Here is a 144,179-nt window from a genome sequence, read left to right on the forward strand (position 1 = left end):
GGCCGAGGTTCTTGGCGGGGTAAAACTCTGTCATGTTTGAGCACTCTGATTTCTTCCTGTCTAATACCATCTTTGTGCAACGACAGCATAGGCGAGCCCAAGGAACTCAAAGACTTCCCATTGCGGTTTTGAGCTATCTGACACATACACAGAATGAATTGTGTGGAGACACATGGATTTCCCATTGCTATGTAAATCACAGCACCTTGGGTCACACATAGTGGAGGCTGGGACCAAGCCCGACCCTGGGCCCACTCATGTGCTTCCCACACAGAGTATTGCTGCATTGTGGAGATGTGTAGAAGTGCTGGCACCTTTAAGCCCACGTTTGCTGCTCCTTACAATTTTGTGACGGAGGTGTATTGCCGGCTCCATTGAATTCAATGGGCTAACATCGTTCTGCCGGGACAAGGTGAGTATATATATATATTTTTTTTTTACACATTTCTGGATGAATTGCAGGGAAGGGCTTATATATTTAAGCCCTTCCCGACAATTCGTCCCTCGATCACCAGCAGCCCATTGCTTTCAATGGAGCCGGCTGTATTGCCGGCTCCATTGAATTCAATGGGCTAACATCGTTCTGCCGGGACAAGGTGAGTATATATATATATATATATATATTTTTTTTACACATTTCTGGATAAATTGCAGGGAAGGGCTTATATATTTAAGCCCTACCCAACAATTTATCCCGCAATCGCCAGCAGCCCATTGCTTTCAATGGAGCCGGCTGTATTGCCGGCTCCATTGAATTCAATGGTCAGTGCTCGTTTAATCGAGGCGAGTACCGCGTGGTGGTCGTCTCGAGTAACGAGCATCTCAAGCACCCTAATACTCGAACGAGCATCAAGCTCGGACGAGTATGCTCGCTCATCTCTATTCGTTACTCGAAACGATCTCTCGAGCATTACGAAAAGTTTAACTCGAGCAATGAGCTCCCGAGCATTTAGGTGCTCGCTCATCTCTACTTATCATTCTTTGTTCATTTTATGCAGGAATAAAAATGAGTGTTCCTCATTTGCAAGCCGTTCCATGTAAGTTCAGTTCTTTGCAAACCATTCCCATGCATTTACAAATGATCCTGACAGACCATAATGAACTGAACAAGATGTGATAAAAAAATAACTAAAAAATGTAGACAATTATCTACATGTGTAAGCGGATGTCCTTTGAAAAGAAAAGACTTATTTGCATGTTCAAATGATTAATTGCTATATCTAAATTAACCCTAAACAAGGAGCAACCTTGGAATTCTCCATGTATCACAGGTCCCGCATTCTGCCTGCAGTGAGAGTTGTCTACCCGGATACAGGAAAGTCCCATGGGAAGGAAAACACAAATGCTGCCACTACTGCATCCCCTGTGCAGAAGGCGAGATCTCCAACCAGACCGGTGAGAAATAGACATTTATCAGTTGTCTTGTGTTACTCTGTAGGGCTGCTGATTATCGATTATATTAATATACAAGGTGTACCGAGTGTGATCATGTAAAGATAGATAATTTAAAGGATGAAATATCATACACAATTCTGCTAGCTGAGATGTGGTAGTGGTCTTGTCTGCTGTAATACGTACTTATTTATTCTAGTAATGATTAATCTCATCTACTTTGACTCATAATAAATGTCAAATTTTTCAGATATGGAGATTTGTTCTGAGTGTCTTGAAGACCATTGGCCTAATGAGAGAAAAGATGCCTGTATCCCGCGACCACTTGAGTTTCTGTCATATGAAGACACATTGGGATTATCTCTCGTCATTATCAATCTCTTCTTCTGTTTTGTGACTGTCGTTGTGTTGGGGATATATATAAAACACAAGGACACTTCAATAGTGAAAGCCAATAATCAGAACCTGAGCTACATCCTGCTCCTCTCTCTACTCTTCTCATTTCTATGTTCTCTCTTATTCATTGGACAGCCCACAAGGATCTCATGTCTGCTACGACATGTGGGAACTGGAATCATTTGTAGTCTTACAGTTTCTTCCATTTTAGCTAAAACTGTCACTGTAGTCTTGGCTTTTCATGCCATCCAACCTGGCAGAACACTGAGGAGATGGTTGGGGAGACATCTCTCCACATCCTTACTCCTTGCTGGTACAACAGGAGAGGTTGTGATCTCTGTCTTCTGGTTGTCTTTTTCTCCACCATTCCCAGATTATAACACTGAGGTAGAGGTTGGGAAGATAATCTTACAATGTAATGAGGGATCTGTCATTGCTTTCTACATGGTCCTCGGCTACATGGGATTTCTGGTTGTGCTGAGCTTTACTATAGCATTTCTAGCCAGGAAGCTTCCAGACGTCTTCAATGAAGCTCAGTATATCACCTTCAGTATGCTGGTCTTCTGCTGTGTGTGGATATCCTTCATCCCGGCCTATCTCAGCACCAAGGGGAAATACATGGTGGCTGTAGAAGTTTTCACTATCTCAGTTTCCAATGCTGGACTTCTGAGCTGTATCTTCATCCCCAAATGTTACATTATTCTACTTAGACCAGATCTAAACACAAAGTTCAATAGAATTTGTGGACGACGATAAAGAATAAATACTACTAGACATTTAGCTCCAGTAATGTGGTGGCAGAGGCTGATTCTTATTAGGCTGCCTGCATGTGGGCAGATTTGCATTGCAGATTTTAACATGTTATGGACATACTGAATTTCATCTGCAAGAGCGTAAATCAATTGCAATTTTCCGTTCACAGAGGGTAAATTGCAGCATGCTGTGATTCTGTGTGGGCTACGCTCTGACGGCTTCCATTGAAATTAATGGAAGCCGTCAATCCCACGGCACTTCCACATTGAGCACGTCATATAGTGCCTACAGCGCATGCACAACGGAGCACCAGCCGGCACATCCGCAGCTCAGAAAGAAGACCCCAGAGAGGTACGCAAGAGTCACCAGCCAGGCACCGGGTCGAACTCTGCCGTATGTGGGGCCCAACCCGCCTGTGTGTAGGAGGCCTTTATCACATTTCCGGACTCTGCTTAATGCAAATAGTTCAGTTCCTAGAATGGAAGTCTAATATAAAAACTTAATAGTAGGAGAGATTACTTTGAAATTTAAGCTTTTTAGAAATCACAATTGTGAAAGCAGCTCTAGAATTGAATATAATGCCAAAAAGTTACTCAATATCAACGTGTATATAGTTTTTATGTGAACCGTAAAATACATTTCAGTAGCAATCAACTGGTTCACCTAGAAACAAAGTAGTTGTTTTTTTTTTTTTCATTGAAATTATTTAATAAAAGGTTATTAAAGGGGTTGTCCAAGAACTGTATGTGCTATTACAGAGAACACAAACAATTCTGTAATATACTTACCATTTGTAAAAATGTGAAATCTTTTTTTTTTTTCTCTTACTTCTTGTACTTTTGCTTCTATATAGCGTAATGTTCTATTCTCTTTCTGTTCTTTTGGCATCTACTGCAACTTACATGATTAATTTTCTTGTACATTATCTGCCATTCTCTGTTCAATAAAAATCTTCTCTTTCCAATGCAGCCGTATTTTTTTTACTATATATATTTTGAACTGTTAACAATCAAATAAGCGTTCAAAGAATGAAGACATTTCCTGCAGGAGTAAAGGTGTTCCAGCTATAGAATATCATCTGTCCAAAGATCCTTTAATGCCAGCTCAACAGATTCAGTTCCTTATTGATTCTATTCTTTTTATACTTCAAAATAATTATTTACCTGTGATTAAAAATATTATAAACAGAGACGAGGGATGGCGATGGGGCGAAATTCGCACCCACGTACGCTAACCTGTACGTAGGTGACTTTGAAGAAAAAAGATTTAATGATAGGAGAATTGTTTTCCACAAAAGATTTATTGATGATCTTCTTGGAGTGGGAACAGAAATGAACTGTTGGAGTTCATTAAAACCTTAAATCAAAATCAGTATAACCTTCGCTTCACAGATAATATCGATGATAAGAAATTAGTTTTTTTCACATCTAGAACTAATTGGCGAAGGGGATAAAATCATTATTAAAACTAGAGATGAGCGAACGTAGTCGTCCGAGCTTGATATTCGTGCGAATATTAGGGTGTTCGGGATGCTCGTTACTCTTAACGAGTACCACGCGATGTTCCGGTTACTTTCAGTTTCCTCTCTGAGACGTTAGCGCGCTTTTCTGGCCAATTGAAAGACAGGGAAGGCATTACAACTTCCCCCTGTGACGTTCAAGCCCTATACCACCCCCCTGCTGTGAGTGGCTGGGAAGATCAGGTGTCACCCGAGTATAAAAATCGGCCCCTCCCGCGGCTCGCCACACATGCCTTGTGACTTAGCTGAGGGAAAGTACTATCGTGCTGGAGCTGCTGTAGGGAGAGCGTTAGGAGTTAGTGTAGGCTTCAAGAACCCCAACGGCCCTTCTTAGGGCCACATCTACTAGTGTGCAGTACTGTGTTAGCACAGTATTTTTTTTTTTCCAAAATTGGATCTGCAGAGCATTGCGCCCTGCAATAGGGACAGAAGTGGGGGTTAGGCAGGGAGAGTGTTAGGAGTTAGTGTAGGCTTCAAGAACCCCAACGGTCCTTTCTAGGGCCACATCTATCCGTGTGCAGTACTGTCCAGGCTGCTGTTAGCAGTGTTGCATATTTTTTTTTTTTTTTCTCAAGACCGGCTGTGCAGAGCATTGCACCCGGCATTAATACTACAGGGATAGAATTGTGTAGGCAGGGCCAGAAGACATACATTATTCATTGAATACACGAAGTGTGGGTGTTCCTTGTAAAAAGCAGGGAAAAAATTCTATTTGGCCTGCCTCTTACAGTACTCAGGGCTCTGTGTACGTGTGTGCTGTGCGCTGAACGTTCAGAAAAAATCAGACGCAGTCAGCTAAGTTTTACCGCAGGCGTGCGGCAATTTTTTTCCTGCATGGGAAATCCCTGATCTGCTGTAGGTAGCGAATGACTTTGCATCACTGCAGTTCTGGGACAAATTGGCAGGGCCACAACACAGTTATTAAACTTAGTATTCATTGAATACACGCAGTGTGGGTGTTCCTTGTAAAAAGCAGGGAAAAAATTCTATTTGGCCTGCCTCTTACAGTACTCAGGGCTCTGTGTACGTGTGTGCTGTGCGCTGAACGTTCAGAAAAAATCAGACGCAGTCAGCTACGGTTGAGTGCAGCCTTGCACCAATTTCTTTCCTGCCTGGGAAATACCTGCTCTGCCACAGTTAATAACTCTGCAACAGTAAAGTTCTGTGACACTTTTGCAGGGCCGCAACACAGTGTCAGTTATTAAACTTATTATTCAGTGAATAGACACAGTGGGCCTATCCTTTTAAACAAAAGGGAAGAAAGTATATTTGCCCTGCCTCTGTCAGTCCTAAGCGCTCTGGGTACGTGTGTGCTGCGTGGAGAACGTAAAAAAATCAGACGCAACCAGCTACGGCTCAGTGCAGCCTTGCGCCAATTTCTTTCCTGCCTGGGAAATCAAATCAATGGTAATACAGCATGCTGAGGGGTAGGGGTAGGCCTAGAGGACGTGGACGCGGCCGAGGACGCGGAGGGCCAAGTGAGGGTGTGGGCACAGGCCGAGCTCCTGATCCAGGTGTGTCGCAGCCGACTGCTGCGCGATTAGGAGAGAGGCACGTTTTTGGCGTCCCCACATTCATCGCTCAATTAATGGGTCCACGCGGGGGACCTTTATTAGAAAATGAGCAGTGTGAGCAGGTCCTGTCCTGGATGGCAGAAAGTGCTTCGAGCAACCTATCGTCCAGCCACAGTTCTGCGCCGTCCACTGCTGCAAATCCGAATCCTCTGTCTGCTGCTCCTCCTTCCTCCCAGCCTCCTCACTCCACTACAATGACACATGCTCAGGAGCGGGAACACTCCCAGGAACTTTTCTCGGGCCCCTGCTCAGATTGGGCATCAGTGGTTCCTCTACCACCAGAGGAGTTTATCGTCACTGATGCCCAACCATTGGAAAGTTCCCGGGGTCAGGGGGATGAGGCTGGGGACTTCCGCCAACTGTCTCAAGACTTTTCAGTGGGTGAGGAGGACGATGATGATGAGACACAGTTGCCTTGCAGTGAGGTAGTAGTAAGGGCAGTAAGTCCGAGGGAGCAGCGCACAGAGGATTCGGAGGAAGAGCAGCAGGACGATGAGGTGACTGACCCCACCTGGTGTGCAACGCCTACACAGGACAGGTCTTCAGAGGGGGAGGCACGGGCAGCAGCAGGGCAGGTTGCAAGAGGCAGTGCGGTGGCCAGGGGTAGAGGCAGGGCCAGACCGAATAATCCACCAAGTGTTTCCCAAAGCGCACCCTCGCGCCATGCCACCCTGCAGAGGCCGAGGTGCTCTAAGGTCTGGCAGTTTTTCACCGAGACGCCTGACGACCGACGAACAGTGGTGTGCAACCTTTGTCGCGCCAAGATCAGCCGGGGAGCCACCACCAACAGCCTGACCACCACCAGCATGCGCAGACATATGATGGCCAAGCACCCCACAAGGTGGGACGAAGGCCGTTCACCGCCTCCGGTTTGCACCGCTGCCTCTCCCCCTGTGCCCCAACCTGCCACTGAGATCCAACCCCCCTCTCAGGACACAGGCACGACCGTCTCATGGCCTGCACCCACACCCTCACCTCCGCTGTCCTCGGCCCCATCCAGCAATGTCACGCACCGCACAGTCCAGCCGTCGCTAGCGCAAGTGTTGGAGCGCAAGCGCAAGTACGCCGCCACGCACCCGCACGTTCAATCGTTAACCGTCCACATAGCCAAATTTATCAGCCATGAGATGCTGCCGTATAGGGTTGTGGAAACGGAGTCCTTCAAAGCTATGATGGCGGTGGCGGCCCCGCACTACTCAGTTCCCAGTGGCCACTACTTTTCCCGATGTGCCGTCCCAGCCCTGCACGACCACGTCTCCCGCAACATTGTACGCGCCCTCACCAATGTGGTTAGTGGCAAGGTCCACTTAACTACGGACACGTGGACAAGCACAGGCGGGCAGGGCCACTACATCTCCCTGACGGCACATTGGGTAAATTTAGTGGAGGCTGGGACAGAGTCAGAGCCTGGGACCGCTCACGTCCTACCCACCCCCAGAATTGCGGGCCCCAGCTCGGTGGTTGGATCTGCGGCGGTGTATGCTTCTTCCACTAAAGCACCCTCCTCCTCCTCCTCCTCAACCTCTGTCTCGCAATCTAGATGTGTCAGCAGCAGCAGGACGTCGCCAGCAGTCGGTGTCGCGCGGCGTGGCAGCACAGCGGTGGGCAAGCATCAGCAGGCCGTGCTTAAACTACTCAGCTTAGGAGATAGGAGGCACACGGACCACGAACTGCTGCAGGGTCTGACAGAGCAGACCGACCGCTGGCTTGCGCCGCTGAGCCTCCAACCGGGCATGGTCGTGTGTGACAACGGCCGTAACCTGGTGGCGGCTCTGCAGCTCGGCAGCCTCACGCACATGCCATGCCTGGCCCACGTCTTTAATTTGGTGGTTCAGCGCTTTCTGAAAAGCTACCCACGCTTGTCAGACCTGCTCGTAAAGGTGCGCCGCCTCTGCGCACATTTCCGCAAGTCCCACACGGACGCTGCCACCCTGCGCACTCTGCAACATCGGTTTAATCTGCCAGTGCACCGACTGCTGTGCGACGTGCCCACACGGTGGAACTCTACGCTCCAGATGTTGGCTAGGCTCTATGAGCAGCGTAGAGCTATAGTGGAATACCAACTCCAACATGGGCGGCGCAGTGGGAGTCAGCCTCCTCAATTGTTTTCAGAAGAGTGGGCCTGGTTGGCAGACATCTGCCAGGTCCTTCGAAACTTTGAGCAGTCTACCCAGGTGGTGAGCGGCGATGCTGCAATCATTAGCGTCACCATTCCTCTGCTATGCATCTTGAGAAGTTCCCTGCAAACCATAAAGGCAGCCGCTTTGCACTCGGAAACCGAGTCGGGGGAAGACAGTATGTCGCTGGATAGTCAGAGCACCCTCCTGTCTATATCTCAGCGCATTCAGGAGGAGGAGGAGGAGCATGAGGAGGATGAGGAGGAGGGGGAAGAGACAGCTTGGCCCACTGCTGACGGTACCCATGCTGCTTGCCTGTCATCATTTCAGCGTGTATGGCCTGAGGAGGAGGAGGAGGAGGAGGAGGAGGATCCTGAAAGTGATCTTCCTAGTGCGGACAGCCATGTGTTGCGTACAGGTACCCTGGCACACATGGCTGACTTCATGTTAGGATGCCTTTCTCGTGACCCTCGCATTCAACGCATTCTGGCCACTACGGATTACTGGGTGTACACACTGCTCGACCCACGCTATAAGGAGAACTTTCCCACTCTCATTCCCGAAGAGGAAAGGGGTTCGAGAGTGTTGCTATACCACAGGACCCTGGCGGACAAGCTGATGGTAAAATTCCCATCCGACAGCGGTAGTGGCAGAAGGCGCAGTTCCGAGGGCCAGGTAGCAGGGGAGGTGCGTAGATCGAGCAGCATGTACAGCCCAGGCAGTGCAACAGTCTTTAAGGGCCTGGCCAGCTTTATGGCTCCGCAGCAAGACTGTGTCACCGCTCCCCAGTCAAGGCTGAGTCGGCGGGAACACTGTAAAAGGATGGTGAGGGAGTACGTAGCCGATCGCACAACCGTCCTCGGTGACGCCTCTGCCCCCTACAACTGCTAGGTGTCGAAGCTGGACACGTGGCCTGAACTAGCGCTGTATGCCCTGGAGGTGCTTGCTTGTCCTGCGGCTAGCGTCTTGTCGGAAAGGGTGTTTAGTGCGGCTGGGGGAATCATCACAGATAAGCGTACCCGCCTGTCAACCGACAGTGCCGACAGGCTAACACTCATCAAGATGAACAAAGCCTGGATTTCCCCAGACTTCTCTTCTCCACCAGCGGACAGCAGCGATACCTAAGCAATACGTAGGCTGCACCCGCGGATGGAAGCATCGTTCTCTATCACCATCAAAAACGGGGACATTTCTGCTTCATCAATCTGTGTCTAATATTCCTCCTCCTCCTCCTGCTCCTCCTCCTGAAACCTCACGTAATCATGCTGAATGGGCAATTTTTCTTAGGGCCACAAGGCTCACTCATCTAATTTTTCTAAACAATTTTTATATGCTTCAATGCTCTTAAAAGCGTTGAAACTTTAACTTGAACCAATTTTTCGTTAAACTGGGCTGCCTCCAGGCCTAGTTACCACTTAAGCCACATTAACCAAAGCGATTAATGGGTTTCACCTGCCATCTTGGTTGGGCATGGCCAATTTTTACTGAGGTACATTAGTACTGTTGGTACACCAATTTTTTGGGGCCCTCACCTACTGTGTAATCATAGCAATTTGTATGTTCTTCGCCTGCACTCATGGTACAGAAGTGCGTGTGGGGTTGGCCTACACATAAATGTAACTTGGGCCTTGGCTATACTGCAGCTACTGAAATGGAACTAAGACTGCGCTCCCACTATACTGCTGCTTCGGAATTGTTACTGGGGCCTGTCTTGAGTGCTACTATTACTGACTTGGAACGAAGACTGCGCTCCCGCTATACTGCTGCTTCAGAATTGTTATTGGGGCCTGTCTTGAGTGCTACTATTGCTGACATTGAACGAAGACTGCGCTCCTCCTATAATGCTGCTAGTGATATGTTAGTGGGGCCTGTCCTAATGCTACGGCTGAAATGTTACCAATTATGGGCTCTACCTATACCGCTGCTAATGGTATGTCTCTGGGGTGTGGAAACAGAGGCTTCCCAAAGACATGATGGCGGCGAGGCCATTTCCCACCAACGCGGTTACTGTTAAGGTGCATATAACCACGGACACGTGGAGAGGACACGTAGTGCCTCAAAAACATCCCCCTCCTCCTCCAACAGGGAAAACATTCTTGGCAAATGCCTTTGCATTGGTTCGTCTGGTGGCAGTCCAAGAATTTCACCTTTACCGACACTACAAGAGAGCCCACCCACCATCCCCCCGCCACGGCCCACTTAATCCTGGCCGCATTCCGAAAACCAACAAAATAAAACCGCGCTACTAGGTCCGCAGTCACCACCACATTACCACCAACGCGGTTACTGTTAAGGTACATATTACCAGTCTGACTGGGGCATGCAGACACCTTGACAGAATGAATAGTGTGTGGCACATAGGTTCCCCATTGCTATGCCCACGTGTGCAGCTCCTGATGGCGGTGGCACAGGATTCTATTTCTCATTGCTTCTGTACAGCATTGTGGGCTATCGCCCCGCCCCTTTTAAAGAGGGTCGCTGCCTAGCCATGCCAACCCCTCTGCAGTGTGTGCCTGCGGTTCCTCCTCATGGCAGACGCACTTATAAATAGACATGAGGGTGGTGTGGCATGAGGGCAACTGAAGGCTGCGCAGGGACACTTTGGTGTGCGCTGTGGACACTGCGTCGTGCGGGGGGAGGGGGGTTGGGCAGCATGTAACCCAGGAGAAGTGGCAGCGGAGTGTCATCCAGGCAGTGATTGTGCTTTGTGGTAGCTAGTGTGGTGCTTAGCAAAGGTATGCAATGCTAATGAGGGCTTTTCAGAAGTAAAAGTTTTTGGGAGGGGGGGGGGGGGCCTACTCTTGCCGCTATTGTGGCTTAATAGTGGGACCTGTGAACTTGAGATGCAGCCCAACTCGCCTGCCCTATCCGTTGCTGTGTCGTTCCCATCACTTTCTTGAATTGCCCAGATTTTCACACATGAAAACCTTAGCGAGCATCGGCGAAATACAAAAATGCTCGGGTCGCCCATTGACTTCAATGGGGTTCGTTATTTGAAACGAACCCTCGAGCATCGCGAAAAGTTCGTCCCAAGTAACGAGCACCCGAGCATTTTGGTGCTCGCTCATCTCTAATTAAAACCCATTTTTAAAAAGTGGATAGTAATAGATATTGATTTTTTTTTTCAGTTGTCATGCACGACATTGGAAACATAATATTCCCTATGGACGTGTGAAAAGAATTAAACGTAACTGCACAAAGAAGATAGATTTTGAAGAACAGGCTCTGATATTAAAGAAAAGTTTTCAGAGAAAAAATACCCGGAAAAACATATTGATGCAGCATATGAAAGAATAATAAAAGATTATAAAGTAGAAAGAAAAGGGGAGGAGCAAACTGTAGATATGGAGGAAAGATTCACTAAAATATGTTTAGAACAGTAGAATAATATAGATCTGGATAAAAATTAAAATGGAAATAAAAATAAAAATAGATTGGGATTAGCCTTTTTTTTATCAAATTTAAGTCAGACAAATGAAATCAGAAAAATCTTACAAAAAAACTGGCTGATTTTAAAAAGAGATCCCTTCCGATTTTTCGGAGGAATATGACAATACAGAATACAATAGCCCCGTCTAGACCAGAAGAAAAAAAAGAGAAATAAAAAACAAAATACTTTCTTTTTAGCATTGAAACAAGGTATTTATAAATGTACCAAAAATGTATGCAACTGTTGCGTAACTCGGGTTGCTAACCATGAATTTAACATAAGAAGGGGTTTCTTAAAACACAAGTGTATCCCGACACTTTGTAGAATTAGTGTCGAACAGAAGATTTATATGTCACACCTTTAGAATTAGTTTAACCTCAGTCCATTCGTCAGCTTAGGAAAAAGGAGATGTTTTGGATTTTTAAATTGAAGACACTGAATTCATTAGCTTTAAATGAAATATTAGAAAAACAATAATAATAATTTATTAGGATAACAATAAAAATAATTTGACCTAATATCTAGATAGAGATGTATTATTATTTTATAATGAAATGTATTTATGTGAAAGAATATATGGAATTTATTGATGTGTAGATTTTAAGTAGTAGCAAATATTAAAGGGGTTATCCCGCGGCAGCAAGTGGGTCTATACACTTCTGTATGGCCATATTAATGCACTTTGTAATGTACATTGTGCATTAATTATGAGCCATACAGAAGTTATCAAAAGTTTTTCACTTACCTGCTCCGTTGCTGGCGTCCTCGTCTCTATGGTTGCCGTCTAATTTTCGCCGTCTAATGGCCAAATTAGACGCGCTTGCGCAGTCCGGGTCTTCTTCTCTTCTCAATGGGGCTCGGTGTAGCTCCGTGTAGCTCCGCCCCGTCATGTGCCGATTCCAGCCAATCAGGAGGCTGGAATCGGCAATGGACCGCACAGAAGAGCTGCGGTAGAAGATCCCGGCGGCCATCTTCACCGGGTAAGTAAGAAGTCACCGGAGCGCGGGGATTAAGGTAAGCGCTGTCCGGTGTTCTTTTTTAACTCCTGCATCGGGGTTGTCTCGCGCCGAACGGGGGGGGGGGGGGGGTTGAAAAAAAAATAACCCGTTTCGGCGTGGGACAACCCCTTTAATGAATTTATGTATTTTAAGTGTATATTGTTATAATCTTATAGAATGCTAGCTGATATACCCGGCTTCGCCCGAGTTAATTTGGTACTGGTGTTTATCTGGTGTTCACACGGTAAATCTTATGAAGTCGTGGTTATTTTGGAGATACCGGGAAAAAAATATGTTCACCATTTTGCATGCGTTACCCAGAAAACACCACGTGGAGGTAATCATGGGATGTTTCCTGTATATAAAATACAACATCAGGACTCAGTCACACGGGCGCATCGGCGCCCGTGTTACTGCAGGAAGGAGACGGACATACCTGAAGACGGCCGTCTCTCTGCAGCGCCAGAGGAAAGAACATGTGACCGGCTTCATTGCCGGTCATGTGTTCTTTCAGCAGCACTGGAGAGAGACGGCCGTCTTCAGGTACGGCCGTCTTCTAACTGTCATTCAAATGGGCGCATCGGCGCCGGTGTACGGATGTCGATGCGCCAGTGTGACTGAGGCCTTAGGAAGTGAGAGAATTGATTATGGGCGTAAAATTTGGACGCTAATTCTTTTGCGCTAAGAATTGAATAATCGAGTTGGGACCCATTAACTTTTCCTATTTATGACATAATCAATGCTTGTGCCAAATTACATCGGGAAGTGGGAGAATTTGATTCCATACGTAAAATTTGGACGCTAATTCTTTTGTGCCTGAATTGAATAATTGAGTTGGGACCTCTTTAATTTCCCTATTTTGGACATAATCAATGATTGTGCCAGATTTCATGTTTCTACGACATTGAGAAGTGAGAGAATTAGATTCCGTACATAAAATTTGGACGCTAATTATTTTACGCTCAGAATTGAATTATTGAGTTGGGACCCACTAACTTTTCCTATTTATGACATAATCAATGCTCATGCCAAATTTCATGTTTCTTTGACATTGAAAAGTGAGAGAATAAGATTACGTACGTAAAATTTGGACGCTGATTCTTTTGCGCTAGAATTGAATAATCAAGTTGGGACCCATTTACTTTTCCCTATTTTGGACATAATCTATGCTCGTGCCAAATTTCGTGTTTCTACGACATCGGGAAGTTGGAGAATTAGTGGCAAGTCAGTGAGGGCTTTCCTCTTTATACATATAGATGGCTAGCTGATATACCTGGCTTTGCCCAAGTTAATTTGGTACTGGTGTTTATCTGGTGTTCACATGGAAAATCTAATGAAGTCATGGTTACTTTAGTGATACCGAGGGAAAAATATGTTCACCATTTTGCATGGTTCTTTGCGTTACTCCGGAAACACCACGTGGAGGTAACCACGTGACATTTCCTTTACATAAAATGACTTTGGGAAGTGAGAGAATTATGTGCGTAAAATTTGGATGCTAGTTATTTTGTGCTACAATTAAATAATCGAGTTGGGGACCTATTAGCTTTTCCTATTTATGACATAATCAATGCTCGTGCCAAATTTCAAGGTTCTATGACATCGGGAAGTTGGAAAATTAGATTACCTACGTAAAATTTGGACGCTAGTTTTTTTGTGTTAGAATTGAAAGGCGTTTTAATTTTATGTAATAAAAGTTACATTTTAGTGATTCCCTCGGTGACAGTTCGTTCTGGCTTCTTAAAGGGTTTCCTTTTCTGTCACGGTGACAAATAGTGCTAGAATTGAATAATCGAGTTAGGACCCATTTACTTTTCCTATTTTGGACATAATCTATGCTTTTGCCAAATTTCCTGTTTCTACGGCTTCGGGAAGTTGGAGAATTAGTGGCGAGTCAGTGAGTGAGTGAGTCAGTCAGTGTGTCAGTGAGGGCTTTCGTCTATATATATATATATATATATATATATATATATATATATATATATATATATATCCATATGCAGTATTAGTATTTAATAGTATTAAGTTTTATATAATAATCATATGAGGGTTAGTATAACAATGAAGTGTATATTGTAGTGAGGGTTAGAGGAGAACCAGTGCAGTAATGAGTTAACGAGGCAATAGAAAACATTCCGCTATAGTAGAAGTAGAATTTATGAATGAATGGATACATGGAACGCATAGTGCGTTCCTCTACAGAGAAGCAGTGACGTATATGGTCACATGAGCAAGAATCATTTCCTCTGATGGCGGGGGGTGGGACGAAGGATTACCGCCCACCACGAGTTTTTGAAAATTGTGTGTGTTTACCTGGAGTCAGCTAAAACATTAAATGTTAGACAAGCTAAATAATCATTGTTTTCTCTCATTTTAAATTTTGTGGTCGCCTATTGTCCGGATAGTAAAAGTGTTAAGTGGATGTTCTATCTAGAAGCTTTGTTCATCAGGCATCTGAGGAGGCTGCGGCTCCAATTTTGGCTAATGGGTGGTGCTTTTGTTCTCTTTCTAGTCTTAGATGTTTTGATAAGGAAGGTTTAGATTTTTCTCCTCATAATCTTCTGAAAAACAGAAATTCTTCAGTTGAACAGTGAAATCGTGATTCGATGTTGGCCAGACATATGAGGATAAATAATACCCAATAGTTAATTTCCAGAAGGTGTTGGTGTCCATCTACTCACCCAGATGTACTGCCATTGATGGTTGCAAAAAAAATATGGTCCCATTTCTCAATGGACTTTATTACAAACTCACTGAGTTCCAAGAGGAACACTGTTATTTGCTTAGTAGTTTATAGGTTCAGTAAGATTTGTCACTTGATGATGTTACCTAGGTTGCCGAACACTAAGATCTTAGTTAAATTGTTCATTCACAGCATTGTCAAATTGCATGGATAACCAATAAATACATTTTCAGATAGGAGAGTATAATTTGCATTAATGTTTTGGTGTGTAAATGTCATTGATGAGTGATTAGTGGAATAATGGATTTGTGTTGGGATGGGGCTAATTTCACCAAAATCATTGTGAATCGGTACAGCCAATCCCAACTACCATTAAAGTCACTGGGAGTATAAATTGAGTTTACTAACTTGCCCTCCAAAGCCCCACATTGCATGGGAATACAACTATACATTTGGGGAACACTGTGCTGCACCCAGAAATGGGTGAAAATAGTGTAAATTGATGTAGAGGTCAATTGTAACATATAATAATATAATAATAATAATCTTTATTTGTATAGTGCCAACATATTCCGCAGCGCTTTATATGTCACTGACAACAAAATAAAACCTACATAGGGTCCCCTGGATCAAAAATTGTGCCCAGGAAGACAGCAGATGTGGTGCTTGTTTTAAAAGCAATGTCATAAATTTTATAAAGAAAAATTCTAGCAAGTGAAGACAACACTCAAGAAGAGAAATAGCGTTACCAAAAGTTACAATAAGCAAGACAGCAGGTGTGATGCTTGTTTTAAGAGACGGGTGCGGACTGGCTGCTGTGTGCCTGCAACTGGGAGGAAGAGGAGGTCGTGGTACTTAAGACACGCTGTGTCATCCAATCTACAACATATTCTGCTTGTTGCAGATGTAGCGCACGAGCAGAACCACTGCTAAGCAATGGCAGTGGACTTGCCTCTCCATCTCTAGAATGTGGAACTGTTGCTTGAAGTACTTGATCCATTCTCTGCCACCTCTACCTCCACTGACACATCCCCTACCCCTTGATTTTGTCATGTTTACTTTTTATTTACTTTAATCAGTTATCTTTTGTTTATTTTTGGTGTAGTTTTATGAAACTTTTTAGCTAACGTTGTAGTTTATAGAAAACCACTGTAAGCTGTGAAAAGACTGCAAATCATTTATAGGGGTCGAACTTGCAAATGAAAGTCTGAGGTCGCGGACATGCGCTTTGTGTCGTTGTTTCCCTATTCACTAAAAACTAACTGGGCTGGAATACCTTGATATGTGAGAAGAACAGAAGGTCACACAGTACATCTTTTCCATCTGTGCACTGTCCCTGTTTGGCACAGCATAATTGAATTCCCCTCACCCTACTGCTGCCATGGTAAGTCCTGACAATAGTGTATAGTGGCTGACCGGCGACTTTGAATGATGTCTGAGGCAACAAATAGAGAACTACAATATTTTACACACCAAAGCATAGTGTGTCGGTCTGCTTTGCTGCTAGAGATTGTGACAGCAGCAGAAATAAACCCTCTTCCAATATAGAGACCACGTTTATTATAGTCAAATAAATGTGATGCAGCTTCTCTATCCTATGCTCAGCTATAAAATAGCAGGTGATTAAACTGGCTAATGTTATATATATTGCTAAGTCATCTATAGGTGTCCAGTGAAACTGCTGTCCATATGCAAGATGAAGGACACATTTGGTGACATCAGCAAGGCACCCTGGCTGCTGATTGGCTTCAAACAGGCATTATGGGAAATTCAATTTTCCAGTGAATTTTGCCAAAAATCAGATCAGAATCACCCAATTTGCTTAAGCTAAAATCGGGGAGATTTTATTGACCAGCTGATCAAGATGAGCAACATTCATAAACTTCCCAAAATTTATTTGTTCTTTTCCTTAACCTATCTTTCTAAAACAAATGGGTAAATGAAAAGGATGATCCAAAGTCTGGAACAGTATCTATGTTGCATTGTTTCAGATAGACAGGAAGAGTGGGCATCTTTCCTTTCTCTGGCAGAATTTTCTCTAAGTAATAGGAGTCTGGAATCTACTGGAGAAAGTTTGGCTCGCTACTAGAAACATTAAATGGAACCTGCCACCTCCCTACAGCGCCATAATCTAAGTTATGATGCTGTAAGAGGAGGTGACCGGGAGATGGGTGAGTTATTTTTTAAACTCATCTCCTCCCGTGATCAATCGTTGTGACCCGGTGAAATCAGCACAGCATGAAAATATCATTTGCTTCAAATTGCTATGCATGCACAGTCTCATAGACTTGTATGGGAGAGTGCATGCACGCCAATCTGAAAAGAGTCAGATTTTCAAGTGGCACACGGACTTCAGCAGCAGACACCGCAGGGACAAGGGAGTGGGCGAGTATAAAAAATGCATCCACCAGCTCCCTCTACACCTCCCCTAACAGCATCATAACTTAGATTATGGTGCTGTAAGGAGGTAAGATTTTCTCTTTAAACTTAGAATTTGTTCTTACAAGCACTGGCATGCCACTAGGGGTCGCAATTGTGACCTGGCTCCTTAGTAAATGGAGTAGGACCATTACTGCGGAGCCATCAGCCAATTACAGGCCAAGAGTCACTCACTCTTTCCAATCAGAGACTACAGTTGTGATAGACTGAAGTTGTGACCAATCAGTTCACTGCTAGATGCGTGATTGGTCCATCCAGTGGCGCACTGACAGTGTTGGGACCAGATTGGACCAGAGAAGCAGTACATGTAACAGTAAGTACTGTATGTACTCAAATATGTATAGCTAGCAAAAGTTACACCAGCTATACATATATAATCATCTTCAGGACATCTCCAGGTTACAACAGCATGGTCCAGATCACTATATACAGGGGTATGTACATCTGCTCTATATAGTTTTATGGACCACGGTTGTGTAACCTGGAAATCTCCTGTATATAATTATATATGTGCAGTCTGTATATAGTAATATTGACCATGCTGATATAACCTGGCCCAGTTTATATCAGCATGGTTGATATCACTATACTGTATACTGAATGTATAGCTTACATCAGCTGTATATACATGCTCTATCCTGTCCCTGTATATGCCTATGCCTGTGCTATGCTCCTTTCTCTGTACCGACTGCTCCCCTCCTCTTTTGCCTCTGCCTCACCACTTGCCATGGCCTGCTCTGCACACACCTGCCTCACTCATCCCATTACTCTACTGAGCTGCCATGCAGCTCAACATGGCCGCTCGAAGAATCAGGAGGTAAGCCGTCCCCTTCAACATTAACACCCTCATTTTTGCACTAACCTCTACCGCCATCTTCACTGCCTGCCTTCACTACTACCTCCTACACTCAGCCCCAACACACTCTATCTACATCAGTCCCTCCCTGCTCCCGTTGCCCATGCATAGCTCTCACACACTTCTCACCTTCTTCAAATGCCTCCGTTCCCCTCACTACTAAGAAACATGACAGCCACCCTCATAAATCCCCCAACCATCTGCTCACCCTTGTTACCCTATTACTTTTAGCTGTTAGGACAGCTGCCCTAACCCCAGCACTCCCTGTATCAATCCCAGCCAATACCCCTGAAACCACACTTAGGCTGGCATGTCACAGCAGGAAGTTGTAATGCCTTCTCCGCATGTTTATTGGCTAGAATATGGCGCAAAACATGCGGGGAAGGGAGATGCAATTGACTCGAGTACCGCGTGGTGTTCGTCTCGAGTAGCGAGCATCTCAAGTACCCAAATACTCAAACGAGCATCAAGGTCAGACAAGTGTGGTCGCTCATCTGTAATGGTTAACTACTGGTTTATTAAGGGACTAGTAACCCTGATACCATTTGGGATATACTCAATTTTTGGCATCAAAAATTTTCAAATCTAAGTATCTTCACTTAAAATACTGTTGTTAATTGAAAATGAGATACACTCTAAAATAGAACTTTTGTTATTAATTTGACTAAAGTACTTTTCTGGCATCTCAAGTACACAATTATCTCCTTTTAGTATCTTAATTCAATAATATTCAAATTAACACAACTCAATATTTTGAATACTCCACCTACTCCTCTTGTGCATGCTTCAAGAACACACACACACACATATATATAGACACTGTGGCAATCCTGGACTATTTTCTTACACAACTAGTCTCAGAAATGTAATTAGATGCCCTTCCTTTGGTAACGTACATTTGTACACATGAGAGACTTAACAGTCTAAGAGTGACCTTCCCTCTATACATTACCACTATATATATATATATATATATATATATATATATATATATATATATATATATATACCAACATCCACTTTAATGGAGACTCACTTCTGTCCTAGGCTGGGGGAGGAGCAAAAGTATTTCATATTGTTCTTCCCTCCCATCTCCTTACATCACCTAAATCCACCCCCTGTGGTCTGGCTCAGTGTTTGGTCATTGCTCCGCTTTTTGTTACTAGCCACCGGACAGTATACATACCATATAACACAATCTAACTCTCATACGGGCCCTTCCATTCATACACACAAATTCAAACACACTGGGGTTTTCATTTACTCATATACAGACTGATAACACACAGGTTTGGCTTATCTCACTAATAAGCACTTACAGTTTCGCCCCTGCTTTTTATGTCGTAATTTTAAAAAATCTTTCATTGAGATTCTCTTCTCCCACAACTTATGGCACAGATCTGTACTTTTGGCACCACCTTGTGGAACCTCAACACTCTGCTGGCCTACCATAATCGGAGGGAGTACTCTATGCGCGCACACACCATCAGACAGTCTCTACTAACTGGAACCCATTACTTAAAGCCAAATCCTTTGAGTTGATGTCTGCCAGCATGGCAAATGCAAGCATTCCATGTGACCCCCCCCCCCCCCCCCACACACACACACAACTAACGAAGTGATACCTCATCAGCCACATGTTGCTCACCGCATGGACACACTACACTTTTTTTAACCAGCAACTTTACTCGCTACTATAACATTAATCTAAGAATGCTTACATCAACTTTCCGATTTACTTTCTTTTAACAAGTTATGCTACACATTCTTTGTTCCTTATTCCTAAAACCTAACCTGCACAGTCTGTTCACATCATTCACTACCACAGAGACCATATAAAACCCTCATAACTCTCACCCTTTTTTACACTCAGGACATTACTTCACAGACAACATAAAAAAACACACAGTATATCTACTTCATAGTTCTTTTGATACAGACTTATCATATTTCAACTCACCCGGACTGGGGCGGATCAAAGCAGAGAGGGAGAGATGGTATAGGTATAAGAATAAAGCTTATTACCTTGTTTGAGCTCATTATCTGTCTGTCTCTGCTTCAAAGTCCCCTTATGTCCGGATAACGATGAAATATCTTCATATCTCTGTATCTTCATTATCCAAGCGGTGCCTGCAAATTTGTTAGCGCAATTTTCGCCATTCGGTATACTGTGGGTGCCATATTAGATAGGAATAATGTACAGGCCCGGAGACCCTTTAAAGGACCACACATTTACATCATGTGCACCAAAAAGGTTCTACCTTTATTTAGGCGGGTAAAAGTTTATATAAGGTTTCAAATCAGGAAGTTGGTCATTTAGGATACAGTTACATAATTTTGTGTGCTGATAGGTCATTCTCAGAGGGAGGTATTTGTGAGGTAGTGTTGTAGACATGATGATTAGTTAGCGTAAAATGTCTATTAATTTGTAATAAACTAGAAGTATTGCGCAGCTGTAGTGATTTAACTCTGTAGAGGCTAATGGTTGCATAATTTCATTATAGTAATTGCTGGACAATGGCATAGTGAAAGATGTGTGGTATAATGTTAGCCTAATACAAAGTTCCACAGCAGCCTCTTAAAGGGGTTGTCCCGTGAAAGCAAGTGGGGTTCAGCACTTCTGTATGGCCATATTAATGCACTTTGTAATGTACATCGTGCATTAATTATGAGCCATACAGAAGTTATTCACTTACCTGTTCCGTTGCTAGCGTCCTCGTCTCCATGGAGCCGTCTAATTTCAGCGTCTAATCGCCCGATTAGACGCGCTTGCGCAGTCCGGTCTTCTCCCTTCTGAATGGGGCCGCTCGTGCCGGAGAGCTGCTCCTCGTAGCTCCGCCCCGTCACGTGTGCCGATTCCAGCCAATCAGGAGGCTGGAATCGGCAATGGAACGCACAGAGCCCATGGTGCACCATGGGAGAAGACCTGCGGTCCACCGTGGGTGAAGATCCCGGCGGCCATCTTCGCAAGGTAAGTAAGAAGTCACCGGAGCACGGGGATTCGGGTAAGTACTATCCGTTTTTTTTTTAAACCCCTGCATCGGGTTTGTCTCGCTCCGAGCAGGGGGGCTATTGAAAAAAAAAAAACCGTTTCGGCGCGGGACAGCCCCTTTAAAGGGTTAGTCACATTCCAGTACTGAAGAAGTGTATCCAGCCCCTCCTCCACTCTTCAACTTCTCCAACAAAGAATTACTTTAACTGACCGCATGCTGAGAGGACAAAGACTGCCACGTACACTGGACTTGAGAGAAGGGTGGGGAGGGGGACAGGGAATTCTATATGACCTAGCGAATACGAATATGTATACGTTACTGATGTAATCTGTTATACGCCCATAAAGGACAGGTATTATGTGTTTCAATAAATTAGGGCTCTGGAATTGTAACTCCAGAGAGCTGGTTGAGATTCAAGGCTGATAACTTGTGTCCGATTGGTTTCTTTCATTATGTGTGCACACTATACAATTAGGAGGCTACAGAATACCCTGAAACCTGCTGGAGAAAAATATGACCCAGTACAGTAGCTGTGAGATCATTCACTCGGGAGGAGCTTCCCTTGAGCATGTTCTATGCATTCTTGACTTGTTGTCCGAATGAAATACTTCCTGTTTCTCTTCAGCCAGCCATTTCCTGTCTTTTTACACAAAGACATTCCTTTTGACCATGTAGCTGTAATTTGAGCCCTGGATAAGTTTTCTACTGGTTAAGAAACCAGTCAGACCTGTTTTTGGACACAATGCACTGCTCCTTCAATTCTTGTGGAGGTGGGGGGGGCGATGTTCCCTTCCCCCAGAGGTTTAGATTAGAGACACAATATAGCATTTTTTCACAGCTGATAAACATACATAAAATACAGACAAGATGGCGAACATCTCTTCCATCTCCCACAGTATAAGCGCCGTCCTTACTATACAAGTAAAACTATCTGTCATGTATTTAGTGTACAAAAAGCTTATGTATAATATCCATGACTGATATGTGAAAGGGATATAGTGCTGTTGTTTGAGGGCTATATAGTGTTTGTGTGTGAAGAGTATACAGTGTTGGATATAAGTAGTATATAGTCTTGGTATATGAGTGGTATATAATGTTGGGTTGTGAGGGGCATATACTGTTGGATAGGAGGGGTATATAAAGTTGGGGTGTGGGGGTATATAGTGCTGGATACAAGGTGTATATAGTGATGGATATGAGGGGTGCATCGTGTTGGGGTGTGAGGGTTGTATAATGTTGGTGTGTGAGAGGTATATAGTGTTGGGGTGAGGTGTGTGTGAGGGTATACAGTGTTGATGTATGAGGGGTATATAGTGTTGGGAAGTGAAAGGTATATAGTGTTAGATATGAGTTGTATATAGTGTTGGAGTATGAGGGGTATATAGTTTTAGTGTGTGAGGGGGTGTATGAGAGGTATATAGTTTTCGGGTTGTGCAGGCTTTAAAGTGATGGATATGAATAGAGATGAACGAGCATACTCGTCCGAGTATTAGGGTGTTTGAGATGCTCGTTACTCGAGACGAGCACCACCTGGTGTTCGAGTCAATTCCATTTCCTTCCCTGAAAGATTTGCGCCATTTTCTGGCCAATAGACAAGCAGGGAAGGCATTACAACTTCCTCCTGTGACGTTCCAGCCCTATCCCACCCCCCTGCAGTGAGTGGCTGGAGAGATCAAGTGACCACCAAGTATATAAAGTGGTGCTGCCCACGGCTCGCCACAGACGCACGCTGGCAGAGATTATGGAGAGTGCTGCTGCTGCTGGTATAGGGAGAGTGCTAGCGTCAACAAGAACCCCAACGGTCCTTCTTAGGGCCACAGCTCACCTAGTGCACTACTGTTAAGGCTTCTGGGAGCAGTTTTGCACTTTTTGTGCAGCCCCATTACAGCTATAGCGTTCTCAGGCTGCAGTCTGTACTACGTAGTATAGGGGAATGATTGGTGAGGCAGGGACAGTGGTAGTGTGGAATCCTGTCTACAACAATCTCAACGGTCCTTCTTAGGGCTACCTGTGACCGTGTGCATTAAACTCTGTGGTTGCTGGGAGTTGTAGTACCTCAGCATTGCACAGCAAGGCCTGTGTTCAGCCTTCAGTTACATTTTTTGCTGGGTGCAGTTAGTGTAACGTAAGTGCTGTCTGCCTCCAAGTGCATGCCAAGAAAGCACAAATTGTTTTCACTGCTCTGTGTTAGCCGTCAGCTGCCGGCACAGTGTATGGTGGCATACACCCATAAAGGGAAAGTCCAATACACGCTCCATAGCCTGCATTGCATTGAAAAAAATAAATAAAAAAATAAATCCTTTTTACGGCTGCCTGTGACCCAGTGCATATTACTGCGTGGCGTGTGGGACTTGAGGTGCATCAAAACTGCATAGTGCACAGCAAGGACTGCATCCAGCCTTCAGTTAAATTTTTTGCTAGGTGCAGTTAGTGTAACGTAAGAGCTCTCTGCCTCCAAGTGCACGCCAAGAAAGCACAAATTGTTTTTACCGCTCTGTGTTACCAGTCAGCTGCCGGCACAGTGTATGGTGGCATACATCCACAGAGGGAAAGTCCAATACACGCTCCATAGCCTGCATTGCATTGAAAAAAAACTATTTTAAAAAAGAAATCCTTCTTACGGCTGCCTGTGACCCAGTGAATATCACTGCATGGCCTGTGGGACTTCAGGTGCATCACAATTGCATATTGCACAGCTAGTCCTGCTTGCATCCTTCCTTATAATTTATCTCTGGCTTCATTTTGCGTTATATAACCGCTGGCAGCCACCAACTGCACGGCAATAATTCACAAAAATTTTTACACCGCTCACTGTCTGCCGATTCTTAATCCACCATGCTGAGGGGTAGGGATAGGGGTAGAGGACATGGACGCGGTCGAGGACGCGGAGTTCCACGTGAGCGTGTGGGCATAGGCCCAGTTCCTGGCCCAGGTGAATCGCAGCCGGCTGCTGTGGGATTAGGAGAGAGGCACGTTTCTGGGGTCCCCAGCTTCATATCACAATTTTTGGGTCCACGTGCTAGACCTTTATTAAAAACCGAGCAATGTGAGCCGGTCCTGTCGTGGATGGCAGAAAGTGCATCCAGCAATCTATCAACCACCCAGTCTTCTACGCCGTCCACTGCTGCAACTCTGAATCCTCTGGCTGCTGCTCCTCCTTTTTCCTAGCCTCCTCACTCCATGAAAACAACACATTCTGAGGAGCAGGCAGACTCCCAGGAACTATTTTCAAGCCTCTGACCAGATTGGGCAACAATGGTTCATCTTCCACTGGAGCAGTTTGTCATAACCGATGCCCAACCTTTGTAAAGTTCCGGGGTCCAGGAGATGATGCTGGGGACTTCCGGCAACTGTCTCAAGAGCTTTCAGTGGGTGAGGTGGACGATAATGATGAGACACAGTTGTCTATCAGTGATGCAGTAGTAAGGGCATTAAGTCCGAGGGAGGAGCGCACAGAGGATTCGGAGGAAGAGCCGCAGGACGATGAGGTGACTGACCCCACCTGGTGTGATAAGCCAACTGAGGACAGGTTTTCAGAGGGGGAGGCAATTGCAACCACAGGACAGGTTGGAAGAGGCAGTGCGGTGGCCAGGGGTACAGGCTGGGCCAGAGCGAATAATCCACCAGCTGTTTCCCAAATCACCCCCTCGCGCCAAGCCACCGTGCAGAGGCCAAGGTGCTCAAAGGTGTGGAAGTTTTTCAGTGAGAGTGCGGACGACCGACGAACAGTGGTGTGCAAGGTTTGTCGCGCCAAGATGAGCCGGGGAGCCACCACCACCAGTCTCACCATCACTAGCATGCGCAGGCATAGGATGGCCAAGCACCCCACAAGGTGGGACAAAGGCCATTTACCGCCTCTGGGTTGCGCCACTGCCTCTCCCCCTTGGCCCCAACCTGCCACTGAGATCCAACCCACCTCTCATGACACAGGCACGAGCCTCTCCCGGCCTGGACCCACACCCTCACCTCCGCTGTCCTCGGTCCCATCCAGCAATGTCCCTCAGCGCAGCGTCCAGCTGTCGCTAAGAGAATCGTTGGAGCGAAAGCGCAAATACGCTGCCACACACCCGCACGCTCAAGCTTTAAATTTCCACATAGCCAAATTGATCAGCCTGGAGATGCCCCCGTACAGGCTTGTGGAAACTGAAGCTTTCCAAAACATGATGGCGGCGGCGGCCCCGCGCTACTCAGTCCCCAGTCGCCACTATTTTTCACGGTGTGCCGTCCCAGCCCTGCACGACCACGTCTCCCGCAACATTGTACGTGCACTCACCAACGCAGTTACTGACAAAGTCCACTTAACAACGGACACGTGGACAAGCACAGGCGGGCAGGGCCACTATATCTCCCTGACGGCACATTGGGTGAATTTAGTGGAGGCTGGGATGGAGTCAGAGCCTGGGACCGCTCACATCCTACCCACCTGCAGAATTGTGGTCCCCAGGTCGGTGCTGGTATCTGCGGCGGTGTATGCCACCTCCACAAAACCTTTCTCCTCCTCCTCCTACGCAACCGATGCCTCGCAATCAAGATGTGTCAGCAGGAGCACGTCGCCAGCAGTCGGTGTGTCGCGGTGCGGCAGCACAGCGGCGGGCAAGCATCAGCAGGCCGTGCTGAAACTACTCAGCTTAGGAGAGAAGAGGCACACGGCCCACGAACTGTTGCATGGTCTAACAAAGCAGACTGACCGCTGGCTTTCGCGTGTGACAACGGCCGTAACCTGGTGGCGGCTCTGCAGCTCGGCAGCCTCACGCACGTGCCATGCCTGGCCCACGTCTTTAATTTGGTGGTTCAGTAGTTTCTGAAAGGCTACCCACACTTGTTAGACCTCGTTGGCAAGGTGCGCCGGGTCAGCGCACATTTCCACAAATCCAACACGGACACTGCCACCCTGCGGACCCTGCAACATCGGTTTAATCTGCCAGTGCACCAACTGCTTTGCGACTTGCCCACACAGTGGAACTCTACGCTCCACATGTTGGCCAGGCTGTATGAGCAGCGTAGAGCTATAGTGGAATACCAACTAAAAAATGCGCGGCGTAGTGGGAGTCAGCCTCCTCAATTCTTTACAGAGGAGTGGGCCTGGATGGCAGATATCTGCCAGGTCCTTGGAAACTTTGAGGAGTCTACCCAGATGGTGAGCGGCGATGCTGCAATCATTAGCGTCACCATTCCTCTGCTTTGCCTGTTGAGAGGTTCCCTGCAAAGCATAAAGGCTGACGCTTTGCGGTCAGAAACGGAGGCGGGGGAAGACAGTATTTCGCTGGATAGTCAGAGCACCCTCCTGTCTATTTCTCAGCGTGTTGAGGAGGAGGAGGACGACGACGGGGAGGAGCCTGAGGAGGAGGAGGGGGAAGAGACAGCTTGGCCCACTGCTGAGGGTACCCATGCTGCTTGCCTCTCATCCATTTAGCATGTAGGGCTGTGGAGGAGGATCCTGAAAGTGATCTACCTAGTGAGGACAGCCATGTGCTGCGTACAGGTACCCTGGCACACATGGCTGACTTCATGTTAGGATGCCTTTCTCGTGACCCTCGCGTTAGTCGCATTCTGGCCACTACGGATTACTGGGTCTACACACTGCTCGACCCACGGTATAAGGAGAACCTTTCCACTCTCATGCCCGAAGAGGAAAGGGGTTCGAGAGTGATGCAATACCACAGGGCCCTGGTGGACAAACTGATGGTAAACTTCCCATCCGACAGTGCTAGGGGCCGAAGGCGCAGTTCCGAGGGCCAAGTAGCAGGGGAGGCGCGGAGATCAGGCAGCATGTTCAGCGCAGGCAGGGGAACACTCTCCAAGGCCTTTGCCAGCTTTATGGCTCCCCAGCAAGACTGTGTCACCACTCCCCAGTCAAGGCTGAGTCGGCGGGAGCACTGTTAAAGGATGGTGAGGGAGTACGTAGCCGATCGTATGACCATCCTCCGTGACGCCTCTGCTCCCTACAACTACTGGGTGTCAAAGCTGGACACGTGGCACGAACTTGCGCTGTATGCCCTGGAGGTGCTTGCTTGCCCTGCTGCTGGTGTCTTGTCAGAGAGGGTGTTTAGTGCAGCTGGGGGAATCATCACGGATAAGCGTACCCGCCTGTCAACTGACAGTGCCGACAGGCTTACTTTCATAAAGAAACAAAGCCTGGATTTCCCCAGACTTCTCTTCTCCACCAGCGGACAGCAGCGGTACCTAAAGATTATTTTCGCTGCAACCGCGGGTGCAAGCATTGTTCTCTATCACCGTAAAAAATGGGGACCTTTACCTTTGTCAATCTGTGTATGATATGCGTCCTCCTCCTCCTGCTCCTCCTGAAACCTCACATAATCACCCCGAACGGGCAATTTTTCTGTGGCCCAAAAGGCTCATATAACTTTTGTAAACAATATTTAAACTTTTCAATTCTCATTAAAGCATTGAAACTTCCACCTGAGCCAATTTTTATTTTAACTGGGCTGCCTCCAGGCCTGGTTACTAATTAAGCCACAGTAAGCTAAGCGATTAATGGGTTTCACCTGCCCTCTGGGTTGGGAATGGGCAATTTTTCTGGTGTACATTTGTACTGTCTGTACACCAATTTTTTGGGTCCTTGCCTACAATGTAATCCAAATAATTTGTATTGGCTTCGCCTGCACTCATGGAACACCAATGTGTCTGGGGTTGGCCTACACTTTTGCTACAGAAATGTAACTCTGTTCTGCCTACCTATACTTCTGCCACCGTAATGCTAGAGGAGTCTGCCTAAACTTCTGCAACAGAAATGTAACTTCGGTCTGCCGATACTTCTGCTCCTGAAATGTTACCTTGGTTGGTGTATACTGTTTCTACTGTAATGTTACTAATACTGGCCTCTGCCTATACTGCTGCTACGGAAATGTTATTGGGGCCTGTCTATAATGCAACTACTGAAATGTTACAAACATTGGGCTCTGCCTATAATGCTGCAATGGAAATGTTAATCTGCTGCTCTGCTTATACTGCTGCTACGGAAATGTTACTTGGCTCTGTCTGTACTGCTACTACTGAAATGTTACAAATACTGTGCTCTCCCTACACTGCTGCTACGGAAATGTTAATGTGCTGCTCTGCCTATACTGCTGCTACAGAAATGTTACTGGGGTCTGTCTATACTGTAACTACAACTGGAAAGTTACTGGGGTCTGTCAATACTGCTGCAAATGAAATGTTACTGGGGTATGTCCCTAATAGAGATGAGCGAACGTGTTCGTCCGAACTTGATATCCGTGCGGATAATAGGGTGTTCGGGATGTTCGTTATTCGTAACGAACACCATGCGGTGTTCGGGTTACTTTCACTTTCTTCCCTGAGACGTTAGCGCGCTTTTCTGGCCAATTGAAAGACAGGGAAGGCATTACAACTTCCCCCTGCGTCGTTCAAGCCCTATACCACCCCCCTGCAGTGAGTGGCTGGGGAGATCAGGTGTCCGCCTAATATAAAAGTCGGCCCCTCCCGCGGCTCGCCTCAGATGCCTTGTGTGAGTTAGATGAGGGACAGTGCTGTTTGTACCGGAGCTGCTGTAGGGAAAGAATTGGTAGTTAGTGTAGGCTTCAAGACCCCCAAAGGTCCTTATTAGGGCCACTGATAGCTGTGTGTTGGCTGCTGTTAGCAGTGGCAATTTTTTTTTTTCCTCAAAATCGTCTCTGCAGAGCGTTGCACCCGGCATTAGGGACAGAAGTGTTGCATAGGCAGGGAGAGTGTTAGGAGTGAGTGTAGCCTTCAAGAACCTCAACGGTCCTTTCTAGGGCCATATTTAACCGTGTGCAGTACTGTGCTGGCTGCTGTTAGCTGTGCTGCATATTTTTTTTCTTCTCAAAATCGCCTCTGCAGAGCATTGCACCCTCCATTGATACTGCAGGGAAAGAATTGTGTAGGCAGGGCCACAACACAGTTATTATTCATTGAATATACGCAGTGCGGCCTTTTGCTTGTAAAACAAGTGAAAATAATTCTATTTGTCCTGCCTCTGTCCGTCCTAAGGGCGGTGGACACGTGTCGGCTGCGTGTGCAACGTTTAAAAATCAGACGCACCCAGCTACGGTTTACTGCTGGCTTCGCCATTTGCTTTCCTTAATTGGGAAAAAAAATACCTGCTCTGCCAGAGTTAATAACTCTGCTACCCTCAAGTTCTGTGCCACATTAGCAGGGCCACAGCACAGTTATTAAACTTCTCATGTTCATTGAATATACGCAGTGCTGCCTTTTGGTGGAAAAAAACTGAAAATAATTCTATTTGTCCTGCCTCTGTCCGTCCTAAGGGCGGTGGACACGTGTCGGCTGCGTGTGCAACGTTTAAAAATCAGACCCACCCAGCTACGGTTTACTGCTGGCTTCGCCATTTGCTTTCCTTAATTGGGAAAAAAAATACCTGCTCTGCCAGAGTTATAATAACTCTGCTACCCTCACGTTCTGTGACACATTAGCAGGGCCACAGCACAGTTATCAAACTTAGATTATTCATTCACTAGAGGCAGTGGGGCCTTTCGTTTTCAAAAAAGGGAAAAAATTATATTTGGCCTGCAGTCTTGCGCCAATTTATTTCCTGCCTGTGAAATCAAATCACTGGTAATGCAGCATGCTGAGGGGTAGGGGTAGGCCTAGAGGACGTGGACGCGGCCGAGGATGCGGAGGGCCAAGTCAGGGTGTGGGCACAGGCCGAGCTCCTGATCCAGGTGTGTCGCAGCCGACTGCTGCGCGATTAGGAGAGAGGCACGTTTCTGGCGTCCCCACATTCATCGCCCAATTAATGGGTCCACGCGGGAGACGGTTATTAGAAAATGAGCAGTGTGAGCAGGTCCTGTCCTGGATGGCAGAAAGTGCTTCGAACAACCTATCGTCAACACGCAGTTCTGCGCCGTCCACTGCTGCAAATCCGAATCCTCTGTCTGCTGCTCCTCCTTCCTCCCAGCCTCCTCACTCCACTACAATGACACCTGCTCAGGAGCGGGAACACTCCCAGGAACTGTTCTCGGGCCCCTGCTTAGATTGGGCAGCAGCGGTTCCTCTCCCACCAGAGGAGTTTATCGTCACTGATGCCCAACCATTGGAAAGTTCCCGGGGTCCGGGGGAAGAGGCTGGGGACTTCCGCCAACTGTCTCAACAACTTTCTGTGGGTGAGGAGGACGATGACGATCAGACACAGTTGTCTTGCAGTGAGGTAGTAGTAAGGGCAGTAAGTCCAAGGGAGCAGCGCACAGAGGATTCTGAGGAAGAGCAGCAGGACGATGAGGTGACTGACCCCACCTGGTGTGCAACGCTTACTCAGGAGGACAGGTCTTCAGAGGGGGAGTCAAGGGCATCAGCAGGACAGGTTGCAAGAGGCAGTGCGGTGGCCAGGGGTAGAGGCAGGGCCAGACCGAATAATCCACCAACTGTTTCCCAAAGCGCCCCCTCGCGCCATGCCACCCTGCAGAGGCCGAGGTGCTCTAAGGTCTGGCAGTTTTTCACAGAGACGCCTGACGACCGACGAACAGTGGTGTGCAACCTTTGTCGCGCAAAGCTCAGCCGGGGAGCCAACACCAACAGCCTCACCACCACCACCATGCGCAGACATATGATGGCCAAGCACCCCACAAGATGGGACGAAGGCCATTCAGCGCCTCCGGTTTGCACCCCTGCCTCTCCCCCTGTGCCCCAACCTACCACTGAGATGCAACCCCCCTCTCAGGACACAGGCACTACCGCCTCATGGCCTGCACCCACACCCTCATCTCCGCTGTCCTCGGCCCCATCCAGCAGTGTAGTTCAGCGCACCGTTCAGCCGTCGCTTGCGCAACTGTTGGAGCGCAAGCGCAAGTACGCCGCCACGCACCCGCACGCTCAAACGTTAACCGTCCGCATAGCAAAATTCATCAGCCTTGAGATGCTGCCGTATAGGGTTGTGGAAACGGAGTCCTTCAAAAGTATCATGGAGGCGGCGGCCCCGCGCTACTCAGTTCCCAGTCGCCACTACTTTTCCCGATGTGCCGTCCCAGCCCTGCACGACCACGTCTCCCGCAACATTGTACGCGCCCTCACCAACGCGGTTACTGCCACGGTCCACTTAACAACGGACACGTGGACAAGCACAGGCGGGCAGGGCCACTACATCTCCCTGACGGCACATTGGGTGAATTTAGTGGAGGCTGGGACAGAGTCAGAGCCTGGGACCGCTCACGTCCTACCCACCCCCAGAATTGCGGACCCCAGCTCGGTGCTGGTATCTGCGGAGGTGTATGCTTCCTCCACTAAAGCACCCTCCTCCTCCTCCTCCTCTGTCTCGCAATCAAGATGTGTTAGCAGCAGCATGTCGCCAGCAGTCGGTGTCGCGCGGTGTGGCAGCACAGCGGTGGGCAAGCGTCAGCAGGCCGTGCTGAAACTACTCAGCTTAGGCGATAAGAGGCACACGGCCCACGAACTGCTGCAGGGTCTGACAGAGCAGACCGACCGCTGGCTTGCGCCGCTGAGCCTCCAACCGGGCATGGTCGTGTGTGACAACGGCCGTAACCTGGTGGCGGCTCTGCAGCTCGGCAGCCTCACGCACGTGCCATGCCTGGCCCACGTCTTTAATTTGGTGGTTCAGCGCTTTCTGAAAAGCTACCCTTGCTTGTCAGACCTGCTCGTAAAGGTGCGCCGGCTCTGCGCACATTTCCGCAAGTCCCACACGGACGCTGCCCCCCTGCGCACCCTGCAACATCACTTTAAGCTGCCAGTGCACCGACTGCTGTGCGACGTGCCCACACGGTGGAACTCTACGCTCCACATGTTGGCCAGGCTCTATGAACAGCGTAGAGCTATAGTCGAATACCAACTCCAACATGGGCGGCGCAGTGGGAGTCAGCCTCCTCAATTCCTTTCAGAAGAGTGGGCCTGGTTGGCAGACATCTGCCATGTCCTTGGTAATTTTGAGGAGTCTACCCAGGTGGTGAGCGGCGATGCTACAATCATTAGCGTCACCATTCCTCTGCTATGCATCTTGAGAAATTCCCTGCAAACCATAAAGGCAGCTGCTTTGCGCTCGGAAACGGGGGCGGTGGAAGACAGTATGCCGCTGGATAGTCAGGGCACCCTCCTGTCTATTTCTCAGCGCGTACAGGAGGAGGAGGAGGAGCATGAGGAGGATGAGGAGGAGGGGGAAGAGACAGCTTGGCCCGCTGCTGACGGTACACCGTCATCCTTTCAGCGTGTATGGCCTGAGGAGGAGGAGGAGGAGGATCCTGGCAGTGATCTTCCTAGTGAAGACAGCCATGTGTTGCGTACAGGTACCCTGGCACACATGGCTGACTTCATGTTAGGATGCCTTTCTCGTGACCCTCGCGTTGCACGCATTCTGGCCACAACGGATTACTGGGTGTACACACTGCTCGACCCACGCTATAAGGGGAACCTGCCCACTCTCATTCCCGAAGAGGAAAGGGGTTCGAGAGTGTTGCTATACCACAGGACCCTTGCGGACAAGCTGATGGTAAAATTCCCAGCCGACAGCGCTAGTGGCAGAAGGCGCAGTACCGAGGGCAAGGTAGCAGGGGAGGTGCGGAGATCGAGCAGCATGTACATCCCAGGCAGTGCAACAGTCTTTAAGGGCCTAGCCAGCTTTATGGCTCCCCAGCAAGACTGTGTCACCGCTCCCCAGTCAAGGCTGAGTCGGCGGGAGCACTGTAAAAGGATGGTGAGGGAGTACGTAGCTGATCGCACGACCATCCTCGGTGACGCCTCTGCCCCCTACAACTACTGGGTGTCGAAGCTGGACACGTGGCCTGAACTAGCGCTGTATGCCCTGGAGGTGCTTGCTTGTCCTGCGGCTAGCGTCTTGTCGGAGAGGGTGTTTAGTGCGGCTGGGGAAATCATCACAGATAAGCGTAGCCGCTTGTCAACCAACAGTGCCGACAGGCTAACACTCATCAAGATGAACAAAGGCTGGATTTCCCCAGACTTCTGTTCTCCACCAGCGGACAGCAGCGATACGTAAGCAATACGTAGGCTGCACCCGCGGATGGAAGCTACGTTCTCTCTCACCATCCAAAACGGGGACATTTCTGCTTCATCAATCTGTGTCTAATATTCCTCCTCCTCCTCCTGCTCCTCCTCCTGAAACCTCACGTAATCACGCTGAACGGGCAATTTTTCTTAGGGCCACAAGGCTCACTCAAATAATTTTTCTGAACAATTTTTATAAGTTTCAATGCGCTTAAAAGCGTTGGAACTTTAACTTGAACCAATTTTTTGTTACACTGGGCTGCCTCCAGGCCTAGTTACCACTTAAGCCACATTAACCAAAGCGATTCACCTGCCATCTTGGTTGGGCATAGCCAATTTTTACTGAGGTACATTAGTACTGTTGGTACACCAATTTTTTGGGGCCCTCACCTACAGTGTAATCATAGCAATTTGTATGTTCTTCGCCTGCACTCATGGTACAGAAAGGTGTGTGGGGTTGGCCTACACTTTAGCTACATAAATGTAACTTGGGCCTTGGCTATACTAAGGCTACTGAAATGGAACTAAGACTGCGCTCCCACTATACTGCTGCTTCAGAATTGTTACTGGGGCCTGTCTTGAGTGCTACTATTGCTGACATGGAACGAAGACTGCGCTCCCGCTATACTGCTGCTTCGGAATTGTTACTGGGGCCTGTCTTGAGTGCTACTATTGCTGACATGGAACGAAGACCGCGCTCCTCCTATAATGCTGCTACTGATATGCTAGTGGGGCCTGTCCTAATGCTACGGCTGAAATGTTACGAATTCTGGGCTCTGCCTATACCGCTGCTAATGGTATGTCTCTTGGGTGTGGAAACAGAGGCTTCCCAAAGACATGATGGCGGCGAGGCCATTTCCCACCAACGCGGTTACTGTTAAGGTGCATATAACCACGGACATGTGGAGAGGACACGTAGTGCCTCAAAAACATCCCCCTCCTCCTCCAACAGGGAAAACATTCTTGGCAAATGCCTTTGCATTGGTTCGTCTGGTGGCAGTCCAAGAATTTCACCTTTACCGACACAACAAGAGAGCCCCCACACCATCCCCCCGCCACGGCCCACTTAATCCTGGCCGCATTCCGAAAACCAACAAAATACAACCGTGCTACTAGGTCCGCAGTCACCACCACATTACCACCAACGCGGTTACTGTTAAGGTACATATTACCAGTCTGACTGGGGCATGCAGACACCTTGACAGAATGAATAGTGTGTGGCACATAGGTTCCCCATTGCTATGCCCACGTGTGCAGCTCCTGATGGTGGTGGCACAGGATTCTGTTTCTCATTGCTTCTGTACAGCATTGTGGGCTATCGCCCCGCCCCTTTTAAAGAGGGTCGCTGCCTAGCCGTGCCAACCCTCTGCAGTGTGTGCCTGCGGTTCCTCCTCATGGCAGACGCACTTCTAAATAGACATGAGGGTGGTGTGGCATGAGGGCAGCTGAAGGCTGCGCAGGGACACTTTGGTGTGCGCTGTGGGGGGGAGGGGGGGGGGGCGGTTTGTCAGCATGTAACCCAGGAGAAGTGGCAGCGGAGTGTCATCCAGGCAGTGATTGTGCTTTGTTGTAGCTAGTGTGGTGCTTAGCAAAGGTATGCCATGCTAATGAGGGCTTTTCAGAAGTAAAAGTTGTTGGGAGGGGGGTGGGCCCACTCTTGCCGGTATTGTGGCTTAATAGTGGGACCTGTGAACTTGAGATGCAGCCCAACATGTAGCCCCTCGCCTGCCCTATCCGTTTCTGTGTCATTCCCATCACTTTCTTGAATTGCCCAGATTTTCACACATGAAAACCTTAGCGAGCATCGGCGAAATACAAAAATGCTCTGGTCGCCCATTGACTTCAATGGGGTTCGTTATTCGAAACGAACCCTCGAACATCGTGGGAAGTTCGTTTCGAATAACGAACACCCGAACATTTTGGTGTTCGCTCATCTCTAGTCCCTAATGATGCAACTGAAATGTTACAGAGGTCTGTCTATACTGTCGCTACTGAAATGCTATTGGGGTCTGTCCTAATGATACAAATGAAATGTTACTGGGATCTGTGTATACTGTTGCTACTGAAATGTTACTGGGGCCTGTCCCTAATGATACAACTGAAATGTTACAGGGGTCTGTCTTACTGTTGCTACTGAAATGTTACTGGGGTCTGTACCTAATGATACAACTGAAATGTTACAGGGGTCTGTCTATACTGTTGCTACGGAAATGTTACTGAGGCCTGTCCTACTGCTGCCAATGAAAGGTTACTGGGGTCTGTCTGCACTGCTGGAACTGAAATGTTACTGGGGCCTGTCCCTACTGCTGCCAATGAAATGTTACTGGGGCCTGTCCCTACTGCTGCCAATGAAATGTTACTGGGGTCTATCTGCACTGCTGAAACTGAAATGTTACTGGGGCCGGACCCTGCTGCTGCCAATGAAATGTTACTGGGGCCTGTCCGTACTGCTGCCAATGAAATGTTATTGGGGTCTGTCAATACTGCTGTATATGAAATGTTACTGGGGCTTGTCCTTACTGCTGCCAATGAAATGTTACTGGGGTCTGTCTGCACTGCTGGGACTGAAATGTGACTGGGGTCTGTCAATACTGCTGTAAATGAAATGTGACTGGGGCCTGCCCTTACTGCTGCCAATGAAATGTTACTGGGGTCTGTCAATACTGCTGTAAATGAAATTTTACTGGGGCCTGTCCTTACTGCTGCCAATGTAATGTTACTGGGGTCTGTCAATACTGCTGTAAATGAAATTTGACTGGAGGCTGTCTATACTGCAGCAAATGAAATGTTACTGGGGCCTGTCGCTACTGATGCCAATGAAATGTTACAGGGGTCTGTCAATACTGCTGTAAATGAAACGTGACTGGGGTCTTTCTATACTGCTGCCAATGAAATGTTACTGGGGTCTTTCAATACTGCTGTAAATAAAATGTTACTGGGGCCTGTCCTTACTGCTGCCAATGAAATGTTACTGGGGTCTGTCAATACTGCTGCAAATGAAATGTTACTGGGGCCTGTCCCTACTGCTGCCAATGAAATGTTACTGGGGTCTGTCAATACTGCTGTAAATGAAATGTGACTGGGGTCTGTCTATACTGCTGCAAATGAAATGTTACTGGGGCCTTTCTATACTGCTGCCAATGAAATGTTGCTAGGGTCTGTCAATACTGCTTTAATGAAATGTGACTGGGGTCTGTCTATACTACTGCCAATGAAATGTTACTGGGTCTGTCTGCACTGCTGGAACTGAAATGATACTTGGGGCTGTCTATACTGTTGCTATTGAAATGTTATGGGGGTCTGTCCCTACTGCTGCCAATAAAATGTTACTGGGGTATGTTTGCACTGCTGGAACTGAAATGTTATTGGGGCCTGTCCCTACTGCTGCTACTGAAATGTTACTGGGGCCTGTCTATACTGCTACCATTAAAATGTTACTAATACTGGGCCCTCCCTATACTGCCGCTACGGAAATGTTACTGGGGCCTGTCTATACTGCTACAACTGAAATGTTACTAATACTGGGCACTCCCTACACTGCTGCAACGGAAATGTTACAGGCTTCCCAAAGACATGATGGCGGCAAGGCCGAGCTACTAAGTCCCCAGGCGCGACCATTTTCCACCAACGCGGTGCATATAACCACAGACACGTGTACAAGACATGTACTGCCTCAAAAACATCCCCCTCCTCATCTTCCAACAATTAAAACATTATTGGCAAATGCTTTTGCAGTGGTCCGTCTGGCGGCAGTCCAAGAATTTCACCTTAAACGTCACAATAAGAAAGCCCCCCCAACCCCCCCCCCCCCCCCCACCACGGCCCACTTAATCCTGGCCACATTCCGAAAGCCAACTAAATAAAGCTGCGGTAGTAGTCTGTTATCCCTAGCTGAAGCTTTTGGCCGACTGGTAAAGCACTGGTGGCTTCCAACTTGTTGGTACTGCTAAGTTCAAAGATAAGCGTACTGCTGAGGTCGGAATACAGGTGACTAGAGAACACAGCATCCCTGCAGGGCAAAAAACAGAGTTGCAGCAGGCACCGATCCTTGGTGGAAGCAGGCCAGCTGAGAACCACATACTCCCTGAATGATTTTGGACTGACCGATGATGAGGCCTTTACTTGTGATCATCTTTGATAATTTCTAAGAAAGATGCGTGGTAGTAGCCGAAAACTTGGATTGCTATTTGCTAACACTTTGAAATGGACAACGGAAACCATAGGAATGAAGCTTTTCCATATTTCAGCTTGAGATGAGGAGGAGTTCAGACTTTCAGTACCTTGAATATCCTTTTCATTGCAATCAAATGCCCCTCTCTTGTCTTAGAAAATACTAGCTTTTCCACATAGGTGTTGTCTATCTGTCTATACTGTTACTACTGAAATCCCACTAATACTGGACTCTGCCTATACTGCTGTTACGGAAATGTTACAGGGGTCTGTCGATACTGTTACTACTGAAATGTAACTGATACTGGGCTCTGCCTATACTGCTGCTACTGAAATGTTACTGGAATCCAGCTATACTATTACTACAGAAGTGTTAATAGGATCTCCCTAGACTTCTGCATTATAACTGTTAGTGGGGTCAGCTTATACCTTTGCTACAGCAGTATTACAGGGGTCTGTGCATACTATGGGTGCACTAAGTGTTCCCATCGCGGTGTTCCATGTACATGGCCCAAAAAAATAAAATAACCCAGACTGACTAGGGCATGCAGTGTGGGCCAAAGCCCACCTGTATTTAATGTGATGTTAGCTCAGCTGTGCAGGGCACTGCAATGGGATTTATTTATGTACCGCCAGTGGGTTCCAGGGAGCCACCCATTCTGTGGGTCCACACGGACTTCCCATAGGGGAGTTGTACCTACCTGTGTCTACTTATAAAAAACCCCAGTCTGACTGGGGCATGCAATGTGGGCCGAAGCCCACCCGTATTTAATGTGACATTAGCTCTGCTGACCGGGGCACTGCAATGGTATTTATTTATGTACCGCCAGTGGGTTCCAGGGAGCCACCCGTGCTGTGGGTGCACACAGAATTCCCATTGCGGAGTTGTACCTGCCTGTGACTATTTATAAAAAAAACCCAGTCTGACTCGGGCATACAGTGTGGGCCGAAGCCCACTTGTATTTAATGTGACGTTAGCTCTACTATCCGGGGCACTGCATTGGGACAAACTACAGGAGCAATACAGCGCTAATGAGACGTGCACAGCTACGCTAGCATTGGAGTCTTCTCTTGGCCCACGATTGCTGAGGGTTTGTGCAGAGGCCTATGTCCTGGGTGCAGTGAAAGTCCGCTTCCTGCCTACGATTGCTGAAGCTGTGGGCCGAGGCCTATGTCATGGGCACGGTGCAAGTCTGCCATGTTTGGCCTCTCAGATTTATTTATTGTTCATGTCTTGGATTGCCTAGGACCCACCTATGCTGTTGGTGCCCACTTAGTTCCCATCGCGGTGTTTGACCTGTCTGGCACAAAGACACTGACTGAGTTGGATAGGGGTCAGAGTGCAGATGGCTTTCCCCTTGCGGTGTCGATTGAGCTATGCAACACCTTGACAGATTGAATACTGTGAGGGCACATGGATTCCCCATTGCTATGCCCACGTTTGCAGCTCCTGACGGAGGTGGCAGAGGATTGGATGTCTCATTGCTTCTGTACAGCATTGTGGGCTATCGCCCCGCCCCTTTTAAAGAGAGTCGGTGCCTGGCCCTGCCAACCCTCTGCAGTGTGTGCCTCCGGTTCCTCCTCATGGCTGACGCACTTATAAATAGACATGAGGGTGGTGTGGCTGTGAGGCCAGTGTGTGGCATGAGGGCAGCTGAAGGCTGCGCAGGGACACTTTGATGTGCGCTGTGGACACTGGGTCGTGCGGGGGGGGAGGGGGGTTGGGCAGCATGTAACCCAGGAGAAGAGGCAGTGGTGTGTCCCGCAGGCAGTGCTTGTGCTTAGTTGGAGGTAGTGTGGTGCTTAGCTAAGGTATGCCTTGCTAATGAGGGTTTGTCCGGAGTAAAAATTGGTAAGGGGGGGGGGCACTCTTGCCGCTATTGTGGCTGAATAGTGGGACCTGGGAACCTGAAATGCAGCCCTGCATGTTGCCCCTCGCCTGCCCTATCCGTTTCTGTGTCGTTTCCAGCACTTTCTTGGGTTTTGCAGATTTTCACCAATGAAGAGAGCATCAGCGATATACAAAAATGCTCGAGTCGCCCATTGACTTCAATGGGGTTTTTTAATCAAAACGAACCCTCGGGCATCGCGGAAAGTTCGACTCGAGCAACGAGCACCCGAGCATTTTGGTGCTCGCTCATCTCTAAATATAAAGTGTTAAGTTTCAGAATGCAATAAGTGTATGTTTCTTACCTTGTATTGGACTATTGACCCTTAAATAGAAGACTATTAATCCTATGCTTTGTAATGCCGGTAACTAGGATTTTAAGATAAGTAGTCAACAGACAAATTAAATAAGGCTAAGCTATGTTAACAGGGAAGACATGCAGCGATAGCAGAAATAGTGTCTAATGCAACAGCAATATCCTGACAAGTAATTTCTATGTCTAAGACCAGCCTTAAGAGCTTTGAGACTATTTAGTAGTTGTCAATTAGCTTTATGATCAATAAGCTTCAATAAGTGTCACCTATATAACACTAATCTTTGTACCAAGTAACTTGTCAATACACCCTCTTCTTTCTGTATATACACTGTTCTAAATTTTTCTGGGCCTGCTGAGAGCGTAGTCCATATACCAGTGTCTAGGGCCTGTGAATCTGCGCTATTTCACAACAGTATACACTGTTCTAAATTTTTCTGGGAATTGTAAGAGTATACTCTATATACCAGTGTCTAGGGCCTGTGAATCTGCACTATTTCACAACAGTATATACTGTTCTAAATTTTTCTGGGAATTGTAAGAGTATACTCTATATACCAGTGTCTGGGGTCTGTGAATCTGCGCCATTTCACAACAGTATACACCTTTCTAAAGTCACCGAAGGGCAAAAGGTTTCAATAAACATTTATGGAAAACCCTGTGAACCCTCCATGTAGCTGGCAAACCAAGTTCATAGGCGAGAGGGTTCACCACACGTGTGATGACAAAGGGCCCCACGTAACGCGACGCCAGCTTCAAGGACAGGACCCTTAATTTGAGATTTTTAGAAGACAAGTATACCTTCTGTCCCACCCTGTAAGGTTCAGATACTGACAGACTCCTCCTACTACGCAACTGCATACGAGCCCCCGTTGCTTCCAAGTTTTTCTGTACCTCTTTCCATACTCCCTGCAGCGTATCTGTGACTACATCAGCTGCAGGACAGACAGATGGAGTAGGGATTGCTGTAAGAAAGCGAGAATGCTAACCGTATACACAAAAGAATGGAAATACTTTGATCAGTATACACAGAATGGGGTGTGTAGCCCCCTCAAGATGGTGTCGCCACTCTTCTAAAGCCCATTTGATCACCAGTAACTCACGGTTACCCACGTCGTACTTGCGTTTTAGTGAACTAAACTTCCGCGAAAAGAACGCACATGGACTATACCCGGATCTCCCACTGACTTCCTGAGACAATACATCTCCCTCCCCCACTTCAGAAGCATCTACTTCAATGAAAAAGGGTAGTAGCGCGTCCGGCTAAATTAGCTCCGGGGCAGTAGTGAACGCTTCTTTTTAGAAGACTAAAGGCCTCTAGGGCCGCAGGCGACCATTTTCCAAATCAGCCCCCTTCTTAGTCAGATCGGTCAATGTGCGATAACCGAGTAATTCTTAATGAATGTACGGTAAAAATTTGCGAAACCCATAAATCGCTGAAGAGCCTCAAGGTTGTCTGGTCTGACCCATTGGGAGATTGCTGCTACTTTATCAGACTCGATCCAAATCTCCATGGGGGAGACCACATAACCCAGAAAAAAAGATACTTGTTTAGAACCAAATGTACATTTCTCCAACTTGATAAAAAGTTGATACTTGCACAAACGGGTCAGAACCAACCTCAGGTGCCACACATGTGAGTCTCAGTCTGGAGAATACACCAGAATGTCATCAAGATAAATGGCCAGAAATACCCCCAGGAAGTCGTGGAAGACCGCATTCATAAAACCCTGGAACACAGTGGGGGCATTACAAAGTTGATGAAGCGTATGGGGGGCTTTAGCATGGAAAATTCGGTCATCAGAGGTCTGACAAAATTTAAATTAATCAGATTGGCAGCAGCACCCGAATCAATATAAGCTTGACCGGACAGAATAAAATCTGGAAGCCAACCTGACAAGGCACCAACAACCTAGGGAGTACCTGTGATCCTAGGCGACCCTTCTGACAAGTGCCCAGGATCTGAAATTTTTCCGCCAGTTCAGACTGATGTTGCCGTTGCTTCTGTGGACAGGTTGCTACCCCATGTCCGGCTTCTTCACAGTAGAGGCAAAGACAGTGAGTCATCCGGAACTGTCGCCGTTCCCCGGGACTTAGCTGGTCCACTTCCATAGGCTCGGCCCCAGGAGTTGACATGGGGGAAATGGGAACGGATCTACAGGACTCCCTAATTTTACAGGCCCGACATTCCTTTTCTCTAGATCTCAGTCTCCTGTCAGCCTTTACTGCCAATTCCATCGCCTCTTTAAGTGCTACGGGAGCGGCATGTGAAATAATTAGATCCTTGACAGCATCAGAAAGACCCAACAAAAACACATCTTTGAGGGCGCCATAGTTCCAGGAAGTTTCACCGGCATACTGTCTAAAATTAGAGCAAGAGTCTTTAGCACACTGCTGCCCCTGACGCAAAGCTATGAGGTGAGATAATGCTAACCCCGCCCGGTCCTGCTCATCAGAAATACCTCCTAGTTCCTGAAAAAACTAATCAAAAGATGTAGACAAGCCGAACTCTCGGGTAAGGAGTAGGCCCATGTCTGGGGGACCCCGCAGTAAGAACAGAATCAATTCCACCTTCTGGGACTGCAACCGGAAATATAGTGTACATGCCTGCTAAAAAACAAAAAACTTGCTTCTCTCCCTGGAAAACACCTCAGGGTGGGACACTTGGGCTCAGGGATAGATGGGGCGGCAGGAACCTGCGCCAACACCCGCTGCTCCTGATCCACCATACGACGGACAGGCATTGGATCACACCCACTAGATCCTGCAACTGATTAGCAAGGACACTCATAGTCTCCTTTGGAGAGCAAAACAAAACCCACATGGTAATTTTAAGGGACAGTTATTATGTTACAGTATCCTACCCAATGATACGCCAGTCTAGGTTGCCCTAGAACCTACCCACAACCCCTGTCACTGTCTACTTGCCTTCACTCCTGATGAACCCCAGGCAGGCAACTTGGCGGCAGTCCCTGCTCTCACTAAGGACCGAGAGGGGGGACTGGCGTACCAAGATGTAACAGGGTAGAATACTGACAGGAAGGGCAGATGGAGAACCAACAGAAATACACGCAGACCGAGGCAAATGGGATAACCTGGCAGATATAATACAGCTGAAAACACAGGAGATTGACAGAGGCAGGAAGCTAGCACAGTGAACAGAAACCTATAACTGGCAGTGAATGGACCTCACTGCCAGCCTTATAAATAGAATATGTATGTGTGGCAGCATATATGAGTGCAATCAGTTACTCAAAAAAAAGAAAAAAACTTTATTGATCCATGTAGCCAATTCAGGCAACTTTTCGACCACACATCGGCCTTTATCAAGCCATCTGACCAGGCAAAGAGTCCATGCTGAAAGTTGCTCTGTTTAACTTCATTACTCTTTATATTTTTCCTTCCCTCTCTGCTGACTGCCTCTGTCTTTCCTAACTGCTTGAAATGTGTGTGTGTGTCTGTGTGTCTCTCTGTCACTCTCTGTGTATGTACCTCTCTCCCTGTATCGCTGTGTATCTATCTCTGTCTCTTTTGCTCTGTTTCTCTTTGTTATGCTTTATATTTTTCCTTCTACGTCTCTCTCTTTGCTGACTGCCTCTGTCTTTCCTAACTGCTTGAAATGTGTGTGTGTGTCTGTGTGCATCGCTGTGTATCTATCTCTCTGTGTCTCTCTCTGTCTCTTTTGCTCTGTTTCTCTCTCTGTCTCTTTTACTCTGTTTCTCTGTGTTACTCTTCATATTTTTCCTTCTATGGTTCTCTCTGCTGACTGCTTCTGTCTTTCCTAGCTGCTTGCCATGTAAGCGTGTGTCTGTGTGTATCGCTGTGTCTATTCTTTCCTCACATTCAGCTTCACTCGTTGCCTTGTCTCCCCACTCCCACATGCAGCTGCACTCTTTGTCTTGTCTGCTGTATGTGTCTCTCTTTCTATGTCTCTCTCCTTAATTTTCTTTGGAACATTGTCACTGTTTTTATTATTGTATATTTTTATATTGGTTGAGAATTATTATTAGACTAAAAGTGCAGTAACTTTATTGTGTACAAAGAGCGAAGACAACAAATAGAGGTTATTTGTCTGATCAGACCAACAAACTGTTCTAAATGTTACAGTACGGCAAAACAGGCAAATAAGAAGCTGAAAAACACGGCCATGGAAAGAAGTGAGAATAGGAGCTACAACGTATGCTTTATACTCTTTCTTTGTCCCAAAATTTTGTTGAACTTTGTGTTCAGCTCTGGTCTCAGCAGGATAATGTAACATTTGGGGATGAAGATGCAGCCCAGGAGTCCAGCACTGGAAGCTGAGATGGCAAAAACTTCCACAGCCACCATGTATTTCCCCTTGGTGCTGAGATAGGCCGGGATGAAGGAGATCCACACACTGCAGAAGACCAGCATGCTGAAGGAGATGTACTGAGCCTCATTGAAGACGTCTGGAAGCTTCCTGGCTAGAAATGCTATAATAAAGCTCAACACAACCAGGAATCCAGTGTAGCTGAGGACCATGTAGAAAGCAATGACAGATCCCTCATTACATTGTAAGATTATCTTCCCAACCTCTACTGCAGTGTTATAATCTGGGAATGGCGGAGAGAAAGACAACCAGAAGACACAAATCAGAACCTCTCCTGTTGTACCAGTAATGAGTAAGGATGTGGACAGATATCTTCCCAACCACCTCCTCAGTCTTCTCCCAGGTTGGATGGCATGAAAAGCCAAGACTACAGTGACTGTTTTAGCTAAAATGGAAGAAACTGCAAGACTATGAATGATCCCAGTTCCCACCTGTCGTAGCAGACACGAGATCCTTGTGGGCTGTCCAATGAATAAGAGAGGACATAGAAATAAGAAGAGTAGAGAGAGGAGCAGGATGTAGCTCAGGTTCTGGTTATTGGCTTTCACTATTGAAGTGTCCTTGTGTTTTATATATATCCCCAACACAACGACAGTCACAAAACAGAAGAAGAGATTGATAATGACGAGAGATAATCCTAATGTGTCTTCATAGGACAGAAACTCAATTGGTCTTGGGATACAGGTGTCTCTTCTCTCATTAGGCCAGCGGTCTTCAGGACACTCCAAACATCTCTCCATATCTGAAAAATGGGACATTTATGGCGAGTCAAAATAGATAATATTAATTACTAGAATAAATAAGTATTCCAGCAGACAAGACCACAACCACATCTCAGCTAACAGGATTGTGTATGACATTCACCCTGTAAATTATCTTTTATATAAATCACACTCGGTACACGTTGTATATTAATATAATCAATAATTAGCGGCCCTACAGAGTAACACAAGACAACTGATAAATGTCTATTACTCACCAGTCTGGTTGGAGATCTTGCCTTCTGCACAGGGGACGCAGTAGTAGCAGCATTTTTGTTTTCCTTCCCATGGGACTTTCCTGTATCCGGGTAGACAACTCTCACTGCAGGCAGAACGTGGTATCTGTGATATATGGAGAATTTCCAAGGTTGCTCCTTGTTTAGGATTCATTTACACATAGGAATTCATCGTTAGAACAAGGGAACAAGACTTTTCTTTTCAAATGACATCCTTCTACATGTACAATTTATGGTTTACATTTTTATCACATTTCATTCAGTCTATCATTGGTCTGTCAGGGTCGATTGGGAATACATGTGAACGGTTTACAAAGTACTGAACACACGGAATGGCTCGCAAATGATGTATGATAATGCTTATACCTGCATAAAATGAACACCGAATGACAAGTGAACACATTATCATTCTTCATTCAGTTGTTGGCCGCGTTTTCATTGAACAATTATTGTTCATTTTTGAATGATTCAATAATTGTTTGAACAATAATTGTTCCGTCTAAAAGCACCCTTAGGGCGAGCACCCACTGGCGTTTGCGTTTTCCGCGGGAAAAAAACGCGGCGTTTTCGCGGCTTTTCCATTAATTTCCATTGACTTTCATGGGTGCATTAGGAGAAAAATAAGGACACATATGCAACTGACAGTTCCTATGTTAAAAACGCAAACGCAACGCAAAAAAAACGCCAGTGGACAGGAACACATGTTATCTCTATGCCTGTGCAGGAAAAACGCAAAACGCAAAACGCAGGTAAAAAAACGCCAGTGGGTGCTCGCCCTTAGCTTGTTATTTACATTTGGCCTTTTCCTGTTCATTATGTTTTGTTTGCTCTTAGACTATTATAAGAGAAGAAAACTAAATATTGTATCAGTTTGGTTTGAAGTCTTTTTTAGCCCGTCATTGAATGAACTTCCAAAAACATGACAAAAAATTTTAGCTGATAAAATTCCCCCAGAAACACAATTATTACACTAAAATTCCTTTATTGATGATTTTTGAGTTTTAATGCAAATTTGTGTCTGTATCGCATATGATACATTATGGCTATTGTCAACTTTTACATTGGATATGTATCACATGATACAACTTGTTTATTGACAACCAGTGGCGTGCTCGCACCGGAGAGCTGGTCTGCGCATGCGCAGAAGACCTCGGCGGCGCGAGCACGCCGGAGCGGCTCCATTGAACACAGCAGAAGACCGCACAGTGCAAGAGCATCTAAATGGAAGGAGAAGACAGCGTTAGACGGCACCATGGAGACGAGGACGCCAGCAACGGAGCAGGTAAGTGTATCAATGCTTGTGCCAAATTTCCCGTTTCTGTGACACCGGAAAGTGAGAAAATTAGATTCCGTATGTAAAATTTGGACGCTAATTCTTTTGCGCATAGAATTGAGTAATCAAGTTGGGACCCATTAGCTTTTCCTATTTATGTCATAATCAATGCCCGTGCCAAATTTTAAGTTTCTAAGGCATTGGGAAGTGACAGATTTAGATTATGTACGTAAAATTTCGACGCCAATTCTTTTGCGCTAGAATTGAATGATCGAGTTGGGACCCAATTACTTTTCCTATTTTGGAGATAATCTATGCTCATGCCAAAATTCATGTTTCTACGATATCGGGAAGTTGGAGAACTTTTGGCGAGTCAGTCAGTGAGTCAGTGAGTCAGTCAGTGAGGGCTTTCAGCTTTATATATATAGATATGTTCTAGATGCATTCAACGCAAGTACATGATGTATTCAAAATATTGGGTTCTATTTATTTAAATACTATTGGAGTATGATGCTAAAATGACATAATTATGTACTTGACAAACATAATGAGTGCATTGCAAATCAAGTTAAGAACAAAAATTTGCATAAAGGGCATCACATTTGCAATGTGGGTATATTTATGGTGTCAGAGACCTATTAGGGCAGATATACTTACAATGATACAAGCAGAAGTTGAATATACCCTAAATGTTATTAGTAGCATTAAGCCTTTAACTCCTTAGTGACGGTCCCATTGCCTTTTTGCGTCCTGCCTAAGTGGGCTTTAAAGGGGTTGTCCCGCGCCGAAACGGTTTTTTTTTTTATTCAATAGGCCCCCCGTTCGGCGCGAGACAAACCCAATGCATGTGTTAAAAAAAAAAAAACGTTTAGTACTTACCCGAATCCCCGCACTGCGGCGACTTCTTCCTTACCTTACTAAGATGGCCGCCAGGATCGTCACCCACGATGCACCGCGGGTCTTCTCCCATGGTGCACCGTGGGCTCTGTGCAGTCCATTGCCGATTCCAGCCTCCTGATTGGCTGGAATAGGCACACGTGATGGGGCGGAGCTACGAGGACCAGCTCTCCCACACGAGCGGCCCCATTCAGAAGGGAGAAGACCGGACTGCACAAGCGCGTCTAATCGGGCGATTAGACGCTGAAATTAGACGGCACCATGGAGACGGGGACGCCAGCAACGGAGCAGGTAAGTGAATAACTTCTGTATGGCTCATAATTAATGCACGATGTATATTACAAAGTGCATTAATATGGCCATACAGAAGTGTATAACCCCACTTGCTGCCGCGGGACAACCCCTTTAACCCCTTAGTGACGGAGCTTTTTTGCTTTTCTCCATTTTTGTTTTTTCCTACTCCCTTTTAAAAAATCGTAGCTCCTTTATTTATCCATCGACGTCGCTGTATGAGGGCTTGTTTTTCGTGGGATGAGTTGTGTTTTTCAATGGCACTACTTATTGTACCATATAATAAACTGAAAAATTCTAAGCGGAGAGAAATGGAAAAAAAACGACATTCCACCAACTTTCGGTGCTTCCTGTTTCTACGGCGCACAAACTGCAACAAAAACGACCTGATATTTTTATTCTATGGGTCAGTACGATTACTACCATACCAAACTTATATAGTATTGTTTTTGCTGTAGTACTTGTATTTTTTTTTTAAGATATTAAAGTTTTTTCAATTATTTTCTGCGGTCATTTTGTGCGCGCAATACCTTTTTTATTTTTCTGTCGACGTAGTTGAGCAAGGGCTCATTTTTTGCGGGATGTCCTGTAGTTTTCGATAGTATCAATTTGCAATACATACGACTTTTTGATCGCTTTTTATTGCGTTTTTTCTGGGAGACAGGGTAACTAAAAAAGTGTATTTCTGGCATTCTTTATTGTTTTTTTCGGACGACGTTCACTGTGCAGAAAAAGTAATGCACTACTTTGATAGATCGGACTTTTACGGACGCGGCAATACCAAAAACATATTTTTATTTTATGATTTAGATTTTTTAATAATAGATATGGCAAAAGGGGGGTGATTTAAACTTTTATAACTTTTTTTTTTTGACAATTAAAAAAACTTTATTGATTCTTTTTTTTACATTGCTTTGAAGTCCCCCTGGGGGACTTTAACATGCATTGCTTTGATCGCTCCTGCAGTATGACGTAATGCTATACCATTACGTCATACTGCTTTTTGACAGGCAGTCTATCAAGCCACCCTGTGTGTTAAGGCAGCCCTGGGGCCATTCATTAGGCCCCCGGCTGCCATGACACCTGCACAGCTCCCCCGATCTCACCGCGGGGGGGCCGTGCCGGACCCCCGAACAGCGTTCGGGGGATTTAAATGCCGCTGTCAAGGGTTAATAGCCGCGAACGGCCGAGCGCGGCTATTGCACGCGGGTGTCAGCTGTAATAAACAGCTGACGCCCACACTGTATGGAGGGAGATAGCGGCGCTACCTCCCTCCATACACGTCCTGCAACAGCAGGACGTAGTTTTACGATAGCGCCGTCACTAAGGGGTTAATCCTAGAGGACGTAGAAATATGCATCCTCTTTGGATTTAAGCCCCTCAGGCTCTGGACGTGACAGCTCCATGCTGTCGGTGCCCGCAGGTAGCCAACAGCATGGAGCTGTCATCCTCGGCAGCGGGCAGTCCCCTCCAGCGCCGATCGCAATAAAGTAAATAAAAAGTTTAAAAAAGATGAAGTTTCAGCTCCCCTAATGGATCGCAACCATGAGGGGCGCTGAAACTACTCACCGCGGTCCCCGGCGATAATACAGACCTCCCGCCATATTCTGCGAATGCGCGCCAGGAGAAAAATGGCGGCGCATGCGCAGATGCCATGATCGCCCGGAAATTTTAAATTTCCCGTCTCTTGGCTACCTGCAGGTAGCCGAGAGACAGGCGATGCCACCGCGGACTGCGGTGACCAGTCCCTGGACCAGTGATCGCCATTTACTGGTGGTAAACGGCGATCACAAAAAAGTTTTCAAAAGTTTAAAAAAGTAAAAGTTTCACCTGCCCTCATGGATCGGATCCATAAGGGGAGGTGAAAATACTCACCCCCATCCTCCGAGATGTCCCGTGGCGATCTGCCCTTGCCACGGTCTTCTGCGCATGCGCACAAAGAAGAATGGCAGAGCATGCGCAGAAGCCCGGATCGCCCAGGAGATTTAAAATCTCCTGGCTCACGGCTATTAACAGATAGCCGAGCGCCAGTAGACGTTAGCAGGGACGGCAGTGAGCAGTCCCCCGCTTCCGTGATCGCAGCGATCACGAAAAAGTTTTTAAAAAGATCAAAGTTGTAAAGTTTCATCTGCCCTCAAGGATCGGATCCGTGAGGGGAGATGAAAATAGTCCCCAAGAGTCCCCAAAAGTGCCGATAATAGCGGCAGAACTGCGCATGCGCAGTAGTATCTAATGCCAAAGTTGCCTTTGGCTTAGTAACCTGCAGAGACCAAAGTGATTGGTTCCTGCTACAGATGATCGAGCACCAAAATGCTCGGGTGCTCGTTGCTCAAGTCGAGCTTTCCGTGATGCTCAAGAGTTCGTTTCAAGTTTCGAACCCCATTGAAGTCAATGGGTGACTCAAGCATTTTTGTATATGACCCATGCTTGCTAAGGTTTTCATTTGTGTAAATCTGCAAAACCTACAAAAGTGATGGAAACAACACAGAAACGGATAGGGCAGGCGAGGGGCAACATGCAGGGCTGCATCTCAAGTTCCCAGGTCTCACTATTAAGCCACAACAGCGGCAAGAGTGGGCCCTCCCCCCTAACAATTTTTACTTCGGACAAAAGCTCATTAGCAAGGCACACCTTAGCTAAGCACCACACTACCTCAAACAAAGCACAATCACTGCCTGCAGGACACACCACTGCCTCTTCTTCTGGGTTACATGCTGCCCAACCTACCGCATGACCCTGCGTCCGCAGCGCACACAAAAGTGTCCCTGCGCAGCCTTCAGCTGCCCTCATGCCACACGCTGGCCTCATAGCCACACCACCCTCATGTCTGTTTATAAGTGCGTCTGGCATGAGGAGGAACCAGAGGCACACACTGCAGAGGGTTGGCAGAGCCAGGCAGCGACCCTCTTTGCAAGGGTGGGGGGGGGGCGATAGCCCACAATGCTGTTGAGAATTGATAATAGATTGATGTTCGATCTTCATTCCAATCCTGTGCCACCTCCGCCAGGAGCTGCAAATGTGGGCATAAAAGGGACTCCGCTACCAACCCAGCACTTATACACATCTCCACAATGCAGCAATACTTGGTGTGGGAAGTATGTGAGCGGGCCCTGGGTCAGCCTCTGTCCCAGCAAACACCTTGTGTGGCCCAAGGTGCTGCGAGTGACATAGCAATGGGGACTCCATGTGTCCACACACTAGTCATTCTGTTTGGGTGTGGGATACCTCATCGACAACGCAAGGGGTAAACCATCTGCACTCTGCACCCTACCCAAGTCTGTCAGTGTTTTGGGGACAGACAGGTACAACTCCGCTATGGCAAGTCTGTGTGCACCCACAGCATGGGTGGCTAGCAGGAACACACAGACGATACAGAAAGAAATCCCATTGCAGTGCCCCAGATAGCTGAGGTTACGTGACAGGAAGTACATGTTGGCTGCGGCCCACACTCCATGCCCTAGTCGGTCATGGTTGTTTGGGGGCCAGATAGGTAGAACACCGCGATGGGAAGACTTAGTGCACCCATAGTATACACAGACCTCTGTAATATTCCTGTAGCAAATGTGTAAGCTGACCCCGGTAATAGTTATGTTGCAGAAGTCTAGGGAGACCCCAGTAACATTTCTGTAGTAACAGTATAGACAGGCCCCAGTAACATTTCATCAGCAGAAGTATAGGCAGACCCCTGTAACATTTCTGTAGTAGAAGCATAGGCAGACCCCAGTACCATTTTTGTAGCAGAAGTATATGCAGACCCCCTGTAACATTTACGTGGCAGAAGTATAGGCAGACCCCAGTAACATTCTTGTAGCAGAAATATAGGCAGACTCCTGGAACATTTAAGTGGCAGCAGTATAGGCAGACCCCTTTAACATTAATGTGGCAGAAGTATAGGCAGACCCCAGTAACAGTTATGTAGCAGCAGTATCGGCAGACCCCAGTATCATTTCTGTTGCAGTAGTATAGGCAGACCCCAACACCATTTCTGTTGTTGAAGTATAGACAGACCCCAGTAACATTTTTGGAGCAGCAGTATAGGCAGACCCCTGTAACTTTATGTGGCAGAAGTATAGGCAGACCCCAGTAACATTTATGTAGCAGCAGTATAGGCAGACCCCAGTTTCAGTTCTGTAGCAGCGGTATAGGCAGACCCCAACACCATTTCTTTTTTTTTGTTAAATCACTTTTTATTGAAAGATTTTTGATGGTATAAAACATTTGTTACAGCTTTGTTAACTTCATATAATTTAACAGTGCATGTCTATTTTTCCTTTTATAATGTGAGAGAAAACGAGCATGGCAATATCATTTTTCAACAGTAACTTGTTATTCCTGTATTTCAGCATTGTTATAAAGGTAATACTGTAACTAGTATGAAGAGAGAGAGTAAGGGGGGGTACGGGGTGGGGGGGGGGAAGGGGGCGGAAGGGAGGGGTTTCTATTAAACACCTTGAATTTCATCCTTCACCAAACATTGGCTCACGTAGTATAATGGTACCGGAAATCTTTTTTATATTGACTTAGAGGATCTTCTGGATGTTTGAGGTTTGAAATTTGGGAAGCACTGGTTTGAATTGTACATATATTTTTTTGTTTCAAACAATATTTTTTTGTTTATCCTTGATTTGTCACACCTTGATTTGTCGCATGTGTCGCGTGTTTTTCCCATGGAGCCCATGTTTTAATAAAGGAAGTGTGGAAGAAGTTTGACCAGCTGAGTAGTTTTTCGAACTGATAAATTTGGCTTAATTTGTCTCTCCACATCTCTATGGCAGGGGGGGTTAATTTTCCCCAGCACAGGGGAAGTTGGGCTTTTGCTGCGGCTATCATAAATGATAAGAGCTTGACTTTATTTGGATTGAACGATTCTTGTGGTCTATGGAGAATAATTTTGTCGGGGGTTACCTGTATTTTTTGTTTAAGGATCTTTTCCATTTCTCCCTCCACTTCCTCCCAAAAGTTTCTGATTTTATTACAGTTCCACCAGATGTGAAGGTTTGATCCTGTTTGTTCTTGACATCTCCAACATTTGTCTGATTCTACCAACTTATATGTGAATAGCCACTCAGAGGTTTTATACCATCTGGATAGTTATTTGTAATGGTTCTCTTGTAGAGATGAGCGAGCACCAAAATGCTCGGGTGCTCGTTACTCGGGACGAAATTATCGCGATGCTCGAGGGTTCGTTTCGAGTAACGAACCCCATTGAAGTCAATGGGCGACCCGAGCATTTTTGTATATCGCAGATGCTTGCTAAGGTTTTCATTTGTGAAAATCTGGGCAATTCAAGAAAGTGATGGGAACGACACAGCAACGGATAGGGCAGGCGAGGGGCTACATGTTGGGCTGCATCTCAAGTTCCCAGGTCCCACTATTAAGCCACAATAGCGGCAAGAGTGCCCCCCCCCCAACAATTTTTACTTCTGAAAAGCCCTCATTAGCAATGCATACCTTAGCTAAGCACCACACTACCTGCAACAAAGCACAATCACTGCCTGCATGACACTCCGCTGCCACTTCTCCTGGGTTACATGCTGCCCAACCCTACCCCCCCCCCCCCCGCACGACGCAGTGTCCACAGCGCACACCAAAGTGTCCCTGCGCAGCCGTCAGCTGCACTCATGCCACATCACCCTCATGTCTATTTATAAGTGCGTCTGCCATGAGGAGGAACAGCAGGCACACACTGCAGAGGGTTGGCACGGTTAGGCAGCGACCCTCTTTAAAAGGGGCGAGGCGATAGCCCACAATGCTGTACAGAAGCAATGAGAAATATAATCCTGTGCCACCGCCATCAGGAGCTACACACGTGGGCATAGCAATGGGGAACCTATGTGCCACACACTATTCATTCTGTTAAGGTGTCTGCATGCCCCAGTCAGACCGCGGTTTTTTATAAATAGTCACAGGCAGGTACAACTCCGCAATGGGAATTCTGTGTGCACCCACAGCATGGGTGGCTCCCTGGAACCCACCGGCTGTACATAAATGTATCCCATTGCAGTACCCATCACAGCTGAGGTAACGTCCGATTAAATGCAGGTGGGCTTCGGCCCACACTGCATGCCCCAGTCAGACTGGGGTTCTTTAGAAGTAGACACATGCAGTTACAACTCCCTGTGGACCCACAGCATGGGTGGCTCCCTGGAACCCACCGACGGTACATAAATATATCCCATTGCATTGCCCAACACAGCTGATGTAACGTCAGCTTTAATGCAGGTGGGCAAAAAATTAATTGGATTACACTGTAGGCGAGGGCCCCAGAAAATTGGTGTACCAACAGTACTAATGTATGTCAGAAAAATTGCCCATGCCCAACCAAGAGGGCAGGTGAAACCCATTAATCGCTTTGGTTAATGTGGCTTAATTGGTAACTAGGCCTGGAGGCAGCCCAGTTAAAATAAAAATTGGTTCAGGTGCAAGTTTCAACGCTTTAATGAGCATTGAAACGTATAAAAATTGTTTACAAAAATTATATGACTGAGCCTTGTGGCCCTAAGAAAAATTGCCCATTCTGCGTGATTACGTCAGGTTTCAGGAGGAGGAGCAGGAGGAGGAGGATGAATATTATACACAGATTGATGAAGCTAAAAGGTCCATGTTTTTGATGGTGATAGAGAACAATGCTTCCATCCACGGGTGCAGCCTAGGTATTGTTTAGGTATCGCTGCTGTCTGCTGGTGGAGAAGAGAAGTCTGGGGAAATCCAGGCTTTGTTCATCTTGATGAGTGTAAGCCTGTCGGCACTGTCGGTTGACAGGCGGGTGTGCTTATCTGTGATGATTCCCCCAGCCACACTAAACACCCTCTCTGACAAGACGCTAGCCGCAGGACAAGCAAGCACCTCCAGGGCATACAGCGCGAGTTCAGGCCACGTGTCCAGCTTCGACACCCAGTAGTTGTAGGGGGCAGAGGCGTCACGGAGGACGGTCGTGCGATCGGCTACGTACTCCCTCACCATCCTTTTACAGTGCTCCCGCCGACTCAGCCTTGACTGGGGAGCGGTGACACAGTCTTGCTGGGGAGCCAGAAGGCTGTCAAAGGCCTTAGAGAGTGTTCCCCTGCCTGCGCTGTACATGCTGCCTGATCTCTGCGCCTCCCCTGCTACCTGGCCCTCGGAACTGCGCCTTCGGCCACTAGCGCTGTCGGATGGGAATTTTACCATCAGTTTGTCCGCCAGGGTCCTGTGGTATAGCATCACTCTCGAACCCCTTTCCTCTTCGGGTATGAGAGAGGAAAGGTTCTCCTTATACCGTGGGTCGAGCAGTGTGTACACCCAGTAATCCGTAGTGGCCAGAATGCGTGTAACGCGAGGGTCATGAGAAAGGCATCCTAACATGAAGTCAGCCATGTGTGCCAGGGTACCTGTACGCAACACATGGCTGTCCTCACTAGGAAGATCACTTTCAGGATCCTCCTCCTCCTCCTCAGGCCACATACGCTGAAAGGATGACAGGCAAGCAGCATTGGTACGCTCAGCAGTGGGCCAAGCTGTCTCTTCCGCCTCCTCCTCATCCTCCTCATGCTCCTCCTCCTCCTCCTCAATGTGCTGAGATATAGACAGGAGGGTGCTCTGACTATCCAGCGACATACTGTCTTCCCCCGCCTCTGTTTCCGAGCGCAAAGCGTCTGCCTTTATGCTTTGCAGGGAACTTCTCAAGAGGCATAGCAGAGGAATGGTGACGCTAATGATTGCAGCATCGCCGCTCACCATCTGGGTAGACTCCTCAAAGTTTCCAAGGACTGGCAGATGTCTGCCAACCAGGCCCACTCTTCTGTAAAGAATTGAGGAGGCTGACTCCCACTGCGCCGCCCATGTTGGAGTTGGTATTCCACTATAGCTCTATGCTGCTCATAGAGCCTGGCCAACATGTGGAGCGTGGATTTCCACCGTGTGGGCACGTCGCACAGCAGTCGGTGCACTGGCAGATGAAACCGATATTGCAGGGTGCGCAGGGTGGCAGCGTCCATGTGGGACTTGCGTAAAAGTGCGCAGAGCCGGCGCACCTTTCCGAGCAGGTCTGACAAGCGTGGGTAGCTTTTCAGAAAGCGCTGAACCACCAAATTAAAGACGTGGGCCAGGCATGGCACGTGCGTGAGGCTGCCGAGCTGCAGAGCCGCCACCAGGTTATGGCCGTTGTCACACACGACCATGCCCGGTTGGAGGCTCAGCGGCGCAAGCCAGCGGTCAGTCTGCTCTGTCAGACCCTGCAGCAGTTCGTGGGCCGTGTGCCTCTTCTCTCCTAAGCTAAGTAGTTTCAGCACGGCCTGCTGACGCTTGCCCACCGCTGTGCTGCCACGCCGCGCGACATCGACTGCTGCCGACGTGCTGCTGCTGACACATCTTAATTGCGAGACAGAGGTTGCGGAGGAGGAGGAGGAGGGTGGTTTAGTGGAGGAAGCATACACCGCCACAGATACCACCACCGAGCTGGGGCCCGCAATTCTGGGGGTGGGTAGGACATGAGCAGTCCCAGGCTCTGACTCTGTCCCAGCCTCCACTAAATTCACCCAATGTGCCGTCAGGGAGATATAGTGGCCCTGCCCGCCTGTGCTTGTTCACATGTCCGTTGTTAAGTGGACCTTGGCAGTAACCGCGTTGGTAAAGGGCGCGTACAATGTTGCGGGAGACGTGGTCGTGCAGGGCTGGGACGGCACATCGGGAAAAGTAGTGGCGACTGGGAACTGAGTAGCGCGGGGCCGCCGCCGCCATCATACCTTTGAAAGCCTCCGTTTCCACAACCCTATACGGCAGCATCTCCAGGCTGATAAATTTGGCTATGTGCATGTTTAACGCTTGAGCGTGCGGGTGCGTGGCGGCGTACTTGCGCTTGTGCTCCAACACTTGCGCTAGTGACGGCTGGACGGTGCGCTGAGAGACATTGGTGGATGGGGACGAGCACAGCGGAGGTGAGGGTGTGGGTGCAGGCCAGGAGACGGTAGTGCCTGTGTCCTGAGAGGGGGGTTGGATCTCAGTGGCAGGTTGGGGCACAGGGGGAGAGGCAGCGGTGCAAACCGGAGGCGGTGAACGGCCTTCGTCCCACCTTGTGGGGTGCTTGGCCATCATATGTCTGCGCATGCTGGTGGTGGTGAGGGTGGTGGTGGTGGCTCCCCGGCTGATCTTGGCGCGACACAGGTTGCACACCACTGTTCGTCGGTCGTCTGCACTCTCAGTGAAAAACTGCCAGACCTTTGAGCACCTCGGCCTCTGCAGGATGGCATGGCGCGAGGGGGCACTTTGGGAAACAGTTGGTGGATTATTCGGTCTGGCCCTGCCTCTACCCCTGGACACCGCACTGCCTCTTGCAACCTGCCCTGCTGCTGCCCTTGCCTCCCCCTCTGAAGACCTGTCCTCAGTAGGCGTAGGAAACCAGGTGGGGTCAGTCACCTCATCGTCCTGCTGCTCTTCCTCCGAATCCTCTGTGCGCTCCTCCCTCGAACTTACTGCCCTTACTACTACCTCACTGATAGATAACTGTGTCTCATCATCATCGTCCTCCTCACCCACTGAAAGGTCTTGAGACAGTTGCCGGGAGTCCCCAGCCTCATCCCCCGGACCCCGGGAACTTTCAAAAGGTTGGGCATCGGTCACGACAAACTCCTCCAGTGGGAGAGGATTCGGAACCCTTGCTGCCCATTCTGGGCAGGGGCCCGAGAACAGTTCCTGGGAGTCTGCCTGCTCCTCAGAATGTGTCATTGTAATGGAATGAGGAGGCTGGGAGGAAGGAGGAGCAGCAGCCAGAGGATTCAGAGTTGCAGCAGTGGACAGCGCAGAACTCTGGGTGGTCGATAGATTGCTGGATGCACTTTCTGCCATCCACGACAGGACCTGCTCACACTGCTCATTTTCTAATAAAGGTCTACCGCGTGGACCCATTAATTGTGAGATGAATGTGGGGACGCCAGAAACGTGCCTCTCTCCTAATCCCGCAGCAGTCGGCTGCGATACACCTGGATCAGGAGCTCGGCCTGTGCCCACACCCTGACTTGGGCCTCCGCGTCCTCGCCCGCGTCCACGTCCTCTAGGCCTACCCCCACCCCTCAGCATGGTGTATTACCAGTAGTGCAGAAACAGAACGCTGTAATTAAATGTGCCGCTTATTGGCCTGTGGTTGGAGGCTGACTTCGCTTATGGAACGCACAGCAGAGCCAGGAAATAATTTTGCACAAGCCTGCTGTAACACTTAGCTGGCTGCGTATGAATTAGGACAACTACCCCCAGCACAGACCCAGTACACTGAGGACGGTCACAGGCAGCCCAAATAGATTTTTTTTCCCAAATGTTTTTGGAAGGCCCACTGCCTATATACACTCTATATGTCTTCTCTCTCTGCGTCACCACTACTGGCCCTGGAGTATGTAAAATAACTGCAGACTGTTGCACTGTGGACTGGAATACAGCGGTGATGTAACAGCCAACACAGAGCCAGGAAAGAATTTTGCGCAAGCCTGCTGTAACACTTAGCTGGCTGCGTATCAATTAGGACAACTACCCCCAGCACAGACCCAGTACACTGAGGACGGTCACAGGCAGCCCAAATAGATTTTTTTCCCCAAATGTTTTTGGAAAGGCCCACTGCCTATATTCAATAAATATGTCTTCTGTCCTTGCCTCACCACTACTGGCCCTGGACTATGTATAATTACTGCAGGGCGCAATGCTCTGCACGGCCGATATACAAAAAAAAAAGAATGTGCAACACTGCTAAAAGCAGCCTCCACACTACTGCACACGGTTAGATGTGGCCCTAAGAAGGACCGTTGGGGTTCTTGAAGCCTAAAATATTCCTAACACTCTCCCTATTGCAACTCCAGCAAGACAGCACTTTCCCTGATCTCTGTCAGAATGCATCTGTGGCGAGCCGCGGGAGGGACCGATTTATATACTCGGGTGACACCTGATCTCGCCAGCCACTCACTGCAGGGGGGGTGGTATAGGGCTTGAACGTCGCAGGGGGAAGTTGTAATGCCTTCCCTGTCTTTCTATTGGCCAGAAAAGCGCGCTAACGTCTCAGAGATGAAAGTGAAAGTAACTCGAACATCGCGTGGTACTCGTCTCGAGTAACGAGCATCTCGAACACGCTAATACTCGAACGAGTATCAAGCTCGGACGAGTACGTTCGCTCATCTCTATTCTCTGAGGTTCTATATATAGAAAGAGAAGAAGAAAAAAACCTCAGCGCTCAAAACATAAGGGTACAAACTGGTGGGAGATGTAAAAGTAATATGGCAGATGACTTACTTCACGGAGGCGTCCGTGCTCAGACACCCCCAATCCTGGCTGATGTATCAAAATACCGTCGGCAACAGTAGTAGGTTCCACGATTTATTAAATGATGGTAGACGCGTTTCGGCCATGCAATCCTTTGGCCTTCATCAAGTACAAAGCATAATAAAAAACATACAGTATTTATAACAATAAAATAAGTACCTCCCTATATGGTGTGTGAGGTGGCTTCCGGATGACAGGTAATCACGTATGCACGTCAGTCGCGTTGCGTGATGACGCAGCGCGCTCTGGGTGTATTAAGTGAGTGGTCACATGAGGACGTATGGACCATCACTGGTCACGTGAGAACGTGGTGACGTAGTCACATGGGGACGTAAGGACGTGATGACGTGGTGTTCGGGATCTCTATGAGCACATCGCGTAATGACGCGGCAAGATCACAGGGAATACCGGAGAATGGTCACATGATGTGGTGACACAGTTGGGGGCGTGGAGTACGTCACCCAGAGCGCACTGCGTCATCGCGCGGCGCAACTGACGTGCATACGTGATTACCTGTCATCCGGACGCCACCTCACACACCATATGGGGAGGTACTTATTTTATTGTTATAAATACTGTATGTTTTTTTATTATGCTTTGTACTTGATGAAGGCCAAAGGATTGCATGGCCGAAACGCGTCTAACATCATTTAATAAATCATGGAACCTACCACTGTTGCCGACGGTATTTTGATACATCAGTCGGGATTGGGGGCGTCTAAGCACGGACGCCTCCGTGAAGTAAGTCATCTGCCATATTACTTTTACATCTCCCACCAGTTTGTACCCTTATGTTTTGAGCGCTGAGGTTTTTTTCTTCTTCTCTTTCTATATATATATATTTACTCCACCATTCACATGATTGGAGCCTCCTCAAGTCGCTCTGCAGCACCTACATTGTCTGCATGAATTTGGGTATATCCTCTTACTCCATCAAGAGAAACATCTCTACTACTGCAGTTTTCATCACAGGGATATCTATGGACGTCTAATCAGTGAGCGCCACCTATTTAATAACTCTATATGAGGTTCTAAAGATTGCCTTGATTTCTGTGTCTGAAATCTTCATGTTTAATTCTTTTTCCCAAAAAGAGATCTATGTGGGTCTGCTAATAGCGCATTGTATTGTGAGGATCTTGGTCAGAGCGGATATTTTCCTAGCAGATTAGTTTTTGTTATTCATTATTTTTTCAGAGTCCGTCAGCGGTCTTGTTGAAAAGTGTTTTGTTTTAAAATTTGAAATTACTGCCAAGAGGTGTGAAATATGTAAGACCTGCAGGTCTCTCATCGGCACCAGTGTGTGTATTATGGAGACTGGGTCCTTATGAATAATCTTCTGTGGGTCTTGGATTGAGTGCTCCTCAAAAATGTTCCATAAATTTGATGGTGTTTGAGTCTCTTGTTGTTTGTTGATGTATGGGAGTAGTTTTAGTGGTGTATTTTGAGAGGGTGTATTTGCTAATACTTTGTGGGCTGAGTCCCAGCTCTCGCAGATGCCCCGCAGTAAGATGTTATATTCTTTAGACCTGTATGATCTCGCGCTTGGAAACCACATATCTTTAGAATTCTTAAGAATTCTTTCCCATATGCGAGCTGCGCTAGTTTTCTCAATTTTTGGTTATTTATTGGAAACATTAGTTCCAGCCATCTATTTAAATTTATTGCATTATAATATTCCGAGGTATCCGGAAGACCAACCCCCCCTCCCCCCACTGTCTTCTTTTGATCATTAGAGAGTACGCAAGTTTGGGTCGTTTATATTTCCAAAAGAAACTTGAGAAAAGTGAATTTAATTTTTTGAAGAAGTATTTTGGTATGTGAATTGGGAGCATTTGCAATTTGTAAAGAATCCTGGGTAATATGTAGGTTTTGATGAGATTTTTTCTCCCAAACCTTGATATAATAGGGATAGTATATGAGGATAGTAAAGATGCTATCTCCGTTAATAGAGGGAGAAAATTGAATTCAAATAATTTTGAGAGATTATTTGTTATTTTTATACCTAAATAGTCAATATGCTGATCTGCCCAAGTATACGGGGTGTTGCCTTTTATCTCTACTACTCTGTGCGGGGGTAGAGAGACGTTTAGTATGACCGATTTGCTTTTATTAACTTTTAAATTGAAGAAGTCGCCATAGGTGTCCAGCAACCGGTTTAAGCTGGGTATGCCCTGCTGAGGGTTTGAAATCAGGAATAGGCCATCGTCTGCAAAGGCGGTCATTTGAATGTGGTCTCCTTCAATCTCAAGACCCCTTATCTCTGGGTTTTGTCTAACAGCTTGCAACAGGGTTTCCAGGGTTAGAATAAACAAGGTGGGAGAAAGTGGGCACCCTTGGCGTGTTCCATTTGTAATGTGAAACGGTTCAGATAAAGTATCATTAATTTTTAATCTGGCATTTGGGTTTTTATATAAAGAAAGGATCGCGTCAATTAGTTGAGAAGGGAAATTGAATTGGGACAAGACTGCTCTCATGAAGGCCCAATCTACTCTATCGAATTCTTTTTCAGCATCGATTCCTAGAAAGACCAGAGGGATATTCTTTTTTTTTTTTGCATAATAAATAGAATGTAGTAGGATTGCTGCATTGTCCTTACCCTCTCTGCCCTTTACAAACCCTGATTGCTCATCCATTTTTAGTCTGGGTATAATTTTGTTGATTCTGCGTACTAGTAATTTTGCCCAGATTTTAATATCCAGATTTAACAGAGAGATTGGTCTATAATTATTGCATTGAGCAGGATCCTTTCCTTCTTTGTGTATTAGGGTGATGTGCGCTTCTTGTGCTTGTTTAGGGAAGGACGCCCCCTCAAGAATCGCGTTTAGGGTAAGTAAGAGATGGGGAAGCGTCTGTTGTAGTGTCTTTTAATAAGCTATTGTGAGACCATCCGGTCCTGGACTTTTACCATTAGGGAAGCTATTAATTACCTCCAAGAGTTCTTTTTGATTAATAGGTGTAATTAATGTTTCGGATTCCTCCGAGCTTAGACTGGGTAGATTCAGTTCTTTTAAGAATTTTTTCAATTCTTTATGTTTGTTTTCTATGGCTGAGTGTGAAAGTCCCTCGTCAAAGTTGTAAAGTTTAGCGTAATAGGATTGAAAAGCCGCAGCTATATCTTGTGTGGAGTTGGTTTTAACTCCATTTTCTTTCTTGATTTCCTTGATAGAGGTTTTCTCTCTTGCCTTCTTTATCAGAGAGGACATTAGTTTTCCTCCCTTGTCTCCATGTGCACATATCTTATATTTATATATCATATGTGATCTAGCGAATTTCTTGTCCAATAAAATTTTGAGTTGATCTTATCTTTTGACTTAAAATCTCGTCAATCTCCTTTTGTTTTTTAAGTTTAGAACCCATGGAGATGAAGAGTCCTCTCATATATGCTTTATGCGTTTCCCATATGATAGGGAAATTTGTATTATCTTTAGAGTTTATTTCAAAAAATTCTGATAGTCCTTTACTTGCCTCTTGTCTAGTATATTCTTCTCTCAACAATGTCTCATTAAGTCGCCATCTCCATTCGCCTGGGTTGTGTGGTAGGATATTCAATTCGGTATGCACCGGGGCATGATCCGATATTGTGATATTGTCAATTTTTGTTTTTTGTGTTACTTTTAATAATTTTGTGGGGATGAAAATGTAGTCCAGTCTCTGATGTGAGTCATGAACGTGTGAATAAAAGGTGTAGTCCCTTTTTGTTGGGTTTTTGAATCTCCAGGAGTCGATCAAGTTTAACTCCTGTAGCGCCATGTGGATCCACTTACCGTATATACCGGCGTATAAGACGACTTTTGAACCCCGAAAAATCTGCTCTGCAGTCGGGGGTCGTCTTATACGCCGGTAATTCAAAAAAAAAAAAAGTGTAAAAAAAAAAAAATTCATTACTCACCTGCCCCGGTGTTCTGTCGCGCTCCGGCAGGATGTCGCTCGCTCCGGCAGGCTGTCGCTCCCTCCTCGTCCCCGGCGCAGCATAGCTTTCTGAATGCGGGGCTTGAAATCCACGCTTCCAGAAAGCTAATACACACGCCGGCAGCCATGACAGCATTGAATGGCTGTGATTGGCTGAAGGCGCACGTGTTAGCAATCACACCCATTCAATGATGTCATTGAATAGTGTGATTGGCTGAAGCCACGTGCGCTTTAGCCAATCACAGCCATTCAATGATGTCATGGCTGCCAGCGTGTGTATTAGCTTTCTGGAAGCGGGGATTTCAAGCCCCGCATTCAGAAAGCTATGCTGCGCCGGGGACGAGGAGCGAGCGACAGCCTGCCGGAGCGAGCGACATCCTGCCGGAGCGCGACAGAACACCGGGACAGGTGAGTAATGAATTTTTTTTTTTTTCTCCACTGTATACCGGCGTATAAGGTGACAGTTGGGGGGTCGTCTTATACGCCCCGTCGCCTTATACGCCGGTATATACGGTAAGAGCTCTCTGCGAGACCTGGGACCTCCCTGTAGAGGAATCTAATAGTGGATTTAGTGTGACATTAAAGTCACCTCCTAAGATTATGTAACCCACAGCAAAGGATTTCAGTTTACTGATCATGTCGATTAACCATTTTGCTTGTTGTACATTAGGGGCATATATGTTAGCTAATGTATAGTGCATCCCATTTATTGTGCCCCTGATAAAAACAAAACGGCCCTCTGAGTCTGAGTATTGCTGTTCACAGAGGAAGGAGAGTCCCCTATGAATGGCTATAGACACTCCTCCTGTTGCTGAAGTGGGGTTACTGCTGTGAAACCACTGTGAGAAGTAATTTTTTGGGAGCTTTGGGATTTTATCACTTTTAACCCCTTCCCGCTCCAGGACGTACTGGTACGTCCTGGGAGCCTGGTACTTCCGGCAACAGGACGTAACGGTACGTCCTGGGGTTAGCGCGAGATCACATATGATCCCGCGCTATCCCACAGCGGGAGCCGGCTGTCAGTCACAGCCGGCGTCCCACTGCAACAGCGGGGGGACATGGGAGATGCGCCCCCACTGTTAACCCCTTCCCTGCCGCGATCTAAGTAGATCGCGGCAGGGAAAGAGTTCACAGAGGGAGCGCGCTCCCTCTGTGTCTCCGGCCGGCTCTCGCGCTGTCATCGCGAGAGCCTGGCCTGTCACCATGGCCTGTCAGACACTGGCGTCCTGTATTGCCTATGCCTATGCTCGCTGTATAAGCGATAAGGCATGGCAGAGCAGTAGCTCTGCCATGCCTTATGACAGCGATCATAGGCACAGTGCTGCAAGTCCCTCAGAGGGACTCAAATAGTGTAAAAAAAGAAAAGAAAAATGTAAAAAAAAAAAATGTAAAAAACCCCCTTTTTTATGCTTTTTCTAATATTAGCATAAAAACAGGGTAAAAAAAAAATTAAAACCCCACATATTGGGTATTGACGCGTCTGTAATGACGTGTACAAAAAGTTGAACACTCTTTTTATTTTGTACGGCAAAAAGCGTATCAAAAAACGCTAAAAAACAGGCAAAATGCGAATTTTTAGCATTTTGCCTCCCAAGAAATGCAATAAAAGTGATCAAAAAAGCCGTACATTCCCCAAAATGGAACCAACAAAAACAACAGCTCGTCTTGCAAAAAATAAGCCCTTATAGAGCTCCGTACATAGAAAAATAAAAAAGTTACAGGGCTTTGAATGCAGCTATAGAGAGAAAAAAAAGATTTCCAAAAAAAAGGGTTTTTATTGCAAAAAAAGTGTAAAAACCTAAAAAAAATTAAGAATTTTGGTATCCTTATAACCGTACCGACCCACAGAAAAAAATTAGTGTGTCATTTATGCTGCATGATTAACGCTGTAAAAAAAAAAAAAAAACTATGGCAGAATTGATGTGTTTTCTCTCCGTTATCATAAAAAAAATAATAAAAGTTTTACGATATAGTCTATGTACCCAAAAGCTGCACCGATAAAAACTACAGCTCGCCGCGCAAAAAACAAACCCTTATACAGCCGCGTCGACGGGAAAATAAAAAAGTTATGGCTTTTGAAAAATGGAGATGGAAAAATACCAAAAATTACTTGGTCCTCAACGCCAAAATAGGCCGTGTCATTAAGGGGTTAAAATGTGTTTCTTGTAAAAAGGCAATTCTAGTATTGGATTTTTTCATAAGCCATATCACGTGATGGCGTTTATTTGGTGAGTTTAAACCTTTCGTGTTAAAGGAAGTGATAATTCTTTTGTCTTTTTGGGAAGGTGTTTTTGTTTGGTGTTGCGACATGTTGTTTGAGGAAAAGGGGGGGAATTGATCGGGTATTGTGTGCCCAATAGGCACCTTAGTGTTAAACAGTAATTAACTACAAATTAAGGTGAATTGAGTAGTCAGTCCAGGTCACCAGCCAGAAGGACTAATACATCAACTAACTTGACCTAGGAGTGACTGGAAATAAGAACGAAGAACAACTGTGGAGAACATGAGCACCATAGCACCACTCCAAGGCCAGAAAGCTGCACTAGGGCTCTACCTGACTTTGATCTAAATGTTAGGCTGGCCTATAATGTATTTTTGTTGTAAGTCAGGAACTTACTTACATATTGTGTACACTTCCACCATGGTGGATCAGGCGCTCCCTCCGGTGCGATCTGGATCTAAAAGTACTTCTGTTCTCCCCGAGGGGGATGAGAGTCTTCCTCCGAGAAGAAGTTTGCGTTTTTACCGTCCATGGGGACGGTCGAGGGGTGGGTGAGGTGGGGGGGGGGGGGGGGTAAAAACAGAGGAGGAAGGCGGAAAGGAGACAAGAAGAAGAGATAACACATGAAAGAACATCTATTCCTGCGTGGTTGCTTTGTCTGTTTCTACATTCATTGCGTTAGTCACTGAGCGTTAAATATAAAAACATCAAGAATGCAATATTTAAGTTTCTGATCTTGAGACTCAAAACCTAAGACCTATGGGGTGCAGCGTCAGGCAGAGAACCCCCGAGGGCCGACCCCTGATCAGCCCCCAGAAGCCCTACAATGCCCCACACCCCGCCCCCCAATCGCCGTAGTGGTCTCAGCAACATTATGTCTCAAGCCCCGTGTTTCTTGCTCCATTTTGTCATTTTCAGTCGTCTTGACCGTGGTAACTCCTCTTCTTGTGATTTTATTCACTGCCAAGTCAGTAAGCTAGGATTGTTCTGACGGGAATAACGTCCTGCTCACTTGGTCCGCACCAATTTGGAGCTTACCGGTCTACATAAGGCCTTTGTCCTCAGCTCCAGGCCCCAAAAGAAACATTCTTCACCCCCAGATCCAGAGTCCACCTTCTGGACATTGTCCCCTCATAAAAGTCAGTCTGTGTAATTTACAATGTTTATGATGAGGGTTTAGTTTGGTGTCTCTTGCCTTTAGGAGATTTAAATCTCGGAGCAGTCTTCCAAGAGTCCACTTCCGGTAGGGGAGGGATATTCAAATTGTACTGCGTAGGTATCCACGAAGTGATATCTATAAGTGTAATATCCAGTTGTTGCAAGACCATCTCCAGATCTTCTGGGGTTCTGATGACGATCCTGTGACCAGTTTTATTGATTGTGAGACCGAAGGGAAATAGCCATGAGTATGGGATGTCTTTTAATCTCAGCACCTCCAGTAGTGGCTTCAAGGTCCGTCTTTTTGCTAGCGTGGAGGGCGCTATATCTTGGAAGATTTGAATCTGGGAGTCGTTATATTTTAAGGAGTTTAGTGATCTGGAGGCATTTAGTATCGCATTTGTGTCAATGAACGAGAGCAAACCGCAGATTACATCTCTTGGTGGATTTGTTAGTTTGGGCTTTGGTCTGATTGCTCGATGGATTCGCTCTATCCTGATATGAGCGGCTCTCTCCTCTCCCAATAGATCGGCAAAAGTTTTGCCCGCTACTTTACGGAGTGACTCAGAAGCCCAAGACTCAGGTAGGCCTTTTATGCGAATGTTGCGTCTGCGGCTTCTATTTTCTGGGTCCTCTATCAGGGTAAGGGCACGGTCTAAATAAGAGCGGTGGACTTCTACCATCTGGGAGGTGGTTTTTGAATGTTTAATAATCGTCGAGCATGAGCTCTCTAAATCTTCGACTCTGTGCCCTATATGCTGGAGTCCAGATTTTATGTCTGCTAGTTCCATCATTATAGGCTGAGTGACTTTAAGAAGGGCTTTCTGGAGAAAGGATCTAGAGATTTGAGCCCCCAACTCGCCATCCTCCTCTTCTATTTCGCTGTCAACCTCTGAGTCTTGGTGAATTTGCTCTGGCACATGTTGTATTGATTGAGATTTCAGTATAGCACCTGGTGACTGTCCGTTCTTTTTCTTTAAGAATTTTTGCATGTCTGCTTGGTTCTTTTGCCGTCTTGGGGTGTCAGGAGGGTCACTGCTGTGTTCTCTAACTCCCTTCACCATGTCCAACCCCTTTTTTCTTTTTCCATAATAATTTTTATTGAATTTTGTGAAGAAGTAAGAGCATATACATATCATTGCATATATAGGTAATAATTAAGTACATCATTACAAAGTTTTCATAATGTGACGACAGGTATTTCAAGCTTCACATTTCACACAGCGATATGTTTTAAATGTGATAAATTACTTTTTGTATTTAAGCAGTAAGAGAAAGATCAACAAAACAATTTTAAACATGTCAGAACTTATTTTTTAGTTCAAATTGCTGCCAATTATTCCAAGTGCTGTTAAACTTAGAGGGACAATTGTTAAATTTTGCATATATCTTTTCAAGAGGTCCCCAATCAAGGGAGGGGGAGCTTTCCTCCACTTTTTGACTATGATGCTTTTGGCAGTCAATAGAAAGTGGCATATCCATTTTCTTTTCTTTTTTGGTATTTCTTGGCAGTCGATAAGAAGGAGTGCTAGTTGAGGCGAACACTCAAGACGAATGCCAGTTATGGATTGAATGGTGTTGAATACCTCCTTCCAGTAGTTACGGATTTTGGGGCAATCCCAAAACAAGTGATATAAAGTGCCTACTTGACCGCAGTTTCTCCAGCAGGAATTAGAATGGGTTGGGGAAAATTTTGCCATTTTTGAGGGTGTATAGTACCAGTTAGTTAATACCTTGTAATGGGTTTGGAGAATGTTGGCCAAAAGAGTGGCTTTATTGGCCCATTCAAAGGCTCTCAACCACGTCGGGAGTGGTATGTTTTCTTTTATTGTATGCTCCCAATTTAGGTGTATCTTCTTTGATCTATAGGTATGTTGAGTAATTGCGCTGTAGAAATCTTTTTATTTGGGAAGCTTGGTAGTTTTTGCATCTGGTAAATATGTCTTCCAATTCTTTCGGGAAAGAGAAATTGTATATCAGCTTGTTTGAGAAAGGAGAGAATTTTTATATATGAAAAAGCTTCTGAATCAGGTATACTGAATTTGTTTTGGATTTCCTGAAAAGAAAGAGGTTTATTTTTATTCAATATGTCAGAGATGAATTTTACTCCCCTAATTGTCCATTTGTTTAGATTTAAGTCCTGAATGAAGTAAGAAAGGACTTCAAATGGAAGTTCAGCTGAAGGGTCTCTGGAGTCGGCCTCACACCCAAGTGCTAGTTGGTTCCAATAATGGAGAGTGTTTGACATTAGTAGAGAGATATCTTGGAAATATATTAGTGGTGAGATCTTTGGAGTCAGGGCTCCAAGGATGGAGGCCTTAATTAGAGAGCCCAGGTGTCTGTTTTTCTCTATATGGCACCAAGATGGGATTGATTGAGATTTCAGCTAGGCACCAGATTGGCTTAACAGAGAAGCCTTGTAATAGGTTTGGAGGTTGGGCACACCAAGACCCCCCTGTTTCTTATGTTGGTATAATATTGATGCTGCTAATCTCGGTTTTTTATCACACCAAATAAAGTTAAGTAGCTGTTTCTGGAATTTTTGAATCGTGGACGGGGGAATTGGATAGGACAGTGTACGAAAAAGATATAAGATTTTCGGGAGTAGTAACATTTTATAAAGTGCCATTCTGCCGAACCAAGATGGTTCTTTTTTACCCATTTCCTCCATCTCTGCTTGTAGGGAGATATATAGGGGGTCAAAATTTGCGGAAATTGTTTCAGGTAGGTTTTGACATATTTTGGTGCCTAAGTACAATATCTCAGTTTTCCATTGAAAAGGAAACTCCTTCTGTATATCCAATTTTAAGACAGGTTCAACATGGATTCCCATTATCAGGGATTTTTCAGAGTTTAGTTTGTATAAAGAGGCATTGCTGTATTGGGTGATGCAGTTGTTTACACCCCTTAGGGAGTTAAGAGGGTCTGTCATGGTAACGATAATATCATCGGTGAAAAGACCGATTTTATGTTGTCTTAAGCCCATTGATACGCCTCTAATCTCCAGAGAGGTTCTAATCATTTCTGCGAGGGGTTCTATTGTCATGACAAATAACAATGGAGATAGGGGACATCCCTGTCGGGTGCCATTTGACATGTAGAAAGATGAGGACAACACCCTGTCAACCAAAACTTTGGCCGAGGGTTTTGTGTAAAGAGCTTGGACTGCACGCAGGAAGCCCTCACCCACGCCAAACCTTCGGAGCACTTCAAATGCGAAGCCCCAATGCACTCTATCGAACGCCTTCTCCGCATCCAAGGAAAGGAGGAGAGAAGGCGTCCGACTCAAGGCAATTCTTTCTAGCAAATTCTGTATCTTGTGTGTACCATCTGTGGCACTTCTTCCTTTCGTAAAAGCTACTTGGTCATTATGAATGACCATGGGCAAAACTTCCAGAAGTCTGCCGGCCAATATTTTGGCATATATTTTTAAGTCGGAGTTCAGGAGGGAAATAGGCCTGAAATTTGCTGGTGTTGTAGGGGACTTGCCCGGTTTGGGTTTGGTGACGATAGTGGCCTGGAGTATTTCTTCATGCATGGAGCCCTGGTCCATCGCTTCATTAAATAGTGAATTTAGGTGAGGGGATAGTAGTTGAGCAAAGTTCTTGTAATACTCATTTGAAAGACCATCAGGTCCAGGGGATTTGTGATTTTTTTTAAATCTTGTATGGCCTTATGTATTTCTGGATTTGATATTGGTTTGCTTAATATGTCTCTTTGGGTGTCTAGCGTGGGGAGATCCAATCCATCCAGGAATTTATTTATTACCTCTGGGGTGGGCTGAAAAGTGCTGGGGCTGTCTTTAAGGTTGTAAAGGCTGTTGTAATATTCCCTGAATTGCTCAGCTATCTGCTGGGGGTGGGAAATTTTAACCTGGGGGGCGTTGTTGTTAATGATAAATGGGATTTTTGTTTTTAAAATGTTTTTTTTTAACAAGGTTGGCCATCAATTTTGAAGGCTTATCCATGTAGGAGTAGAAGTTTGCTTTAAAGGAAGTCAGACCCCTATTGTAATTGTCTAGAAGCGGGTTTTTTCAATTCCCTCCTCAAGGAGGATAGCTCCATTAGGAAGTTGTTTTGTGGAGATTCTTGGTGGAGAGATTCCAGTTTTTTTTTATTTTTCCTAATAGGAGGTCTATCTTTTCTCGTTTGTTTTTATTTTGTTGTGAGTTTTATCAGTACCCCTCTTATAACTGCCTTGTGGGCATTCCACAACGTAGCGTTGCTTACATCAGATGTGGAGTTAAGAGAAAAGTATTCTCTAAAGCTTTGTTGATAATTTTTTGATTTTCAGGGATATTGTATAGATTGGTGTCATTTCGCCACATTTTTGATAGGGTACAGGGGGCGCCCACGTTCAATTCCATGTATATCGGCGCATGGTCTGACCAAGTGGAGACTCCAATCGTGGAGTCAGTTATTGAAGTGAGAGTCCCTCTGTCCACCAAGAACATATCTATCCTTGAATATGTTTTATGCCTTGGGGATAAAAAGGTAAATTTCCTTGAAGAGGAATTGAGATATCTAAATGTGTTGTATAAACCCTCTCTATGTAACCAAGGGTGGAGAACCAACACATTTCTGGTGGATGCTGTGGAGTCCACCTCTTTGTTTGCTATTATGTTGAAGTCTCCACATAGTATTAATTTGCCAATAATGACTTTTCTGATCTTCTTTATTGCTTTGTTCAGAAAGGGGATTTGAGATTTGTTAGGTGCGTAAATGTTCACCAGAGTAATCTGTGAATTATTTATGGTGCCTTGCAATATCAGATATCTACTAGAGATGAGCGAGCGTACTCGGAAAAGCACTACTCGCCCGAGTAATTTGCTTTATCCGAGTATCGCTGTGCTCGTCCCTGAAGATTCGGGTGCCGGCACGGAGCGGGGAGCTTCAGGGGAGAGCGGGGAGGAACGGAGGTAAGATCTTTCTCTCCCTCTCTCCCGCCCGCTCTTCCCTGCTCCCCGCTGCGACTTACCTGTCAGCCACAGCGGCACCCGAATCTTCAGGGACGAGCACAGCGATACTCGGATAAAGCAAATTACTCGAGCGAGTAGTGCTTTTCCGAGTACGCTCGCTCATCTCTAATATCTACCCTTGTCGTCTGAAATTTGTTTATTAAGAGAAAAATGGAGACTATCTCTCAGGGCAATCAGTACTCCAGCGTGTTTTTTATGGGCATTTGAAAAGTAAATATGCGGGTATTGTTTATTTGAAAATTTAGGGCAAGACTGTTGGGCAAAATGCATTTCTTGCAAACATAAGATGTCTATATTGGACGCTTTAGCATCCTTCCAGACCATTGAGCGTTTGAATGGGGAGTTTAATCCCCTAACGCTCTGGGAGCAGATTTTTATATGCATTGTAAAAGTGGGTTGTGAGTGTATTTGTTTGGGATACATTGGCAGCATAGCAAATATACAAATTTAAAAGGTACAGGTGAAAACAGTAATATGCCTGTTAACATTAAATGATATATGAGTTGCGTTATTCATGTTATTCGTGAGGGCATACTTAAGATAATCTATCTTATTGTATGAAAACATCAATATGAACCCTCCAAGGAAAGAGCAACGAGACTGTAAAATTAAACAGATAAAACTTTAGATATGAGCAGGTATAAAAACCTGAAACCTGTTATGGGGGGGAAAGTTCGGCTTGCAGACCATCAGCCCGGTATTGAAGGTCAGCGAGAAATGTGTCCAGCATCATACGAGGAAGAACACTTGTGATGTTCATGCTGTTTTCACGGAGGAGTAGAAGGAAGCGTGCGGCGATGGGAGGATTTCGGGGGTCTCTGAGGTTTGCTTGATTGTGGTTCCTCTGGGAGTAAGATATTCCATTTTGAAAGGACATTGGCGCCATCTTCTGGTGAGTTTAGAGCATGCACTGTGTTATCATTGTGGACTATTATTTTTGCAGGAAAGCCCCATTTGTAGGGTATTTTTGCAGCTCTCAGGGATGAGGTGATTAGAGAAAAAGCCTTTCTTGCTGGGATAGTATTCTGTGACAAGTCAGTGAAAAGACTTATGTTTGTAAATGGAGATGGTAGGGCGCCCTGCTTTCTTGAAGCTGTCATCAGGGCATCTTTTATATGGAAAAAAGGAAATTTGGTGATTGCGTCCCTTGGAACGGAGTCTGGTAGAAAGTTCGGCTTTAGCAATCTGTGCGCTCTATCAATTGTGCAATCTAATTCTGAGGCATCTGGAAGGATGCTTTTGATTAGCTTGGTAAGGAAGCTTTTTAGATCATGTTGTGGGACACTTTCTTGGATGCCTCTAAACTTGACGTTACATCTCCTGCTCCTATCTTCCAGATCTGTGAGTTTTTTCTTTATATCTTCTACTTCATCCTCTAGGGAGTAGTGTGCATCTATTAACTTGTTGTGGGATGCAGTTATTTCTCCCATTTTGGTTTCAATATGATGGGTCCTCTCTTCTAGATCTATTATAGAGGTGTTTAGGGTGTTTGACAGAGACTTAATGTCCTTTTGCAAAGATCCCCTTAATGCTAGCATCATTTGTTTTATAAAATCTTCCGTAGCAGGCATATTGGAAGATGGGACACTTATGATAGGGTCAGGCTCAAATGTGGGGTCCCCTTGCTGTTGGTTGGTATGTGGGGAGAGTCGGGGGCGCTGTTTTTCAGGGCTTGATAAAGGAGTGGAGAGGGCAGATGATGGCTGCGAACCCAACGGCGCCATTTTGCGGCCGTGTGGAGCGGCACCAGCACTCTCCTCAGAAGAATCACTCACCCCGCGTCCGGATGTGGTCTTCGGTGTCTCTTCTCTTTGTATTTCTTGGTCAGCATTTTGTCTTCTCACGCCGGTTGACCGAGAAGGAGAAACCTCTGTGTCTTCTCTGGGGCTTGCAGGTGAGGGGGAGCCCTCTTTTTTCATCGGTCCCTGCCTCCTCGGACCTCAGGTGATGAAAAGTCAGAGACTTTGTTGAGTGGCGTTTTGGTGTTTCTTCTTTTAGGCATTTTGTTGCAGAGGACCTTCGGACTGCTTTTGGGTGTTTTTGAGGGAGTTAGGATCCCTTTTGGTCACTGCAAGGACTGGAAGCAGACAAGGCTCCATGTCATGTAACTGTCCTGGTTCTCGTTTGGACTACTCCTCCCCCAAAGGAGCTTTTTATTAAGTTCAAGTATAGTGAAGGCAAGGCAGTGTCTGTCCCGGTTTACAGCCGGTTTCAGCCCACACTACTTCAAGGAAGCTCAATCTGGAAGCTTCAGTACAGGGGAGCCACGATCTCCAGAAGCCCCATCACCGGCACTCAGATGTTACAGAGCTATTCTCTTTGTTATCAGCTCGCTGCCTAACGTGGTCAGCGAGCTTTCCTGAGCCCAGCCGTTTTGTGTGGATGAAGAGCTGTAGTTGGCTGTCTTGCAACAGGAGGCTCGGGGAGGCAATGTGTGAGCTGGTGATGTCTCCTTCCCTTCTTTCCGCACGCCGCGCTCAGCCGCGGCTGCCGGAGTCTAAGATGGCCCTCCGTTCCCACGCTTCAGCAGGCTTCTGTTTATATCAACTCACCGGGAGAGTTAACGGGGGTTGCGCTGGAGCTCCGATGTTACTTTTCCGCTGTGGGGAATACTGCTGGAGACGGGTGAGTCCTCCGATATAGTACCGGATGCTTTTGCCTCTCTGGGTAGCTTTGAGTGCCGGAGGTCTTTGCTCCTCTCGGCTTCACTTCTCGGCATCCAAGTTTTGCCTTTTTGCTGCAGGAATCTTTAGCTTTAGTTTAGGCAGGATTAGTTGTGCTGGAAGTGCTTTTAAAGTTGCTTGTATAACGGGAACGAGCAGAGCTCAAGGAGACACGTCTGCTCGGGTCTGCATCTAGGCCACGCTCCGTCCAACCCCTTTTTGATGTGAATAGGCGTATTGGGATCTATATTCTTGTAATGTGCTCCGGCATACAAAGATACTGCTGTAGCCTTAGGTGGTTCTTCTCCGTTCTCCACACCATTCCTCCTCAGTCTGCCATATTAGTCAATGATTTATTGCCCGAAGGCCGTGCAAAAATTGTAATAGTCTGACTTTCTGAGTGAGAGTCTTTATAATGCAAAAATTGTTTTAGGTCAGAACTTGTTCAGTAAGATCCTTAAAAATTAGAGCAGTGCTCTTAATATGCACCTTTGGGTGGATTGAAGAGTGGGCTGTGTAAGCTCAAGGGTTAAATGATTCCCCTGTGGTGATTCCTCCTCTATCTTTCCTCAGGAGGATAAGATGGTGGTTATACTCAGGCAGGAAATCACCACTACGGGGGAGGGTGGGGGGGAGAGAGAGACCTAAGATGGAGGGGAGGCAGAAGACACGGGTGAAGGTGATTTTGGTTTCTCGTTTCAGTAGTGAGCTGCTTGGGGACTAGCAGGGTATACAGCTCCTCTTTACTTGTATCCCCGCACTGGCTTCACCTCCTCCTCTGCTGTCACACTCACCCGATCCCCCAGCACCATTTCTGTACTAGAAGTATAGGCAGCCCCCTGTAAAATGTACGTGGCAGCAGTATAGGCAGACCCCAGTAACATTTTTGTTGCAGAAATATACGCAGACCACTTTAACATTTCTGTAGTAAAACTATAGACAGATCCCAGTAACATTTCTGTAGCAGAAGTATAGGCAGACCCCAGTAACATCCTTGTGGCAACAGTATAGGAAGACCCCTGTAACATTTACGTGGCAGAAGTATAGGCAGAGCCATGTAACATTCAAGTGGCAGCAGTATAGGCAGACCCCTGTAACAAGTAAGTGGCAGCAGTATTGGCAGACCCCTGTAACGTGTAAGTGGCAGCAGTATTGGCAGACCCCTGTAACGTGTAAGTGGCAGCAGTATTGGCAGACCCCTGTAACGTGTAAGCGGCAGCAGTATTGGCAGACCCCTGTAACTTTCTTGTAGCAGAAGTATAGGCAGGCAGGCAGACGCCAGTAAAATTTCTCTAGTAATAGTATAGGCCAACCTCTGAAACATTGGGATACCATGAGCGTAGGCGAAGGCCGAAAAAATTAGTTGGATAAGAGTGTAGGCATGGGCCCCAAAAATTAGTGTACCAAGAGTACAAGTGTACCTCTGAAAAATTTTCCAAACGAGAGGGCAGGTGAAACCCATAAACATTTTTTTAAAGATACAGCTTACTGTTGCTTAATTTGTAACAGAGCCTGGAGGCAGCCCTGTTGAAACAATTGGTTCATGTTACAGTCTCAATACTTTTGAAACGTAGCAAAATTGTAAAAACATTGGTAGATGTAGATAAGCCTTTTGGGCCGCAGAAAAATTGGTCGTTCAGTGCAATGACATGTTGTTTCTGGAGGAGGAGTAGCAGGAGGAGCACTAATGTCAGAGACAGATTGACAACGAGAAATGCCCCGTTTTCCCGGTGATAGAGAAGAGTGCTTCTATCTGCGGTTGCAGTTAAAAGAAACTTTAGGTTCCGCTGCACTCCGCAGGTGGAGAAGAGAAGTCTGGGGAAATCCAGGCTTTGTTCAGCTTTATGAGTGTAGGCGGGTATGCTGGTCCGTGATGATTCCCCCAACTGCACTAAACACCCTCTCTGACAAGACGCTAGCGGCATGGCAAGCCAGCACCTCCAGGGCATACAGCGCAAGTTCGTGTCCAGCTTTGACACCCAATAGTTGTATGGAGCTGAGGCATCACGGAGGATGGTGGTACGATCGGCTACGTACTCCCTAGCCATCTTTTTACAGTGCTCCCTCCAACTCAGCCTTCACTGGGGAGTGGTGACACAGTCTTGCTGGGGAGCCATAAAGCTGGCAAAGGCCTTGGAGAGTGTTCCCCTGCCTGCGCTGAACATGCTGCCTGATCTCCGTGCCTGCCCTGCTACTTGGCCCTCGGAACTGCGCTTTCTGCCACTAGCGCTGTCAGATGGGAAGTTTACCATCAGTTTGTCCACCAGGGCCCTGTGGTATTGCATCACTCTTGAACCCCTTTCCTCTTCGGGAAGGAGAGTGGCAAAGTTCTCCTTATACCGTGGGTCGAGAAGGGTGTACACCCAGTTATCCGTAGTGGCCAGAATGCGTCTAACGCGAGGGTGATGAGAAAGGCAGCCTAACAAGAAGTCAGCCATGTATGCCAGGGTACCAGTACGTAACACATCCCTGTCCTCACTAGGAAGATCACTTTCAAGATCCTCCTCCTCCTCGTCCTCCTCGTCCACAGGCCATACACGCTGAACATATGGGAGGCAAGCAGCATGGGTACCCTCTGCATTGGGCCCAGCTGTCTCTTCACCCTCCTCCCCCTGCCAGGCATGGCACATGTGTGAGGCTGTCGAGCTGCAGAGCCGCCACCAGGTCACGGCCGTTGTCACACACTACCATGCCTGGTTCAAGGCTCAGCTATGAAAGCCAGAGGTCGGTCTGCTCAGTCTGACCCTGCAACAGCTCGGGGGCCTTGTCACCTAGGCTGAGTAGTTTCAGCACGGCCTGCTGACGCTTGCCCACCGCTGTGCTGCCGCACCACGTTGACTGCTGGTGACGTGCTGCTCACATTTATTAATTGAGAGGTAGAGGTTGCATAGGAGGAGGAGGAGGGGGAGGGTTTAGAGGAGGTGGCATAGACCGCCGCAGATACCAGAACCGAGGAAGGACCCGCAATTCTGGGTGTGGATAGGACGTGTGCGGTCCCAGGCTCTGACTCGATCCCAGCCTTCACCAAATTCACCCAATGTGCCGTCTGGGAGATATAGTGGTCCTGCCCGCCAGTACTTGCTGACGTGTCCGTGGTTAAGTGGACCTTCCCAGTAACCGCGCTGATGAGGGCACGATAGATGTTGCGGGAGACGTGCTGGTGTAGGGCTGGGACGGAACACCGGGAAAAATAGTGGTGACTGGGGACCGAGTAGCGTGGGACCGCCGCCGCTATCTTGTTTTTGAAAGCCTCCATTTCCACAAGCCTGTACGGCAGCATCTCAAGGCTGATCAATTTGGCAATGTGCACGTTTAATGCTTGAGCATGCGGGTGCGTGGCGGCGTATTTGGGCTTGCGATCCAACGCTTGCGCTAGCGACAGCTGAACGCTGCGCTGTGAGACATTGCTGGATGGGGCCTAGGACATCGGAGGTGAGGGTGTGGGCGCAGGCCTGCAGGCGCTCGTGCCTGTGCCCTGAGAGGGGGGTTGGATCTGAGTGGCAGGTTGGGGCACAGGGGGAGAGGGAGTGGTGCGAACCGGAGGCGGTGAGCGGCCTTCGTGCCACCTTGTGGAGTGCTTGGCCATCATATGCCTGTGCATGCTGGTGGTAGTGAGGCTGGTACTGGTGGCTCCCCAGCTGATCTTGGCGCGACACTGGTTGCACACTATTGTTCGTTGGTCATCCGCACTCTCACTGAAAAACATGAAAGACCTAAGCCTCTGCAGGATGGCTTGGCGTGAGGGGGTGCTTTGGGAAACAGTTGGGGGGAGTTTTCGCTCTGGCCCTGCCTCTACCCCTGGCCACCCCACTGCCTCTTCCAACCTGTCCTGCTGCTGCACTTGCCTCCCCCTCTAAAGACCTCTCCTCAGTTGGCTTAGCGAACCAGGTGGGGTCAGTCACCTCATCGTCCAACGGCTCTTCCTCCGAATCCTCTGTGCGCTCCTCCCACGGACTTACTGCCCTTACTACTACCTCACTGATAGACAACTGTGTCTCATCAGCATCGACCTCCTCACCCACTGAAAGCTCTTGAGACAGTTGCCGGAAGTCCCCAGCATCATCACCCGGACCCCGGGAACTTTCTAAAGGTTGGGCATCGGTCACGACAAACTCCTCAGCTTAGAGAGGAACCATTTTTTACCAATCAAGGCAGGGGCCCGAGAACAGTTCCAGGGAGTCTGCCTGCTCATCAGAATGTGTCATTTTCATGGAGTGAGGAGGCTGGGAGGAAGGAGGAGCAGCAGCGAGAGGATTCAGAGTTGCAGCAGTGGAAGACTGGGTGGTCGATACATTGCTGGATGCATTTTCTGTCATCCACGACAGGACCTGCTCACACTTCTCAGTTTGTAATAAAGGTCTACCACGTGGACCCAAAAATTGTGATATGAAGCTGGGGACCCCAGAAACTTGCATCTCTCCTAGTCCCGTAGCAGCCAGCTGCGATTCTCCTGTACCAGGAACTCGGCCTGTGCCCACACCCTCACTTGGACCTCCGCGTCCTCACCCGCGTCCACATCCACGTCCTCTAGGCCTACCCCTACCTCTCAGCATGGTAAATTAACTGAGTGAGATTTGTGACAGGAGAGAGATAGCAGCAAAAAACCGTGTCCGATATATAAAGTGAAAAAAAAAAAATGAAAAAAACCCCACCATCATCCCATAATCACCACCCCTTGTACCCTAATTACACCGCTATACCCACATCCGTTTTTTTTATTTTGTGGGAAAACTACATTTTTTTACATTTTATTTTGTCTACCTCATCACCCCGTCTTCGCCGCCCCTCATACCCTAATCACCCTGGTATACCCATGTCCGTTTTTTTTCGGGGGTTACATTATTATTTTTTTTTTAATTTGTCTACCTCCATTTAAAAAAAAAAAATTCTAAAATGGATCGTAGGCGCTACAGCGCTGAGCAAGCGTACGCGCTGCTCTTCGCATCCAGTTCTGGTAGTGATACCACAACTGAGGCAGACGAGGAGGTTTTTTTAAATAGCGACGACTCAGCCTCTAGCGTCATGGAGGCTGAAGAAGGGGTTGGGGCAGCAGAGCCAAGTAATGCGGCGCCTGCCACTGCGTGGAGTTCCGCAGATTTATTTTCACCCCGCATTCCCGAATTTACCGCGACTCCTGGTACCAATGCGGACGTTGCAAATTTTACCCCTTTTAATTTTTTACATTTATTTATGACTGATGCTGTCCTGGAGCTTATTGTCTAGCAGACGAACACCTACACCAGACAGTATATTACTACGCACCCCACATCGGTGTATTCTAGGACGTGGACCCCAATAAATATCCTAGGATTAAAAAAAATTCCTGGGGATTGTCCTTTTAATTGGACTTGTTAAAAAAAATCGTCCATACGGTCCTACTGGTCCGCTAGCGCCGTTCACGCGACACCTGTGTTTGCATCTGTAATGCCCCGCCAGCAATTTGAAAATGCCATGCGATTTTTCCACCTCGCCGATAACACACAAATTCCCGCCAGAAATGACCCCGAGTACAATCGATTGTGCAAGTTGAGGCCCCTTATTATTTCATTAAAATATTCTTTTAAAAACATTTATACCCCAGACAAAAATTTGGCGGTGAACGAGTCTCTCATGAGCTTTAAGGGCCGTCTACCCTTTCGCCAATTTATTCCCTCCAAACGCGCTAGATATGGCGTCAAGCTTTATAAAATTTGTGAGAGCACGACAGGATATACATCCGATTTTTTCTATTTATGAGACCGACATCTAAATCCCCCCAACTGTCCCGAAAATATCGGCATAAGTGGAAAAATCGTGTGGGAGCTTGTGGGCCCATTTTTAAATAAAGGGTACCACATTTATATAGATAATTACTACACCAGCATCCCCCTTTATAAAGCATTACATGACGCAGACACAGGTGCCTGCAGAACGGTGCGTAGAAATAGGGTGGGGTTCCCACAATTCCTGGCATCCAGACGCGTAGATCGCAAACAACCCCTTACTTGCCATAAAGTGGCATGACAAAAAGGACATATACATGTTGTCTACCGTGCACACAGACACCTGCGTTGCAATAAGGAAGAGTGGGGGGTTGCAACGCAGAAAAGAAAACCGGTCTGTGTCACGGACTATAACAAATTTATGGGGGGGGGGGGGGGGCGTGTCGATTTATCCGGCCAGGCTCTACAGTCATATCTCGTCAAGCGCAAGACGAGAGCCTGGTATAAGAAGGTAGCGATCTACCTAATACAGATCGCTACCTATAACGCGCACGTAATTTATAAATCATCTGGGGGCACCCTGAGCTTCCTCCAGTTCCAGGAGCAGCTTGTAGAGGGCCTTTTATAAGAGACTGCCGCACCTCAGGAAGCATTACAGTCTGAGGAGGTGGGAAGGCTCACAGAGCGCCATTTTCTTCATCCTATCCCTGAAAGTGCCGGTAAAAAAATAACCTCAAAAAAGGTGTCGCGTCTGCACCAAACAAGGGAGGAGGGATATGCGATTTTATTGCCCCATGTGCCCATCCCTCCCTGGCCTTTGTAAACACCCCTGCTTCGAAACAAACCATACCATTTTAAATTATTAATTTTATTTTTTTAAATTTATTTATCACTGATGCCGCCCTATAACGTATTGTCCAGAAACGCCAAAAGGAGGGGGGGGGGGAGTATTCTTTTTAGGGAGTCATTTTTATTTTACTTGCGCCCTGAAATCCAATAGGTGGTCCCTCCATTATAGGCCTAGCAATGTGTCTTGTATGCAGATTGGGGCTATAATGGGGGTATTGCTGAACACAGAAGAACTAGCGCTATAAAATTTGGCGTGCGTCTCCCCAGTTTTCCCTGCTTAAAAACAAAGAAAACTGTCATGAAAATGACAAATTTATGAAAGAAAATGAAATTTTATTTATTTTTCACTTGCTTTATAATAATTTTTGCAAAAAATTGTGGAGTCAAAAAAATGGATTATACCTACCTGATAATCAGGTTTCCAGTAGTCTCCACGACAGCACCAATTGAGATTGTCCTATTAGGAGGAGGCAGGAACACACTGAGAGGTTAAAAGCTCCCCCCCTTCCCCACTTTCCTCAGTGGATTCTAACGAATTGCCGGGGGTAGGAGCTCAACTTAAATTTTTTCCCTTAACCGGGGTTTTTTTTTTTTGTTTTTTTTTTGTTTTTTTTAATTAAAATTATATTATATATATGTTTTTTATATTATATTACATAGTTTCTTTTCTATCAATTTAGGGGGGGGGAAGGTACGGGTGCTGTCATGGAGACTCCTGGAAACCTGATTATCAGGTAGGTATAATCCGTTTTTTCCCCCAGTCGTCTCCACGACAGCACCAATTGAGACGTACCAACTAAAGTTTCCCTAGGGTGGGATTGCTGCCGAGAGGACTTTGCGGCCGAAGGCCATGTCCTCGTCCTGCTGCACTTTTACCCTATAGTGTTTAACAAACGTGTGGGGTTTCTTCCAGACTGCGGCTTTGCGTATCTGCTCGACTGAAGCTGAGCTATGTTCGGCCCATGAGGATGCTACTGCCCTTGTAGAATGGGCTTTAAGAGCTAAGGGGATTTCCTTCCCGAGGGCCTTATAGGACTCTATGATGGCTAGGCGGATCCACCTGGCTATGGAGCTTTTTGCTGCTTTGCTCCCTTTATTGGGCCACTGAACTGGATGAACAGGTTGTCGTCCCGTCTCCAGTGGCTTGTCGCCTCTATGTAGCCTAGGACTGCTCTCCTAACGTCCAGGCAGCTTAGGGTTTTTTCTTCCTCGTTTTTAGGTTTACTAAAAAAATGAGGGGATTATTATGTCTTGGGACCTATGAAAATGTGATACTACTTTTGGCATGAAGGCAGGGTCCGTTTTAAATACTAATTTGGTGTCCGAGGTTTTCAGGAACGGGTGGCGAATGGACAAGGCCTGCAGCTCGCTAACCCGTCCTGCGGAGGTGATGGCTACTAAGAAAATGGTCTTGATAGTAAGCATTTTTATGGGTAGTGCTTCGATCGGCTCGAATGGCACCTCTATCATGGCCCTTAGGGCCCAATTAAGGTTCCAGTCTGGAAAAAGATTTATGGTTCTAGGCCGTAATCTAGTTGCTGCTGCTAGGAACCTGTTGACACATCTGTTGTCTGCGAACTTTGTGTCACATATGGCGCTAAGGGCTGCGACCTGGACCTTCAGGGTGCTTTGAGAGAGGCCCATCTCTAGGCCCTCCTGCAAGAACTCTAAGATTAGAGGGATGTCCGGGATAGAATCCCCGCGATCCCTTCCCTGTCTCCATGAGGAAAACCTTTCTCCAAACTTTCTGGTAGGTAAGGTGGGTAGTCTTTTTTCTGCTGGACATTAACGTTTCTACTACTCTCTCTGAGAATCCCTTCTCTTTTAGTGAGGATTCCTCAAGAGCCATGCTGTTAAGTGGAGCTTGTCTAGGCTCAGATGGCTCAGTGGCCACTGCGATAGAAGATCTATCCAGGTAGGGAAGATGACTGGGTCCTGGACGCTCAATGTTGCTACGAGACCGAACCAGCTTCTTTTGGGCCAGAAGGGGGTCACCAGGATTAGTGTGTATACCTGGGTTCTGAAATGTTATAAGACTCTGGGGATCAATGGTATAGGAGGAAAAGCGTACACCAGCCCCTCTCCCCAGTCTTGGCCTAGGGCGTCTACTGCTGTCGGACGATCTCCTGGCCGGAGGGAGAAGAAATTGCTTACTTTGGCATTTTCCCTGGTTGCGAACAGGTGCAATTGTGGGGTCCCCCACTGGTTGATCAGGATTCTGAATGCTTTCAGGGAGAGAGACCATTCTCCTGGGTCTATTTGCCTCCTGCTGAGAAAGCCCGCTTTTTGGTTTAGCGTCCCCTTCAAATGGGTTGCCGTGATCGAGAGGATCCGGCCTTCTGCCCAGTGGAAAATTTTCTGTGCGATGTTTTGCAGAGCGGGAGATCTTGTGCCCCCTTGGTGTCGTATATGGGCGACCGCAGTGATATTGTCTGACAGTATCTTTATATGCTGGTCCCGTAGCAAGTTCCCTAACTGCTGTAGGACCTGCCATACGGCCTGTAGTTCCCTGTAATTTGAGGACTGTTCTTTTGTCCTTTGAGGCCATGGGCCCTGAAAGAACTGGTTCCCCACATGCGCTCCTCATCCCCAGGCGCTTGCATCCGTTGTGATGTGAGTGGCTGGGTTTTGTGCCAATGAACCCCTCTCTGCAGATTCTCTGGGGATGTCCACCAACGCAGGGATGTTTTCACCATGCTTGGGATGTACATTCTTGTCCCTAGAGAGGACTGCCTTTTGTCCCACGTGGATAGGACTGAGGCTTGCAGGGCTCTGGTGTGAGCCTGGGCCCATGCCACTCCTAGAATGCATGACGTCAAGCTTCCCAGGAGAGACATGGCTTCCCAAACTGTGCATAATCGTCTCCGTAAAAAGGTTTTGACTAGCCGTCGGATTTTTTGTATTTTCTACTCGGGTAGGCAGGAGCATTGCGATTCTGAGTCGAGCGTTATACCCAGAAACGTTTTTTGTTTGTCGGGATCTAGGCTGGATTTTTCCCAGTTTATGATCCATCCTAAGGATTGGAGAAGTTCTAGCACTATCCCCAGGTGTTCCGTTAGGAGTTCTCTGGACTCTGCTATTATTAAAATATCGTCCAGGTAGGGTATTATTAGGACCGACTTCTTCCTCAGGTAGGCGGCTACCTCTGCCATAATTTTGGTGAAGATTCTGGGTGCTGAGGAGATCCCGAAGGGCAGGCATCTGAATTGATGGTGCTCTATTCCTTTGCCCATATCCACTGCGAACCTTAGGTATTTCCGGGACCCCTCGTGGATCGGTACGTGGAAATAAGCATCCTTTAAATCGATGGATGCCATGTAGGCTCCTTTGGGAATCAACTTTATCGTTGAGGAGATGGACTCCATCTTGAATTTTCTGTATCTGATGCGGGTGTTCAGAGGTGTCAGGTTCACTATCATCCGCTATTTCCCGCAGGGTTTCCTTACTAGGAAGAGCCTGGAATAATGGCCCTGGGTTTCCTCGTTTTGCGGTACGGGGGATATTGCATTTAGTTGTTGCAGGTCCCCAACGCTTTGCCTTAGTAGGTGTAACTGTTGTTTGGAGCCTCCCGTGATAATGAATTTTCTTCTGGGGAGGGACACCAGTTCTATCCGGTATCCCTGCTGTAAGATCTTTGGGATCCATGGGCCTTTGGAAATCGCGGCCCCTTGATCCACAAAGCCCCCCAGCCTTGCCCCTACGGGGATGGCGTCAGGGTCTCTGCTTTGGCTCCCCCTGGTGGGGGTTAAAGAGGATGTTCCTTCCTCTGCCCCTCTTGGGGTAACTCCAGCGGCCTGTCTTGCCCTTGCCTCGGTAGGCCTCTGGCTGTTGCCTTGGGACCCGGAAGAAGGTCTTCCCTCTCTGTGGCTTTTCTTCCGGGAATCCCTTCTTTTTGTCGGCCGCCTTCTCTAGAATCTTGTCAAGGTCCGGTCCGAACAAAAACTGGCCGTAGAACGGGAGGGCGCATAGCTTATTTTTTGAGGCTAGGTCGCCTGACCACGATTTCAGCCATAACACTCTTTTGGCTGAGTTAGATCGGGCTGTAGCTGTCGCTGAGAGTTTGACAGTTTCGTCCGCGGCGTCCGCTAGGAAATTTGTTGCCATACGCAGGATCGGAAGGGAATTTAGGATCTGTTCCCTCGGCATCTTATTGGTTAGGTGTAGCTGTTCTAGCCATACCCCCAGGGTTCGCGCCACACAAGTGGCTAAGTATGTTTGCCGCTGCCTCCCCTGATTTCTTAAGAAGGCCCTCAGCTTTGCGATCCATGGGATCTTTTAACTGTGCGGCGTCCTCAAAGGGCAGGCTCGTTTTCCTGGCTACTTTGGCCACTGGGACGTCTACCTTAGGTACCTCCTCCCAGCTTGCGCAAACTTCCTCCTCGAATGGGTACCTTCTTTCTACCCCTCTAGTGGAGAAGGAGCTTGCGTCTGATTTCCTCCACTCTTTCTGGATTATTTTGGTGATATTCTTGTGGACAGGGAAGGTATGCTTGCGCCTCTCCCCTAGTCCCCCAAATATCTCATCTTGTAGGGTACGTGGTTCTCTGGGCTCTTCCATTTTTCGTGTAGCCCTGACTGACTTAATCAATTCCGTTAAGTCGTCCTGATGGAATAAGTATTTTTTGTAGTCCTCCTAATCTGAGGACTCCTCGGCCGCCTGTTCCTCTTGCTCCGACCCGATAGAACTCTCGGAGTCGGAAGGCTCGTCAGGAACATACGCCCTTTTCTGGCGTTTCGCTGCCGGCGCCAGCTGTGACGTTAGGGCTGATCTACCTCTTCTTTCACCAGCTTCCTAACGTCCTCCCGATTCCTCTTTAACTAGCCTAGCTACGCATGCCTTGCATAGAGGCCTCTGGTACGTAGCTGGCAGTTTTATCCCGCATTCCACGCATTTTCTGAGTTTTGTTCTGGGGGGGGGGGGATGTCTTTTTTTTTTTTTTAACCCCCTGACAAATAAAGCATTTTTGCGTGTAAATATGCAATTTTTCCATACACAATATACTGGATGTTTGCATTGTATTTTTTGCGGGTAAATATGCAATTTTTCCATATACAATACATTGGATTTTGCATTTTGTATTTTTTGCTGCACTGGCTACTTACGGCCGCTGAGGCTGAGGTTTCAGCTGTCTCTGGGGCTGGAGCACTCATTACTATACCGGTGGTGCAGACCACCCTGCGACCTGTAGTGGTTTGTTCTGGCTTCTCTCAGGTTCCTATTTTTTAAAAATTTTCGCGCTCCTGCGCTAAGCCCCGCCCCCTCTGCTCCTGATGCAGACGCGATGACGTCATCGCGCTGGACACGTGACGCGGCGCCCCGCCCCCCGCCGTCGAAGGGCTTCCTGGAGCACTGCGCTCTAACTTCTGCAGGGAGGACGAGGGGGACTGAGGCTCCCGCTTTGTACCCCCATGGGCCGTCGCGGGAGGAACCTGGCCCGGGGGTTACCACCCCATGTGGCGTCCCGGGAGTCGTCTGGCTGGGAAGGGAGGACAGGCTGACCCACTGCCCTCCGATCCGCCCGTGAGTAGGCTTCCGGCTGGCTTCTCCACCAGCCCCTCTCAGAGATCCTGCCTCCTGGCAGGACAGGAAGACACTGAGGAAAGTGGGGAAGGGGGGGGAGCTTTTAACCTCTCAGTGTGTTCCTGTCCTATCAGGAGGAGGCAATCTCAATTGGTGCTGTCGTGGAGACGACTGGGGGAAATACACAGTACACCCCTAGATGAATTTGTTAAGTGGTCTAGTTTTCAAAATGTGGTCATTTGTTGGGTTCCTCTATGGTTTTGGCCGCTCAAGGGCTCTACCAGTGTGCTATGGGACCTAAAAAGCCTTCAAGCAAAATTTCTGTTCTGAAAGCCACAGACTACTCCTTTCATTTTGGGCCCCGTTGTGTATCCAGACATAAGACTAGGGCCACGTAGGCTATGTTTCTGAACACGGAACAAACAGGGGTATCAATTTTGGGGTGCAAGTCGTCATTCATATGTGCGCTGTACAAAAAACCTTTCTATTAAAATGACACAATTAGCTAAAAAATGAAAATTGTGATTTTGTTCCTTCTGCTTTACTCAAATTTATTCAAAAATTGTGGAGTCAAAATGCACAGTACACCCCTAGATAAATTCATTAAGGGGTCTAGTTTTTAAAATGGGGTCATTTGTGGGGTTCTCTTTGCTTTTTGCAGTTTAATGATTCTACAAGTGAGCAATGAGGCCTGGAATTTATTCAGTTGGGTGTTCTCTCCATTACAGGCTTCACCATGTGTCCAGTAAGCTGATTGGGGCTACAATGGGTATGTTTCTGAATGTGGGACAAACAGGGGTATTCCTTTTGGGGTCTAGTTTGCAAAATTGGGTTATTTGTGGGCGTCCTCAATGATTTTGGCTGCTCAAGAGCTCTACAAGTGTGCTATGGGGCCTGAAAGGCCTTCAAGGAGGATTTCTGCTCTGAAAGCCACAGACTACTCCTTTCATTTTGGGCCCCGTTGTGCATCAAGACATAAGATTAGGGCCACAATGGGTATGTTTCTGAACATGGGAGAAACAGGAGTATCTATTTTTGGGTGCAAGTCTTCATTCATATGTGTGCTGACAAAAAAAGCTGTTTTTAAAATGACAGAATTGCCGAAAAAATGAAAATCACATTTTTTTCCTTTTGCTTTGCTTGAATTTATTCAAAAACTGTGGGGTCAAAATGGTCAGTACACCACTAGATAAATTCGTTAAGGGGTCTAGTTTTCAAAATGGGGTCATTTGTGGGGGTCCTCTATGGTTTTGGCCGCCCAAGAGCTCTACAAATGTGCTATGGGGCCTAAAAGGCCTTCAAGGAAAATTTCTGCTCTGAAAGCCACAGACTACGCCTTTCATTTAGGGCCCCATTGTGTATACAAAAATAATATTCAGGCCACAATGGGTAGGTTTTTGAAAACAGGACAAAGAGGTGTATCCATTTTGGGGTGTTACTCCTTATTCTCATGTGCACTATAGAAAAATATATGTCTTTAAAATGACATATTTACAAAAATGTGAATTTTTATTTTTTCTCTTCTAAATTGCATTAACTCCTGAAAAAAAAAGTGTGGTCAAAATACTCCTGACCCCCCTCAGTAAGTACATTAAGGGGTGTAGTTTTTAAAATGGGGTCATTTGTGGTGGTATCTATCATTCTGACACCTATGAGCCTTTGCAATCTAGGTTTGGAGCAGGAAAAAAAGTGTCCCTCAAAATGCTGAAAAGTAATGTTAAATTTGTACGTCCAGAATAAAGTAAACTGATGGAAATATATACCTTACAAAAATTTGTACGATATGTTTGCACATATTTGCGTAATTACAGTTGAAAATGTGTAAAAAAAAAAAAAGACAATTTTTCCAAAATTTTCCCAATATTGGCACTTTTAATAAATATTCATAAATTCTATCAGTCTATTTTTACCACCTAAATGCAGTACAACACGTGGCGAAAAAACAATGTTAGGCCTCGGTCAGACGGGCGTCTTTTCGCGCGATTTGCGCATGCGCATGCGTCCGGCGATTTTATAAAACCATTGCTTTGCAATGGTATCGGACACATGAGCGCTTTTTATGCGCTCGTCCGATAAATTAGAGAACAGAAATCGCAGATCGCACCTATCTGCGATTCCTGTTCTCTTCTCTATATGCGCTCAATGGGGCCGGCGGCAGCAGCGCCGACCCCATTGAGAACATATAGTAGACAAATCATTCTCCTCTGCCACAGATGTAACAGCTGTGGCAGAGAAGAATGATGTTTGCCCATTGAATTCAATGGAGCCGGCAATACAGCCGGCTCCATTGAAAGCAATGGGCTGCCGGCGATCGCACAATGAATTTTCGGGAAGGGCTTAAAAACATAAGCCCTTCCCTGAAATCCATCCAGAAATGTGCAAAAAAAAAAAAAAAAAATTTATATATATATATATATATATATATATATATATACACACACACACTCACCTGGTCTCGGCAGACGGAGTTCAGCCGTGGCCGGCAGTTCTCCTGAACTGCTCTGCGTAGTATTCAGCAGCCGGGGATTTAAAATCCCCGCCTGCTGAATGAGCTGCCTCTGATTGGTCATAGCCCCTGATTGGTCCCTGCGCTGAGCCAATCAGAGGCAGCACTCACTCACCCATTCATGAATTCATGCATGGGTAAGTGAGAGCTGTCTCTGATTGGTGAGGCTGTGACCAATCAGAGGCAGCTCATTCAGCAGGTGGGGATTTTAAATCCCCGGCTGCTGAATACTACTCAGAGCAGTTCAGGAGAACTGCCGGCCGGCCGCGGCTGAACTCCGTCTGCCGGGACCAGGTGAGTATATATATTTTTTTTGTTTTTACACATTTCTGGATGAATTTCAGGGAAGGGCTTATATTTTTAAGCCCTTCCCGAAAATTCATCGTGAGATCGCCCGCAGCCCATTGCTTTCAATGGAGCCGGCTGTATTGCCGGCTCCATTGAATTCAATGAGCTGGACAGCTCCGGCCCGTTTCTAATGAAACGCGGCTAGGAGCAGTTTTTTCGGGCAATTTTTCGGCCCCGATCACGCGCTTTGCGGATGCGCATCCGTCATGCGATCCGCAAATCGCGGGAAAAAATGCCCGTGTGACTAAGGCCTTAGAATCACTTGGATATGTAAAGCCTTTACGGAGTTATGCTATGTTAAGTGACACATGTCAGATTTTCAAAATTTGGCTCCGTCACTAAGGCGCAAACAAGCTTCGTCACTAAGGGGTTAAAGAACCAGCAGTTAACCACCATTTTGTGCAGGTTCCAGATGTGTTATGGGCCCCCTACTGTCATAGTTGCTCCTGCAGGCATGGAAATACTGCATTGAGCAGAAGTTAAAAATCCTTCAGCTGCAGATGCACTAAGTATATGACCACCCTACTAGCACCATCACATCACAATGAAAATAGTTCTTAATACAGCTTCATTCATTCCACTTAATTTAGAAAGGGGAAGGTAAGGCTGACAAGGGCAGACCATGACATTGAATATCAAGTGCATGATTATCAAGAATTAATAGAAGTGAAACGAGGTGTTTTGAAAGCCTCTATCCACGTCTCACCCAATGGTACTGTTACCCTCGGCTCTGAGGTGGATGAACCGTTAATTTGCTTGTTAAAAGCTTTTCACTTCTTAGAAAGAACTAATAAATACACCCCCTGCAGATATAGCCCAGCTTACTCAGGTCCCACAGACACTTTGGGTAACTAGCAAGACAGATATTGGAAAGTTTCTCGTCCCACTTGACTTGGTCAAGCTGAAAAAGGGGCTGTGCTTCCTCAAATGCCTCAGTACCCCCTGAGCCCTGCATAAGAGGCTGCAATTAAAGTAAGAATTCATGTCAGGGCCATAAAGGAAACTACATTGTATCCTGCTGCATTACATTTGCTTGGATATAAAGGGGAGAAAATGGACACAATAACCACTGAGAAACTTGATAATACTCTGCATTTTAAATCACTAAAGCCAGCAGAACAACAATATGTCCTATGTCAACATGATTGCATTGCACCTATGACTCAGAAGACTGTTGAATTTACCCTTTACTAAGGTACTGGCTGTTAACCTGGTTGCACCCAAAGTGGGTGTGGATATCTCTCTGTCACTGAATGTGCCGGAACAGGCCTCAAAAGGAAGAAAAGGAAGAATGGGAGAAAAGAAGTGCGAACAAAGCAAGGCCTGTGTCTCCTGCATATGCTTTACTTCTTGATGCCAATCCAAGAAGGTAATGTGTGGTCTAGTTCCTTTGCTTGGCTTGACCCAGTGTTCAACACTGCTGCGACCCGGTTTGTATAAGGCTACATGGTATGTGCCCATTACAATCCAGCCCAATTAGTTAACGTACCTTCTCGCTGTTACTTCAACACCAGACTATCTGTTTCAGTGACTGAAGACTGACTACATACAGCTACCAAATATAGTTCTTTTGGAGTTGTTGTTGGTTTGCGTAGACCTCCCCTCACGTGGCTTATAAAATAAAAATGCTAACATCAAAACTTTGGCTAAAAGATAGGCAAATGAAGTAATTTCTATTTATATGGTGTACGAGAAGTAATAGAAAATAATATAGGTACACATTTCATTAGCTCTCTACCTGGTCAGACCTATGGCTAATCGTAAGACTGAGTTGAGCCCCTATGAAGTTGTCTTTGGTAGGGACACCCGTAACAGGCCTATACTTTCTTCAGCCCCAGCATGAGGACCTCCCTTCCCATGCAAGTGCCTTATATCAGAAGTTAACTGTCCTTTATAAATCTGTATTTTCCTTGATTCCAGATTCAAACTCAAAAGAGGAATCACATAGTTTTGCTTTCATGTGACTCGAATATCCTAAAAAAAGACGTCAGAAAAAAGTTTGGAACTGAGACTTGATTGTCCATACCAGATACAGTTGACAACTGCCACTCAGGTTAAATTGGAAGGAAAAGACAATTGGATCCACGCCAACCACTTTATGCCAGTCTCCATCCAAAAAACAGAATCAACTACCCACTAGAACGATGCATATCCTTTTAGTTATGGTCATACCACTATATGTTTGGGCCTTGAATAATATGTTGGAAAATAATTGGGACAATAAGTTTGTTAAATATCATGAAGTGCTTACTGCAGCGTTTGGTGACGTAGAAAAATTGTTGGATATGTACTCATGCTCCTATAGCATCATCTTCGATGTCCTAGGTAGCAATTGTGTTTTCCAATTACACCCTGGGCCAGAGCATAGGATGTCCTGCTCCTTGATGACAAGTTGCCTGCAGTCTTCGATAACAATAAGTAATAATGCCACTTTTCTGTTACCGCATGATGATCTGTCATACATGGTAAGCCCTGAACATGCACTCTTCAAGAGAGCTGCAGATAACTGGCCGAGGCCAAATGTTCAGCCTTGGGTAGTGTCTTTGGCCATGGTCAACAAGATGGTTTATTTGCCCATTCATACCACAAATGAGGGATAAGTTTGTTAAAGCTATAGACTATCTAGATGATTAAACTTTCACAGTGCTAAGGCTGGTTAATCAAACTAATGCAATTTAAGATTAAAGGGGTTGTCCCGCCACCCAAAGTGATTTTTTTCCATTAATGCCCTGTAGATTAAAAGCATCATACAATACAGCATTACACATAAAAAAAAAACGATATTCTGCTCGCCTTTTTATTCTTTATTTTCTCTTTGTAAAGCTGGCCTGAAGAATCCTTCAAAGATGGTGCCACCCAGGTAGTTCCCATGATGCACTGCCCTCTCTCTCCGTCAGCATGCGCACTTCTGATGACGCCAGTCACATGACTGGAAGACTGGCGTCATTATGAGAGATGCACGCTGTGATGAGGAGAGCGATATCAGGCTGTGAGTAATGATACAGCCTGATATAGCTCTCTCACTCCATGCGAGTGCCCTGATCTCACTGCTTTCAATGGAGTTGACAGCCGCCTGGCCATAGCAATGGGAGAGCAGTGCGATCTCCTGCTAGAGCTGTGACAGCTGTAGCAGGAGATTCCTTCATCTCCCCAGCTGATGTCCCAGTGTCCAGTGATGAGGGGACATGCTGCGGAGATGAAGGAATCTCTTACAAGAGCTGTCAAAGCAGTAGCAGGAGATCATGATCTTTATCTCTACTTTCAATGGCAGAGCATCGCGATCACCTGCTAGAGCTGTGACAGCTGTAGCAGGAGATTCCTCCTTCTCCCGGGCATGTCCCCTCATCACTGGACACTGGGATAATGATGTGACAGTGCTGTCCCAGTGTGCAGTGATGAGGGGACATGCTGTGGAGATGGAGGAATCTCCTGCTACAGCTGTCACAGCAGTAGCAGGAGACCGTGATGCTCTCCCATTAAATGTAATAAAAGTGAAAGTAACTGTTACGATCATGTGGGCAGACTAAGCACAGGGCCCATACGATCGCAGCCAAAGGAAGGACAGGGTACGCACACAGGTTACACACGGTATTCATATGGGTTTCCGGCAACTGACCCTGTGCTACCGGGTGGTTGACCTGGCCCTACCTAAGCAGGGACATTGCCCCAATAAGGGCAGCCCAGTGGTCTTCAGATCTGGGCCCTAGCTGATCCTAGGAGCCACGCACCAGAACAGGACGCATTCAAATGCCACATGACAGGGACTGAACAACAGGATACACAGACCCAGAATACACAGCATACAGCAGCCACAATGCAAACACTAATAGCAGATGATAAGCTGAATATAAATGCGAGGTGTTAGTTTGTACATTGGCCAATGAACTTAAGCTGCAAGCCCAAGCAAGGCCCCTCGTATCTTGCAGTCCCTACACTAGCAAGACACATCTACTAGAGGGCCCTAGAGGCCAACCTAGCGCAGACATAGCAAACTAACTCAGCAGACCAAACTGACACAAATTAAACGTACAAACAGACATGAACCACAAGGCACAAATCACACAGCAAGCTGCAACAGATAGCAGGTCACACAACAAACTTCAATAGACAAGGATTAATGACTACTCACCCTAAACACCAGATAGACTGAAGAGGAGCTAGGTTTATATATGAGCACAGACCCAGGAGATTGGCTAGCAGGAAGTACCACACCCAGCCAGCTCAATCAATTAACCCTGTGAGGGCTGTGCTGCTAGGAAGCTTAGAACTACAGATCCCAGCAGCACACGTAACAGTAACACCACATGCTCTCACACAGTGCCTCCTATGGTGCACCTACATAGTACCACATAGTGCCCCCACACAATGCCCCCACATAACATAGTGTCCCCACATGGTGCTCCCACAGTGCCGCCACATAACATAGTGCTCCATACGGTGCCCCACATGGTGCTCCCACAGTGCCCCCATAGTGCTTCCACAAGCTGCTCCCACATAGTTCCCCCACATAACATGATGCTCCCACAGTGCGCCCCCACATAACATAGTGCCCTCATAGTGCCTCCTCAGTGCCCCCACATAGTGCCCACACACAATGCCCCCACAGTGCACCCACATAGTGCTACCACAGTGCCCCCACAGTGCGCCCCCACATAACATAGTGCTCCCACATAAAATAGTGCCCTCACAATAGTAACCACAGCAATAATAGTGCTCCCTCAATAGTTGCCCGAGCAGTATCAGTGACCCAACAATTATAGCCATAGCAGTAATAGTGCCCTGAAAATAGAAGCCACAGCAGTAATAGAACCCCCAAAATAGTACCCCCTGCAGCATCAGTGCCTCCACAAATTATAGCCACAGCAGTAATAGTGCCCCCACGATAGTACCCACTGCAGTGATAGTGCCCCCACAATAGTAGCACCAGCAGCATCAGTGCCCCAACAATTATAGCCACAGCAGAAACTGTGCCCCAGCAAATATAGGCACAGCAGTAATAGAGACCCCACAATAGTAGCCACAGCAGTGATAGTGCCCCCACAATAGTGGACACAGCAGTAATAGTGCCCCCACAATAGTAGCCCCACCAGCATCAGTGCCCCAACCATTATAGCCACATCAGTAATAGTGTCCCACAATAGTAGCCACAGTAGCAATAGCACCCCCACAATTATAGCCACAGCAGCATCAGTGCCCCCACAGATATAGCCACAGCAGAAATCATGCCCCAACAATTATAGCCACAGCAGTAATAGTGCCCCAACAATTATAGCCACAGCAGTAATAGTGCCCCAACAATAGTCACCACAGTAGTGATAGTGCCCCAACAATTATAGCCACAGCAGAAATACTGACCCCCAGTAATTGCCCCTGCAGTGATAGTAACCCTCAGTAATTGCCCCAGCAGTGATAAATATTGGGGGTCACTATCACTGCTGGAACAATTATTGGCAGTCACTATCACTGCTGGGGCAATTATTGAGGGTCACTGTCACTGCTGGTACAGTTACCCTTAACAATTGCCCAAGCAGAAATAGTGACCCCCAATAGTTGCCCCAGCAGTAGCAGTGACCCCCAATAATTGGCCCAGCAGTAATACTGACCCCCAATAATAGTTCCAGCAGTACTAGTAACCCCAATATTTTCCCCAGCAGTTGCCCAATGAAGCAAATACACTGAAAGCACCACCTGCCCTCACACACGAGTACACTGACAACACCCCTTACAAGTACATTGACAGCAACCCCCACAAATACACTGACAGAACCCCTGCACTCCCCCACAAGTACAATGACAGCAACCCCTACACACACAAGTACCCTGACAGCACCCCAGCACCCCCCACCCACAGGTACACTGATAGCACACACATCCCGTAATAGTTATCCTCCACCACCTTATAGTCACCGCTTGGACGCTTCTGATCCTCGCTGTGGCTGTCAAGGAATGAAGCACAATCACTGCCTGGCTGCAGCTACTGCATGCGCAAACAATACCAGGCTCGTCCACGGACCGGCAAACTCTACTGCACATGCCCGACCAGTGGAGAAGCCAGCTGCAAGAATGTGTTAGATCCAGGGACAATGGGAACATCAAACAGAGAGAGCATCCCTGTAGGTACGTACGTAACTTCTGTATGGCTCATATACAATACACAAAGTGTATTACAAAGTGCATTGTAATGGCCATGCAGAAGTGCATACATGCACTTGTCTCAATGGGACAACCCCTTTAATTGAATGTTGTTACTAACCAATGCACAATAGTGCTAGGCGATCAATCAGCTGTCCAAGAGTGAATAATGCTAGAATGTTTTGTACTTTGTCACGCTTCAGTATTCTCGTGCATCAAACACCGGACTACAATGCAATCCTGTCAGCTTGAAGAAACCTGTGAGAGACCTCCCACACTGTTGAGTAAAAGTGAAGTAGTAGCTCTAGAAGTTGCAATATAGGGGGTCTTGGGACTAGCAATAACTAATAGCCAGGTATAGCTTGTAGTATGGCAAGAGCCCTTACAGCTACCTCACAGGCTCTTCACTTATTACTGTTGGATGTACAAGGTACTGAAAAAGCTGCTCTACAGAACAGAGCTGCAATTGATGGTATTCAATCATGGATGTGAAAAATTTGAAGATATGTGATGATTCAGAATCTATTCATAACAATATGCAACATATTATTAAAAAAGTTAGTACAGACAATCAGGCTGGACCAGGAATGGTTTGATTTGTTTTCCGATTCCTGGTTCATTACATCTTGACTTTGCCTAATTTTTTGAATATTTTCTGGTGTAGTTGTCTACTCCTGTGCTGTTCAATTCAGTGTATACCTAATGCACTGGATTATGTAATAACTGGTTCACGGGTCAACGATTACACAGATTTGCAACTCATGTTATTAAAGGAAATCCAATCCAGACATAACTAAATGGTTGCACCATGTTTCCTTGTGATTATATATATATATATATATATATATATATATATATATATATATATATATATATATATATACCAGTACACAGAACTTAGGTAAAACAACATGTTGCTTAGTAGTTAGCTCAAGTTTCTGGGATGAGAATGGAATTCATGCTAAATTTGGGGGCTATGAAACATGAGGAAACTGTTGCAAAAAGAGGGGAAATGTGAGAGCAATAAATATGTATCCATTTTATATCTTTTGTCTGTGATTTTCCATTAAAGGGGTTGTCCCGCGCCGAAACGTTTTTTTTTTTTTTTAACCCCCCCCCCCCCCGTTCGGCGCGAGACAACCCCGATGCAGGGGTTAAAAAAACAAACCGCTCAGCACTTACCTGAATCCCGGCGGTCCGGCGTCTTCATACTCACCTGCTGAAGATGGCCGCCGGGGTCTGCTGCCTCCGTGGACCGCAGCTCTTCTGTGCGGTCCATTGCCGATTCCAGCCTCCTGATTGGCTGGAATCGGCACGTGACGGGGCGGAGCTACACGGAGCCGGCATTCTGCACGAGCGGCCCCATTGAAGACAGCAAGAAGACCCGGACTGCGCAAGCGCGGCTAATTTGGCCATCGGAGGGCGAAAATTAGTCGGCTCCATGGGAACGAGGATGCTAGCAACGGAGCAGGTAAGTAAAAAACTTTTTATAACTTCTGTATGGCTCATAATTAATGCACAATGTACATTACAAAGTGCATTAATATGGCCATACAGAAGTGTATAGACCCACTTGCTGCCGCGGGACAACCCCTTTAAGTAAGAGCATTTCAAAAACAATATCTTAGTGTTGCTGAAATGGTATAGGAAATCCAGAATGGAGACCTTGACGTTATCAGCACCAGTCTCCCAAGAATATGTTGAGATGCAGCGCTAATAAAGACAGACCACTTCCTATCAAATTCAGAATTGTATTTGATTTGTCGCAATGTCAGCTCGACAATTAACATTAATTTGGCCCCCTGAAAACACACCCACTAGGAAACATTTCAATAATAGGGCCACAGGTCTTATGTAACAGATTCATGTGCATTGTTATGCTGTTATGCTCCGGCTCTTAGTAGCGGACATACAAAAGTATTCCAAAGCATTTTCATGCATTTTTAAGATTAAAACACAAATCAGATTAAACAAAGGACATTTTGTTGGACAAAAAGATAAAGTTTAATAAAATTAACAGAATTTCCCTTTTGGATTATTTTCAAAAAATTAAACCTGCAGATCCTGCACTATATAAGGGTTATTATTTTGTAAATCTTACATTGTGATCCTCCTAATGTGTCTTAATAAAATAGCTGCTCATGAATATTCATTAGGGGTTATGTCCCAGGCTTCTCCGCTTACAATAGATAACAGTAATTTTCTCTGTGTTGACTGCTGAAACAGGAAAACCTGTTATCACCTGGAGAAATCGTGGATTCCAAAGGATTAAACTCTCATTAATGGTGAACTGACGAGGACCATTGTCTTCATGGAAGTGTCCGACTAGATGTTTCTCCAGAGTACCGTTAGAATGTACATTATAATTTACCAAATCAAATCTTACAGGACCATTTCCTTTATCATCCAGGTAAATCAATTCTCCCCCAGGAGTCAAAAAGTTAATTCTCCTCATATAACGATTCAACTACAAAGAATAAATGAGATGAAGGGTTGGTTCAAACTTTAGAAAGACAGAAAATCTAGAAACTAAATGTGATCAAAATCCACATTTATTATCATGCAAGAGTGTAAAATAAGTAGACAGAGAAACCTACATAAAGGACCTTAGGACTTCTTGTTAACCTCCATGATAAAGTATTTCTGATTATAAGCAACTTTTTATAAGGCCTCCTGCACACGGGTGGAAATTCTGCGTCGTAGCAAAAAAGTGTGTATGTGTGACGCAGCGTGTTAAGGCAGCAGAAATACAGTCTCAAGCTATCTCTCATGAATTGAAGGTTGTGGATTCAATCCCCGCGTAATTCAAGTAGCTGGCTCAAGGTTGACTTATCCTTCCAAGGTCAGTAAAATGAGTACCCAGCTTGGTGAGGGGTAATAAATTACCTGAAAGGGCTGTGGAATAAGTTAGCATTATACAAATAACAAGATCTATTGTATTTTCCTATATATATATATATATATATATATATATATATATATATATATATATAATGCGATCCAAACTAAAATTTCCCTTAAAATTGGTAAATGTACCCACAACAATGTATTCGGTATTGATAGTCCCAAATCCTAATATAGTATTGGAATTGATATATTAAAACACATGGCATTGCAGTTACCAAATGGTAAGTATCAAATTACAATTCTACTTCATGTAAATGCTATATTTACACAATTCAATGTATAGTAAAGAGATATGAGGAAATGAGTTATCGCAAGACATCTGGGTAATTGTACAGTGAGTTATTGTGACTGTATTTCATGTTGATGCTCATTGTGCTTCAGATATATTGGATAGACTCTTTAACACAATAGCTGATGAACATTGAAATATATCAGCTGCTGACACCGAGGAATCCCATACAGATGACAAATTTTGGGAGTAGGCCAATTGAGCTCAACTAAAATATGGACATTTCAGAGAAAAAGCCATCTTTCAGTGGGTACAATCCCGAGCAGTGACCATTAGGTTAGATCTGGTAAAATAAGTAATCTTAAAATGTCCAGTGTGCCAACATTCACAGCAAAGACCTGTACCACAGGTAGTACAGGATCAAATAGCAAGAGGTAAATGACTTGGTCTCGGTCAAATTTGGCAAGTGGATTACATTGGACCCTTACCACAAGATGGTGGATGTGTAAATTATAGAATTGTAGGGAGGCGTGGCTTATAGAGGCACCAGAACGGACGCTTTTGCTTAGGCTCCGTTCAATACATGCTTAAAAGCAACACAGAAGCGACAAAGGACGGGAACAAACACCACCACAGGACATGGGAACTCACCAGGACCTCAGAGATGTCAAGGAGGAGAACGGCTAAAACGAAACCAGACAGACTGGAGGACTTTTTCCCAGCGCGCGGCACCCCCTCTGACATGGCGGCGGAGGATGCACCAGCCGGCGACATTATGCTGGAGGAGATGCCGGGGATCTCAAACACTGCAAGTACAGGTGAGCTGCAGGCAGCTGAAGAGGAGACAGAAGGAGTAGAGGAAAAAGCAGGGGCAGCAGAGGGAGTAGAAGCAGGAGAGTCTCAGGAGGTTGGGGACAGCACAAATCATACAAAGGGACATAAGATGGCACCGGACACGCTGCTGCCGAGCACCCCCTCCCCCACAGGCAGGCCAGAGAAACAGAGAGAAAAGATGTCTGAAGACATCAGATCAGCCAACCCTGATGAATACAATAATGTAAAAGAAGGCAGCCTGGCAAACCTCTCAGCTTCAAACAAGCCAGCCTCAGAGCTTTATATAAAAGAAAATGTAATGGCGATACATGAAACCATTCAGTCTGACCTTAAAAGCCTAACCTCCCATGTTGACACTTCAGTCTTAGAAGTTAACAACCGTATGGAAAAAAACGAAACTAAAATGGGAGAACTGGTTAAATCCCACAATTCTTTGATAGACGCCCATTATGATCTAGAAGGGACTGTCATTAAATTGCAACAAAAATTAACAGACTTAGAAGACAGAAACAGACGTAATAACGTCAAACTGTGAGGCGTGTCTAAAAAGGTATTGAATGCACAGGATTTATAGTGCATTTTCTACGAAAAATTCTCCCAGACTTTCCAGAACAGGAATTTAAAAAAAAATCGATAGAGCCCACCGGCTGCCCCTTCCAAAATTCCTCAAATAAAACACCCCCAGAGACATTATAGTGCGCATACACTACCACAGCACTAAGGAAGCCCTCATGAACACCGTTAGAAAGCTAAAGACACTTCCAAGCCCTTACGCTGATTTACGGGTCTATATAGACTTATCACAGGCTACCATGGAAGCAAGAATAAGCTTCGCTGATGTAACATCAGCCCTGAGAGAGGCGAACATCCCTTACAGATGGGGCTTCCTCACAAAAATAATCGTTACCCAGGCAAACACGACCCACATTTTCCACGACCCCACCTCGGCCACAGAGTCCATGAGAGCGTGGGGTATCAAAGTCCCAAGTCAGGACGCGACCACCTCAGGAAAACCCGGCCCTGGAAGACCCGGTAAACAAAAATAGAAGGAAAAGATTTTAGCTCACCAAAATCCCAAAAGATTCTCACTACACCAAGGGAAGCTCAACTCCTTTAATCCGTCTTGAAACAAGATGTTTTGAGCCCTCTCAATATGGTGACTTATCCCCCAAACGAATACACAGGCGTAAGCTTGTGCAGACAAATATAAAAAATTGTTGCTTTCCCACCTTACTTTCTATGCAGCGTATTTCTAACCACCTGAAAGTGGTCATTGCCTGCTGGATCACAAGTTATGCTGCATTCTTACAAATAACAGTAAAACGTATCCACTATAGTAAGGCTGCTACAACAGATCAACATGCTATCTTTGCTGTTTTTGTTTGTTCTTGTGTTACTTGTTTCCTGGCAGATATTCACGGATTCCTCCAACTCCCCATCCTCTCGTGCAAACCTTCAACCACGAATAAATGGCTACAAAGTTAATGTCCTTAAACGCCAATGGCCTGAACACCCTTCAAAAGAAGCTCAATATGGAAAGAGGTGCGCCGTCTTGACGCCGAAATCGTATGTATCCAAGAAACACATTTATTGAATGCAGATAGCCAAAGAATGTCACACAAAAAATATCCCCAGATTATACACGACTGTGCCCAAAAAAACCACGCAGGCGTTCTAATACGATTAGAGACTCAGCCCCATTCGAAATAGACAAACAAATATGCGATCCAAAAGGTCGCTTTATAATTCTGGTAGGCATGCTAAAAAACACACAGGTAACAATAGCTAATGCATAAGTTCCAAACTGAAAACAAATTAATTTTCTAAATAAAATAATAAGAAAAATAAGAAAAATTACTAAAGGATCGATAATCATAAATGGTGATTTTAATTTAGTGTCAGAAAGATATATGGACACTACCAACCGCGAAACAAGGGGAGGAGCATCCTAGGTAACTGGATAAAAAACAATGCACTATTCGACATGCCTAGATGTCTTAACGCCTCTGCCAGGGACTACTCATTCTTTTCTGCGTGTCACAGATCCTTCTCTCATACAGACCTATGTCTTGTTGATAAATCTCTTATCACGTCAGTAGTCAAATCTGAAATAGGGCACAATAACATGGTTGGATCACGCTCCGATAATGACCTCCATAGCATTTGAAAGAAATTGCAATACTAACAAAATATGGAGAAACAACACTTACTTAATGAAAATACCTAAATATCATAAAGACATACAAAATGCACTTGACGATTATTTTACTTTAAACAATACACCTGATGTCAGTCCCGAAATAATCTGGACAGCACACAAGGCCTTCATGAGAGGCATCCTTATAAAGATAGGAGCTAGATACAAAAAAGAAAAACTATCAAAGACAGAAGAGTTGTTGACCAAAATCCAAACTTTAGAAAAACAGGTTCAAACCTCAGCAACTCAACAACTTTATAACGATCTATTTAAAACACGACTCGAGCTACGTAAAGTGTTGCAAGGGTACTATGACAGGGAAATAACAGCTCACCGAGCCAATGTATACTCAACAAACCTTCTAAATGGATGGCCAAACTGATAAAAAGGAAAACAACCAAGACCCATATTCCATACATCTGGAAGTCAAAAAACAAAGAGTATAAAGTATCACACCCAAAACAAATATTAGAGATATTCCGATCCTTTTACAACAAACTATACAACTTAAAAATGATCCTCAACTCTCACACCCCAAAAAGGCAGACATAGACAAATTCCTGAGTAGAGTTAAACTCCCATCAATAAATACAACCCAAGCCGATAAACTAAACTGCCCAATACCGAACACTGTCACCATGGAAGTCAAGTCCTTTATATAAATCAAAGAGTATATCACCGAAGGACCAATAAAATGAAAATATAACCTTTATTTATTAATATTAAAAATGGTGTGTCAACGTGAACTTTAAAATAATAATATGGTTGAGATAATATGTCAGATATTCATAGGTGACACCTTCTCAGCCCGATACTATCACTTGTGTTATCGGACCACACCGGTACCGATCTGATGACCTCGTTGCCAGGTGCCAAAATTGGTAGATATGGAAGCCCGTGATGAGATTTTGCTAGCATTATCTATCAATAGCATGAAATCACTCCATGTTATGTCAAGACACCTCCATGAGAATCAATGAATTCTACTTTATTGTGAACATTGCCAATTCTTATACAGAAAGAAGAGGGCGGTATCCAAATGTCGCCTGGTACAAAGATTAGTGTTACATAGCTTACTGTTACAAAGGTGAAAATACTTATGACTTATTGACATCTACCAAATAGTCTCAAAGCTCAGACACAGAATTACCTAAGTCAGGATATTGCTTGTTGCATTAGACAATAGTTCTGCAATAATTGTGTGTCTTCTCTGTTAACATAGCTTAGCCTTATTTAGTTTGTCTGTTGACTTCTTATCTTAAAATCCTAGTTCCTGGCACTACAAAGCATAGGTTTTAGTCTTCTATTTAATGATCAATAGTCCAACACAAGGTAAGAAACATACACTTATTGCATTCTGAAACTTAACACTTTATATTCCATGACACTTGATATATTAAATAGCACTATATCTCACAGTTCCAACTACAAAGTCATTTAATGACAGAGACTCCTTATCATGTAATGATAAGATGTAAATATATTAGTCTCAATTCAAGCCAGGGGGTACTGTTCTCTGGATAATCTGTTGAGAGTATTACGCTTTATAGGTGACCTCTCCCCTGAGATAGACAGAATATATAACAGCCAAGTTATACTCCGATGATGAGGAGTATTTATTCTCTCACACTAAAGGGTCAATTTTCTTTGTGTCAAAAATAGACCCAATATATCTGCAGAGTAAAAGTTTGGTCATATAAAGTATTTTTATTGCACTAAGAGGTAAGTTTTTCTACATAAGTGCAATATTACTGGTATATCCGCAGAGTAATGCTCCAGGGAAAAGGAATGTTATTATTTCACACTGAAAGGTTTATTATTCTGCTTAGATGGATAATAATTAGTATTTCGGCAAGATATAACTCCAGTGATATAGTATATTTTCTCATACTGGAAACGATTTCTTCCATGAAACAGCAAAAGGCACCTGGTCCGGATTGATTTTCAGCCGAATATTTTAAGCTGTTTTCAGGTTCTCTGTCTCCCTGCCTAGAAAAATTTTCAATTCAGCTATGAAGAAAGGACGTTTTCCTGAAGAAATGCTTCAAGCTACTGTGGTGGTGTTGCCCAAACCGAGCAGGGAGCCAGACAACCCAGCAAATTTCTGACCAATATCTCTGCATAAGACGGATGTCAAGATCTACGCAAAAATTTTGGCAAATAGAATGCTTGACATCCTTCCAAATATTGTACATTCTGATTAGGTCGGTCTTGTAAAGCGGCGGCAAGCTTCGGACGGCGCGAAGAAACTTCTTAACCTTATTCACTCTCAAAAAAATACAGGCTCCCCAACAGTTATGATAGCATTGGATGCAGCAAAAGCTTTTGATGGGGTTCACTGGGATTACGTATTTAAAGTACTAGACAGATTTGGCTTGGGGGGGGGGGGAGGGTATGAATCGTGCCATCCAGGCCCTGTACTCCTGCCTGACAGCTAGAGTATTGGTGGATGGAGCCCTTTCTGATGAATTCCAAATAATGAATGGTACACGCCAGGGGTGCCCGCTTTCCTGAATTCTGTGCGTTCTCATGGTGGAGCCATTAGCTGAACTAATCAGATCCTCTATTGAAACGAGAGGAATTCCTCACAACTCCCACCAGCACAAAATTGGCCTACTTGCCGATTATATTGTTATAACCTTATCACACCCCCTCGAATCCCGGAGAGCGGCCTACTAAATCCTCGGCTAATTTGGTGGGATATCATACCACAAAATTAACGTTGACAAATCAATAATATTAGGCATAAATGTCCCAAAAGACTTAAAACACGCAATCCAATCTGAATTCTCCTTTAAATGGGGGGCAGACAGTATCCCGTATTTAGGCATACTAATGACAGCAAATACCAACAAAATAGAAGCAATTAATTTTGCACCACTCCAGTAAGCAATTCAAAAGGAGCTTGATTAGCTGTCAAGCATAAATTTGTCTTGGCTGGGAGGATCATGACATACAAAATGAAAATACTGCCGAGGATTCTATACCTCTTCAGAGTACTACCAATCCCTATATCCAAAAACACACAAAAAATTACAAAAACAACTATCTACATTTGTTTGGAGGGGAAATAAACCACGATTAGCCCTACCAATCCTAGCTCTACACTGCAGAAAAGGCGGGGTAGATATGCCCAATCTAGAAAAATATTATAAAGCAACTATCTTAAACCAAACTAGAAATTGGTTTAAAAAAGAAAACGCAATGGCCTGGGTAGGCATGGAAACATGCTTTACTAACTCCCACAAAGGGAACATATTATTACTTGCTGCATCACTCGAAGCTATGTTGAGATGCTCAGAGGTAAAAATCACCCTAAAAAAACCCACCCCCCACCTTGATAGCCTCCTTAGATACCTAGAAAGAATTTACTGAAAAAGTGGCAACACACGACACCCACAAAAAAAACAACCTACCACTCGAGATGCTGAGTCTATTTATCACTGACTTAAAACTTGAGACATGGAAAGAGAAAGGGATAAAAAAAATTAGACGATTTAACAAGGGGAAATTAACTAATACCTTTTTAGGACATATGTTCAAAATTTAATATACCCCAAAAAGACTTTCAAATATACTAGAATAAAGGCCTTCCTAAAAAATCACTTCTACATAAAACAAAAATTCCAACCATGGTTTGGGAAAAATCACAACAAACCCCTTGATAGGAAAGTCTGACACTAGATATTTCTACGGTGTTCTGTCAGGTAACACCAACCTATCCAAAAGAACACATATGCTTAGTTGCGAAAAAGAAGTGGGAGAGAAAATACCCATTGAAACTTGGGAAAAGCATATAAAATGGCATGTGGCTCCACCAAGGGACTAGGTATTCTGGAAACGCAACTGAAAATATTTGAGATAGTATTATACACCTTGTTTATTAGCCACCAGACTCCAGAGTGCTAACAGCAATTTTTGGAGAAACTGTGGACAAAGGGGTACCCTCACCCTTATATTCTGGACATGCCCCAACCTAAATTACTACTGGGCTTCAATTCTCAACTTACTGGAAGACACCTTAAAGACCTGCATAGAAAAGGAAGCTAAACTAATCTTATTGCTGGTTGACTCGAATAACTACCCCCCAAATGTCAGATATCTGCTGGGCCACGCTCTGATGACAGCCAAATCCCTTATTGCTAAACACTGGAGAGAATCTGCACCTCTCACATTTGAAGAGTTCAGAGACCGTATGCCTGAGCAACGTGCATTTGAGAAGTGGTTGGCATTGAGAGACAATTCTCTGAAAAAACATAAGGAGGTATGGGGACCTTGGAGGTAATCTAAGTTAGAATCCACAAGAAACAATTTCAATGCCAAAAGTTTACTTTAATAAATATACATTCTTTTAATTTAAGAATAGAGTTTATACAGCTGTAAAATGTTCCAAATTTATTGGAAAATGGGTTCTGTACAAATTATATTAAGATATGTATACTAAAAGAATACTATAGAATTGTTAATTCAATGCTCTCATTTTATACCATACAAAATGCTTGTACTTTGTGTGAAATCCCAAATAAAGATTTAATATTTAAAAAGAAAAAAAAATTATAGAATTGTAGAATTCGAAGGGACCTCCAGGGTCATCGGGTCCAACCCCCTGCTTAGTGCAGGTTTCACTAAATCATCCCAGACAGATATTTGTCCAGCTTTTATTTGTAGACCTCCATTGAAGGAGAACTCACCACCCTCCCCCCCCCCCCCCCCGTGGAAACCTGGACCACTCATTAATCACGCTCACTGTCAGAAAGTTTTTTCTAATAGCTAATCTGTCTCCTCCCTTTCAGTTTCATCCCATTGCTTCTAGTTTTTCCTTGTGCAGATGAGAATAGGGCTGATCCCTCTGCACTGTGACAGCGTTTCAGATATTTGTAGACCACTATTAAGTCTCCTCTCAGCCTTCTCTTCTGTAAGTTAAACATTCCCAGATCCTTTAACCGTTCCTCATAGGATATGATTTGCAGACCGCTCACCATCTTGGTAACTCTTCTCTGAACTTGCTCCAGTTTGTCTATGTCTTTTTTTAAAGTGGGGTGCCCAGAACTGGACCCAGTATTCCAGATGAGGTCTGACTAAGGAAGAGTAGAGGGAATAATAATCTCACAGACTCTATGCTTCTCCTAATACATCTTCTCCCATTCTGTATGTGCTCTTTTCTTTTTTCTTGCCCAGATGTAGGACTTTGCATTTTCCCTTTTTAAATACCATTCTGTAAGTCATCACTGAATTTTCAAGCTTTTCTAGATCTTTTTTTAATCCTTTCTCTCCTGTCTAGTGTTAGCTTTTCCTCCTAACTTTGTGTTGTCAGAAAATTTGATTGTGTCGTCAGCAAGTTTTCCCCCAATTCCGTCCTCCAGATCATTTATAAAAATGTTTAGCAATACTGGGCCTAGGACCGAGCCTTGTGGTGCCCCACTTGAATATGCATCCACAGCCATGTAAGCACGGTTGTGGATACGTATATACATATTCTGAGTACATGTTGGCACATTCATGTAAAAAGGCAATTGTGAACAGTACATGAAAAACTTTGGAACATATAATTTTATACTATGCAGTTCCCTTACAAATTCAAAATGTTAATGGGTCACAGTTTAAGAATCACAGGATTAGCAGTTTCTGTGCCGAGAACAATATTGAGTGGACCTTTCAGATTCCATTTTATACACAGGCTGTTGGTTTAGTGGAGTGAATGAATGTATTATTGAAAGGACATCTTAGAAAATTAAGAGATGGTACCTACATAATGTGGAGATGTAATTTAAATGAATCGCTCAATATCTTAAATAACAGATTGATTAGCAAACAAGAGACTTCATTAATGAGAAGGAATACTACTGATTTAACAGTAAAGGCCTTAAAAGCTGCAGCATCCGACCAGACTGTTATTTACTGGGAATTAGAACAAGGTGTATTAGGACCATATGGAGCAAAGCCTCAAGCAGCAGGTCTTCATTTAAAGGCTTATGAAGTTATTAAATTAGATAAAACAGTTGTTATAGCAATCAGAACAGTTATAGGAGCACATTTGATCCCAGATCATTTTGGATTAATTACCCCATGCTCCAGATTATCAAGATGAGATTAAAATAATTTTGCAAAACAGTGGCTCTAACAATTTATGGATTCAAAAGAGGGACAGAATTACTCAATAGCTAGTATTGTATACAAAACATGCAAGTAATCAAGGGTAATACTCCTACTTTAGTGACAGTGAGAGGAGATAAAGGTTTTGTTTCTACTGACTTCTTGAATAGTGGTGCTAAGATCTAGGTAAAGCAGGCAAGGGACAAAGGTCCTCTGGAAGCAACTGAAAACATTGCTAGAAGCAACAGATGTGTTACTGGTAATGAAACCAGGACGGGAAAAATGGGATTATGTCCCAGCAGTCCAGTGCTATCTCAAATAGAGATGAGCGAGCACCAAAATGCTCGGGTGCTCGTTACTCGGGACGAAATTATCGCGATGCTCGAGGGTTCGTTTTGAGTAACGAACCCCATTGAAGTCAATGGGCGACCCGAGCATTTTTGTATATCGCCGATGCTCGCTAAGGTTTTCATTTGTAAAAATCTGGGCAATTCAACAAAGTGATGGGAACAACACAGCAACGGATAGGGAAGGCGAGGGGCTACATGTTGGGCTGCATCTCAAGTTCCCAGGTCCCACTATTAAGCCACAATAGCGGCAAGAGTGGGCCCCCCCTCCCAACAACTTTTACTTCTGAAAAGCCCTCATTAACAATGCATAACTTTGCTAAGCACCACACTACCTCCAACAAAGCACAATCACTGCCTGCATGACACTCCGCTGCCACTTCTCCTGGGTTACATGCTGACCAACCACCCCCCCCCCCCCCACGACCCAGTGTCCACAGCACACCAAACTGTCCCTGCCTTCAGCTGCCCTCATGCCACGCCACACTCATGTCTATTTATAAGTGCGTCTGCCATGAGGAGGAACCGCAGGCACACACTGCAGAGGGTTGGCATGGCTAGGCAGCGACCCTCTTTAAAAGGGGCGGGGCGATAGTCCACAATGCTGTACATAAGCAATGAGAAATCCAATCCTGTGCCACCTCCATCTGGAGCTGCACATGTGGGCATAGCAATGGGGAACCTATGTGCCACACACTATTCATTCTGTCAAGGTGTCTGCATGCCCCAGTCAAACCGCGGTTTTTTATAAATAGTCACAGGCAGGTACAACTCCGCAATAGGAATTCCGTGTGCACCCACAGCATGGGTGGCTCCCTGGAACCCACCGGCGGCACATAAATAAATCCCATTGCAGTGCCCATCACAGCTGAGGTAATAATGTCATGTTTAATGCAGGTGGGCTTCGGCCCACACTGCATGCCCCAGTCAGACTGGGGTTCTTTAGAAGTGGACACATGTAGTTACAACTCCGTGTGGACCGACAGCATGGGTGGGTGCCAGGAAGCCACCGGCGGTAGATAAATATATCCCATTGCATTGCCCATCACAGCTGAGGTAATAATGTCATGTTTAATGCAGGTGGGCTTCGGCCCACACTGCATGACCCAGTCAGACTGGGGTTCTTTAGAAGTGGACACATGTAGTTACAACTCCCTGTGGACCCACAGCATGGGTGGCTCCCTGGAACCCACCGGGGGTACATAAATATATCCCATTGCAGTGCCCAACACAGCTGAGGTAATAAATTCATGTTTAATGCAGGTGGGCTTCGGCCCACACTGCATGCCCCAGTCAGTCTGGGGTTCTTTAGAAGTGGACACATGTAGTTACAACTCCCTGTGGACCCACAGCATGGGTGGCTCCCTGGAACCCACCGGCGGTACATAAATATATCCCATTGCAGTGCCCAACACAGCTGAGGTAATAAATTCATGTTTAATGCAGGTGGGCTTCGGGCCACACTGCATGCCCCAGTCAGACTGGGGTTCTTTAGAAGTGGACACATGTAGTTACAACTCCCTGTGCACCCACAGCATGGGTGGGTGCCAGGAAGCCACCGGCGGTACATAAATATATCCCATTGCAGTGCCCAACACAGCTGATGTAATGTCAGCTGTAATGCAGGTGGGCTAAAAATTAATTTGATTACACTGTAGGCGAGGGCCCACAAAAATTGGTGTACCAACAGTACTAATGTACCTGAGAAAAAATTGCCCATGCCCAACCAAGAGGGCAGGTGAAACCCATTAATCGCTTTGGTTAATGTGGCTTAATTGGTAACTAGGCCTGGAGGCAGCCCAGTTAAAATAAAAATTGGTTGAGGTGAAAGTTTCAACGCTTTAATGAGCATTGAAACGTATAAAAATTGTTTACAAAAATTATATGACTGAGCCTTGTCGGCCTAAGAAAAATTGCCCGTTCGGCGTGATTATGTGAGGTTTCAGGAGGAGGAGCAGGCTGAGGAGGAGGAATATTATACACAGATAGATGAAGCAAAAAGGTCCCCGTTTTGGATGGTGATAGAGAACGATGCTTCCATCCGCGGGTGCAGCCTACGTATTGTTTAGGTACCGCTGCTGTCCGCTGGTGGAGAAGAGAAGTCTGGGGAAATCCAGGCTTTGTTCATCTTGATGAGTGTAAGCCTGTCGGCACTGTCGGTTGACAGGCGGGTACGCTTATCTGTGATGATTCCCCCAGCCGCACTAAACACACTCTCTGACAAGACGCTAGCCGCAGGACAAGCAAGCACCTCCAGGGCATACAGCGCGAGTTCAGGCCACGTGTCCAGCTCCGACACCCAGTAGTTGTAGGGGGCAGAGGCGTCACCGAGGATGGTCGTGCGATCGGTTACGTACTCCCTCACCATCCTTTTACAGTGCTCCCGCCAACTCAGCCTTGACTGGGGACCGGTGACACAGTCTTGCTGGGGAGCCATAAAGCTGTCAAAGGCCTTAGAGAGTGTTCCCCTGCCTGCGCTGTACATGCTGCCTGATCTCTGCGCCTCGCCTGCTACCTGGGCCGCGGAAATGCGCCTTCGGCCACTAGCGCTGTCGGATGGGAAGTTTACCATCAGTTTGTCCACCAGCGCCCTGTGGTATAGCATCATTCTCGAACCCCTTTCCTCTTCGGGAATGAGAGTGGAAAGGCTCTCCTTACACCGTGGGTCGAGCAGTGTGTACACCCAGTAATCCGTAGTGGCCAGAATGCGTGTAACGCGAGGGTCACGAGAAAGGCATCCTAACATGAAGTCTGCCATGTGTGCCAGGGTACCTGTACGCAACACATGGCTGTCCTCACTAGGAAGATCACTTTCAGGATCCTCCTCCTCCTCCTCCTCCTCTGGCCATACACGCTGAAAGGATGACAGGCAAGCTGCATCTGTACCCTCAGCAGTGGGCCAAGCTGTCTCTTCCCCCTCCTCCTCATGCTCCTCCCCCTCCTCCTCCTCCTCTGGCCATAGACGCTGAAAGGATGACAGGCAAGCAGCATCTGTCCCCTCAGCAATGGGCCAAGCTGTCTCTTCCCCCTCCTCCTCATGCTCCTCCCCCTCCTCCTCAACGCGCTGAGATATAGACATGAGGTTGCTCTGACTATCCAGCGACATACTGTCTTCCCCCGCCTCCGTTTCCGATTCCAAAGCGTCTGCCTTTATGCTTTGCAGGGAACTTCTCAAGAGGCATAGCAGAGGAATGGTGACGCTAATGATTGCAGCATCCCCGCTCACCATCTGGGTAGACTCCTCAAAGTTTCCAAGGACCTGGCAGATGTCTGCCAACCAGGCCCACTCTTCTGTAAATAATTGAGGAGGCTGACTCCCACTACGCTGCCCATGTTGGAGTTGGTATTCCACAATAGCTCTACCCTGCTCATAGAGCCTGGCCAACATGTGGAGCGTAGAGTTCCACTGTGTGGGCACGTTGCACAGCAATCGGTGCAGTGGCAGATAAAACTGATGTTGCAGTGTCCGCAGGATGGCAGCATGCGTGTGGGACTTGCGGAAATGCGCGCAGAGCTGGCGCACCTTTCCGAGCAGGTATGACAAGTGTGGGTAGCTTTTCAGAAAGCGCTGAACCGCCAAATTAAAGACATGGGCCAGGCATGGCACGTGCGTGAGGCTGCCGAGCAGCAGAGCCGCCACCAGGTTACGGCCGTTGTCACACACGACCATGCCCGGTTGGAGGCTCAGCGGTGCAAGCCAGCGGTCGGTCTGCTCTGTCAGACCCTGCAGCAGTTCGTGGGCCGTCTGACTCTTCTCTCCTAAGCTGAGTAGTTTCAGCACGGCCTGCTGACGCTTGCCCACCGCTGTGCTGCCACGCCGCGCGACACCGACTGCTGGTGACATGCTGCTGCTGACACATCTTGATTGCGAGACAGAGGTTGCGTAGGAGGAGGAGGAGGAGGAGGGTGGTTTAGTGGAGGAAGCATACACCGCCGCAGATACCACCACCGAGCTGGGGCACGCAATTCTGGGGGTGGGTAGGACGTGAGCGGTCCCAGGCTCTGACTCGGTCCCAGCCTCCACTAAATTCACCCAATGTGCCGTCAGGGAGATATAGTGGCCCTGCCCGCCTGTGCTTGTCCACGTGTCGGTTGTTAAGTGGACCTTGGCAGTAACCGCGTTGGTGAGGGCGCGTACAATGTTGCGGGAGACGTGGTCGTGCAGGCCTGGGACGGCACATCGGGAAAAGTAGTGGCGACTGGGAACCGAGTAGCGCGGGGCCGCCGCCACCATCATGCTTTTGAAAGCCTCCGTTTCCACAAGCCTATACGGCAGCATCTCCAGGCTGATCAATTTGGCAATGTGCACGTTTAACGCTTGAGCGTGCGGGTGCGTGGCGGCGTACTTGCGCTCGCGCTCAAACAGTGGCGCTAGCGACGTCTGGACGCTGCGCAGAGAGACATTGCTGGATGGGGCCGAGGACAGCGGAGGTGAGGGTGTGGGTGCCGGCCAGGAGACGGTAGTACCTGTGCCCTGAGAGGGGGGTTGGATGTCAGTGGCAGGTTGGGGCACAGTGGGGGAGAGGCAGTGGTGCAAACCGGAGGCGGTGAACGGCCTTCGTCCCACCTTGTGGGGTGCTTGGCCAACATATGCCTGCGCATGCTGGTGGTGGTGCCTCCCCAGCTGATCTTGGCGCGACAAAGGTTGCACACCACTGTTCGTCGGTCGTCAGGCGTCTCTGTGAAAAACTGCCAGACCTTAGAGCACCTTGACCTCTGCAGGGTGGCATGGCGCGAGGGGGCGCTTTGGGAAACAGTTGGTGGATTATTCGGTCTGGCCCTGCCTCTACCCCTGGCCACCGCACTGGCTCGGCCTGTGCCCACACCCTGACTTGGGCCTCCGCGTCCTCGGCCGCGTCCACGTCCTCTAGGCCTACCCCTACCCCTCAGCATGCTGTATTACCAGTAATGCAGAAACAGAACGCTGTAATTAAATGTGCCGCTTATTGGCCTGTGGTTGGAGGCTGACTTCGCTTACGGAACGCCAGGAAATAATTTGGCGCAAGCCTGCTGTAACACTTAGCTGGCTGCGTATGATTTTGTAGAACTACTACACCCAGCACACACGGACCCAGAACATTGAGCACAGTGACAGGCAGGCCAAATAGATTTTTTGCCCAATATTTTTTAGAAAAGGCCCACTGCCTAGATTCAATCAATAATATGTCTTCTGTCCCTGCCTCCACACTTCTGTCCCTGGAGTGTGTCACAGAACTGCAGAGTGTTGCACTGTTAACTGCAACACAGTGGTGATTTCAGAGCCCAGACAGAGCCAGGAAATAATTTGGTGCAAGCCTGCTGTAACACTTAGCTGGCTGCGTATGATTTTGTAGAACTACTACACCCAGCACACACGGACCCAGAACACTGAGCACAGTGACAGGCAGGCCAAATAGATTTTTTGCCCAATATTTTTTAGAAAAGGCCCACTGCCTAGATTCAATCAATAATATGTCTTCTGTCCTTGCCTCCACACTTCTGTCCCTGGAGTATTACTGCAGGGCGCAATGCTCTGCACGGCCGATATACCAAAAAAAAAAAAAGTGCAACACTGCAAAAAGCAGCCTCCACACTACTGCACACAGTTAGATGTGGCCCTAAGAAGGACCGTTGGGGTTCTTGAAGCCTAAAATACTCCTAACGCTCTCCCTGCCTAAGCACTTCTGTCCCTGGAGTATTACTGCAGGGCGCAATGCTCTGCACGGCCGATATACCAAAAAAAAAGAAGTGCAACACTGCAAAAAGCAGCCTCCACAGTACTGCACGCGGTTAGATGTGGCCCTAAGAAGGACCGTTGGGGTTCTTGAAGCCTACAATAACACCTAACGCTCTCCCTATAGCAGCTCCAACACAATACCACTTTCCCTCAGCTATGTCAGAATGCATCTGTGGCGAGCCGCGGGAGCGGCCGATTTTTATACTCAGGTGACACCTGATCTCGCCAGCCACTCACTGCAGGGGGGTGGTATAGGGCTTGAATGTCGCAGGGGGAAGTTGTAATGCCTTCCCTGTCTTTCTATTGGCCAGAAAAGTGCGCTAACGTCTCAGAGATGAAAGTGAAAGTAACCCGAACATCGCGTGGTACTCGTTACGAGTAACGAGCATCCCGAATACGCTAATACTTGAACGAGTATCAAGCTCGGACGAGTACGTTCGCTCATCTCTAATCTCAAAGAGTAACTTTGTTTTTATTTAGGTTCCTGGAGGTGCGAAAAATAGTGGTGTCTGGGGAGAAGTTGAGGTGCTTAATAGAGCAGGAGAGGAGATTGTGATATGAGAGTTGGATAAGGGTATTGGTAGAGAGGGAAGCGGAGCATAGGCAGAGGAAGATTGGGTCAAGAATATTACCATCTCTGTCAATGGGGAAGTAGGAGAGCTGTGATAGACCGGAGGGAGGAGGTGAGGGTTAGAAGTTGAGAGGCTGGTGGGAAGATGGGGATGTTGGGGATGGGCATGTTGAAATCCCAGAGGATGAGGGTTGGGAGTTCGCAGGACAGGGAATGAGGGAGCCAGGCAGCAAATTGGTCCAGAAACAGGCAGATGAACCCGGGGGCCAATAAATAACTGCAATACATAGAGGGAATGGACGGAAGAGTCGCAGTGTATGTACTTCAAAAGACGAGAAAGTAAGGGAGGGAGCTCCCCCCCCCCCCCCCCCCCGTGGCAACCTGGACCACTCATTAATCACGCTCACTGTCAGAAAGTGTTTTGTAATATCCCATTGCTTCTAGTTTTTCCTTGTGCAGATGAGAATAGGGCTGATCCCTCTGCACTGTGACAGCCCTTCAGATATTTGTAGACCACTATTAAGTCTCCTCTCAGCCTTCTCTTCTGTAAGTTAAACATTCCCTGATCCTTTAACCGTTCCTCATAGGACATGATTTGCAGACCGCTCACCATCTTGGTAACTCTTCTCTGAACTTGCTCCAGTTTGTCTATGTCTTTTTTTAAAGTGGGGTGCCCAGAACTGGACACAGTATTCCAGATGAGGTCTGACTAAGGAAGAGTAGAGGGAATAATAATCTCACAGACTCTATGCTTCTCCTAATACATCTTCTCCCATTCTGTATGTGCTCTTTTCTTTTTTCTTGCCCAGATGTAGGACTTTGCATTTTCCCTTTTTAAATACCATTCTGTAAGTCATCACTGAATTTTCAAGCTTTTCTAGATCTTTTTTTGATCCTTTCTCTCCACTTTAGTGTTAGCTTTTCCTCCTAACTTTGTGTTGTCAGAAAATTTGATTGTGTCGTCAGCAAGTTTTCCCCCAATTCCGTCCTCCAGATCATTTATAAAAATGTTTAGCAATACTGGGCCTAGGACCGAGCCTTGTGGTGCCCCACTTGAATATGCATCCACAGCCATGTAAGCACGGTTGTGGATACGTATATACATATTCTGAGTACATGTTGGCACATTCATGTAAAAAGGCAATTGTGAACAGTACATGAAAAACTTTGGAACATATAATTTTATACTATGCAGTTCCCTTACAAATTCAAAATGTTAATGGGTCACAGTTTAAGAATCACAGGATTAGCAGTTTCTGTGCCGAGAACAATATTGAGTGGACCTTTCAGATTCCATTTTATACACAGGCTGTTGGTTTAGTGGAGTGAATGAATGTATTATTGAAAGGACATCTTAGAAAATTAAGAGATGGTACCTACATAATGTGGAGATGTAATTTAAATGAATCGCTCAATATCTTAAATAACAGATTGATTAGCAAACAAGAGACTTCATTAATGAGAAGGAATACTACTGATTTAACAGTAAAGGCCTTAAAAGCTGCAGCATCCGACCAGACTGTTATTTACTGGGAATTAGAACAAGGTGTATTAGGACCATATGGAGCAAAGCCTCAAGCAGCAGGTCTTCATTTAAAGGCTTATGAAGTTATTAAATTAGATAAAACAGTTGTTATAGCAATCAGAACAGTTATAGGAGCACATTTGATCCCAGATCATTTTGGATTAATTACCCCATGCTCCAGATTATCAAGATGAGATTAAAATAATTTTGCAAAACAGTGGCTCTAACAATTTATGGATTCAAAAGAGGGACAGAATTACTCAATAGCTAGTATTGTATACAAAACATGCAAGTAATCAAGGGTAATACTCCTACTTTAGTGACAGTGAGAGGAGATAAAGGTTTTGTTTCTACTGACTTCTTGAATAGTGGTGCTAAGATCTAGGTAAAGCAGGCAAGGGACAAAGGTCCTCTGGAAGCAACTGAAAACATTGCTAGAAGCAACAGATGTGTTACTGGTAATGAAACCAGGACGGGAAAAATGGGATTATGTCCCAGCAGTCCAGTGCTATCTCAAATAGAGATGAGCGAGCACCAAAATGCTCGGGTGCTCGTTACTCGGGACGAAATTATCGCGATGCTCGAGGGTTCGTTTTGAGTAACGAACCCCATTGAAGTCAATGGGCGACCCGAGCATTTTTGTATATCGCCGATGCTCGCTAAGGTTTTCATTTGTAAAAATCTGGGCAATTCAACAAAGTGATGGGAACAACACAGCAACGGATAGGGAAGGCGAGGGGCTACATGTTGGGCTGCATCTCAAGTTCCCAGGTCCCACTATTAAGCCACAATAGCGGCAAGAGTGGGCCCCCCCTCCCAACAACTTTTACTTCTGAAAAGCCCTCATTAACAATGCATAACTTTGCTAAGCACCACACTACCTCCAACAAAGCACAATCACTGCCTGCATGACACTCCGCTGCCACTTCTCCTGGGTTACATGCTGACCAACCACCCCCCCCCACGACCCAGTGTCCACAGCACACCAAACTGTCCCTGCCTTCAGCTGCCCTCATGCCACGCCACACTCATGTCTATTTATAAGTGCGTCTGCCATGAGGAGGAACCGCAGGCACACACTGCAGAGGGTTGGCATGGCTAGGCAGCGACCCTCTTTAAAAGGGGCGGGGCGATAGTCCACAATGCTGTACATAAGCAATGAGAAATCCAATCCTGTGCCACCTCCATCTGGAGCTGCACATGTGGGCATAGCAATGGGGAACCTATGTGCCACACACTATTCATTCTGTCAAGGTGTCTGCATGCCCCAGTCAAACCGCGGTTTTTTATAAATAGTCACAGGCAGGTACAACTCCGCAATAGGAATTCCGTGTGCACCCACAGCATGGGTGGCTCCCTGGAACCCACCGGCGGCACATAAATAAATCCCATTGCAGTGCCCATCACAGCTGAGGTAATAATGTCATGTTTAATGCAGGTGGGCTTCGGCCCACACTGCATGCCCCAGTCAGACTGGGGTTCTTTAGAAGTGGACACATGTAGTTACAACTCCGTGTGGACCGACAGCATGGGTGGGTGCCAGGAAGCCACCGGCGGTAGATAAATATATCCCATTGCATTGCCCATCACAGCTGAGGTAATAATGTCATGTTTAATGCAGGTGGGCTTCGGCCCACACTGCATGCCCCAGTCAGACTGGGGTTCTTTAGAAGTGGACACATGTAGTTACAACTCCGTGTGGACCGACAGCATGGGTGGGTGCCAGGAAGCCACCGGCGGTAGATAAATATATCCCATTGCATTGCCCATCACAGCTGAGGTAATAATGTCATGTTTAATGCAGGTGGGCTTCGGCCCACACTGCATGACCCAGTCAGACTGGGGTTCTTTAGAAGTGGACACATGTAGTTACAACTCCCTGTGGACCCACAGCATGGGTGGCTCCCTGGAACCCACCGGGGGTACATAAATATATCCCATTGCAGTGCCCAACACAGCTGAGGTAATAAATTCATGTTTAATGCAGGTGGGCTTCGGCCCACACTGCATGCCCCAGTCAGTCTGGGGTTCTTTAGAAGTGGACACATGTAGTTACAACTCCCTGTGGACCCACAGCATGGGTGGCTCCCTGGAACCCACCGGCGGTACATAAATATATCCCATTGCAGTGCCCAACACAGCTGAGGTAATAAATTCATGTTTAATGCAGGTGGGCTTCGGCCCACACTGCATGCCCCAGTCAGACTGGGGTTCTTTAGAAGTGGACACATGTAGTTACAACTCCCTGTGCACCCACAGCATGGGTGGGTGCCAGGAAGCCACCGGCGGTACATAAATATATCCCATTGCAGTGCCCAACACAGCTGATGTAATGTCAGCTGTAATGCAGGTGGGCTAAAAATTAATTTGATTACACTGTAGGCGAGGGCCCACAAAAATTGGTGTACCAACAGTACTAATGTACCTGAGAAAAAATTGCCCATGCCCAACCAAGAGGGCAGGTGAAACCCATTAATCGCTTTGGTTAATGTGGCTTAATTGGTAACTAGGCCTGGAGGCAGCCCAGTTAAAATAAAAATTGGTTGAGGTGAAAGTTTCAACGCTTTAATGAGCATTGAAACGTATAAAAATTGTTTACAAAAATTATATGACTGAGCCTTGTCGGCCTAAGAAAAATTGCCCGTTCGGCGTGATTATGTGAGGTTTCAGGAGGAGGAGCAGGCTGAGGAGGAGGAATATTATACACAGATAGATGAAGCAAAAAGGTCCACGTTTTGGATGGTGATAGAGAACGATGCTTCCATCCGCGGGTGCAGCCTACGTATTGTTTAGGTACCGCTGCTGTCCGCTGGTGGAGAAGAGAAGTCTGGGGAAATCCAGGCTTTGTTCATCTTGATGAGTGTAAGCCTGTCGGCACTGTCGGTTGACAGGCGGGTACGCTTATCTGTGATGATTCCCCCAGCCGCACTAAACACACTCTCTGACAAGACGCTAGCCGCAGGACAAGCAAGCACCTCCAGGGCATACAGCGCGAGTTCAGGCCACGTGTCCAGCTCCGACACCCAGTAGTTGTAGGGGGCAGAGGCGTCACCGAGGATGGTCGTGCGATCGGTTACGTACTCCCTCACCATCCTTTTACAGTGCTCCCGCCAACTCAGCCTTGACTGGGGACCGGTGACACAGTCTTGCTGGGGAGCCATAAAGCTGTCAAAGGCCTTAGAGAGTGTTCCCCTGCCTGCGCTGTACATGCTGCCTGATCTCTACGCCTCGGCTGCTACCTGGGCCGCGGAAATGCGCCTTCGGCCACTAGCGCTGTCGGATGGGAAGTTTACCATCAGTTTGTCCACCAGCGCCCTGTGGTATAGCATCATTCTCGAACCCCTTTCCTCTTCGGGAATGAGAGTGGAAAGGCTCTCCTTACACCGTGGGTCGAGCAGTGTGTACACCCAGTAATCCGTAGTGGCCAGAATGCGTGTAACGCGAGGGTCACGAGAAAGGCATCCTAACATGAAGTCTGCCATGTGTGCCAGGGTACCTGTACGCAACACATGGCTGTCCTCACTAGGAAGATCACTTTCAGGATCCTCCTCCTCCTCCTCCTCCTCTGGCCATACACGCTGAAAGGATGACAGGCAAGCTGCATCTGTACCCTCAGCAGTGGGCCAAGCTGTCTCTTCCCCCTCCTCCTCATGCTCCTCCCCCTCCTCCTCCTCCTCTGGCCATAGACGCTGAAAGGATGACAGGCAAGCAGCATCTGTCCCCTCAGCAATGGGCCAAGCTGTCTCTTCCCCCTCCTCCTCATGCTCCTCCCCCTCCTCCTCAACGCGCTGAGATATAGACATGAGGTTGCTCTGACTATCCAGCGACATACTGTCTTCCCCCGCCTCCGTTTCCGATTCCAAAGCGTCTGCCTTTATGCTTTGCAGGGAACTTCTCAAGAGGCATAGCAGAGGAATGGTGACGCTAATGATTGCAGCATCCCCGCTCACCATCTGGGTAGACTCCTCAAAGTTTCCAAGGACCTGGCAGATGTCTGCCAACCAGGCCCACTCTTCTGTAAATAATTGAGGAGGCTGACTCCCACTACGCTGCCCATGTTGGAGTTGGTATTCCACAATAGCTCTACCCTGCTCATAGAGCCTGGCCAACATGTGGAGCGTAGAGTTCCACTGTGTGGGCACGTTGCACAGCAACCGGTGCAGTGGCAGATAAAACTGATGTTGCAGTGTCCGCAGGATGGCAGCATGCGTGTGGGACTTGCGGAAATGCGCGCAGAGCTGGCGCACCTTTCCGAGCAGGTATGACAAGTGTGGGTAGCTTTTCAGAAAGCGCTGAACCACCAAATTAAAGACATGGGCCAGGCATGGCACGTGCGTGAGGCTGCCGAGCAGCAGAGCCGCCACCAGGTTACGGCCGTTGTCACACACGACCATGCCCGGTTGGAGGCTCAGCGGTGCAAGCCAGCGGTCGGTCTGCTCTGTCAGACCCTGCAGCAGTTCGTGGGCCGTCTGACTCTTCTCTCCTAAGCTGAGTAGTTTCAGCACGGCCTGCTGACGCTTGCCCACCGCTGTGCTGCCACGCCGCGCGACACCGACTGCTGGTGACATGCTGCTGCTGACACATCTTGATTGCGAGACAGAGGTTGCGTAGGAGGAGGAGGAGGAGGAGGGTGGTTTAGTGGAGGAAGCATACACCGCCGCAGATACCACCACCGAGCTGGGGCACGCAATTCTGGGGGTGGGTAGGACGTGAGCGGTCCCAGGCTCTGACTCGGTCCCAGCCTCCACTAAATTCACCCAATGTGCCGTCAGGGAGATATAGTGGCCCTGCCCGCCTGTGCTTGTCCACGTGTCGGTTGTTAAGTGGACCTTGGCAGTAACCGCGTTGGTGAGGGCGCGTACAATGTTGCGGGAGACGTGGTCGTGCAGGCCTGGGACGGCACATCGGGAAAAGTAGTGGCGACTGGGAACCGAGTAGCGCGGGGCCGCCGCCACCATCATGCTTTTGAAAGCCTCCGTTTCCACAAGCCTATACGGCAGCATCTCCAGGCTGATCAATTTGGCAATGTGCACGTTTAACGCTTGAGCGTGCGGGTGCGTGGCGGCGTACTTGCGCTCGCGCTCAAACAGTGGCGCTAGCGACGTCTGGACGCTGCGCAGAGAGACATTGCTGGATGGGGCCGAGGACAGCGGAGGTGAGGGTGTGGGTGCCGGCCAGGAGACGGTAGTACCTGTGCCCTGAGAGGGGGGTTGGATGTCAGTGGCAGGTTGGGGCACAGGGGGAGAGGCAGTGGTGCAAACCGGAGGCGGTGAACGGCCTTCGTCCCACCTTGTGGGGTGCTTGGCCAACATATGCCTGCGCATGCTGGTGGTGGTGCCTCCCCAGCTGATCTTGGCGCGACAAAGGTTGCACACCACTGTTCGTCGGTCGTCAGGCGTCTCTGTGAAAAACTGCCAGACCTTAGAGCACCTTGACCTCTGCAGGGTGGCATGGCGCGAGGGGGCGCTTTGGGAAACAGTTGGTGGATTATTCGGTCTGGCCCTGCCTCTACCCCTGGCCACCGCACTGGCTCGGCCTGTGCCCACACCCTGACTTGGGCCTCCGCGTCCTCGGCCGCGTCCACGTCCTCTAGGCCTACCCCTACCCCTCAGCATGCTGTATTACCAGTAATGCAGAAACAGAACGCTGTAATTAAATGTGCCGCTTATTGGCCTGTGGTTGGAGGCTGACTTCGCTTACGGAACGCCAGGAAATAATTTGGCGCAAGCCTGCTGTAACACTTAGCTGGCTGCGTATGATTTTGTAGAACTACTACACCCAGCACACACGGACCCAGAACACTGAGCACAGTGACAGGCAGGCCAAATAGATTTTTTGCCCAATATTTTTTAGAAAAGGCCCACTGCCTAGATTCAATCAATGAATATGTCTTCTGTCCCTGCCTCCACACTTCTGTCCCTGGAGTGTGTCACAGAACTGCAGAGTGTTGCACTGTTAACTGCAACACAGTGGTGATTTCAGAGCCCAGACAGAGCCAGGAAATAATTTGGCGCAAGCCTGCTGTAACACTTAGCTGGCTGCGTATGATTTTGTAGAACTACTACACCCAGCACACACGGACCCAGAACACTGAGCACAGTGACAGGCAGGCCAAATAGATTTTTTGCCCAATATTTTTTAGAAAAGGCCCACTGCCTAGATTCAATCAATAATATGTCTTCTGTCCTTGCCTCCACACTTCTGTCCCTGGAGTATTACTGCAGGGCGCAATGCTCTGCACGGCCGATATACCAAAAAAAAAAAAAGTGCAACACTGCAAAAAGCAGCCTCCACACTACTGCACACAGTTAGATGTGGCCCTAAGAAGGACCGTTGGGGTTCTTGAAGCCTAAAATACTCCTAACGCTCTCCCTGCCTAAGCACTTCTGTCCCTGGAGTATTACTGCAGGGCGCAATGCTCTGCACGGCCGATATACCAAAAAAAAAGAAGTGCAACACTGCAAAAAGCAGCCTCCACAGTACTGCACGCGGTTAGATGTGGCCCTAAGAAGGACCGTTGGGGTTCTTGAAGCCTACAATAACACCTAACGCTCTCCCTATAGCAGCTCCAACACAATACCACTTTCCCTCAGCTATGTCAGAATGCATCTGTGGCGAGCCGCGGGAGCGGCCGATTTTTATACTCAGGTGACACCTGATCTCGCCAGCCACTCACTGCAGGGGGGTGGTATAGGGCTTGAATGTCGCAGGGGGAAGTTGTAATGCCTTCCCTGTCTTTCTATTGGCCAGAAAAGTGCGCTAACGTCTCAGAGATGAAAGTGAAAGTAACCCGAACATCGCGTGGTACTCGTTACGAGTAACGAGCATCCCGAATACGCTAATACTTGAACGAGTATCAAGCTCGGACGAGTACGTTCGCTCATCTCTAATCTCAAAGAGTAACTTTGTTTTTATTTAGGTTCCTGGAGGTGCGAAAAATAGTGGTGTCTGGGGAGAAGTTGAGGTGCTTAATAGAGCAGGAGAGGAGATTGTGATATGAGAGTTGGATAAGGGTATTGGTAGAGAGGGAAGCGGAGCATAGGCAGAGGAAGATTGGGTCAAGAATATTACCATCTCTGTCAATGGGGAAGTAGGAGAGCTGTGATAGACCGGAGGGAGGAGGTGAGGGTTAGAAGTTGAGAGGCTGGTGGGAAGATGGGGATGTTGGGGATGGGCATGTTGAAATCCCAGAGGATGAGGGTTGGGAGTTCGCAGGACAGGGAATGAGGGAGCCAGGCAGCAAATTGGTCCAGAAACAGGCAGATGAACCCGGGGGCCAATAAATAACTGCAATACATAGAGGGAATGGACGGAAGAGTCGCAGTGTATGTACTTCAAAAGACGAGAAAGTAAGGGAGGGAGCTGGGGGAAAAACCTGGAAGGGGCAATTGAATGAGAGAAGAACACCTACTCCTCAGCCATGCCTGTCTTCCGATCTGTGGGTGTGGGAAAACTGCAGGCCACCATAGAAAAATGTAGCGGGAGAGGCAGAATCAGACTGTTGTATCCTTGTTTTGTTGAGAGTAAGCAGATTTAGGAGCTTGATGGTGAAGAGGTCATGGATGGTTGGGAGTTTGTTGCATGCAGATTGGGAGTTCCAAAGCGTGCTGTTGAAAGGGGCAGGGAGAGGTGCGTGTGGGCTAGAAATCAGGCTTGGGTTTGTGTGGGAGTAGTTTGGGTGGTTATTGGCTCGGAGCAGTACAGTTGTTAGGGCAGATGTCCCCGGCAGCCAAGAGTAGCAGGGTAGTGAGGGTGAGCAGATGGTTAGGGGATTTGTGAGGGTGGCTGTGGTGTTTCTTGGTGGTTAGAGGGGATGGAGGCATTAGAGGAAAATGAGAAGCATGTGAGAACTATTCATGGATGAGGAGAGCATGGAGGGGCTGATGTAGGTAGAGCGTATTTGTGCTGGGTGTAAGAGTAAGGTGTAGTGACAGGCAGAGAGAATGTAGGTAGGAGTTAGTGCAAGGATGATGGTGTTAGTGTTAGAGGGCAACTTGCCTCCTGCCCTGTCGAACTGCCATATCAAGGTATGCGGCACGCTGAATTTAGCAATAGAGTAGGTGAGGCAGGGTGTGTGCAGAGCAGGCCATGGCAGGTGGTGAGGCGTAGGAGAAAGAGGAGGGGAGCAGTCAGTGCAAAGAGAGGAGCATAGCACAGACAGGGACAGGACAGAGCATGACAGGAGCATGAACAACAAAAAACATGAGCATTAACATAGCATGAGAGTGAACAACAATAAGCATAAACATCAGCATGGATGAAGTAAAGCATGGGGGTGAGCTAGATAGTTTTTGCGTATAGTGATGAGGCACATGCAGGATAGAGCAGGCAGAAGTGTAGATAATGGAGAATGTGTGCAGTCTTTGTGGGTGATGAGGAAGTGGAGGGATGAAACAGTCTATGCAGGTTGGGGGTAAGACAGCCGAGTTGGGAGCAGAGACGAGAGGGGTGTGATGGGGTAGGGGACAGCCTGTGACAGCTCTTACCCTTGTGTCTGCGAGAGTTGGTGGCAACGTTGAACACACTCACCCGACCCAATGGCGGCAGATGCAGAGCAGGAAGGCAGGCGTCAGCTTCATCCAGGTGGTCAGCCATCCCCTTGGATAATGGGTAGAAATAGTTCAAGTGATGAGGCGTATAGAGTGGAATGGAGCAGGGAGGCAGCTTTTGGCAGGTCTTACCCCAGCGTTTGTCCTCAATGAAAGATTTATTGCGGTGGAAGCCATGGGAGGATTGCAGTGCTGTGTTGGGTACAAGAAGAGCAGCAGTGCAGATTGCTCCTCTTCTCCTGGTGGTCAGGTGGATCCTTGCTGCATACCGGTGTGTACGGAGGTGTCCTAGTATTCAACCCCAGCAGGACTTTGTTTTAGCGAATTCAGTGGCACTGATGTCCCCTCTTCTCCTGGTGGCAAGGCGGGACAGGGAGGTTAGGTGCCAGGGACAGCCCAATGAAGAAACCAGGAAGGACAATAGCACTATGCAGCTACTGTGCATGGAGCTGCAGATGCAGCCAGGGGTCAAGATGGCAGCGTCCAGAATGGAGCAGCGCACGGAGTGGAGGGGGATTCCCCTTGTCAGTGCTCCGCTGCCTCATAGAGGAGAGTACAGGCAGGGTCACTGCAGCTGTTAGGCAGGACGAGCATCGGTGACGGGAGAAGGAGCAGGGAAGTAGTAATAGGGAATCAGCTGTAGTAAGAAGGAAGCCTGCAGGTCTCGGCAGGTTAGACGGTGGGCGCCGCGATACATAGAGGGCAGTTCACCACTGGCAATCTCTCTGCTGCCGATCCCCCGTCGCAGCTGCCTGTATCACCAGGGGCCTCCCGGCGGTGCTGGGGGTTCCCTTGCTTGTGTTTGGGGTTTCCCCATAGTCTTGGGAGCTCCAGGCCATGCATCTACACTGGTCAGCGGCTGGTAGACTTACTATCTGCCTTGATTATCTTCATCAAAGCTTTCTTCAGCGTTGCAGTATGTGGTCTCTGCCTGTATGTCCTTTAACTAGGGAGGCTCCTGGGAACAAAAACCCCCTCGTGGCCCAATAATTCTGGTCCTGTGGTCTTCTGCTAGCAATAACCATTATCCCCTGGTAGGCCTATATCCTCCTACACATGGGTAGCACTTTGTAATCTCATTGCAGGTTGTGACTATGGAGGAATAAAGGGAGAGTGATATTGGTTCCTTATGGTTGCAGCGGAAGCACGGCTGTGCATCATGGTTGCCCTCCTGTCAGGATTCTGCAGGTACACTGGGCATTGATAGATATACCTGTCACTGTGCAGGATCAGCATCCGCCTCCAACTGATATCTCCATCACTTGTCACAAAGGGTTAAATATAAATAATTAACATTGATATAATCACCAAACTGGAGCGCTCACCTTCCAGGAAACCTTTTCCCTTTGGATATTAAATAATTCGGTATGTTCCTGTCTTTTATCTGTGTATATCAGATGTTGTAAGGCATAAGCCACAATATATACTGCAGAGTACACACTGAATGTGTATCGGAAATTGTCCACACCATACAGAGAGCGATCTACATTACCGAGAACATCACTTTCATTACATGGCCTACAGAAGTCCTCAGTTCCAACACAACAAGAAAGATGCTGCTTCCATACATCAAACATTAACTCAGCCTCCGGATATTTTAGAGGACCGGCTGTCAGTAAATGTTCCTTTAATCCTGGGATTCTTCCTTCATGAACAGTGAGCTGTAAAGGTCTATGAAATGTAGTGAATTGGGTGAACTCTTCACGAACAGTAGATGAGAGTATGATTATAACCTTCTTGGCTTTGATGAAGTCAGACAATAAATTGTGCAATGAGAGTAAGCCATGTGAGGAACCAACAAATAAAATAACGTCACAATGGGTCTTCCAGATGTGATACAACACCTTCCTGTCGGCCACAGAGGAGATCCTAAAACGATGATTACTGACAGATTCTATATAAGCTACGCAGATGCCGCTCTGTGTTATCACGTTGTACAGCTCCATGCCGGCTCGTCGGCTGCTCTCATCGTCTACCGTCACGATCCCCACCCAGCTCCAGCCAAAATGCTTTAGTAGCAGAACAACAGCTTCATACTGAGCCGACTCTTCAGGGACTGTGCGATAGAAATAAGGGAACCGCAGCTTGTTGGTAAATGCAGGATCCATCGCTCCATAGCTGATCTGTGGGGAGAACATCAAACCACCAGGAAATCTCAACTTCAATTTGCATAATAAAATCATAATCCAGATTATTTAGGAAACTTAATTCCCTTATCAACAGCCCCTTCATGTACATTAGATTATTCCTCACTGTGGACATGCACTTGGGTGATGGAGAACAGTGGTCTCCTATTTTATTGCGTGCCGAGGGTCCCATATTTCAGAACTAACATGCTTCATGTACCCGGTGACTAGATACATTTTTTCTTCTTAATTTCTATAAAGACCATCATCACATCTAACACTTCACTTTCTTTTCCAATGTCTATAACTTCACAAGCAGGAAAATCCACAGTAAAAAAGACTTTGATGTGACACTTGGGAAAAAGTGTATTACTGCTTTATTGAAAAGTGCCTTTTAAAACAGGAACAGAGAACTTGTTTCGAACTATGTAGAGTTCTTGTTTACCTCCTCTGCGGAGTTCAAAACATGCTCTCTGTTCCTTTTTTAAAAGGCACTTTTCAATAAAGCAGTAATACACTTTTTCCCAAGTGTCACATCAAAGTCTTTTTTACTGTGGATTTTCCTGCTGGAAGCCGCCAGGACTGGGCGGGTGGATTTGACGCAGGGAGTGTTCTCTGCGGCAGCGGTGTAGTGCGGGCTCCTAAGTACAGGTGAGCTTCTCTATTTTATTTTTCCCTTTTTGGTTCACAAGCAGGAGTCGGCAGTGACATCCATAGGTTCCACCAGAGACAAGTTATAAATTGTAGTTCATCAATCTCCACGGCTTTGCACTCAACTGTATTTTAGGAGACTTTAGTTTTCAAAGCTCACAGCACCAGATAAATGATAGGGTAATCCTGAATTTTACAGATGCGATGATACCAATTATATTTATATTTTTAGTCTTTACATTGTTTATGTGATAAATCAGAGGATGGGTTTTTAAGGGTTTTTTTCTATACATTTAAAAAATTTTAATAAATATTTTTCTTATTCCAACATTGGACTTGAACACGTGATATAATGTACAGAGAAGTAAATGTGTATCAGGCGGGGGAGGGACCAAAAAGACAGAAATAGAATAAGGAATAATAAGGTAATAAAAACAAAATAAATGAGGAATTGGGGTAGAATAAAAAATGCACGTGTGAAATGTTAGGTACAGGGAGCATAGGTGCAAAGTTCTAAAATAGGTGCATTACTCATTACAAAACATACACATATATAAGTCCTACATAAAACAATATTCTAAATGAATATATTGAACAATAAAACTAATATCGGCCGCCATCTTCACAGCTGGCTGATATACGCTACCATCTGATGCACTGGATTCCAATGCATCAGAAAACATGAGCGTATTTCTGCAAAGTAAAAGCACCCGGCCGACCCATATAGCGCCAGGCGTTTTTATGCTGGGCAAGAAACATGGTCCTGGAACTATTTTTGCCGGTCGGAATACAGCTGCTGTCATAGACTCCTATGAGAGCCAGTGACAGCTGCCGAAGAGGGGAGGTAGGAGGAAGATTAGCAGTGTGACTGCTAAACTCCCTCCCCCTTCTGTCCTCCTCTCCGCCCCTTGCCGGATGTTTGCAATGGGAGGGGGCAAGAGTTAGTTGTTAAGCTCCGCCCCATTATGCCCCCTAACATTGCTGGCTGCTGGCAAGGGGCAAAGTTGAGGCGGGAGCTTAGCACACTAGCTCTTGCCACGTTCCGCCCTATTCCCTTGCAGAAAGGTGGCAAAAGGGAGGGAAGGGGGAAACAGCTTAGCAGAGCTAAACTGTCTTCTCCCACCAAACGGCATTGCAGGCTTGACATATATGCGCTAGGCCTGTGCTATCTGAATGGGCACACAAACGTTAGATTTGTGCGCTCGTTCATGCATCTTTAAGTCGCTCCTGGGCGCATGTAAAAATGCATACACCCGTGTGAAAGAGCCCTCATTCTAATACTAATAAACAAGTGAGTAACATAAAAAGGCAATGAAGGCATTTTAATCCTAATAATAACAATAATAGTGGTGTTTTAAAAATAACAACAAAACAAACCTATAATTATTAGAAATGCAAAAAAATAACATTATAATGTACAGGGGAGATAAGTACAGGACTGATAGCCTAATGTGTTGGGGGAGGGTGGGGCATTAGAGACTATAGAGGGAAAGGGAAAGGTGGCCATTCAGTGGGGAACAGATGACTGGGTTTGTTGGTAGGAGCTTGGAACAGGACAATAGAATGGCATAATGATCAGAGCTAATATAGCAAGGGAGGGGCATGAGAGATAGAAGCATGAATAAAAAAACGACTTGGAGGGAAAGACAGGGAGAGGATACAGAAATAACTAGGAAGAGGTGTGTGTCGGAAACCTGAAACTAGAAAGAATGTTAAAGTGATAGATGTGGGTGCCAAATTAGGACCCAGGGACTGATGGCAGGACTGGAACCCATACAATGGAAAGTGGCAGGATTAATAGAATGGGTTTTAGTGCCCAGAGCATGGGAAAGTGCAGAACATCAAGGAGGAGGGAAAGGGATTGAAGAGCAAAGAATGTACATAGGGGGTGTCTACTGGATTGGCTGGCTTCTATCGAACAGATGGGGGATGGAGAAGCTCGATTGGTATCGGGAGTGGGGGGGATGAAGGTAATGAAAAAAAGAATAACAGGTGCAGGGAAAAAAGTTGGGTCTGGAGGGGAGAAAAGAGTGGCTGGTGAGGGAAAGAGGGCTGTGGAAATGGGGAGGATGAAGTGGTGGTGGAAGGAGAAAGTGGATAAAAGGAAGGGTGAAAATGAAGGCCATATATAATGATTTGAATTAGCCAACATATATATTCTCTAACGTCTCATTTAAACACATTGGCATCTTTAAAAAGAATTGCAGAAAGCGGCCATACTGATACTGATACAAGAGGGCAGGCATATACACCACTTAACCCCCAACATGCAGACAGCCAAACTGCTAAACTGAGGAGTGAAAAACATTGGCCTCAGTGTACTAAGATAAAAAGTCCAGTATATTTGCTCTTCTTCAATATCTCAAATGTATTACTTACTGTATCAGCTATCTGTTGGACAATGGTTACAATATATACATTAAAATTACTACTACGGACAAGTGTTGCATGTCTAGATAGACTGTGATTCAAAAAACTATTGCTAGCCAATGAACATAATGCATCCCCATCGCTGTCCTCTTTATCTGATTGTATAGTTGTGCATGAAACGGGAAAAAAATGTCTCTGATGATAAACGTAATGCCTGTTATGAAACTATTGTCTTTCAGGTATAGATGGGTCTTGTGCTAGTATGGAGGAGATGACATTGACTCTTAAATAGTGTTGAAATTTGGAGTAGAGCAAAATGTTGTCTAAAGTAGCCCTGCGGTATGTTGGTTTCCTAATGACAGTCGATATAAAATTCATCAGGGAAATGGTGTCTTTAAGAAAGGAATCGGGGCGTGGCCTAGATGCTGGCAATACCACACGTGTAGTCCGGAGCTCCGCTTAAACATCAGCCTTTAAGCTACTAATATAGCTTAACCAGCATCACAAAACCCCTTAATAAGTACCGGAGGACCTCGGGCAAACCATGCCGAAGAGAAGGACTTCAAAAGCACCTTTACAAAAGGTTTCTGATTTCTTCTCCTCCCGCGGCTCGGGACAGCAGGGGCCGACAGGCAAAGATGTCTCTCCTCGTTCCACGAGCTCCGGAGCGTGCAGTGACACACCAGCGGTCTCCACAGATACACAGCTCAACGGAGCTGCTTCTGCTTCAGCTGATAAGAGAGAGAGACGCCGGGACGAACTGTCAGGAGGTTCACAGCAGCGTCGGGTAAGTGAATATGCTGATAATCCCGACATGAACCTCATGGCTGATCCTAAAATGGCGCCGGAGCGCACCCATTCCCTGTCTGCTCCCTCAACTCCCTCTGCAAGCCCTGAGAAGCAGAGACCACGTCTCTCACCCTCTACAACTACTTGCCAGCAGTTGTTTCAAGCAGAGGATAATGACCCTATTAATAACCTGCCCTCCTCAAGTCTTCCTGCTTCTGAGGACTTTATAAAAAACATGATCCTGGCGTTACGCAGCTCCCTGCAAAAAGATATCAAAGCTCTTTCTAACTCACTAAATGTCTCCCTGCAAGACCTGGAAGTGCGCACTGACCACATTGAAAACAAAATGTGGGAGATAACGTCCTCACATAACAAATTGATTGTTGCGCACTACACGTTGGAGGAAGAGGTAGAAAGTATAAAGAACAAGCTGACTGATTTAGAAGACAGAAGCAGGAGAAATAATGTCAAATTCAGAGGCATTCCAGAAAGCGTATCCCAAGCTGAATTGAAAGATTTTCTCACAAAACTTATAAAACAAATTCTTCCAAACTCTACAGAGCAAGACTGCATCCTGGATAGAGCCCACAGACTAGCAAAACCGAACTTTCTGCCCGATTCAATTCCACGCGATGTGATTGCGAGACTTCACTTCTTCCACGTAAAGGAAGCTTTGATGCTAGCGTCAAGAAACGCTAACCTCCTTCCGTCTCCATTCTCCAACATCAAGCTCTTTACGGATCTCTCCCAGTCTACAATCCAGGCCAGGAAGTCCTTTTCTCAAATCACTTCAGCCCTGAGAAACGCCAAAATAGCCTACAAATGGGGCTTCCTAGCCAAACTAATAATTCACAAGAATAACATAACCCAAATAATTTCTTCACCAGAAGATGGCGCTATAATTCTAGCTAAATGGGATGTTCCTATGCAAGAAATTCTTCCCCCAGCCAAACCTCAAAGACCACCAAAGGCTACCAACCACCGTATGCTTCCTTCTACTCCCCCTTGAGGAAAACAAGTGTATCCGCATACCTTCTCTTCTCCGTTAATTCTGTTTTGTATGCTGGACTCTAAATTCTTCTAACACAAGACAAAGGCTGTTGTCTATGTGCCAGACTTTCCCCCCCAAATGAATCAGGTTTTAATACCCGCTACTCTTCTCTGTTTTATTTGTTCTTACTTTCAGGTCGCCATACGTCTTCCTGGAATATTCTCCACCTACAACTCCAAAAGGGCCATACCTCCGTCTCTTCCCATTAGAAGACCTGCTTCTGTTTTTGTCATTAACCAAGTTTCCAGATTCTACTCTGCAAGAAGCTTACCTTTGCTACCTTCGTCAAGTAGATCTGTATTTGTTTCTGCTCTATGTAAGTTCATTTATTTTTGTTTCACATGTTACTTCTGCTGCCATTTCAATTCCACTCTCAATGCAAATACAAAAAATTCACAATGTCAGTCAATATCTGCTCACTAAATGTCGAGGGACTTAATTCTCCCTTCAAAAGGGCTATGGTCTGGAGAGACGCTAAGTTAGCAAATATTGACATTCTGTGTCTCCAAGAAACACACTTCGCATAACATTCTTCCCCCAAATTTTCCAACACTTCTTACCCTAATATCTTCACAGCAAATGCAACAAAAAAACATGCGGGTGTTCTGATAGCCATCAGGAACAACATTAACTTCTCCCTAAAAGACTCAATCACTGATGCAAAAGGCAGATACCTTATTCTGTTTTGCACTCTCAACGAGTTCCCGGTGACTTTAGTCAACGTTTATGTACCTAACAATAAACAAATCTCCTCTCTAAATAAATTGATGAAGAAAGTCAAAAAAATCCAATCAGGAAAGCTGATTCTATGTGGAGACTTTAATGCTACCCCAGATATTAAAATAGACTCCACAGCACAAACAAGAATGGCCCCAGCGCTCCAACCCTGGCTTCATGGGGAGGGGCTCTATGACTCTTTTAGATGTTTAAATTCCTCCTCTAGAGAATTCACATTCTATTCTCCAAGACACCAAACATACTCTAGGATTGACCTCATACTAATTGATAGATGGACCCTCGCTTCAGCAATAAATTCGACAATAGGTACCATCACTTGGTCAGATCATGCCCCAACATATCTAAAGCTCAATATTAATGCTCCCTTTAACCCAACTAGAATTTGGCAACGATGTAAATTTGCTCAAATCTCCTACCTATCAAGAGAAAATAAAAAACGCCATAGATGAATATTTCATCACCAATGCTACGCCCGACATCAACAATTTTACACTGTGGTGCGCACACAAAGCTGTAATTAGGGGGGTCCTAATTAAACTAAAAATTCAAGATAGGAAAAACAGACAAGCAAAAATCGACCATCTACTAAACATTAAAACGTTAGAAAAAATACAACAAGATTCTCCTCAAGATAACCTTCACCAAGAACTAACCACACTAAGGGGAGAGCTAAGGAAAATTCTACTAGACAACTACAACAGAAACATCACCTTTCTCAAAGCCAACTACTATTCATACATCGATAAATCCTCAAAGTTAATGGCCAACTTAGCAAAAAAAAGACGAGTCAAGGCCAAAATTCCTTTCATAAACCATATTAAAGATCCCACTCAAAAAATAATCCATCCCCAACAAATAGCGGAACAATTCAGCTCCTTCTACGCCAACCTTTACAACTTAGACAAAGACACAAACACTCCCCAACCCACTACAACTCTAATAAAAGATTTTTTAGATAGTGTGTCCCTCCCTTCCTTAATTTCCCAAAATGAAACCTTAAACATCCCAATATCCATCCCAGAAATCACTAATGCTATTAAGAGCCTAAAAAAATCACAAATCACCTGGCCCTGACGGCCCCTCCAACGAATACTACAAAATATTTGCCCCTTCTCTATCTCCTCATCTGTCATCCATATTCAACGAGTCAATTAGTCAAGGAGAGATGCCAGAAGAGATGTTACAAGCCACAATAATTACCTTACCAAAGCCAGGAAAGCCCACCACCTCTCCAGCAAACTTTAGGCCCACTTCTCTCCTAAATACGGACACAAAACTGTATTCAAAGATTTTGGCCAATAGACTCCTAAAACTAATACCAAAGATCATACATAATGATCAAGTTGGCTTCACGAGGGGCAGGAACGCAACAGATGGTGCTCGGAGAGTACAGAACCTACTGGATTTAACTGGCTCGAGTCGGACGCCTTCTCTCTTCCTTTCCCTGGATGCAGAGAAGGCATTCGATAGAGTCCACTGGGGCTTTGCCTTTGCAGTCCTTCATAAATTTGGTGTGGGAGATAACTTCCTCCGAGCGGTTTGGGCCCTCTACGCGAAGCCTTCAGCCAGGGTCCTAGTTGATGGAGCCTTATCTTCAGCGTTCCAAATCACCAATGGAACCCGCCAGGGCTGCCCCCTCTCTCCCCTATTTGTCATGCTAATAGAGCCTTTAGCAGAAAAGATCAGAATGTCCCCATTAATTAAGGGCATCCCAGTTGGTTTAAGACAATATAAAATCGGCCTCTTTGCCGACGATGTCCTCATCTCAATAACGGATCCCATAAACTCTTTGAGGAGCGTATACAAGTGTATACTCCAATTTAGTCAAGCCTCATTTTACAAACTCAATTTAGACAAATCTCAAATTATGGGCTTCAATATTGACAGTACACTACAACATGACATCCAAAAAGAATTTCCCTTTCAGTGGAAACAAAAAATTCCCTACCTTGGGATCATACTTTGTAATTCCACATCAGAAATTATCTCAGCGAACATGGATCCGCTCTTTACATCTCTCAAAAAAGAACTTGAGGAGCTGGGGAAAAAAGATCCTTCATGGTTCGGGAGAATGACTCTTTATAAAATGCTAATCCTACCAAAAGTATTCTATCTTTTCCGCACCTTATCCTTCCCGATCGCCCAAAATACAATCGCCAACCTCCAAAAACAGCTTCTAAACTTCATATGGAATAACAAAAAACCCAGACTCGCTGCTTCTATCTTATACCTTCATAGAAAACAAGGAGGATTAGGAGTACCAAATCTACAAGCCTATTATAATGCAACTATTTTGAATCAGTCGAGTATCTGGCTAAAAAACTCTCAACTCCCGCCCTGGTATTTTATAGAAACATACAGAAATCAAAATAAATCCCTAAACTCTCTCATAAAAGCCTCAACTCTAAGTATCCTCTACCTGGAGATTCCTCTCCTTCCGCATGCTCAAACTCTCTCCCCTCTAATGCTGACCACCCTACATTGTTGGAACCTCCTAACACATAAACTTAAATCTATTGATAAAGGCTCTCTAACAAACCTACCTCTAGAGTTCCTTCTATATTATATACAAGATTAAACCTCAAAGAGTGGCTCCGGAGCGGAATCAGAACTATCGCAGATCTCCTGGAGAGAGGGAATTTGTCTTCCTTCCAGTACATCAAATCTAAATTCAATTTATCAGACAAAGAGATTTTCTCTTATTTAAAAATATCCTCTTTTTTCCGCAACTCCCAACTAGCTAAATGTGTTTTCCCCAAGGAATTGGAAAGTCTGTTTCACAAATGTGTCAACTCCCAAAACTCTTTAACGCGAACCTTCTATGACATCCTCACCGGCAACATGAACGACAATAAAAAAAATACACCTATTAAATTGGGAATATGACTTGCATGGTAAGTTTCACACAACACAATGGTTGAAGTCCTTTGACAGAGCAAATAAAGCCACTCTTTCAGCAGGTCTTCTTCAAACTCACTATAAAGTACTAACTAGGTGGTACTACACACCCTTAAAATTAGCCAAGTGTTTCCAGGCATTAATAGAAAGTGCTGGAGGGAATGTGGCGGTGAAGGATCACTCATTCACTTGTTTTGGGAATGTCCAAAAATTCAAGGTTTCTGGAAGGAGGTATTTGATACAATCAGAACTATCTCAGGAGTACGCCCCACATATTCCCCCCACTTGGCCCTCCTCCTTCTGGATTGCGACTTTCTTCCTCCAAGAAAAAGATCGTGGATTTGCCATTTTCTACTAGCTGCGAAAAATGTTATAGCAAGGAAATGGAGAGCTACTTCCCCCCCCCCCCCCCCCCCTGTTTTGAAAGAACTGTTGGATTTACTATCAGACCATTTCTGTTACGAGAGACTTTACGCGAGAAGCAACAACTCTCTCTCTAAGTTCACAAGCACGTGGAATGACTGGCAGAAATTTGAGTTAAATTGTTCGTTTTAATTTTAATATAATGATAACAAATATTTCTCCAAATATCTACCTTGACGCATTAGTCAGGGATATAACAATGCTCATTTGGAAACATGTCAAATTTTACATACTATCAGATTTGTATTCTTCTTATGAGTCACCGTTTATGAAACAAACATGCACCTCTTTTGATCTTCACTCAGTCGCTGAATACTGTATTATATACTTGATCTATACCATGTTTTCATGTATGCTTTGAAAATGCCTAATAAAAAATATGATTTAAAAAAAAAGGAATCAAGGTGAATTACATATTTTTGTAATAGTAGGTCAATAAAATGGGATACGTTACTTGTGATGGTGTTTAGATACTATTGGGCTACCTGGAGGATTAGATTATCTTTATGAATATTTGGAAGACGGTAACATTTTAAGCAGATGTGGATTTTCAATACTCAGAAAGCCTCTCTCTTTTTTGTAGGAATATTGTCAGTATAGGATCTGTGGATGAAATTAAAAAATTTCCAATTGGATAGACAGAGTTGGGTCTTTGGAGAGTAGAATGTAATAGTCTGTATCAGATAGAATAGCTTTGTTAGTATAGGTGTCACATTGTGATCCTTAGGCCTGTAGTTCAATGGGTTTCCAGGAGCACACTTCCATAGGTATGGAATGATTATGCTGGCTGGGTTTGTATTGCTCCAGTCAGGCAATCACCACCGGTCTGCTGCACATAAATGCCAGCCCTTCTTGCAAGAGGGAGCTGGTTGTTTATTTTTTCTTCTCATTTGGTGTTGTGGTGGTGTTGTAGTCATGCATGTATTGCTTGGTGTTTCTGCATGCATCACGTTCTGAGTGGGATTCCCTTGTAGGTAATTCCCTTGTCTGTTAGTATGATTTGTGTCCTGTTCAGCTTGAATGCCGCTTTACCATCTATTGCAAGACAGGCCCCTAGGTTTTACCATGAGGCGATCCCTATTGGGACGATCGTTCCACTTACAGGCAGGATTTCCTGGGGTTTAAGTTGTCTTGTAAAGTAGGGACTCACAAGACAATGAGGACCCTTTTCATGGTCTCTTGAACTTAAGTATCTTGGCCAAAATACTAACCAATACCTCGTATGTACTTTAGCTATTCCATCTGCATCTGTATGTGGGTGTTTTAGTCTAAGTGTTTTGGCATTTGTCAGTCATTGTTGGATGTCTGCTCCCATGTCCTATTTGCATTCATTCTGGGCATGGTGTGCATTGCACTCAGGGCAAATGTGACAATAGGTTGATCAGTGTTGTGACATAATGTCTCCACCTTTGTCAGTATTTCTGATAAAATTAGAGTAATTGGCCAGTGAAAGTAAGGCTGCAAATTCGGACTTATTGATATTGTTCGTAAAGTTGGACGTTTTGTCAATTTCCCCCAGAAGATACTAAACTGTAAAAGGTTTTAATGAAATTGCCTTTATGGTGCGTAGGGTAGAAAATGGATTTGGGTTTTAAGTTGGTTTGAAATGGCTCTATTATAGAATTAGAAGATTGAGTACTATTGTTAGTTAGGGTAGTACTATTGATGGGTTTAGTATTTTCTGTTAGAGCAAAGTGCAGAGTCCATGTGAGTTTTCGAATTAAGATATTAATGTTGTGGAAAGCAGTGCGCAAAATGACCTACAGGGTGCTGTAAACAGGCTTTCTATGCACTGGAAGGTGTGCTAATCAGCAGGGACAGCTGTGCAGGTCAGTTTGGAGGAGATACAATCTCCAGACACATTCAGTCCAAAGTTGAGAGCTGGGGCAGTGCTGTTTCTGAAAGCTGTGTCAGACAGGCTCTGAGACAGAGCTGGAGCTACTCCTTGAGAGGGCGACTAAGAGGAGGCTGAAAGCTTGATGCCTGTGGGAGACCAGGCTGTGGTAATGCCATGAGTCTGACGAGGAAAGACACGCCCAGACTGATACCCCATTGGGTACGTGTAGTGGTGCTACACCACTGTGTTGTAGTGAGTAAGGGAAACTGCTGTTTAGGTAGTTATGATTGTTATGTTTATAACACAAAGTGTATCTGCTGTGTGTCCACTGGATTTCTGTGTTATTGCTGAATAATCAAGACAAAGAAGTTATTCGGGCTTACCACAGACTGAGTGTGTCTGTTAGATTGTGCAGCTGGGACCTGTAGTACTATGGTTTCTAGCAGCACAATCCAACAGGTGTGGCATGATTCTGATAGCTGGGTGCGGTGATCTCCTGCTAGCCAATCCCCTGGCTCTTTGCTCACATATAATGTCAGCTCCTGTCAGTGTCTTTTTGGTGTCCAGGGTGAGCAGTCATGTATCCTTGTCCATTGCAGCTTGCTGTGTGTTTGGTGTCTTGATGGTTCATGTCCATTCTTATGTTTATTTTCTGTCAGTTTGTCTCTGCTTTGCCCTGCTTAGTTTGTTTGCCATATCTGGGGTAGAGTGGCCCTTAGGGTCCTCTGGTACGTGTTGTCTTGCAAATGTAGGGACCCGCAAGACAACGAGGAGCCTTGATCATGTCTTGCAGGCTTAAGTATTTTGGCCAATATAGAAACCAATACCTCGTACATTTATAGCTATATTATTTGCTTATATGTACAAGTATGTAGGATGAGTGTTTTGGTCATTTATCAGTCCCTGTATTATGTCTGTCCAGTCCACAGTATGCAGTTCTCTGTACAGTTGGTGTTTCTGTCAACATTTCAAGTCTGAAATATGTTTTAGGGTTTCTGTTTGTGGTCCCTAACCCCTGTTTGGGCACATTCGTGGGGACCTTGTGCTTATTTGCCCACACAAATGTAACATTATGCACCCCTTTTTGTAACTGGGGGGCATTATGTTGTTGTACATTAAGTTAGCCTTATTATGTTGTATGCATTATGTTGCTATGTTGGTATGTTATGTGCCAGGACTCGGGGTCCGGGAAACTGGAAGTCCCTGAAAATACCCGCAACTCCTGTCCCTACCTACTTGCCCCCCTGGGCTAAGCCCCAGGGTGACAACTGGGCGACGGTCCCTACACTCACTAAGGAAGGGGGACACTGGGACTAACAAACAGATAGACACTGGAACAAACAACAGCAAGGAGAGTCAGACAATCCGGGTCAGCAACGAGAGGGTACACGGTACAAGAGGGTCAGGCAAAGACAACGTCAGGTCAAAAGGCAGAGAGTCAGTATCAGGAGTCAGAATTACGAAGTATGCTGGTGTAGCAGGAAATCCACACTAACACTGGCACTGGTCTGCAGACACCAGCAGGTTTAAATGCTGTCAGAGCTCCCGCCCCAGCAGCTGATTGGGGCGGGGAGCCTGACAGCAGCTGAGTGCACCCAGCAGCACTGGGGAACCCGCCCCCAGCCCTGCAGGAGGCAGGAAAGGAGACACATGTCTGGTTGCTAAGATACCTAGGACGCGACGCGGGGCAACACCCACCGCGTCCCTAGCAACCCGGCGGCGAGGTGGAGCTCGGCGGCCAGGGGAGGTGACGAGGACCGGGGCCCCCCTGCTCCGCACAGCAGCCGCACATGTGACAGGGCCGGCGGTGCGGGCACGACGGACCCGTGAACCGCCAGTCCTTACAGTACCCCCCCTTCTCCGGGGGGACACTGGACCCCCACGGCCCGGAGCAGGCTTGAGGGGAAAGGCTCTGTGGAACCGTCGAACCAACAGGGGTGCATGAACGTCCCGGGCAGGAATCCATGTACGGTCCCCAGGGCCAAAACCCTTCCAATGTACAAGATATTGTAAAATACCTCTCACACGCCGAGCATCAATCAAACGCTCTACCTCATAACTCCAGTTCCCCCTGTACAAGAGTAGGAGAAGGCGGGCTCTGGGTGGGCAGAACTGGGGTTACATATTTCTTCAGCAGCCCCTTGTGGAAGACGTCATGAATCTTCCACGACTGCGGAAGAGGTAGTCTGTACGCAACAGGATTGACCACCTGGGAGATGGTGAACGGACCAACAAAGCGGGGAGCCAGCTTTAGGGATGGAACCTTGAGTCTCAAATTTTTTGAGGCCAGTAATACCTGCTCCCCAACCACGAATGGTGCAGAGATCGTGCGTCTTATTAGCTTGACCAAGAAGTTTATCCTGGGAACCCTGAAGGTTCTTACGAACCTGGGCCCAAACTGTGCACAGTTCGTTAATGGCAGAGTCCACAGACGGCGTGTCGGAAACTGAGGGCGCAGAAAAAGAAAATCGAGGATGGAAACCATAATTACAAAAGAAAGGCGACACATGAGAAGACGAATTTACATGGTTGTTAATGGCAAACTCGGCTAGAGGTAGGAAGTTAACCCACAGATGTTGATTGTCAGAAACGAACAGTCGCAGGTATTGGATTAATACTTGATTCATCCTCTCAGTTTGCCCATTCGACTCGGGATGAAAATTTCCTTCAGAAAGCTCGCCAGAAGCGAGCGACAAACTGTACACCTCTATCTGAGACCACGTCCTCAGGAACCCCATGCAACCGCACCACCTCCTTAATAAACATGTCAGATAACAGTTTGGCGTTTGGTAACTTGCTCAGAGGAACAAAATGTGCCATTTTGGAGAACCGATCTACAATGACCCAAATGACCGTATTCCCCTGTGACGGCGGCAAATCTGTGATGAAGTCCATGGACAGATGTGTCCAGGGCCTGGACGGAATGGGCAAGGGAAGAAGAGACCCCTCAGGACGTCTCCTGACACTCTTCCCCCTGGCGCACACTGGACAAGCAGTGACAAAAGCCCGAACATCCCTACTCATATGAGGCCACCAATAAGTTCTGGAAAGTAATTCCTGAGTTCCCCGGATACCGGGGTGACCAGCAAGGACTGAGGCATGCGTCTCTTCTAACACCTTCAACCTTAATGGTAAAGGAACAAAGAGTTTGCCTTCTGGAAGTGCTTCAGGGGCTGATTGCTGCGCAGCCTGAATTAGCGGCGAGAGGTCAGAGGAGACAGCTGCGAGAACCACCCCAGGGGAAAGGATAGTCTCAGGCTCCGACTCAGGAGGTTCCGGAATACCAAAACTCCTAGATAGGGCATCTGCCTTAACATTCTTTGAACCGGGTCGGTAAGTAACCAGAAAATTAAAACGAGAAAAGAAAAGAGCCCAACGAGCTTGTCGAGTATTCAACCTTTTAGCAGAATCTAAATATATAAGGTTCTTATGGTCTGTGAGTACCATGATCTGATGGCGTGCTCCTTCCAAAAAATGCCTCCACTCCTTGAACGCCCATTTTACAGCAAGTAACTCACGATTGCCTATATCATAATTTTGTTCAGTAGGGGAAAATTTTCTAGAAAAGTAAGCGCACGGTCTAAGATTTGTGAGTGTAGACGGCCCCTGAGAAAGTACCGCCCCTACTCCAAACTCAGAGGCATCCACCTCCACCACAAATGGGCACGACAGGTCTGGTTGGACAAGAACGGGTACGGAGGAAAAGGCAGCCTTCAGGGTAGCGAAGGCCGCCAGCGCATCTGGAGACCAGGTACTCACATCTGCCCCTTTCCTGGTGAGATCCGTTAAGGGTTTAGCCACCACAGAAAAGTTCTTAATGAACTTCCGATAATAATTAGCGAAGCCCAAGAAGCGCTGGAGGGCCTTTAGAGTGACTGGTTGGGCCCACTCTGTGATGGCTTTCACCTTCCCCGGATCCATCTGGATATCCCATGGAGTAATGATATACCCTAAGAAGGTTATCTTCTGTACCCCAAAAACACATTTTTTAAGCTTAGCAAACAGCTGGTTAGCCCTGAGTCGAGTCAGGACCGTTTGAACATGTACCTGGTGTGTCTCCCAGTCGGAGGAAAAAATCAGAATATCATCTAGATACACTACGACGAACACCCCCATGATGTCCTGAAAAACTGAGTTCATGAAACCTTGAAATATAGCAGGGGCGTTACACAACCCAAAAGGCATGACCAAGTACTCAAAGTGACCAAGGGGCGTATTGAATGCCGTCTTCCACTCATCCCCCTCCTGAATACGAATGAGGTTGTAAGCTCCCCTTAGGTCGAGTTTAGAGAACCACTGGGCACCGGTGACCTGGTTGAGGAGGTCAGGGATGAGCGGAAGGGCGTACTGGTTCCTGACAGTGATTTTGTTTAGCTCCCTGTAATCAATACAGGGTCTGAGACCCCCATCCTTTTTCTCCACAAAGAAGAAACCAGCCCCTACTGGAGACTCGGAGGGCCGGATGTGCCCCCGGGACAAACTATCCTGGATATAATCCTTCATAGACTCCCTCTCCGGAACCGTAACATTATAGATGCGACCTTTAGGAAGTTTGGCCCCCGGAATCAACTCTATCTTACAATCCCATTCTCTATGGGGAGGCAAGGCTTCTGATAGCTGTTTAGAAAAGACGTCCGAAAACTCCGAGAGGTAGTCAGGTAGTTCAACTCCCTCGCAGGTGGAGACATCCACCCCCACTGGGCACACGTGGCTGTCACAGCGAGAACCCCACTTGACCAGTTCCAACGTGTCCCAGTTAATTACAGGGTTGTGTTCCCTTAGCCAGGGTAGCCCCAGCACAACATCCACAGACAGGTTCTTCATAACCAAAAATGTACAGGACTCTGTATGTAAGGCCCCAATAGTGAACTGCAACTCCGGGGTAACCAGATTTACAAGACCAGCCTGCAAGGGAGTAGAGTCGACACCAGAGACCAGAATAGGGGGGTCTACGCGAAAAAAATACTCAGACAGTTTAGCAACAAAATTGAAATTAAGAAAATTAGCAGCAGCTCCAGAATCAAGAAACGCTTGCCCAGCACGGTAGAAAGACCGGAATTCTAAGGTGCTGGGCAACAACATTTTAGACCTTACAGGGAGTACCTTAGCTCTTAGACAGTCCTCCTGACAACTGCCTAGGAGCGGAAGTTTTCCTGCCGCGGCTTTTTCTTACAGGTCACAATGCGATGACCCGGCTCCCCACAGTAGAGACAGAGGTTCATCCTGAGACGATATTCCCGACGTTGCTTTGGGGTCATGGTTCCCAGCTCCATGGGTTCTGTGGAGGGAGGGGTTATGGTCGGAACCACTGAAGATGTAGACGTACGGACAGGGCTGGTCCGAGTCGAGCGTCTGGCCCTCAAGCGTCTGTCAGCCCGGATGGCCAGAGACATGGCTTGCTCCAAAGTTCTAGGCTCCGGGTGTGCCACCAAGAGGTCCTTGAGGCCCTCGACAGACTGGCCAAAAACAGATCCTTTAAGGCCGCGTCATTCCACCCAGACTCTGTGCAGTGTTGGCGAAATTGTGAACAATAGTCCTCAGCCACCTTCTGCCCCTGTCACAAGGCCAGGAGTTTAGAGACTGTGAAGGCAGCACGCTCAGGTTCGTCATATAGCTGGCCCAAAGCAGCAAAAAAGGCATCTAGTGACTGTCGGGTGGGGGATTCAGCTGGTAAGGAGAAGGCCCAATTTTGGGGTTCTCCCCTCAGGCGAGTTATCACGAAACCCACTTTCTGGTATTCTGTGCCAGAGGTGTGGGGTCGGAGGTCAAAATAAAGCTTGCAGCCTTCTCTGAACCCAAAAAACTGACTTCTCTCCCCGGAAAAGAAGTCAGGAGGTGTTGCTCGGGGTTCAGAAACCGTACCAGGAGTGGCAGGGAGCTGCATCATATTAGAAGCCCCTCGCTGCTCCTGCTGCTGCAGGTGAGCAGTCAGGTCCTGGACCAGGTCCGTCAGAACCTGTACCTGGTTGGCTAAGGCCGCCACAGCCTCCATAGCGAGGTTCAAGGGTGCTGGTCGGATGTAGGGATCCGACTTCCGTTCGGCCAGTGTTACTGTCAGGACTCGGGGTCCGGGAAACTGGAAGTCCCTGAAAATACCCGCAACCCCTGTCCCTACCTACTTGCCCCCCTGGGCTAAGCCCCAGGGCGACAACTGGGCGACGGTCCCTACACTCACTAAGGAAGGGGGACACTGGGACTAACAAACAGATAGACACTGGAACAAACAACAGCAAGGAGAGTCAGACAATCCGGGTCAGCAACGAGAGGGTACACGGTACAAGAGGGTCAGGCAAAGACAACGTCAGGTCAAAAGGCAGAGAGTCAGTATCAGGAGTCAGAATTACGAAGTACACTGGTGTAGCAGGAAATCCACACTAACACTGGCACTGGTCTGCAGACACCAGCAGGTGTAAATACTGTCAGAGCTCCCGCCCCAGCAGCTGATTGGGGCGGGGAGCCTGACAGCAGCTGAGTGCACCCAGCAGCACTGGGGAACCCGCCCCCAGCCCTGCAAGAGGCAGGAAAGGAGACACATGTCTGGTTGCTAAGATACCTAGGACGCGACGCGGGGCAACACCCACCTCGTCCCTAGCAACCAGGCGGCGAGGTGGAGCTCGGCGGCCAGGGGAGGTGACGAGGACCGGGGCCCCCCTGCTCCGCACAGCAGCCGCACGTGTGACAGGACCGGCGGTGCGGGCACGACGGACCCGTGAACTGCCAGTCCTTACATTATGTCAGTCATGGTTTATGTCTGTATTCTGCCTGTCTGATCCACCCATCCATTGGTTGTTGAATGCCAGTTCCTGTTTCTGTATGTCTACCCATCCGTTGATGGGTTGATGCCCGATCCATATCCTATCCCTTAGTACGTTGTAGTTGGATGTTAGGACTTTGTTTGGTCTGTTATGTCTGTCGCTCAATCCATATCCTGTCCCTTTTGTCTGTTGGTAGGCGGATGTTAGGGCTTTGTTCAATCTGTTTTTGCCTGTTTTTTGCTTTGCTGTCAGTTTCCGCCTGGTTCTATATATCTCCCTTTCAGGGAATGTCAGGTCCAAGGTTCCAGCAAGGGGCCACCTTAAACAAGGTGATTACTACGCCTATAGGTAGGGCCTTGCCATTCTCCCTGCAACCTAGGGTTAGTCTCCCATTCTGCGTTCTGAGTTCCAGCTCTGGCTGTTATCCGTCCTACATTTTGCAGTCTGAATTCTGTCCTGATGTCCGTGCTGTGGTGAGTGCGCTCAGCGAATGTAATAAAAGAGCAGCCTAACTGTTAGCTTCAGTCCCCTGTTGTACGTACCTGTGTTTTTCGCCCTCTCCTGCTGTACATTGGTAATAGGCCCGTATGAATAAGTCCTATGGGTCATTGTGTCAGTAGGAGGGTTGCTATGCTTGCCCCTCTGGACTAGTGCACTTTTCCTTACAGGCTACTGTGTCAGTGGCCGCTTGTGTAAGGTGCACTGGTCCTCGTTTTCAGGTGCGCAATTTTTTACTCTCTCCCATTTTGCGATCTTTGCCTTGGTGTCAGGTCCTTTATAGATAAATCCTGTACACCTGTGCAGTTTGGCGGAGTTGTAAAAATTTTTTATGCTTAAAGGGTCCAGAGGCCCCTTTTATAAAGGGGAGGTACTGTTAGGTTGTGCTGCTGGGACCTGTATTACTATGGTTTCTAGCAGCACAATCCAACAGGTGTGGAATGATTAGAGCTGCTGGGTTTGGTGTTCTACTGCTAGCCAATCCCTTGGTTCTTTACTCACGTATATTGCCAGATCCTGT

At 46.5% G+C, this 144,179-nt stretch overlaps 2 protein-coding genes across 2 annotated transcripts in view; one reads left to right on the forward strand and one right to left on the reverse strand.

The window, feature by feature from the left end:
• Window positions 1-2,544, forward strand: part of LOC136631498 (vomeronasal type-2 receptor 26-like) — a 10,444-nt gene extending 7,900 nt beyond the window's left edge. The window contains exons 2-3 of the mRNA XM_066606145.1: window positions 1,272-1,395; window positions 1,643-2,544. Coding sequence (XP_066462242.1) covers window positions 1,272-1,395; window positions 1,643-2,544 — 1,026 coding nt within the window. The remainder of the gene's footprint in view (window positions 1-1,271; window positions 1,396-1,642) is intronic.
• Window positions 2,545-41,128: 38,584 nt separating this feature from the next.
• On the reverse strand, window positions 41,129-98,435 carry LOC136632239 (vomeronasal type-2 receptor 26-like). The gene is made up of 6 exons (XM_066607399.1): window positions 98,343-98,435; window positions 96,798-97,022; window positions 44,816-44,939; window positions 43,705-44,578; window positions 41,409-41,847; window positions 41,129-41,215 (listed from the first exon to the last, which is right to left on the reverse strand). Exons 1-6 carry the CDS (start codon window positions 98,433-98,435, stop codon window positions 41,129-41,131), a joined length of 1,842 nt encoding a protein of 613 aa, XP_066463496.1.
• Window positions 98,436-144,179: the final 45,744 nt, after the last annotated feature.

This window comes from Eleutherodactylus coqui, chromosome 1 (genome assembly GCF_035609145.1).
Source record: "Eleutherodactylus coqui strain aEleCoq1 chromosome 1, aEleCoq1.hap1, whole genome shotgun sequence".
Taxonomy (NCBI): domain Eukaryota; kingdom Metazoa; phylum Chordata; class Amphibia; order Anura; family Eleutherodactylidae; genus Eleutherodactylus; species Eleutherodactylus coqui.

Coding starts and splice junctions, on each gene's coding strand:
- LOC136632239 (XM_066607399.1), bottom strand. CDS start 98,435: ATGTCAGAGGGGGTGCCGCGCGCTGGGAAAAAGTCCTCCAGTCTGTCT. Junction 44,579..44,815: donor CAAGATCTCCAACCAGACTG/GTGAGTAATAGA, acceptor CCCATTTTTCAG/ATATGGAGAGATGTTTGGAG. Junction 41,848..43,704: donor AGACCAGAGCTGAACACAAA/GTTCAACAAAAT, acceptor CTCTAATTTTAG/ACAGTATGCCGGTGAAACTT.